Source organism: Pogona vitticeps, chromosome 1 (genome assembly GCF_051106095.1).
Source record: "Pogona vitticeps strain Pit_001003342236 chromosome 1, PviZW2.1, whole genome shotgun sequence".
In the NCBI taxonomy this organism is placed as follows: domain Eukaryota; kingdom Metazoa; phylum Chordata; class Lepidosauria; order Squamata; family Agamidae; genus Pogona; species Pogona vitticeps.
In genome coordinates this window covers 302901705-303027932 of record NC_135783.1, presented here as the reverse complement: position 1 = coordinate 303027932, position 126228 = coordinate 302901705, and the positions used below count along the sequence as shown (strand labels likewise).

Genomic DNA, 126228 nt, shown 5'->3' with positions numbered 1-126228 from the left:
TTGCCATGGGTTGGAATCAACTTGATGGCACATTATTATTATTAAGTATTCTCCTCAGCATGAAATGGCTGAATAGGGCTTATTTCATTCTCTCTAGAATCACCATCTTGAGATTCTATATAAGCTAAATTACAGATCTCATTGCCACAACATCTGGATGAATTTTTAAACTTTTGTTTCTTCCTCCACCTCCAGGAACTGCGTAGGCTGAGAAAATGTTCCTGAGGTCTGGAAAGCTTGCAAACTCTCTTGGGCTACTATGGTCGGCCAAATAAAAGTATTGCCCAACTTTGATTTATGATATATATTTAATGAGAATAGAAAGTGCTTAACCCTCCTGACAGTCTTTTTTTTCCCTATAGAGCCCTCTTCACTCAGTTGCTCTTCCTTCCCACTGCTTGTGTTTTACCTCAAATATGAATCTGTACATGAAAGCCATAAGTAGCACATTGACTAAAGCAGTTGACCTCCCTGCCCCCGAAATGGGAAGGCAAGCCTTGCCCTACTTGGAGGCAATGTGGGTGAGAGCAGTTGAGTGCTTATATTGGTAGTGCTATCATGAGAAAAATGGCTGGCGAGTAAAGGATTCAGCCCTTCCTCCTAATCCTTAGCTGCTGCAAAGCACAGCCTTGTGAGGATGCTCTGCAATGGAAAAGGAGTTGAGGGGCTGACATCAAACACAACTGCTGTGGAACATGTTGTTTCCCCCCTGAATTAGTATTCTAACCTGGAGTTTCTCTAACTAGTCACAACCACAATTCAGTAGCAACTGAACTGCATTATTCATATTAATGCAGCTAGAAGTATTTAAACCATTGTTATCTAAACAATCTTTACTATCCAAAATTACTATAGACTCAGTTCCAAACTTCATCTTCCCGTGATGATGGAGGATGTCACTCCTAGGCCAGTTGGCTCCAAGAGCTTGCATAGAATGGTATTCTCTTTCTGTATTGGATGCACATGTTGTACATTTAATATAGCATGAGCTATTGCAAAAGACTTTTAATAACTGAGTATTATAGGAGTCATGCATTCAGAACTGTGAAAAGACTCTTTGGCATACTTTCAGTTTACTCACCATATGTTTGTTCCTGGCTGATTCAAACATGTAGATTTATATCCAATTATAATCCCATTGTTTTATTATTTGCACACACGGGAGCTTGTCTAACAAGTATGTTTCCTTTCCTGGAAAAGAATGTTTATGTTTACATATCTTATTGCTTAAGGCCATTCTGTGCTTCTTTTCTATTAATCATTCTGCCTGGGATGAATTACCTTTAATATAAACTGCGTCTTCAGGCCTGTTCTAATGCATATGCAATTGGGAAGATTGCATATGCAATCCTGAAACCATATAGTTGTGTGTCCATAGTTATCTGTTCCCTGGGGGCCATATTCTGTACCACAAGTACCTGTACAGAGGCAGACAGATGTAGACATCTTCATTCCTACTGCATTAACTCCTGCCCCAATGGAGAGCTATCTTATGCCTACACTGAAGTCTCGATCTTGTTTTAGTACTACTGTCCTCTCCGCAACAAACCAATGAAGAGTCCTCTGGCATTTTAAAGACTAGCAGATTTATATAGCAGGAGGTAACAGATTTATTATAGCTACTTTGAGGACATTCCCCATCCACAGGAAACGCTGAAGCTTTAGTGGACTAAGGAATATGGAACACAATTATCACTGTTTGTTCAACAAACTATAGGTGCCTTACTTCTGGCCTTTTCTTCAGTATATTGCTTATTTATTCTCTTTATGTTACCTTGATCAGATAAAATGTTCCCTGACTGAGATTTAAATTTCTTGGAACTGACAGAAAATACACTGTATCACAGAAGTGATACACCCTCACATTTCATAAATATTTTAGTATATCTTTTCATGTGACAACACTGAAGAAATGACACTTGGCTACAATGTAAAGCAGTGAGTATACAGCTTGTATAACTGCAAATGTGCTGCCCTCTCAAAACAACGCAGCGCACAGCCATTAATGTCTAAACTACTGGCAACAAAAGTGAGTACACGCCTAAGTGACAATGTCCAAACTGGGCACAAAGTGTCAATATTTTGTGTGGCTACCATTATTTTCCAGCACTGACTTAACCCTCTTGGGCATAGAGTTCACCAGAGTTTCACAGGTTGCCACTGGAGTCCTCTTCCACTCCTCCATGATGCCATCACAGAGCTGGTGGATGTTAGAGACCTTGAGCACTTCCACCTTCTGTTTCAGGATGCCCCACAGATGCTCAATAGGGTTTAGGTCTGGAGACATGCTTGGCTAGTCCATCACCTTTATCCTCAGCTTCTTTATCAAGGCAGTGGCCATTCTGGAGGTGTGTTTGGTGTCGTAATCATGTTCAAATACTGCCCTGTGGTCCAGTCTCTGAAGGGAGGGGATCATGCTCTGCTTCAGTATCTCACAGTACATGTAGGCATTCATGGTTCCCTCAATGAACTGTAGCTCCCCAGTGCCAGCAGCACTCATGCAGCGTAAGATCATGACACTCCCATCACCATGTTTGACTGTAGGTACGACACACTTGTCTTTGTACTCCTCACCTGGTTGCCACCACACACGCTTGACACCATCTGAACCAAAGAAGTTTATCTTGGTCTGATCGGACCACAGGACATGGTTCCAGAAATCCATGTCCTTAGTCTGCTTGTCTGCAGCAAACCATATGAGGGCTTTCTTGTGCATCATCTTTAGAAGAGGCTTTCTTCTGGGATGACAGCCCTGGAGACCAATTCGATGCAATGTGCAGTGTATGGTCTGAACACTGACAGGCTGACCCCCACCCCTTCAACCTCTCAAAGCCAACCTCTGGATCTGATGCTGAGCACGGACACATAACCTCTTTGGTCGACCATGGCGAGGCTTTTTCTGAATGGAACCTATCCTGTAAAACTGCTGTATGGTCTTGGCCACCGTGCTGCAGCTCAGTTTCAGAGTTTCGGCAATCTTCCTATAGCCTAGGCCATCTTGATGTAGAGCAACAATTCATTTTTTCAGATCCTCAGATACCTCATTACCCTGAGATGCCAAGTGGAACTTCCAGTGACCAGTCTGAGAGAGTGATAGCGAGAACACCTGCTCCCCCTTCACACCTGAGACTTGTGACACTAACGGGTCTCATGGCACCAGGAAGGGAAAACGGCTACTTGGGCCCAATTTGGACATTGCCACTTAGGGGTGTACACACTTTTGTTGTCAGCGCTTAGACATTAATGGCTGTGTGTTGTGTTATTTTCAGGGGACAGCACATTTACACTGTTATACAACCTGTATACTGTACTCACTGCTTTACATTGTAGCCAAGTGTCATTTCTTCAGTGTTCTCACATGAAAAGATATACAGTGGTGCCTCGCATTCCGCGAAATCGCTGTAGAATGAAAACATTGTAATGCGAAAATAAAAAGCCCATTGAAACGCATTGAAACCCCTTCAATGTGTTCCAATGGGCTGGAAACTCACTGTCCAGTGAAGATCCTCCATGGGGCAGCCATTTTCGGAGCCTGTGCAGCAAGGAATCCGTCCCAGAAAACAGTGGGGAGCCATTTTATTTAACCACCAATCAGCTGGAGGAAAATCGTCGTTCTGTGAAGAATCAGTTCCCGAAGCAGGGAACCAATCATTGCAAAGCGAAAAAACGCCATTCAGACCATCGTTTTGCGATCGCAATTGCGATCACAAAAAATCATCGTAATGCAGGGCAATCGTAAAGCGAGGCACCACTGCACTGTACCAAAATATTTATGAAACATGAGGGGGGTATACTCACTTCTGTGATATACTGAAAGTGGTGCCCCGCATAGCAAGGTTAATCTGTTCCGGATTAACCCTCGCTATGAAGAAACATCGCTAAACGGGACGCAAAAATGCATTCCAATGGCTTCTATACTCACCGTTAAGCGAAGTTTCCTCATAGCGCTGCCATTTTCACGCCCTCGGTAAGCGAGGGCAGGGTGTGAAAATGGTTGCGATGGCCATTTTGGGTCGTCCGGTGGCCATTTTGGAGCCGCCGAACAGCTGATTTCCTGGCGTCGCACTGCGAAGATCGGTAAGCGAAACGCTTACTGATCTTCGCAATGCGAGTTTTGGCCAGAGGCCATCGGTAAGCGATCGCATTAGCGATCTCAAAAAAGAGATCGCTATGCGATTTCATCGTTATACGGTGCGCTCGTTAAGCGAGGCACCACTGTATAGTGTTCTTTCCTGGTTTGGCCGTCCCTTTTTATTTCTTTCAAATGATTATTTTAATAGTTTTCTTTGTCTTTAGGCACAAATCACTGAAAGTTATTCTTGGGATTCCAAGTCTATTTCTCTCTCCTTTTACAGTACTTTAATTCTGCCCTCTCCTTAACAATTTTAAAAGTTCATCACTTATACATTAACACTTTTATGTTGACCACAGGACCAGTATCTTTGTATTCTTCCTTGACAATGTTTTTTTTTCCAGTCTACAATTCCCATGGTTCACAGTCAGCTGAAATTTCTTCTTTACATGGTCTTTAAATTCTCCAGGACTGTAATTTAAATTGGCATTTTGATTGTTCTAATGTTCTTCTTCAGCTTTACTCCTATATTTGATAGTAAAAATTTCCTCCTGGACACCTAAAAGCCTAAAACCTTTCAATTTCTTCTGCTTCAGTAACTGTAGCTGGAACATAGACTTGAATGATAATTCTGTTGAGAGGCTTACAATGAATTCTGAATTATTAATCAAACAGATTTCACATTATAGCACATAACATCTCTCTCTGTTTTACAGCCACATTGTTTCTTCTGAATTTGTCATTTGCGTAGTAAAGAATTTCATGATTATTTGATTGAAAATGTCCTATTCTAGTCTCCTTCAGTTTGTTTACCCCAAATATTATAATGTTTAAATATTTCATGTTCTTATTTTATAATTTTTAGCTTACCTTAAGTTATACTTGAATGTTTCATGTTCCAAGTGTATGAGTCATTCAGCACTGTTTGTCTCTGCACATATCAGCCAAACATTATTTCAACTTTAATCCAGTTGCTTCATTGGTAACACAGCTCTTGGCAGCATCCAGTCTACTGATAATATTGCTCACAGCTTCTTCTGAAATACTTCAAACCTTCTTGTTAAATTAAGATGTGCATCCTTGAGGCATAAAGTATGCTGTTGCAGAGTTTTGAATTTCTGGTAAAGTTCCTTTTTTGCTATGCAGAGAACCACAGAGGTGAATAACTTCAAGATCCCCAAAGTCCACTCTTTTTTAATTAACTGCCATTTACGGTCTCAGTAACTCACTCTGAGACATTTGTATTAGAATGAATAAAAAACATTTCTTCACTTACAGTTGCTTGAAATTGCAGACATTAGTGCACACATACTGACAACCAAACAAACAAACAAATCAACAGTAACAAACAACTTCCTTCAATAGATGAAAGAGAGGAAAAGGAACACTCAGCAAAGAGATAGGACTCTCTTTGAATTCAAAGGCTGAAAAGCAGGGTTGGTTAGTGTTAGATAGACAGACAATCACCCCAGCCCAGAAAGGTCCTTCCCAGTTACACAAATTACAGACAGCATGCAAGGTTACAAACAAAACTCCAGCATATACTGCAACTCCTACTGTAGGTGATACATAGTCACTGTGAGTAGTTTCCACTGATGGCCCCAGGCTCCATCAAATCCCATTTTAAAGCCATCCAAGCTGGCTTTAAGTATATCTTGTGGCAATGAATTTCAAAGTTTATGCACTGTATGAAAAACTGTCTTTTATCTGTCCTCAGTCCCATTCATTTTAGGTAATTCTAAGTTCCAGAGTTAAGGAGTGATGAGAAAAGTTTCCCCCACATCTACTTGCTCCACACCATGCGGAATGTTACATACCTCTATAATGCCTTCCCTTCCTTGTCTTTTTTGTAAGCTAAACAACTTCCAACATTCTAATGGCTTTCCTTTTTTAATTGTAAAAAATGTGGAATTTGTCTCTTTTTTTGTTTTTTTCAAAAACAGCAACCATAAAACAAATCAACACTTGTAATCTATTATCCACTCTTTTTTCTTTCTATATTGGCTGCACAGATTGAATTCAGCTGTATAGGTTCCTTAGGGGGGGAAACAGAGGGAATTTCTTGGAGGTGGGGTGTAAGCTGAGGTCAGAGTTTTGCTGTATCATAACATAGTTTTGTTCTCTGAACAGGTATTATGAAGAGTTCTTATGAAACATAGAAGTCCAGAAAGAAAGGGAAGGGAAGGGAAGGTTGGGAAGGGAAAATAAATGCAAATTAAAGCCATCTGTGCTGGAGAAGAATGGATGTTGAAAGCCTCATTCCTGGCACTGGATATGACTGAACACTTTGAACTGGAGCAATGGTCAGAAATCATTATTACTGGCTGTTAAGTATCAGCATTGAAGGAGCCAGACTGCCTGCCGTTGAAGGTCTCACGTAACAAACAGGAGAGGGCATTGTTTACAGAGTCACACATTTCAAAAGAGAATCCTACTACTCCTCATGGCTCAAGAATAAAGTTTAAAGCAGTAATCTTTTGAACCTACACCTGGCTATCCGAAAAGTGACTTTTTTGAGCTCTGGCAGGAGTTTATTTGGGGAGAAGTTAATGGGAGGTCTGGACTCGATGAATAGTCTGTACAGGGCCTGTCCAGATGGGGGAATTTGGAGTGGCCTGGTTCACACTTGAAAGATTCTCATCTTCAGTGCAATCTATTTTCTCAATGGTTATTGGAACTGTGCTACGTCAGTTAGGGAAATATATAAAAAAGAAGACGACAAAAATAGAGGAAGGGTTCCTCCATCCCCTCTTTTAATGTATCAGCTAGCTTTAAATACACTACAACCCACCTATAATGTCACAGTATTGTCACTTTAGATAATGCCATCCACAGCTCCATTTTAGTATGTACTAACTGTATGCAAAGAATACACAATGAGATAATTAGGATCGCACTAAGTCATACCCAAAAGAATATATGTCTTAGTGCTGTACCAGAAAAGTACGCAAAAACTCTTAAAGGAACAGGATGGATTAAACTCAGTAGAAACATGTGTAGATGCCACCATTTGATTCAAATCAAACTGTACCAACAGCAATCCATATACCAATCTATGTGCCAGTCTGGACAGGCCCTTAAGACTCATTCAGCGATACTCAGGAACATGGTCTCATAGGGTAAACCTACAGCTTTGCAGTTCATAAAACATATGGCCGTGTTCACCTTCGTTCTTGCCCAGCTGTCCCTGAATCAGGACCCTCCCAAGATACTTTGTTCCCTAAAGCAGGGCAGCGCATTGCACATACTCCCAATATATCCAGGGGAAGTTGCAGTGTATAAAAAGCTAACCAAGTTCTTTATTTTTACATGAGGCTGACAATTGTACAAATACCTTCCCTCTATTCCTTACTTTAAAAAATCCTTAAAACAACTAGCAACTTACTGCCTATCATGGTATCAAAAACCTGTTGCCTCTCTCTGCCTAACGATAAAGGTAAGGTTCTCCTTGACATTTAGTCCAGTTGTGTCCGATTCTAGGACATAGTGCTCATCCCCATTTCCAAGCCATAGAGCCAGCGTTTGTCCGAAGACAGTTTCCGTGGTCATGTGGCCAGTGCAACTAGACATGGAATACCGTTACCTTCCCACTGTGGTGGTACCTATTTATCTACTCACATTTTTACATGCTTTGGAACTGCTAGGTTGGCAGGAGCTGTGACAAGTGACGGGAGCTCACTCCATCACATGGATTAGACCTTACGACTGCTGGTCTTCCCATCTTGCAGCAGAGAGGCTTCTGCGGTTTAACCCACAGCGCCACCACGATAAGGGTAGTCCTGTCCTATAAGCAGACGCTTTTTAAAAAACTGTACTTGGATCCTGCTTAGTATTTTGTGTTGGCCTGTATGTCTAACAAAAATGGCAGAATAAAACTGGAGCTAAGAACAAAGTCCTTGCCCACTCATTATTTTTCTTTCTGTTGCAGCAACATGACCTAATAAAGTAACATAGTCAACAGATGTCCAATTTTCTACTCTTGCTTTTTAATCCCCAAAGTTTTCTACTAACAATACAATAAAGTTTTGGACACTCACAAACCCTAAACCCCCTGTCTCTTATTTTTGCTTCCTGTCTTTCCTGGCCTTGGAAACCACCTGGGAATGGCATGACAAAAGCCAGGAGACAATGGACAAGAAAGTGGTAAAGGCTGATCAGGTCCAGAATGTAGTGTCTCGGGCTTTATGGCAGCAAGCTTCTTGCTCCGCAAGAGCCAAAATTTACCACATGCAGACTTCATGGTCATGGGTAAGGACTATTTTCACAGCCGGCTCTATGTGTTTTGTTTGGAGAGGGGGAGAAGAGTTCTTAAAATGTATACACTCTCTTGAGGAGAAATATAAGGTGGCAGGAAACTGGACTCCGAAACACTTCCCCTCAACCCCCCATAGACACCTCTCTCTCCCCCTCAGCAGCACTGGCAATGATTAGGAATAACAATGCTTGTGGCCTGGAACAGATTGAGTTACACTACATACAGACTAACAGACGGTTAGCAAGCAGAACTCTTCTTACACAACAGGGATGCTGACTTGCATGTGTAAGATTCCTAGATAAACCCAACTTTCTCTTTTTTCTAACATGAAGAAGTCTCTCTTTGATCAGGACCAACATGCCATAGCTTGCCTATGTTTGCTGGTCAGTGCTCTCTAGAGCGGTGTTTCCCAACGTGGAGGTTCCAAAGTGTTTTCTGGGGTGGCTGGGTCACATGTCACCCTATGTTTAGTAGCCCTTGATAAATTATTTCTCGCTTACCTTTCAGAGCAGGATATTAAAGTAAGCATGAGAAACAGGCCCTTTGGAGGTGGTGGGAAGCCTCTCCTTTCTGAAAAGAGATTATTTTACCCCATTAAAAATGCATTTTAATCTAAATATGGTCATGGGGTTACTTGGCTAATATAAAAGGAGGGTCATGACTTGAAAAAGATTGGGAACAAGTGTTCTAGAGAGCAGCAAAGCCAGCAAAGCTTGACCACGCCTTCCCTGATCCATAATGTATTTACTACCTAAACGCAAAAAGCAAACACACTGTAGTGTAAAGGTGCATGTTGTGCATGCATGTGATACTAACATACCAGTATGCAGCTTTCAGTCGCCGTGAAAAAGTTCCTCTGGTTGTGCTGGGCTGTGTTTTTACAATTGTGCAAGCCTGTGTTGCTATGCTGGTGGGGTATTTACTGTGTATATACTTAAAATGACAATAAATTATTATTATTATTATTATTATTATTATTATTATTATTATTATTATTATTATTATTATTATTATTATTATTATTATTATTATTATTATTATTATTATTATTATTATTATTTCAGTCAGTGGGAACTCAATAGGGTAGTGGTCTTTACCCTTAAATGTATATACTGTACTGTTTTGATGCACTATAAGGGCTCCCAAGGAAGTTCACAGTGCTAGTACAAGGCATCCACAGTCATTTCCCATAGTGCAGAGGAATATGGATGGAGGAACAGCCTGGCAGACTAACTGTATCACTTGTCAGTACCTTCCAAGTAGGCAGCTCATGCGCCCTACTTTATAGAGAACAATCCTCTGTTTCAAGGTATCCGAAAAACTATTTGATGCAGGTCCAATTTAAAGATAATGAACTCTAAGGAGGAAGAAGCTCCCTGTCCAAATTTAACATCTGAGGAGCAGGAAGGGTAGCATGCACACAGACTCACAGTCCTTACTACGTGCAAGTTTTATGCAAATCGATGTGGCTTTTAGTTCTATTTTTGGAGGCGACTCCTTTTTCTGGTGATGCCTATGTGGCCACCCTACTTCCAAATTGCTCGATGGATACAATCAGAGGCTGTCAGATTCTGTGATTGATAACATACTGTAGGAGATGGTGTTTATCAGTGACACACACACCCATCCGAACCACTGTCTAAAAATCGGGGGGGGGGGAAGAGACCCAATACTCCCTCAAAAACCAGCAGTTTAAGACAGCAGGTCTTTTCTTGTCAGAAACTCCATGGTTTCAGACAGGAAGTCTTTTCCAGCTTTCCCTGCAGATGCCAGAGATTAAACCTGTGACCATTTGTGTGCACATCATAACCTCTACAACTCAGCCACTACAGCACTCCCCTCTTAATTTCTCCCCTGTGCCACCATTCACGGTACCATTACAGACACCTGAAGGACTTCAAAAGTGGAGAAAACAACTGTAGAATTACAACTGAGGCTTGCTCAATTCTCACTGGGTAGGTTTATGGCTGCTTGGATCAAACAGAACAGCCCACTGCCAAAGAACTGGCTGAAAAGCTCCTGCCATTCACCTGCTGGTGTCCTCTGAAGCAGCAGCAAGGGAGAGCCTTCAGCCCCCTGAACCCCAGTGGCTTGTTGTAGCCAAAAAGAGAAGAGCTCAGAATGGTTACTCAAAAAATAATGCATTACCCTTTAGTCCTTACTTTTCACAAGCAATGTTAGTAACATCTTACCTGCAATGGCCAGAATTTTGTTGAATTAGCTGCATACACAAAGGTAACCGTGTAAGCAGATGGAACCTTTGGGCAGGATGTGACCAGTCACATTTTGTAACCAGTGCCTGACTAGTCACGTGACTGGACACCCTGCCAGAGGGTGAAAACTGCTTATGTGTTTATTTTGGTACATGCCTGTATTTCAGTAGGATTGTGGCAAAAAAAAATTTTGGTACAACAATAACTAAAAATGGCACCCTTCTGCAATAGTAACATTTCATAGAATCATAAAATCATAGCATCATTGGAAGGGGCCTATAAGGCCATCCAATCCAATCCCCTGCTCAATGCAGGAATCCAAATCAAAGCAGATCTGACAGATGGTTGTGCAATTTTCTCTTGAATGCCTCCACCACTGGAACACCTCCTGAGGTAATTGGTTCCATTGTTGTACTGCTCTAACAGTTAATCCTTTTTGTCATCCTTTCCATCGTCCTTTTTGACACCTTTATTCCCGTCTGTTTTAATTTACCCTGTTTGGCTTGTATTAATTAATTTATTTTTATCATGTTTTAATATTGTTGTTTATACTGCTGTTTGCCGTCCAGACTGGCCTGGTTGCCAGATGGTGCAGGGTACAAATTCAATAAATAAATAAATAAATAAATAAATAAATAAATAAATAAATAAATAAATAAATAAATAAATAAATAAATAAATAAATAAATAAATAAATAAATCTGGCTTACAGTAGTCAGTAAGCCATCACACAAAATCCTGACATTTGCTTCATTTTAATTAAAATATTTGGAAGTAACAAGGGTGGCCTTCACTGCTCAAAAAAGCAAGCCATTAGTAAGGGAGTTACTTTTGATGTGTTACTTTCAATGACTGGAAAAGACCAATATTCATGTAATGCCCCTCCTGTTGTAACCCAGAGCCACAGGCTTTCAGTTTTCTTTCCAAACCAATGGTGCAGTGGACTCAAGTCTTACAAGGTCAAGTTCCTCGGACTTTCTGAGCAGTCACCAGGGATTATGATATCATCCCTCCCTCTTGCTAGGTTAAGCTAGGAGAGAAATGTTTTTTTTTCCAGGCATAGCAGAGTTTGATTTTTAATAGAAACTTTTAAATCATTAGTTTTACCAAAGAACAGCTTGTTGTTTGATGATATAGATTGATCCAGCCTTCTGCATTATTGGACTCAACCTATTCAGGTGTGTAGCTACAGGGACTGTCAAGATGAACACCTATACTTTAAAATCTACTGCTATACTACTATCTAGAACATATATTTCATCAGTGAAAAGAAACAGATTCATAAAGCTGCAAGAGCTGATAAAGTTTGTCTCTAGAGAACTGCATTCTTAATTATTATTTAAAGAATGTTCAGTATTCCTGGAAGAAATATAAAATGATTTGAAAGTTCTGGAAGGTCCTACATTATTTCTAAGACTTTGGAGCACTGTCAACATTTTCAAATATTTGAAGAAGTTTTCTGAAATGACCAACAGAGACATGCTGTTATAACAGTAGGGTGGAACCAGTATCCAATTTAACTGATCACGAAGCTGCAGTCTGCTCCAACTCTCGGCCCCAGGTTTTGGCATTCTGACCCAATGTGCTCTTGAAAATTCAATAGTGATTATTAAGGGATTTTGCTGTCCAACCAGTGCCAACATGGAAATTAATTCAGTATTTGTTTGCTGCAAGAAATTATTCTTTGCCTCTTTTAGGCTACTCTGACAACTCTCTCTCTCTCACTCTCTCTCTCTCTCTCTCTCTCTCTCTCTCTCTCCAGGAAAATATTCCTAATGTGCCACTTTTCAAAGGAGGGTAAAATAATGTTTCTTAGAGTGTGCAATTAAATACATTGTCGTTCACCCCCAGTGTCCCCTGTTTGTTTTGCCATTCACAGGTTCACCTTCGGACACAACTTGTTCTTTTCACTCTTTTTCGCTGCCACCAAAGGGTATTACCCTCACTGTACCAATTATGAATCTCAGACTGCCAAATATAACAAGGTTTATTTAAGGTTTGGTAGGTAAATCACAGAAGGAAAAAATCAAGGATTTTTTTTTATTATTCATTCAATAACTGTGGATTTGATTACACGTAAACTTGCTTGTATTTATTCACTTTAATCAAGGTCTCAATATATTCTGACTGTCTATGTATTTCTTATTACGTTTAACTCTTTTATATTCTCTAACACACCAACTTTCCAATATCTTGTCTAAACTCTTTTCAATTTTTCCCTAACTGACTCTCTGTCTCTCCCAGTTCTGCTGACTCCGCCTTTCCTGTCTTGTCATAGGCTCTTGCACTAGAGCTCTAAAATGACTGACAGGAGTGACGTGTGGGCTGTCCGCCACACATATGAATAGATTTTCAGTAATTCTTTGCAGTTTCACTTATGAAGAGACCTACCCATGTTTTCACCAAGACAATCCAGCCCAATGGTAAATACCAGCTCAATTAATTATTTATTTTAATACTTATATACTGCTTGATGTAAGAAATGGCAAAAACACCTTACACTAGAAATGGATTTGAGAAATAACGTATTTTTCGCTCCATAAGACGCACCTTTCCATAAGACGCATCAATTTTTTAGGAGAAGAAAACAGGAATATATAATCTGTTTTCTTCGCTCCATAAGACACACAGACTTTCCACCCCCCTGTTTTGTGAAAGACCCCTGGCACAGTAACAACTAGATACCATAGATTTCCCAGATTAAATAACTAGGTTTGTTACACCTCAGACACTATTTCCCTCACAGCCCCATGGAGGCCCACTGATAATAAGTGTTTAGAAATACCTCGTAAGCATTTGGTGGCCTCTTTTGTGAAGCATATCAGAGAAACTGCAACAATGAGATACTTTCTTGTTAAGAACTAAGAAACGCATCTGTTGTTCACGACGTTTCTGTCCACAATCTTTCTTAATGTAAAATGTAAATGTAACCTATATTTTGTAAAGGAAGCAAATGATGAAAAATAATCTTGCAACTAATATAAAATGAGAAGACCGGTGTTTTAAACTGTAATAATTGAATGAATTAATGCAAATGTGAAATTAACACATCAACATTTCTAACCAGGGAGTTTCAATTCCATCAAGTGTGTGGAACCTTAATACTAGCATGAGCACTGGGATAAGTACTGAGCTGAGTAAATACTGGGGTGGCAGTGGAGGAAAAGAGAGCAATGAGCGGGGCACAGAACCAATGGATTTCTAGGTTTGGCCCAGAAAGGATCATTTTGCTACATTTTAAGAATGATACAAAGCTGTTTGAAAGACTTATATATAATAAATCATCTGGATGTAATTCCAACACCCAATATAAAGGCACAGCAGTTTGTTTGTTTCTTTGATTTTTATACTGCCCATCTAACCCAGTGGTTACCCTGGGTGGTAACCTGAATAATAAGAGCATAACCCTCAGTCCACCCTCTCCCTGCCCTTTCGAAAACACTAGATCTAGAGTATGGCCTGCTACACGTGTGAGGCAGTTTATATGTTGTCCAAGGAAGCCATGCTTTCCAAGAACTCAAGAGCTGCCCAGTAACCTCAGCTTAAGCATGGATGTTGAATTCACCCAGGATTAGTAACCAGGGAGACCTCAACAGCTCAGCCAAGATGAAATCCATCAGCTCCCCATGAGCCAGCACTCTCCTTTCAAGAGCTGATAGATTTCATGTGGAGGGCCTCAAGGCCCAGGATCAATAGCGAAGAGAGACTGACAGTCTTGAAGGTGTTTTTGTAGACAATGGCTACTCTCCCCCCTCTGCCCCGCCAGTCTACCCTGATGTTGGATGACATACCCAGGTAGGTACACCACCTTCTACACTCACCCATGTCTTGGTGACACATGCCAGGTCTGCTTCATCCAGGATTAAGTCCTGGATTAGTTGGGCATTATTTTGGGCAGACCTGGCATTAAGCAATAACAAGGATAGATTGGAGGGTTGGCTGAGTGGGTTACCTCATACAAGGCAGTTGACAAGAGAGCTAGAATGGAGGACAGCAATTACACGTCTGTTGTAACCATTACTGACAGGGGAAAAGAACAAGTTGCTTACCTGTAAGTGCAATTCCTCTGGGGATCACCTGTGAAGACACACCAAAAGACTAAATGTGCACTGGTAGTTAGTCTTGGAACCTTCTAGAGCTGAGCTGAAGCATTTTGGTGGGATCTCCACCCTTTTAGAGGGTGTGGCCCAAGGATTCCATCCCATTCTACTTAATTTCAGTCCACTATAAAGATAGAGATATTTGAGAGGGGTGGAGGGTGGGTTGTGTGATGACCATTTGAAGAACCACAATTACAGGTGGGCAACCTGCTCTTCTGGTGGTTGTTGTGAGTTTTTTGGGTTCTTTGGCTGTGTTCTGAAGGTTGTTCTTCCTGACATTACGCCAGTCTCTGTGGCCGGCATCTTCACAGGACTGGAGTGGGAACTCTGTCCATGCTCTGTTCAGAAGAAAGCCTATTTTCTCCTATTAACCTGTTTTCCCTCCAGTGATAACTCTCTAGAGACAGATGCCTTGACCATCAGACTTCAGCCAATAATAAATGTCCAAACACAGAACAAAACATGCTTAAATGTAAGATACATGGCTATGACTGATATATTTCATCACTTGAAGGTGCACCTGTTCTAAAAATATGCTAGATATACTGTATTGTCTAATTAGACCCACACACACTGAGTTTTAAAACTTGATTTTTTAAAATTGTATACGGTATATCTACAACTTTCCATGAAATAAAACTGATACTTTATATTGTGGCAGAAGAGTTTATGATCACTCAAGTATCTCATACTGAGGTACTTATGCCTAAATAGAATCAATTTAGCTGTCTGGATAAGATCTGTTGAAAGACCTCTTCTCTGTGAAGGCATCTCAGCTAGTCCATCCTTACCTACAAGCAACACATTTCGCTGAATAATCCCATGTTCTTTGCCTTGAGTTCTCAGCAGAGAGCATGGTTTTCTCAAAGCCACTTTTACAAGGAAGAAAAGAAACAGGATTTCTATGTTTATTATTTTAGCAATGTTTTGCTGCTCTGGAATTGGAGATTTCTAGGCCTATAAACCAAGCTTGCCTTCTGTAAATATTCTGTTAATTTAAAAAAAGACGAAGAAGTATATGCAAGGCATATGTAACCATTTGTCCATTTGTCACATTCCAAGTGATTGGGAAATTACAAGACAGTTGGTTTCTGTCTTTGTTGTCCTCCCTTATTTTATTTTTACATCCAGGCAGTGAGATGAAAGAACACATACTTAAGCAGTCAGGTTTAAATTAAACAGCTGCTTCTAAAAAGGTTCTCTGGGGACCCTTTATAATAGATTGTTCCAAGTTAATAGCTATCTGTTTGTTCAAACAGAAAATTCTGTGCTACTGCACAGGAGTACTATAGTGAAAGCCAAAGCCTACCCTTCAAGATCCTGAAAGGATATTCTGAACTCTTGCATACTTGATACAGCTGGTACGTGATGGAAGATGTACCTGATGAAATCTCCAGGCTGAAATTCTCAGCTTTCATGGGGAACTTTACGCTGGATGGATACTTTTAATGATTTGTTATTTAAACCCTAAGGAAGGGTTAGGCAACCTTCAAGACTCCAGAGGTTTCACACACTTATTTTTGACCACTATACTCACTATCCTTTAAAAAAAAAAATCTTAGAAAAAATGTGGAATTTCTTAAACTGGGAAAAAGCCTTATGCCATCTAGTGGCCAAAAGTATATATATTTTAAAGAATTAAAAAAATTAGAGGAGTAGGGCCTGATGTGTGGGTCGCCTGTCAAAACAGGTTTTTAAAAAGCCAACATTCCCCCTAGGGGGCAAAAAGGGACTTTCTGAGTCAAACAACTTTCTTTTAAAGCAAACAAAATCCTCAGGAACTAATCTCTTGTCTTTGCACTTCTCTTCCTGTTTTGCTATTCTAAACATTAATTTAGATGTTTTCCTTAATACATATATAGACAGATAAAACACAATAGAATTGTGTGAATTCTGAGATATTTTCTGATGCCCATAGGAATTTCAGTGTGCCAAGGACTGTTAGTAAAACAAGGGGTAACGGTAGGGCTACAGAGTTAATTGTACATGTCTTATATTTAATGAACTCACTGACAATGTCAGTGTTTCCCTGTCAGCCAAAGGCCAAAATACTGAGAACCAAAGTACTTCATGCCTGCTTCTCTGCATTAGAATATTACATAGACTTTTTTTTTCTTAATTTAGCTAGAACAAAAATTGCTCCAAGTGAAAATAGCAACAGGTTAGGTTTTTCCCAGTCCTTTATTGAATGTTTAAAAATAAGTAAAAACTGTTTATAGCAGATATCAGGAACTTGGGAGTTGTTCACCACTTTTCAGCTGAAACAGGGTAAGACAGTGACCTTGTCCACCTAGTTCTGTATGAACGCTTCAATAAATTATAATTTTAATGGACTAAAGTGGATGAGCATGAATGTGGGTTTTTAAAATATTATTGTTGTTGTTGTTGTCATTGTTATTATTATTATTATTATTGATGCTTTAGGGGGAAATGTATTTTTGAAAGGTACCTGTAAGTAGCTCAATTAATTGTAATTTTTAGCAGAGACATGCTGCTGCCAGACTACACCCTGGTCTTTCAATTTTCCTCGCCTTCCACCATAACTGCCCTGCTATTATTACTGGTTTTTCTGGAATTAACATCATTATTTGCGATTTATTTCTACAATATGCATATAGCTATCAGGGCAGTTCTGTAGGATTGTTAGTTGCCCCCTAGTTATGACAAAGTATACCACTCCCTCATGTCTCCATGGACAAAGGGGTCGCAAATGGCCCAGTGAGTCCAGTCAAAATGGTTATTTTTATTTATTTATTTAGATTTAATAAATACCTTGCCCATTTAGTGAACATGTCACTACTTATTTTGTTGTAGGCATCCTTCAGTCTCGAGAGAGTATGGTAACATGCTCTGTATGGAGTCTTCGAACAGCATCCAGTGTGGCTGAGAAGGCCAATTCGAGAGTGACAATCCCTTCCACAGTGAAGACAAATACAATCAGTCCCTGTCCAGCTCCCTGATTATGCTGCTTTCGGGACTGCCTCTTTGCCTCGGCCTGCTGGACAAGGGACTCTTCAAATTGGGAGAGTCTATGCTGCACCGCCTGCCTCCTGGCTGAACAGTCAGATGTCAAGGTTTCCCATCTGTTGAGGTCCATTCCTAAGGCCTTCAGATCCCACTTGCAGATCTCCTTGTATTGCAGCTATGGTCTCCCTCTGGGGCGATTTCCCTGCACTAATTCTCCATACAGGAGATCTTTCGGAATTCGACCATCAGCCATTCTCACAACATGCCCGAGCCAATGTAGACATCACTGTTTCAGTAATGTAGACATGCTATAAATTCCAGCTTGTTATAGGACTACTCTATTTGGAACTTTGTCCTGCCAGGTGATACCAAAAATGCATCCGAGGCAACGCGTATGGAAGGTGTTCAACTTCCTCTCCTGCCATGCACAAAGGGTCCAGGACTCAATGCAGTACAGGAGTGTGCTCAGGACACAGGCTTTATAGACCTGGATTTTGGTGTATGCCATCATCTTCTTATTAACCCATTGTTGTTGTTTAGTAGTTTAGTTGTGTCCGACTCTTCGTGACCCCATGGACCACAGCACGCCAGGCCGTCCTGTCTTCCACTGCCTCCCGGAGCTGGGCAAAATTCATGTTGGTCGCTTCGATGACACTGTCCAGCCATCTCATCCTCTGTCGTCCCCTTCTCCTCTTGCCCTCACACTTTCCTAACATCAGGGTCTTTTCCAGGGAGTCTTTTCTTCTCATGAGATGGCCAAAGTACTGGAGCCTCAGCTTCAGGATCTGTCCTTCCAGTGAGCACTCAGGGTTGATTTCCTTTAGAATGGATTGGTTTGTTCTTCTTGCAGTCCAGGGGACTCTCAAGAGTCTCATCCAGCACCAGAATTCAAAAGCATCAATTCTTCGGCGGTCAGCTTTCTTTATGGTCCAGCTCTCACTTCCGTACATCACTACAGGAAAAACCATAGCTTTGACAATTCGGACTTTTGTTGGCAAGGTGATGTCTCTTCTTTTTAGGATGCTGTCAAGGTTTGTCATTGCTTTCCTCCCAAGAAGAAGGCATCTTTTAATTTCGGGGCTGCTGTCACCATCTGCAGTGATCATGGAGCCCAAGAAAGTAAAATCTGTCACTACTTCCATATCTTCCCCTTCTATTTGCCAGGAGGTGATGGGACCAGTGGCCATGATCTTAGTTTTTTTGATGTTGAGCTTCAGACCGTTTTTTGCGCTCTCCTCTTTCACCCTCATTACAAGGTTCCTTAATTCCTCCTTACTTTCTGCCATCAGAGTGGTATCATCTGCATATCTGAGGTTGTTGATATTTCTTCCTGCAATCTTAATTCCCGCTTGGGATTCATCCAGTCCTGCCTTTCGCATGATGTATTCTGCATATAAGTTAAATAAGCAAGGTGACAATATGCAGCCTTGTCATACTCCTTTCCCAATTTTGAACCAATCAGTGTTTCCGTATCCAGTTCTAACTGTTGCTTCCTGTCCCACGTATAGATTTCTCAGATTTCTTATTAACCCATACTTTCTTTTAAATATTATTAAAACCATATAAAACATATAACAAGAAAACAAACTCTACCCCCCCCCCATAAAATCACCCGTCTGGGGCATAAAATGGCAGACGATGGGCCAGCATAATTTTACGAAAGGGTGGTGCTTTGGAAGGCCTGGGTAAAAAGCCAGGTTTTAATTTGATTGTGGAAGTTCAGGAGGGTGGGGCCAGTTGCATCTCCACAAGAAGAGAGTTCTAGAGTGGAGTAGCCACTACTTAAAGGCAAGACATGGCACAACAAGAACTCTTATTCTATCAATGTCAAGAACTGTAACAAGACCTTAACTGAATCAGATTATATTAACACCTGTCACCCAACAGTCCCTTCTCTTTAATCTATGTCCAGGAAAATGGTTGACCTCACCCTCCATTAATTTACTACTGCTGTTGTTGGTAGGCATCTGAACTGTGCTGCTAAGAAGTCTGCTTTTGGGCAGCCTGAACCTCTGTTTCTACCTGGTAGAAGAGCTGAAACTGGCATTGCCACCTCCACTTCAGCTGAGTGTGGGTTGGACTCTGAAGAAGTGGCAGCTTGAAGAGGTTCTTCTGATGACATTTGGCCAGGACAGGGACGGTGGCCTGCAAAGCTTCTTTGAGCGGCTCCTCCTTAGGCCACTCTGGTTCTTTAACTCTCCTCTCCTGGATTTCCTTCATCTCCATCTGCTCAGCTACTCGTACATGCCTCCAAGACTCTCTGTCCTCTTTTACTATCTTTTCATCCAGTTCTCCTGATGTCCATCCTTTTATATCCTCACAAGCCTCTCCCCTCTCCCATGTCTGGTGCTTCTTATTGTCTGACTCTTCTTTTGCAGGCCTTCCCCTCGAAGCCACCCCATGCAGGCCCTCCATATATTTCCCAGAATGCTCACACCTAAAATGTTCATAGCTGGTCTGGTTTCTCTGTATTCTCAATGGGTCTGGGGCCGTCCACTTCCACAGGGAGACTATGGGGTTTGTCCATATCTTGTTGTCCCATGAAGGCAGCTACTGTACAATGGATAAGGGGGCCTGGCGGACTAATTCTTGGGTTGACAGATATGAAACCCTGGGGTCAGCCCAGCAACCATTCCCAGCTGATCACTCTTACAGAGAGGACAGAAGCCTTGTTACACTACTGCTATTTGCTACTTGCCTATGGAATATTCCAAAGTACAAGTGTGTCGGGGGGGGGGGGAAGATATTTTCTATAGTTGAATATGGAACATCAAACATTACCCAGTCAGCGTATGCTATTTTCTTCCCCTGCAACAGAAACAGGTCAGGTTTAGCCTTCCAGATACTAATAGTCTGCAACTCTAAGCATCCTTCAACATCGGCTTTGAGGGCTACAGGTGATGGGAGTTGCAGTTCAACCTCATCAGGATGATGGTGATGATGATGATGATGATGCCATATTTCTCCCAACAAGGGACCCAAAGCAGCTCACAACATTAAAATTCACACAATTTAAAAATACAACAAGTTAAATATTAAACGATGAATTAAACAATATATGATTTTAAATACAATTAAAAGATTAAAACATGAAAACATAAAAAATATTAAAATTTCTGCTAAAATTAGGTTCAGGGATTTAGTTATAATTATTAAAAAGCCTGCCTGAAGAGATGGGTCTTTAGCTTTTTTCGGAAGGATAAAAGGGAAGGGGCCATCCTGATCTCCCAAGGTAGACCGTTCCATAGCCTGGGAGCTGCCACAGAGAAGGCCCTCTCCTGTGTCCCCATCAGCTGTGCTTGTGCTGGCAATGGGACCGAGAGGAGGGCCTCCTCTGCTGATCTTATTTGCCAAGAAGGCACATATAGGGAGATATGGTCCTTCAGGTAGCCGGGACCCAAGCTGTATAGGGCTTTGTAGGTAATGACCAGCACTTTGCATTGGGCCTGGAAACGGACTGGTGGCTAGTGCAGTTCTTGTAACAGATGTGTTACACACTCCTTGTAGCTGGCCCCAGTCAGTAGTCTGGTTGCAGAGTTTTGCACCAGCGGAAGTTTCCAAACCGTCTTCAAAGGCAGCCCCACATAGAGCACATTACAGTAATCCAAATGGGGTGTAACTAAGGCATGTGTCACTGTAGCCAGATCGGACATCTCAAGGAATGGGTGCAGCTGGCGCAGCAGCTTTAGCTGTGCAAATGCACTCCTGGCCACTGCTGAGACCTGGGCATCTAAGATTAGGGATTAATCCAGGAGTACATCCAACCTCATTGGAATTGTCATCTTCCCCACACACATCCTTCCATGATAAGTCTACACACCCAGTATTTTGATACAGTTAGACAGCTGGAAACGTGCACACCAGATCACACTGAAAAGTGTTGCTTTGCAGGGAGAGATCTCCCTTAAAGTAACCCTTCCATCCGTCAGGGAATCACTGCAGCCCTTCCCCCCAAAAACAGTAGCCCTACAGCTGGACCAAAAGATCCAACTTGGGCAAGAATTAGGGTCAGGCTAGAGTGCATTTTTCCATATGTTATGTGATTGCAGGGAACAGATCATACCAGAATGCTCCACAAGCAGTCAAAAATACAACCCATTTCCCCATATGATCACACCCTTTGACACCCATCTTTGTTGAGACAATCAGCTCATGCAGGTCATGAGGACAATCTGGATGAGCTGTTTTGACCCTCCCTTTTGAACTTATGAGTTAAACGGTACCCTTCAAAAGGTGAGACAAATCAAGTTTAATTTTTTAATACAAAACTTAAGTTTTAAATGTACAACCTGTGACTCATTAAATAAAATGCAACCTACCAACCAGTTTTCACCTGCCAGGAACTGGATTATGTACCTATCTTCATATTCTTCACCACGATCTTAGTACTGCAGCGATACAAGGGCCCGTATGGATCAGTGAGTCCAGCCCCTTTCAAGAAGGCACAATGGGGAATCAAACTCCCAAACTCTGGTTCCACATAAAGAGATCTAATCTGCTGAGCTATCCAGCAGTTCCTGGAGTTATCTTCCTGCTTTTGCAGCACTAAATAAGCCACAAACATACAAGCTTTATTTTGCCCCATGTGGATTTCCATAGATGACTGTCTTTCAGAATTTCATGTCTCTTTTCATTTCCTTCCTTGTGATTTTCTCTCCTTGCAATTAGGCTCCCACAGGAAAGCACAATAAACACACCCTCAGGGTGCACACTTTTGCAGTGATGGGAAAGGTTACTGCTTTAGGATCACAACATCCAGAATACCCCAACCAGCACGGCAGTGATCCCACTGAGGACTGTGGGATTCTGGGATCTGGCATTTCCGAGTTGCACAATTCCTGCACATATCTAGTTTTGGCCTTCAATATAACATTCGTAACTTGAATATTTTGCTTTTTTTGGTCTACAGCTCCATGGATCCATCCGTTAGAGGCCAGTAACTACAACTGAAAGAATCCTACAAGCCAGGACAGCCAATGTTCACATTGGTTCGAGATTCTGGGAACTGTAGTCCAAAAAAAGGGACTTTCTCAACCTTTTCCCCCCAAAATAAGAAACTGGTCAGTATCGCTCACATTTGTCTCTCTTACTTGGCCACTTCAGTGGAAAATGCAGCTCTTAAGGGCAGACACAGCACTGTCTTCAGATAAAGGAAGAGCTGAAACAAAAGCTCTGATCTAGTGCCGGACTGGAAAACATTCCTCCTGGATCACTTGTGGATGGGCTGTCTGGGACAGAGACAGGGCTGGATAAGGAAAATGAAGGATGGCGGGGGATAAGAGCTTATAAGTAAGCTGTCAGGATCAAGGCTCCAAAGTCCTGCAGCCTGAACGCCAGACCCTGACTCTGAAAGCATTCCTCTGTTGCCAAGGCTGCATTCTTCAGTAAGTTCCACCAGTCATCAACTTGTTTTGAAGAGGCGGTTACACAAACAAACCTTTCTCTGCTGTCCTCCTGCTGCTGAATGAAAATAGCCTATCGCTAGGATAGCATCCCCTGGCAGCTCAGAGCTACTGCTCTAGGTCTGTCATCATAGCTCGGTTGTCATGTTGTATCTTTGGAAGTGGGGAAATCTACCTTTTGGATGACCACTCGCAGGACCCCCCCCCCAGCCAGCACGGAGTATCCATGATTCCTAAATTACATATTATAGTTCTTCCAAAAGGAACAAAAAGCCTGCCCAGCTACTTCGGTTTAGGAAATCTTTTAAAAATATTTAAGATATTCCACTTCTCTGTCGGAGCGTATTTTCTGAAGCTTTTAAAAGCTTTTTTTTTTTAATTCCTTGAGTGCTAATTGAAAGCTTCCCAGAGGGAGGCTCTCACCAGACATCTGCTTTAAATAGGAAGTGCCATAGTACTAAGCTCCACCCGTGGAACAAAGCAATACTAAAAATAAAATATGCTTTCAGGAGAAATTAAAATGTACAGAAAGCTATGGAAAAGATCACTGTAATAAGTGAGACAAGAGGAAGAACAAATGTATTGCTAGCATCCTGCAGAAATCACTGCAAAACAAATAAATGTACCATCTGAAAGAGCCTCTAAAGAAGAAAAGATCATTTGTGTGAAAAAATATATATATTCAAACACATGTAACTTACACAACATGACTTTGGCCACTGCGATGTAATGCTCCCATGAACCTAGAGGAAGGTGCCTGCTCTATGTGCCTACTTCCATCCAGCCTTTCTAGGGCATGAGTGCTTCTGGCAGGTTTCCCTGTGGGACTGGATCATGCCAGCACACCCAACACAATCACTGCAACTGATCTTGCAGAAGATGTCCCTCTTACGTCTCTGGATTTGCTTTCTTTCCAAACCAGGAGACACCTCTAGATCAATGCCTCCAGTCAAAATTCACGCAGAGCTAGTCTGAAAGTTGACTATTCTAATATTTCTAGCTATAAAAATGGAATCTAGATCCAGTGCTAGTTTAGGAGGGACCTCTTAGAAGGGAAACAATTGCCAACTATTAGCATTATAAAGGTGGTTATGTATTTGGGGCAAGGTTACAGAACCTCCAGGCCTCAACACTGTTGTACTACTAATCAGAGCAGCCTTGCCTGTGCAGCCAACAGAAACAGGGACTCAAGTCATGGGATTTGCTGTCAAGTCATACTTAAGATGCATCAGTGACTCAACTTGGACTTGACTCAGTTTTTTTTTCAGTGACTCAGACTCTACTTACAACTCTGAACCCAGCCAGCCTTCCTTTTTTTTCTGGGGAGAAAGCCCTAAACAGCTTGGGTCCAAGATCTCAACCTCATCATCTTTTATGAGCCTTCTTAGGTGTTAAGATAATCAGGAGAGGCCTTTATCTCAGTCCTGCCATCTTCATAGAGGCATCCAGTGGGGTCACAGGAGAGAGCCTTCTCTGCTGCTACTCCCAGAGTCTGGAGGTCCCTCCCACAGGAGGCCTGGCTGGCCCCATCTTTGCTGTCCTTCTCTTCAAGCAAGCTTTCCCTTAATTAATGGCTACCTGAGTGGTGTGCTTAAAGGGATTCTGTGCCTTACCGTGTTGCATGTGTTTGGATGTCGCTTCTGTTTACCATCTTTTACTGTGCTGTTTGTTTGGTCCTTTTTAGTATTTGCATACTTACTGTTTTAAACTTTTAATATTATATTTTAATTATATAAGCTGCCTTGGGTCCTTCTTAAGGAGAAAGGCAGGGTAAAATATTTATAAACAAACAAACAAATAAATGAGTGAGTGAGTGAATGAATGAATGAATGTTAATTTTTGTATATATTAGTTTAAAATATCATATGTAAATCTAATGCAAAATGTCCTTTCCCCCCCTCAAGAATGTCCTCTTTTTCAATGTTGCTTATCCTGTATCTCCTCCTTTTTGATGACAGAACAGTGGCCACCCTACTTTCCTTTCACAGGACCCTCAGGAGTTATGCAGGGGTAAATACCATTAAAGAATAGCAAAAAGGAGAGGAGGGCGTAGACGACTGTTCCCTGGCATCTCAACAGCTCCTTCTACATAGCTTTTTAAAAAATACCCAGTAACCTACAATGTGGTAATGTAAACAAGACCACGTAAATGTTTTCCCCCTGAAAATTATGACATATGTGCAACAGGCAGCTTGTTGGCAGCTTATACGGTTCTCTTTAAAATAAATACCAACAGGCACTGCAGAGCAAATCCATGCAGCCTTTTTAAAAAAGGAAAAGCTATGAATTCACAGAACAAAACAGGCATTTTAATTCAATGGCTATTTTTTTCACATTCATTTGAACATGCTCATGTATACTAGTCTCCCTAGAAAATCTGCAATTATATACATTTTCACAAAATGGTTTTTCACTTTGAACATAAACCAGTATGAAATTTTCCTGCACAAATCCCCATTAAGTAAAAGAGAAGCACACAAATGCATGGAGTTCATGCAATTAATAGCTTTTGATTGTTTTGAGGATTTATTACAAAATCAGAACAAAAATGCAAACCAAAAGTATGGCAGCACCTTACAGTCTAAGAAATCTATTTTAGTGTTAACTTCCACAATTTTATTTGAAATCTGTTTGTCTTTACAGTTTCATCATACTTTTGTTTACATTTTTGTTTTGTTTTGTTCTATCTGTATTATAAATGCTGAAGCAAGCTAACATAACTGCTTCTTTGAGTATGTTGTTCAACTACCCTGGAAGGAGCTGTTTGATGCCTTTCTGAGACTCACTGTGTCTGCCCACGAAGAGGGATGCTGATCATGAATGGGTTTCTCTCATGTTCTGGGCAGTTCAAAGAATTAAACAGGACCGCCCTGGAATCAACCAGCATCAGCAGCTATGTTGCTACTACCTTCAAAAATTGGGTTCACGTTTCAAAGCAATAAAGCTTTCCAACTGTGGCATTTCTCCTTTCAGCTTTGTGCAACTTGGAAATGCTACCATTTCTGGCCTACAAGTCCCATAATCCCAGAAATGAATCCCAGAACTCCAAAAAGTCAATCTCCCAAACTCTGGTTTTGTGCTATAGTACAAACCTATTTTCAACCGTGTATATGCACATCAATAATTATTCTAGCTTTAAATACAAAGCACAACAAAGAACAGCTTTGTAGTAGCCTCGTGGCGCAGTGGTTAAACCGCTGTATTGCAACCAAAACTGTGCTCACGACCTGGGGTTCAATCCCAGGTAGCCGGCTCAAGGTTGACTCAGCCTTCTATCCTTCCAAGGTTGGTAAAATGAGTACCCAGCTTGCTGGGGGGGGGGGGGCAATGTGTAGCCTGCTTAATTAACTTGTAAACCTCCCAGAGAGTGCTTGAAGCACTATGGGCGGCATATAAGCAGCAAGCTTTGCTTTGCTTTTGCTTTGTATTTAAAGCTGTTCTTTGTGCTTTGAAGTTCTACTGTGTGTGCTGAACACAGCTTTTCCTTCACCTCTGTATAATAAAAACGTTATGCATGAGGAAGCTTTAAGGAGGAATATATTAATGTTGATCTTGTAAATGTGTGCAGTTGGCTTGTTAGCTTAAAAGTGTCATGATATATGAAGAAAACAATGCACCACTTGACCTGGATAATGCTTTTAATATAGAAAACACACCATACATCGTAAATGCAATGGCACCTTCAATATATTTTCCTATTGACCTTTGGCTGTTCCTTCCTTCCTTCCTTTTTGCTAAATATTTATATTATTGACTAAAGATAAAGCTGTAATTTAAGAATTTATTTATGGAAAAGTGGAAAAGAGGTTTTCCGCACACATGCTTAAAACAGGTATTAAAATATATACATTGTCCGATGATTTTTCTCTATGTCACAAACACATACACCCATGCCCAAACCCACCCATATACCATACTTTCCAATATTTCTTCTACTTTTCTCGGGAAAAGATACAGGATGAAATCCAATAAAAAACTTCCATTGATGGTACTGCTTCTGACAATGGAACAAAGAAAAAAGGTGATTCTCCCAACCTTCTAGGAAAGATATTAAGGGTGCCTAAGGGTTGATTTGAAGAGAATGTCCTATTATTGAATCAGACATTTACTTGAACAACAATGGATTCCACTCATAGTTAGAACAAAGGAATCTGTGTTTTGTCCATAAATAATAAGTTTTAGCAGTTAGTTTTTACATCGATAAGTAGCTCTTGGTAAAGTGAGCAAATTTTTCCAGCATCTTAGTTATAGTTGAAACAAGTTATTTCAACACAGAGATAATTAAGGATTCTCAAGCCACCATTAGAAATCTCGTCTCAGCAAAAGCATGAGGCATCAAGTGCCTCTTTTGGCCATGCATTCTGCAGTTCCGGCAAAATTTCTCTGACCCATTCTCCCTCTGAGACGCTATGCATACACACTTAAAGCAAGAGCAAAATGACAGGCTGATTACCCAATAAGACACAAATACCCCATCAAATGCTTCTATTCATCAACAGTCCACACACTGAGGCAACAGTTAATCAAAGCTTCACATTTTGTGCATTTAGAGAAATAAACAAAAACAGGTTTCATAAACGCACAGATTCTGAAACTGACAAAATTCCTATCCTTTTCATCTTTCAATGAGGAGAAAAATGAGCCCATTTTTGTTTAGTATGTGACAACAAATTAGGCATTAATTTACATCCCACAGTAACAGTTCACTATTACTGAGATCAAGTAGCAGTTGAAAACAATTTCTTAGGCCTAAGGTAAGTAGAATAATATGTATAAATGTTCCATGATATATTTGAAAGCATTAGAGCTTATAAGTAAGTACAAGAATAGTACAGGAATCATCCTATCCTATTAACTGGATAGAATTATGAATTTTTGCTATTTATCTACTTGACAAGTAGGTATGATTTGCCGGCTTCAGTCAAATAGCTGTATTTAGAATTATTATTACAGCATCTCATGATACCTATATATGGTCCAGCAGCATTGAGTGTTTCAGAGTCTATCGCAATTTTGAGTGTTTCAGAGTCTATTTTATCAGTCAAAAAAAGTAACTTACATTATTTCTTTGTAACTATTTACTGTCAGTTAATGAATATGATATGCAAGGTCTCAGAAATAAATAGAACAGAAAAGTGGATCATATTATTTTGCCTAATCAATGGACGACAGCACTCACCAGTATACATCTGTATAGATCTTAAGCTATGATTCATCCAATAAAATATCATGTTTAGAATATACTTATGTTTTGTTTAGTTTAGTTTTTTCTTCGCTTCCCCCTTTTTTCTTTCATTTTTTCTTTGCTTTTGTAATATTACAATTTTGTGTTTAGTCCAATAGGATTTCCATTTTAGCTATTATTTGATTTGTCTTATTTTGATTTTAACTGGTCTTACTTTCAATATTTTAAAAAAATACCAGAAGGGTAACACCAATTGTGGCTGAGTCCTGAGACTGAGGCTTATAGTGACAGTCATGTCCCCTCCTTCTGGAATAGGTGATCCGTTGCTGTGATAATTTTATAATCAAGTTGTTCAGAAAGAGGTATTTACCCACTTGATTTTCTTATGAGAACATAAGAAACAGTGGCTCAGCTATTCATTGGGAATGGGAAAATGATAACAGAGAGCCTCGTGGCGCAGTGGTTAAAAACGCTGTACTGCAAGCTAAAACTGTGCTCACGACCTGGGGTTCAAATCCCAGGTAGCCGGCTCAAGGTTGACTCAGCCTTCCATCCTTCCGAGGTCGGTAAAATGAGTACCCAGCTTGCTGGGGGGGCAATGTGTAGCCTGTATAATTAATTAAAAATTGTAAACCACCCAGAGAGTGCTTGTAGCGCTATGGGGCGGTATATAAGTCCAATAAATAAATAAATAAATAAATAAATAAATAAATAAATGACAGTGAAAAGGCAGACCTGCTCAATTCCTGCCCTAGCTTGGTCTTTTCCCAAAAGGTAGTGTATGATCCTTCAAGCAAATGTGAAGTCCAAACGGAGGGAACAGGAGTGTAGCTTGAGATTCATAAACAAAGAGTGAAGGAACACCTTAATATTTTGAACAAGTTCAAATCTCCAGGGCCCAATGAATTGCATCCAAGAGTATTGCTCTTTTTAATTATTCACAACAATTAAAACTATACAATAATAGCACATTTAGAATACTATACAAAAGTATACTAAAACAATTAAGCATTAATCAAGATTTAAAACAATTCTAAAAACTTTTTAAAAAATATATAAATTTCATACATAGGTATCACGGTAAAATGTCAGAAGATAACATCTCTCTCTTTTAAAAAGGTGGTTGTTGAATATTGATTTGTCAGGGATGGATGGCGGTGTGCCCCTTTACAGATCCTTTTGATGGACTTCAACAGTATCAGAGTGCCAGAAAAAGTGCCTAATTGGGTGGCTGTGGGTAATCAAGGCCATTGGCACGCCATAACCCAAGAGTGAGTGTGTCTGCAGGTCATACAGAGAGGAGGAGCTGTTGCTCTGGATAGCTGGATCGTAGCCAAAATGTTTCTGCAGGGCTCTGTTCTAAAATAAGATTAGTTTTTATTGTTGCTGTCTGGGATGATGTGATAGCATTTAATGCTTTACAACTTCAAACATTTTCTGGTGATTTCTCTCCCCTCTCCCCAACATTCCTGAGGAAGAAGGAAAGACTGTCGCATAATAAACTGACAGCCTGTGCTATCAACATGTCATTCACAGCTGTGTTGCCAAATTGAGCCCGTCTGTTACTCAAGTGTTGTTATTTCTGTTCTGTTGTATTTCTAACACATAATAATTGTGGCCCAAAGGAACATTTTGAAGATTTCTAAGAATTCCATATTGAGGGGAGGCCAGATTAGCTGATAGCCAAAAAAGAAGATGGTAGAAAATTAGATTTATGAAGTTTCATTTCCCTGTAACCCACCACCACCACTTTTAAAGAAACCTTTTCACAATTAAAATATTGTTTGAAATATGTGTCTTACTCCCCTTTTGCTTCAGATATGATTTTTATTAAGGACTTGGTGTTCTTCCAAACATTGTAAGGGGGTAGGTTACTGTTGGAATCTTCAAAATGTACCGAAATGAACTATGTCCGTAAGTGTTCATGAATTGAAACCTGCTTCACTGGATGGAAGTAGTTTCTAGTTCTCCAAATCAGAGTTTAGAGAAGTTACTTTTCAGGCTGCATCTCACAGAATATTCTTGATATTCGGGGAGGCACAGTCTAAAAAGATAACTTTTCCAAACATTTCCCCTTTAATCATATTCTGCAACAAATCTGCTAATCTTTAAAGTGCCCAAAGGATCTAGTTTTTGGTGCATACAATTTGGCTGGTGGGAGTGGGATTTCCCTACTCTTCTTCCCTATTGCTGTGCTGCAGCTCCCTCCTGAAACCAAAGAAGCAAAGAGAATTAGATCCACATTTAGTGCTGTGCCACTGACTTTGCCTCCTAACAGCAACTCCCCATGTGGCAGAGGAAGTTGGCTGAGGTTGGTTACCCAGCTGAATGAGTCAGGCTGTGGTGCAAGGCAACATAGGAAGCTACCTTACACTGAGGACAGAAACAGAGATTATTGGTGGTCCAGAGTTATTGCTGGAGGTATCTTAATATTAAAGTGAAGTGGTTGAAGCACTTTTTCCTTTTTTAAAAGTAGTTTTCAAAGGAACCCTGTGCTTAAGTCCTAAAGACCAATCAGAAAAGAAAGGAGATGAGAAAAGTTCCTTCTGGGACATGGGCACGCTCAGCTCTTATTTCCCCCATTTCTAATTGTGATCTACTGTATTTATCACGTCGGTTTCTGTGCCTCAATCAGACCACTGGTCTAACTCTCTACTGTTAACTCTGACTGGCAAGCCATTCTCCGGGGTTTTAGATATAATTCCTGTCCCTATCTGAAGATCTCTGATGGTCTTTCACTCAAGTACTGACCAGGAACAACCTGAATTGCCTTCTGAAATCAGGTGAGTTCATTTGTGTTCAGGGTGATGTAGAAAGTGATGGGATAAGTTTTTCTACCCAGTTTGGAAGGGTTCCACTCTCAGCCTGGATACTCATGTTTTGGTGATGGCCAGTAGTGCAATAGTGCTAACTTTGCACAGTTAGCACTATTGCACCAACTGCATCCATTCCTAAGGAGGTCTGAGCTGGCCACAGTAACACATGCCTTAGTTACACCCTGGCTGGATTACTGTAACACTCTCTATGTGCGGCTGCTTTTGGAAAGTGTTCAGAAACTTCAGCAGATCCAAAATGCTGCAGCAAGGTTGTTAACTGGGGGTGATTACAGGAATCACATACTCTCCCTGTTAGAGCAGCTCCACTGGCTGCTGATCTGTTTCTGGGTGCAATTCAAAGTGCTGGTTTTAATCTATAAAGCCCTAAATGTCCTGGGTTCTCCAAACAGTCTCAAGAACGGCACCTCCCTTTATGAGCTTGCTTGGATGTTAAGATCATCAGGAGAGGCCTTCCTCTCAGTCCCGACATCTTCACAGGCACAGGCCCTCTCTGTTGCTACTCCCAGACTTTGGAACTCCCTCCCACAAGAGGACAGGCAGGCCTCATCTTTGCTGTTCTTCTGCAGCAGTTGAAAACCGTCCTCTCTGGGCAAGCTTTCCCTTAGTGACTAGCTGCCTAAGTGGGGTGTTTTAAATGGATAGTTGTGCCTTGTTGCTTTTAAATGTGTTTTTAGTATTGGATTTGTTTACTGTTTTTAATGTATTTGTTCAATTCTTTTTAAATATTTATGTACCTACTGCTTTTGCTTTTAACTATTGTATTTTTAATGACGTATGTTGCCTTAAGTTCTTTTTTGAGAGGAAGGTGGGGTAAAAATATTTTAAACAAATACACATTTATAATAACCTAAAAACCACGCAGAGATCTACCACTGGATCCTGATCTAATTTCTGCCTGTTACTCCCTGAGAGACTCCTTTAAAGGGGTTTTCTAATGCAGTGGTTCTTAACCTTTGTTACTCGGATGCTTTTGAACTGCAACTCCCAGAAACCCCAGTCAGCACAGCTAATGGTGAAGGCTTCTGGGAGTTGCAGTCCAAAACTCCTGAGTAACCCAAGGTTAAGAACCAGTGTTCTAATGCATGGCAGAAAAGTAACGAGAGTGGTAAGGGTTTTGTGGGGGAAGTGTGAAAAAAATGAAATAAAAAGAATATAATATCTTGTCCCAGTGTTTGACAGTATTTTTCATTTCCAAGTAGCTCTTATCTTCTCAAATTATTTTTTCTATAGTATGGATTCCAAGTGTTAATGGATAACATCATAAAAGAAGACACAGAAATTCACTGGCAGGTCTTCCACTAAGTTGTAAAGAGTTACAGACTGGAAAACAGAAATACTAAAACAACAATAAAATAGAATACTAAGCAGAGTCTTCCTCCACTGACAAGTGGAGATACAATAGAAACAGATATAACAGCTCTAGGAAGTTTAAGAGGCCACCTGTCAAAAGCCACTACATTCACTAAATGTAGGCTTGAAGGAAGCTTTCTACTATTAATACTGTACTTAGATATAAAAGAAGTGGGGGAATACGCGTACTTTTGAACACTAGTTATTTGTGTACTGTAAATAAAGTTACTTTTTAATTTATGGTTAATGGTACTTGCTCAATGTCAGTGAGTTATAGCTACTTCTCTGACACTTGAAAGCAGTAATAGCTCCATTTTACTTTTCCAGGTTTTGTTTATGCATCTGTTGGCAACTGAGGCCTGAAGAAGTGGTTACCAAGGTGTGATGTCTCTTTGATCCTCTTATTGTTTGAGTATTTGGGGTGATTCCTAATGGAGGTTTCCTGGGATTGACAGTCAAAAGGCATTGGTGCATCTCTCCCATTTCTTTCTCTTTTACAGCTTTTTGGGGGGGGGGGGGTAGAAGAAGAAAAGATTGATGGTGCAGTGGGAAAAGTCAGAAAAATTACAAATGGAAGAGGATGACATCTAGACTGTGCGTAAAATTTTATGAATGAATCAATGGGATAATAAGACACCTTGTGGGAACTGTAGCGCAAAATTTGTGGAGAGTACCACTTCACGGAAAGTTACAAGAATGATTAGCATTGTGTTTAAAATTATATCAGCTTGGTCAAATGGTAACAGCTTGCTGTTCATCATCTGGAAATAGTAAAAGAGAGACACTTTTGGATATCAGCCATGGATTACAGTGAAGGATGATTTCTTCTTACAGCTGCAATTTTGAGGTCAGCATACAAATGCTTTCATTTTTTAAAAAACGTTTATTGTTATTATTTTTTTACTCTATATAAAAAGTATCAGATTAGAAATCATGTGGGTGTATCATACTGAAGAACATGATAAAGGGTGGAAATATGTGGGGTAATACTTAAGAAGTTTATTCTTTTTGCTGGCTATGTATACTGGATACAGATCTATTCAGGGGTAAGTTGGGTTGGGTTCAGTATGACTTCCATCCAGGCAACTATAAATAAAATTCCAATTCAGAATGCCTCTGAATTGAATGCTTCCCACCTGTGAAAGTGGTGGGACTGGGAAAAAGGCCTCCCCTGATGATCTTAACATCCATGCAGGCTCATAGAGGGAGATGCAGTCTTTTAGATAGCTTGGACCCAAGTCGTTTAGGGCTTTATAGGTTAAAACTGTACTTTGAATTGTGCCTGGAAACAGACTGGCAGCCAGTGGAACTGCCATAACAGGGAGGTTATGTGATCCCTGCGACCAGTCCCAGTTAGCAATCTGGTTGCTGCATTTTGGACCTGCTAAAGTGTCCAAACAAATTCCACAGACAGCCTCACGTAGAGCACCCTTCTGAACAAAGGTTTCCAATTCTTATTTGTTTCCCTTACTCCCAGCATTCATGTATAGACACCGGAGACTGGGTGATGTGTGGCCTGATTTCTTTTGTACATATTTACACAGATTATTATTGGGCCTCATTACAAGAGCTCAGTCTGTTCCTCTTGTTCTGCGTAAGCATTAATCACCCTTTATCGCTGAACTTCCATCTCTCTCCTCCTTCCAATTCAGTTTAAAGCCCTCCTGATGAAGTTATTCATGCTGCGGACAAACACAGTCTTTCCAGTCCCTGTGAGGTACAACTGATCACTTGCCAGCAGTCCATTTTCCAGGAAGTGTAGTCCATGGTCCCACCTTGGGTGCCACCATCATAGCCAGTCACTCACCAGGAGGACTTTCCTTTTCTACTCCTTGTCTGAGTACTGACAAGAAGATTATCTGAGCCCCCAAATCCTTGAGTTTCCATTCCAGAGCTTCCAAGTCTGGTGTGATTTCTTCTTTGTAGCTCCTTTTGGTTGTGTCAGTACAGCAGTAAGGTACAGATTAGATTAGGCATCCTTCAGTCTCAAGAGACTATGGTAATGTGCTCGGAATAGAGGACTTGGAGCAGCATCTAGTGTGGCTGAGAAGGCCAATTTGAGAGTCACAATCCCTTCCACACTGAAGACAAATACAATCTGTCCCCTGTCCAGCTCCCTGATTTTGCTGCTTTCGGGACTGCCTCTTTGCCTCGGTCTGCTGGACAAGCGTCTCTTCAAAATGGGAGAGGCCATGATGCACCGCCTGCCTCCAGGCTGAATGCTCAGATGTCAAGGTTTCCCCTTGCACAACAATAAGATTACAAACAGTTAAGTACAACAATCCATTTTAAAAACCAACTCAGGCAGCCAGTAATGAAGGAAAAGCTTGCCTGGAGACAAGTCTTTGCCTGCTTGTGGAAAGAGACCAAAGATGGGGCCAACTTAGCTTCCTGTGGGAGGGAGTTCCAAAGTCTTGGAGCAGCAAGAGACAAAGTCCTCTTCCGTGTCCCCACCAAAGGCTGTTTGGAGGTACAAAGAACACTGGTATAATGTACAAGGTTTATGCATTTTCTGCTCATTTGCATGTTATGCAAAGTCTATGCATAGACTTAGCATGATATACCAAGTCTGTGTACTTACTGCTTATTGGCATGATCTACCAGGTCTATGCATTAAAATAGTGTGCTCATAAAATTCTCCTTTTCTCAGAGGAGAATATCTTATCTGCCAATATTGATTAAGTCTTGGAGCCAGAACTGTGGGAGTTGTTCTTTTTCCCCAAACTTTTTTACCTCTCATGCTGAATTTTCGCACTCAATGGACTTCATTCAATAGCATGAGTTAATTTATCTCATTGAATATTATAGACTGCAATAGAAAGTTTTGAGTAAAAATCAGCAATGTGGCATGTCACGCCACTGAATTGAGTCCACTGTGTGATATTCACTTTGTGGACAAGACTGACTGCATTATTGTAAGGATGATGTTTTGTGTTTAGTATTAAAATTCTTTTCTTGTATCTTTTATACATTCTAATTCAGGGCTTGGCAGATCCAAGGAGCCAGGGCTCATAAAATTTCTGCTGCTCGCTCCTAATATTTTTGACAGAGAACTCTATGGAGGACTATTTCTTTGGCTCCTAAAACCAACCAGGCTGGCTCCTCCCAGAGTCTACAAATATTTGTAAAGTTCTGTATGAAGTAATATATCTTCGAACTAAATAATAGTAACCCTTATAGAATGCCTTCTATATATTTATAGTGACAATGCTTTCTTGCATATGTTTACTACACTTACTGATTCTAGATAGAAATATGGTACCACTTTCCAAAATATACAAGTCTGGAGCTCTTAAATGGAAAGAAAGGCATAAAATGGAACAGGAAAAGAAGGCAGCCGTAGTGCAGGCTACCTAGCTTTTTTTTGGGGGGGGGGGATTAAAAGTAAGACTGTGCCATCAACATCCCATGATGGAAACTTTTCAGAGAAAAGAGATGGTGATGCTAAAGAGATTATTGTGAACATTACCAACACAGATGAAGATAACATTCCTGAATGTGAAAAAGATTCAATACTATGTGAATGTGAGGCAACAGAAGGTGATTGGACTGAGGAGAATAACACAACAGTAGCTGAAGATGACATTCTCACAGTTGTACAAGATAAGGAAGACGTCAATATATTTATTTATTGATTGATTTATGAGATTTCTATCTTGCCCATCTAGACCAAAGGTCTACTCTGGGCGGTTTACAAATTTAAAAACAATAAAAACAAAAAGCATATAAATCCAAGATGGGAAAAGTATAAGAAATTAAGATATGGCAGGAGGGAAAGCCTGCCCAAATAGCCAGGTTTTAAATTTGCTCTTGAAAACTCCCAGAGAAGGAGCCAGGCGGATCTCCACTGGCAAGTTGTTCCAAAGGCGAGGGGCCACTGCTGAGAAGGACCACTTCCTCATTCTTTTCTTCCGGACCTCTGTGAAGGAGAGAAAGGGAGTGAGCCGTCCTCCACAGTCAAAGGAGCGGAAGGAGGAGCAGAATGTGTGGAAGAGATACTAGTGGAGGTTGAGCAGGATGACAGGGAAGTACAACAGCCTAGAAAAGTGTGTTTGGCTGACGATAGAGGGGAGGAGCTAGATTTGATTATTTGGGAAGATATAACAGGGGACGAAAAGGCGGGAAGCTTCAGAGTGGTGAGAAGAGAGGCAGCTGATAAAAAGGATAGATCTGTGCAGACAGAATGGAGCATGGGCCAGGAGAGTTTCCTCAAGCTGCTTAAAGAATTTCCCAATCTGCAAGTAGATGGAGGATTGCTGCCGGGACCTCCTGATTTCCTCACGCGCAGGCAAGAGGTAGATCCCTTGGAATGGACTGTGGTGGTTTATCCCTGCAATCAGCGTGGGGGGAGGAGGGTGATCCATCCCAGTCCTTCTTTACTCCAGAACCAGCGGGAGGGGGACTGGGCGAGACACCCCTGTTGTGGGACAGTTTGCGCGGTCAGAACCACACCGATTCGGCCTATGACAGACCGGGAGCTATTTGGGCCAGCCCCCCAGTAAGAAGAAAAGACAAAGAAATGACTACACGAGTTCGAAGTTATAAGTTGTTACCAAAGTTGAGTTTAATGGATCCTTTTGAGCCCACCGAGTTGAGTCTGTTTACCAATAAAACAGATTCTGTTAGAAAAGAAGAAGAGCCTCCTGTCCTTTTTCCCGCGCTGTCAACGGAACCGCCCCCAGCAGAACCAACCCGTATATACAACCTCCCTCGCTGTTAGGCTCCTCAGTTGCCTGGCCTGGATGGAATGAGTGACTCCGGCCAAACTGGGTGGGAGGAGGTGTTCGGCCAGGTATCGAGGTCCTAAACAGTTTAGGGTTTTATATGTAATTGTAAGAACCTTGAAATCAACATGGAAATGAATGGGCAGCCAATGCAAGATGACTAGAATGAGGGAAATATGGTGGTACCTTTTCACCCCAGTAAGATGTCTGGCCACCGCATTCTCCACCATATGGAGTTTCCGCATCAGTCTCCAGGCAGCACTCAAGGGATGAAACAGCATCCACTGTTGTTGGAAAAAAAGGAGATGTAGAGCTATGTATCATCAGCGTACTGATGACAAGAAGCCCGATATCCCCTGATTACCCCTCCCAATGGCCTCATATAGATGTTAAACAGCATTGGAAAGATAATTGAGCCCTATAGAACCCCAAAATTGAGACTTCACAGGGCCGAGAAACTCTCTCCAATGTGCACTTTCTGGGGACAGTCCTCCAAGAAGGAACTGAGCCAGGCAAGAGCCAGGCCACCAATTCCCAACTCAGGGAGCCTCCCCAGGAGGATACAGTGGTCAACGGTGTCAAAGGAAGCTGAGATATCAAGGAGGACCAGCAGAGACATTTAGCCCCTGTCAGCCTCCCTTAATAGGTCATCAAACAGGGTGACCAATGCTGTTTCCATGCCATAGTGCAGCCTGAAGCTGGACTGGAACGGATCCAGGGAATTGGTTTCATCCGGAAGAGGCTGCAACTGATCAGCCACCACCCTCTCAACTAGCAGTGTCCATCATATCTGACATTACAGGCTGAAAGTAGTTAAATCTCATTGGGCAAGCACGATGTATATATCATGTACTGATCCTGCCTTATGGCCTAAACAGAAGAACTTGTTGCAGGTATACTGGTGTCCATGGGGTCCTACTCTGTGCCAGAATTTGACAGGAAATTACAGTGCTTGTGAGAGGTAAAATCCTGCTGGTACTAAGTGTTCTCTTACAAAAGATATGTTGGAATGTTCCATGCAGAACAGACAGACTGTTAAAAGAGATTATATCATATATTCTCCAAGGAAATATTTATTGCTTTCAATGTCTCCTTTTTGCTACATCAAAAACAACATTTTCTGACACTGGATTCTGTGATTGGAAACATCCATCACCCAAAAATTGGCTTTTTGAATGACTTGGCTTTCATATTAGTTCAAAAATTAAGAAAGCATGCATTTACTCTACAACAAGCTTATCAGGATGAATTGAAAAACAGAGATAGAGATAAAGTTGTTTTCCAGAATTTACTACAATGCTGCCTTCCCAGCAGCAAAGAGGATAAAGATTATCCAAACAGTACATACTGAAGAAAATTCTTGCAAGAAATAAACATAATCTCAGTATACCCAAATGTGGATACAGCCTTTTGTCTTTATCTGACATTGCATGTCTCTGTGGCTGAAGGAGATTGTTCCTTTTCAAAACTAAAGCTTATAAGATCAGTGTTAGGCTCTTCAGTGGGAGAACAACAGTTTAAAAGATTAACAATAATGTCACTTGAGAGTGCCATTTTGAAGCAAACTGTTCTTGAAGACATCATTGGAAAATGTGCAAAACAGAAAGCAAGAAAAAAAGTTCTTTTTGTTTTGAACCTCATAATACTGCCTTTAACCTATTTGTAGTAAGAGCAGTCCTACCAAAATCAATCCTTCCTGTATCTTATGCAGTGCACTTATCTGCATGATTTATCCAGATTGCCTAGATTCAGTATACTATCATACCCCTGTTGGATCCCCAATTACATTTTGAGCAGCAAACTACCATATCCAAAGTGTTTATTTGGGCACCATTAATAGGAAGTAGCACTTTGACCCTTTGGCACCAAGACTCTTATTTTTATTGCAGGTTTTCTTTGGATGTGCTTTTTGTTTTCTAGTACTGAAGGCTTGCTTATGGTCATATAGTAGACTTTTTTTTCATTGTTATGTTGTTTGTTCACCTAAGCGTTGTTCACTTATTTGCTGCTACATAGATTACCTTAGCAAGTCAGTCTTATTCATGTTATATTACATTGTTCATGTTGTGCGACCTATTTACGTGGGTGGCGAGAGAGAGGGAGGAAGTCCTCCCCGTGCTATTATGTTTTTTGCCCTGGGCCCGCCAGAGCCTTGAATAAGCCCTGATGAGGACCACCACTACCACCACTACTACAACCCTGTTTCCCTGAGAATAAGCCCTAGTATGATTTTTCAGGATGCTCCTAATGTAAGTCCTACCTCAAAAATAAGCCCCAGTTGAGTGAAACCCCCAGCTCCACTGTTGTGCAGCAACCGGAAGATGACATGACTGTATTTGAATAAATGTAGATTGCTGTACATGAAAAAAAAATAAAGCATCCCCTGAAAATAAGCCCTAATGCATTTTTGGAACAAAAATTAATATAAGACCCTGTCTTATTTTCAGGGAAACACAGTACTACTGCTGCTGTTGTAAGTAGTACAGGAGGAAAAATGACAGTGTGTCAATTTGCACTTCCGATTTTAAGTATGATTTCATTGATTTTACAACTTGTATTTTACTTCAATCAAGTAACTGAATTACACTATAAAATAATTAATTTATTACTTATCATTGTTGGAGCTTTTACAAACCTTGCATGCTTCCTGTGATTTGAATGACTGGGAAGGACTTTCCTAGGCTGGGGTGATTGTCAATCTACTAATCATCCCCACTTCCCTCTGAATTAAAAGGGAGATCCACCTCTTTGCTAAGTGTACTTTTCCCCTCTCTTTAGTCTGTTGGACGTCAATCATTTGTTTTGTTTGCTATTGATCTGTCACAACTGTAAGTTATGAAACATTATTTCTTTCTCCTACAAAAGCCCCAGAATGAGTTATTGAGACCATAAGTGCCAGTTAATAAGAAAGGAGTAGGACTATCTGGGGAACTTGTAGTAGACATTGTCTAGAGGGGTGGGGTAAAAATCTAAAAATTAAATAAATAAATATTCTCCTCTGTGAGTCTGTGTACTTCTGCTGTGTAGCAAAAAGAATTTTAAGCAGGAATTCAAAACTCTGCAACAGTTATGATCTACAGCACCTGGCTGGAGTCTTCACTGTCCCCAGAGCTTAGAAAAGTCTCTGTAACTCTCTGTGACTCTCAATCAGCACAGCCATTGATCCTGTCAGCTGAGGAATTCTGAGCATTCTGTAGTTCAAAAAAGTAACTATTTCAAACATCAAAAATTTCTGGCCCCACCTTTTAATCAGCAAGTGTTCACTGAGGATGTCACCACAAGGGGCTGTATCAGAAATATCATGAAATTATCACTGTAGACCTCTTCCTTCACCTCAGCTCTGCTAATGACAGCAACAACAGCTAAAATAAATTGCATACTGTAATACGTAAGGCTGGCAGTGGCATGCACATTCATGGACAAGTTTACATCTGAGAGCAGCAAGATGAAAGAACTGCAGCCTCTCATTTTGAAATGGGTTGCAGTCTACCACTATCCAGCTTCCAAGCCCAATTTGTCATTAAGTTCCAGACAAAAGTTTGGAAGAAAACACTTCACTTGTAGATTTCAATGCATTAAACCTTCCATCTGTTTCAAATTTCCTCCAGGTTGTAGACATTAGAGTCCTTCTGTGCAACTCATCTGTGGCTGACTCCCTGTTCTGGTAGACTTAATTTGTGGCCATGTTTTGGTAACACCATAACTAGTGAACAAAATAGCTGGCAAAGATCACAAATACAATACATGACAGACAAAAAAAAATCTGGTTGTAGACATTAAAATCATGGCTCGAGATAACGCAGAAATTATACTATAGACACATAATATAGCTGGAATCCAAGTGAGACTATATATATTGCACCTAAAGATCAAATTCTGGTTTGTTTCAACTTTCTTCTGAACCGAAACCTAGTGTTTCTGGGTTACAGATACACTTCCAACAAGTTTTTTAAAAGTTGTAAACCCGTTCCAAAGCACTCTCCTCCACATATGGGCAGAAGTAAGATGCCAGGCAGATTATTTAATCAACATTCACGTTGCTGATAAGTAATTCAGTCAAAGCAGGTTTTGTTCAGCCAATTAAACCAACGTAGTGAGTTCGATTTCATGGTACACTACTCTTGTTTGTTCAGTCGTTTAGTCGTGTCCGACTCTTCGTGACCCCATGGACCAGAGCACGCCAGGCTCTCCTATCCTCCACCGCCTCCCGGAGTTGTGTCAAATTCATGTTGGTTGCTTCGATGACACTGTCCAACCATCTCATCCTCAGTCGTCCCCTTCTCCTCTTGCCTTCACACTTTCCCAACATCAAAGTCTTTTCCAAGGAGTCTTCTCTTCTCATGAGATGGCCAAAGTACTGGAGCCTCAGCTTCAGGATCTGTCCTTCCAATGAGCACTCGGGGTTGATTTCCTTTAGAATTGATAGGTTTGTTCTCTTTGCAGTCCAGGGAACTCTCAAGAGTCTCCTCCAGCACCACAATTCAAAGGCATCAATTCTTCGGCGGTTAGCTTTCTTTATGGTCCAGCTCTCACTTCCATACAACACTACAGGAAAAACCATAGCGTTGACTATTCGGACTTTTGTTGGCAAGGTGATGTCTCTGCTTTTTAAGATGCTGTCAAGGTTTGTCATTGCTTTCCTCCCAAGAAGCAGGTGTGTTTTAATTTCGGGGCTGCTGTCTCCATCTGCAGTGATCATGGAGCCCAAGAAAGTAAAATCTGTCACTGCCTCCATATCTTCCCCTTCTATTTCCCAGGAGGTGATGGGACCAGTGGCCATGATCTTAGTTTTTTTGATGTTGAGTTTCAGACCGTTTTTTGCACTCTCGTCTTTCACCCTCATTACAAGGTTCTTTAGTTCCTCCTCACTTTCCGCCATCAGAGTGGTATCATCTGCATATCGGAGGTTGCTGATATTTCTTCCTGCAATCTTAATTCCAGCTTGGGATTCCTCCAGTCCAGCCTTCCGCATGATGTATTCTGCATATAAGTTAAATAAGCAGGGTGACAGTATACAGCCTTGTCGTACTCCTTTCCCAATTTTGAACCAATCCGTTGTTCCATATCCAGTTCTAACTGTTGCTTCCTGTCCCACATATAGGTTTCTCAGGAGATGGATAAGGTGGTCAGGCACTCCCATTTCTTTTAGGACTTGCCATAATTTGCTGTGGTCCACACAGTCAAAGGCTTTTGCATAGTCAATGAAGCAGAAGTAGATGTTTTTCTGGAACTCTCTGGCTTTCTCCATAATCCAGCACATGTTGGCAATTTGGTCTCTAGTTCCTCTGCCCCTTCGGAATCCCGCTTGTACTTCTGGGAGTTCTCGGTCCACATACTGCTGAAGCCTACCTTGTATGATTTTGAGCATAACCTTGCTGGCGTGTGAGATGAGTGCAATTGTCCGGTAGTTGGAGCATTCTTTGGCACTGCCCTTCTTTGGTATTGGGATGTAGACTGATCTGTTCCAGTCCTCTGGCCACTGTTGAGTTTTCCAAACTTTTTGGCATATTGAATGTAGCACCTTAACAGCATCATCCTTTAAGATTTTAAATAGTTCAACTGGGATGCCATCACCTCCACTGGCCTTGTTGTTAGCCAGGCTTTCTAAGGCCCACTTGACCTCACTCTCCAGGATGTCTGGCTCAAGGTCAGCAACTATATTGTCTGGGTTGTCTGGGATATCCAAAACTTTCTGTGTATTCTTGCCACCTCTTCTTGATGTCTTCTGCTTCTGTGAGGTCCCTTCCATTTTTGTCTTTTATCATGTCCATCTTTGCACAAAATTTTCCTCTAATATCTCCAGTTTTCCTGAACAGATCTCTGGTTTTTCCTTTTCTGTTATTTTCCTCTATTTCTTTGCATTGTTCATTTAAGAAGGCCCTCTTGTCTCTCCTTGCTATTCTTTGGAAGTCTGCATTCAATTTTCTGTAACTTTCCCTATCTCCCCTGCATTTTGTTTCCCTTCTCTTTTCTGCTATTTGTAAGTCCTCGTTGGACAGCCACTTTGCTTTCTTGCATTTCCTTTTCTTTGGGATGGTTTTTGTTGCTACCTCCTGTACAATGTTACTCTAAACTGATCACAAATGGAAAAAGGATGGTGCCTCTGGAAAAAAAGAAAATTGATTTAGGAAAGGTGTATCATTAGCACAAGAGCAGTAAGGGGATGCTTCCCCCTTTACCCTTGTGCAATTTCTCCATCCCACAGCTTTCCCAAGTGTCCCGAAAGCTGGGGGATGGGTAGCTTAAAGTGACCAAAGAACAAAATTGTGGGTTGGAAAGAGTGGAGTACTCACTGCCATATGACACTATTTATAAATGCCCCCAGTGCTATTTTTCTTTTTTGAAAAGGTATACAGTATTTGCACATACTGTTTATACCTCTGTTGAGTACCTGCAGAGGTACAACAGGAGTGACATTACCAGCAGTGAAAAATCTCTGCTAATTAAAGAGTGTTTGCTTTGATTTTTGGTAGTGCACACCTTTGTGTCATCCCATACAATTTGTGTGCAACAGAAAATGGAAGAAGAAACTCTTTAATTGCCAGGGAAACTAAGCAACAGGATCCTGGCCAATGCATTGGTGGGTGGATTAGGAGGAGCAGGTGAAGTAGGAAGAAATATTCTGATAAGTATTGAGATCCTAAATCATTAAGGGCTTTATAGGTCATAACAAAAGAATCTCTATGCACCAGATGCTTGTCTGCCCAACTTTACTTTGGCTCTAGTGGGCATTGAAACCTCATCTTTAACTTTTCCACTGAAGTCACTGCTCTCTTGCCTTGCCTTGCCTTACCCTTGGCTTCCAAATAAATAAACTCTGTTACGAAGGAAGGCACAAGAGGTACAGCAGTTTTTTTCAATGGGATTTCCAGTGTATTTCAACCCCAGCTCTTTTCCAAAATTTGGAAATGTTACTTTTTCTGGACTACAGTACTCGGCATACCATGGCAAGTGGTCAGGTTGGCTGGAGAATTCTGAAAGCTGTGGTACAAATAAAAATTATTCCAAATGCAGAGTAACCCCCACCCCTTTCTCACACCTTTTCTTTATGGAGTTACATCACCTTCCCCTTTTTAAGCTATACAGTTACAAACTGTCCTGCTTAGAAGCAAAGGATCAGCCCACTAAAAAGACCACATTATTATGACTAAGATGTCAAGTGAAAGCAATAAACCCTAATGGGTCTTCCCCATTTGGGGGGGGGGGTGTTAGCAGCGCAAGGAACTGTAGTAGAGAGCCACCTTCTCTCTCTCTCTCTCTCTCACACACACACACACACAGGTCTGGCAGTCTCTTGAGGAAATCTGATGACAACGCAGGATGAACGCAAGGACGATGAACTCCCCAGCCACCCACCCCCGCCCCGCACCTCTGGCGGGAGTTTCCCTGCTCGACGCGCTCCATCCTGGGCCTCCTCTCCTGAGTCACCCACCCTGGGCAGGCAGCTCGTCTCCAGTCACGAAAGGAGCAGCCCTTCCGAGGCAGTCCAAGGTGCCTCCTGGCAAAGGCCGGTCGCTCTCACATTCTTCCCGCCACCGCCACCGCCCCCTTCCCCCGCGTCCCATCCCGTCCTCCAGCTCCTGCTGTGGGGATCAGGCTGTCTTTGGCAGAGGAAGGACCTTGGAAAGTTGCACACATTCCTGGTGCGAGGGATCAATCTGCTATTTCAATTCTCTCTAGGAGGAAGGCACGGCATGGCTGTGCGCGGTGCGTGTGGAGACTCCGGACCACCACAAGGGGGAAGGGGGGGGAAGGGAGGAGGGAAGCTCGGCCCCCTTCCCAGACGGCCTATAAAGCCCGGGCGGGCATCCTCCGAACTCCTCAGAGCAGACCCGGCAGGCATTTGCGAAAGGAAGGCCAGGGCACTTGGGGACAGAAGGAGGGGGAAGCCGGGCTCCCGCTCCCAGGTGCCCCCCGTCAGGGCTCGGGTCTCTATCCCAACACAGGGGGCTCTTGCCGCCGCTGCCCCCCGCCCGCTCGCCCCCCAACAGGCAGCCTGGCCACCCAGCCATGGGGGAAGGTCGAGGCCACCCCGAGGGCGAGCCCGGCGGCGCCCTGCCCAGGAGCGCCGTCCAGGCGGCGCTGCTGGCGCTCTGCGCCCTCCTGCTCTACCTGTGGGCCGCCAAGAGGGGGCCGCGCCCGCGGGGCAAACGCCTCCCGGGCCCGCCTGGCTGGCCGCTGCTGGGCAACGTGCTCCAGCTGGGCCGCCTGCCGCACCTCACCTTCTGCGCCTTGGCGCGGCGCTACGGGGACGTCTTCCAGCTGCGCCTGGGCCGGCGCGCCGTGGTGGTGCTGAACGGCGAGGCGGCGATCCGGCAGGCGCTGGTGCAGCAGGGCGGGCCCTTCGCCGGCCGGCCCGACTTCCCTTCCTTCCACCTGGTGTCCGGGGGCAAGAGCATGGCCTTCGGGCGCTACACGGAGCGCTGGCGGGCCCAGCGGCGCGTCGCCCACGCCACGCTTCGCGCCTTCTCGACCGCCAACACGCCCAGCAAGCGCCTCTTCGAGCAGCACGTGGCGGCCGAGGCGCAGGAGCTCATCGACGGGCTGGCGCGGCTGAGCGCCGGCGGCGCCTACGCCGACCCGGGGCCGCTGCTCACGGTGGCCAACGCCAACGTCATGTGCGCCCTCTGCTTCGGGCAGCGCTACAGCCACGGCGACGGCGAGTTCCGCGCCCTCCTGGGCAGGAACGACCGCTTCGGGCAGACGGTGGCCTCGGGCAGCCTGGTGGACGTCCTGCCCTGGTTGCAGGCCTTCCCCAACCCGGTGCGCAGCGTCTTCCGCGACTTCCAGGCGCTCAACCGGGAAATGCACGACTTTGTGCGGGGCAAGGTGGCCCAGCACCGGCGCACCTTCCGGCTCGGGGAGCCCCCGCGGCACATCAGCGACGCCATCCTGGACTGCATGGAGCACGGCCCCGGCGCGCAGCAGGGCCTGGTGGGCGACTACGTCGAGGGCACGCTGTCCGATCTCTTCGGGGCCGGCCAGGACACCACTTCCACCGCCTTGAGCTGGGTGCTGCTGCTGCTCCTCAAACACACGCGGCTCCGCCGGCAGCTGCAGGAAGACCTGGACCGGGTGGTAGGTCGGAACCGGCTTCCGACGGCTGACGACCGGCCCTCGCTGCCCCGCCTGGAAGCGTTCCTCTACGAGACGCTTCGTTACAGCAGCTTCGTGCCTTTCACCATCCCGCACGCCACCACCTCCGACGTGCTGCTGGACGGTTTCCACATCTCGGAGGGCACCGTCGTCTTCGTCAACCAGTGGTCGGTCAACCACGACCCGCTCCGCTGGAAAGACCCGCACGTGTTCGAGCCGGCCCGCTTCCTGGACGCCCGGCAGGAGGCGTTCGACGCCGACCTCGCCCGCCAGGTGATGATCTTCTCGCTGGGCAAGCGGCGCTGCATCGGGGAGCAGGTGGCCAAGCTGCAGCTCTTCCTCTTCAGCGCCATCCTCCTGCACCAGTGCGACCTGGAAGCCAACCCGGCCGATGAGGTCACCATGGACTGCCAGCACGGACTGGTGCTCCGGCCCCGGCGCTACACCCTCGCCGTGAGGAGGCGAGGCGAGGCCCGGAGCCGGGAGGACGGCCAAGCGGCCGCTGCGAGTCCCTCTTAGCTCGGGCGCAGCCCCGCGGATCGAGCGCTTCTCCGGTTCCCGGGGAGGGGGGCGCTCCGGAGGCGAACTGCTTTGAGTGGATGCCGGGGCTGGCGATAGAGGGACGGGATGTTTTGTCCTGTGTGGTGGATCCAGCTTTTGCTAGCGCCCGAAAAACGGCTGCTTGCCCCGCAGCATTTGCGCTCCGCGGGAGACGTTCTCTCCTACTTCTTTCAGGGGCAAACTACTGTTTCAGGGGAGGTGGGGTTTTTTTTGGGGGGGCAGAAAGAAAAGTCAGTTTGCCGCTTATTTGACTGGCCCATTTCTCGATAGATCTGTGCAATGGCAGCAGTCACCAGCCAAACTCTTCCTTCCTAGAGAGGCTGAAAGTGGGATCCTGGTGGTTGAAATAAGAGACCGTGAGTATTCGAGCAGAGATGTGCAGAGAGAAGGATCTCACTGCGAGTGTGAAGTTCTGAGTGCAGTAAAAATGCCTCTGAAATAGAAGAGATATTCTACACCCTTATTTGCTGCCTTGAAAAGGCTTCCTTCCTCATCACTTTCCTTTCTCGTCACTTCTTAGTACAGGTACTGCTAGAAAGCAGTTCTTGGGAGAAAACAGCATGCAGGCTATCTCTACATTATGGAGGTGATGGTGATGTATTCGTGGTGTGTTCATGAGCTGAGAAGTCACAGCTGACAGCAGCTGCCCAGCACAAATGTAACATGTGTTTATGTAGTAAAACAAGGGGCAGATCATGTGGCTCTCTGGGTACTGGACTACAGTTCCCATCAGCCCAGCCATTTATGAGGGATAAGGGTAGTTCAATAGCATCTAAAGGGCTTTGCAGCGCCCCTCATTGCAATAGATAGCACATGGGCAAAGTAATTACACGGGGCAGCTTGCTTACAGTTTTGAAGCAGCCTTACCTTTGCTCACCAAGAGAAAGAGGTTGAAGCAATTCCTCCATGCAGTCATTTTCCCTGCCAAAAGGTAACATTCTGGTCCCTAGCTTTCTGTGCCAAATCAAAAGCGATAATTGGATGTAGAAAGATGAGCAAGGGACAGATGTGTTAATAGATGAGAATGGAGAAGAGGGACAAGCACCCTCTATATTTACCTTCTTCTGTCTTTGTCAAGGGAGGCTTTCTGAGATGAGGAAAGTCTTTCATTCAGGTTATCTCTCTACATCATCTAGAACTCTGCTTTCACTAGTTTCTTAACTGTACGAGGCATTTAAGGGAGCAACTGCTTCCCTCCTGGACAGCCATTCTCCAGCTTATTAACAGAGGAACAGCAGGACTAGCTTTTTCTATCTCACAGGTTTTAAGAGCTTGGAAAAGGCACTTATATGAACAATAACTCTCAGAACCCTTCAGTTGGAAAGGCTGGCCAGAATCCTATTGCCAATTTTTGCTTGTGTAACAAAAATAGCCTAAGTCTTGATAGTTTATTAACACTGATTAAGAAGATGCTGGTTGAGTTCCTTGTCATACATCCAGTCACACATACACCCAGGAATGCAACCAACACCTCCTTAATGAGCAGTGGTTTGTTGCCAAGATTTTTCTTACACAAGTGTAAATCAGCAGTAATATTCTGGTCATTTTGTAAAATTCCTGAAGAAAGTTAATATGTACCATTAACCTGAAAAGTCTAGGATAATTCTCTTCAATTATTCAACTATCGTTGTTAGCCACGGTAGCCGGGGTAAGAACCCTCTCCGGCCAGACAGCTGTGTCAGCTAAGCTAAGCAGTGGAATGGCTAAAGAATAAGAGACATGCTTGTTCCTTTCCCCTATCAGCTGCTTTTCTGGTAAAACTCCCATAACCAACTTGCTGACATCTACATACAGCATGTCTGGAACCTGGGCAACCCCAGGGAAACTGCAGACAAAAAATGGCAGGGAAAGGACTAGGTCAGTGATGGTGAACCTTTTTGATCACGAGTGCCCCCCCCCAAAAAAACCCTACAACCCAGCGGGTGGCAGCAGTGGCAGAAGTGGAAGTGGCGGCAGCGGAAGAGGGAATCCCGGGCATGGAGGTGCCACCAGATCCCACTCTGAATCCACCTCCAATCCTGCCCAACTCTGCCACTGCCTATAGCTCAGCCAATCTGCCACTGCCAGCTGCTGTGGATCCTGGCCCGCCACCTATTGGGGCGCTAACACCACGGCTGCAGCTGCCTCCTCAGGTTTGGCTGCTGGCGGTAGCAATCCAGTGACTTATAGCTCAGGTGCCGACAGAGAGGGCTCTGTGTGCCAGCTGTGGCACACGTGCCATAAGTTTGCCATCGCTGGACTAGGTGATTCTTTGCTGTTCCAGATCAACCCCAGTTGAAGCCATTCTTCCATAGAAAACCACCAATCTTTTTCTGCTGACTGATCCCCCCTGCTGCATTTTGACAAAAACTTCTGCAGAGCCCATTATTATCCAGATGCCAACAATGGTCTGTTCCTACTGTTCCTAATAATTTTGTTGCAAATTAAAGAAGAAATGCAAATATACAAAACACTTGGACAGCATGTTTTTGGCACTGATGTATGAGTGAATCTGGCCTTTTAAAAAAAATTATCAATCAGTGGAATCTACCTTGAAATTCAAGTTTATATTACCAGCTGTTTAATAAATGTTACTAGATGGTTAATTAAAACTTGAATTCAGAACATTATACTTTAAAATGGAGCCTGTTTGCTAGGAAATGAAGAAAACACCGCTTCTCTCATTTTTTTGATTTCTTACATGAAAAAGTTGTATAGCTGTGGCAATCAGTACTCAAGAACAGCTTCTGTAGAGGAACTCTGTGGACAGTAGAGCTGTTTCAGTAAGAAGTACGAGATGTAGAACTGAAGTTTATTAGAGCAAAGTTGCCCTCCTTTGTGTTTTTCAACTGTGGCTTCCTTCCCCTCTTATCCATGGGTATGGATGATGACATTGCAGTCCATCAACATATGGAGGACCAAGTATTCCCCAGTCTTTGACTTTAGGGATGTATGTATATGGGGTCAGCAGGGATGGTGGGAACTGTATTCCAAAACATCTAGAGGCCACGCCGTTGTCTACCTATGCTTAACATTTCATACATGGTAGGAAGAATAAAAAGCTGCATCAGCTTTTTCATGGCATATACAATTGGCCTGGGAAGATCACAGAAGTAACGTTGGATCTATGCTTTTCAAAACCTGCTTTCACTATCACAGTGATGCTGACCAAACTGCACTTTATATTGCACCATAGTCTTTCTCAGTGTAAGTCAAATATACCTGCCTGCTTGCTGTTTGCTAAAACTTGGAAGAAGTTAAGTTGTGCACCAAGATCCTCCCTGCACAGTTCTTGTGCCTGATAATCCAAAACGTAATAGAGGGTGAGGGTCTGTGTTTTAGTCTGAACAATATTGCATATACTGGAAACCACCACTGGGCATTCATTTTCTTATTCTCAACTTAAGGAGGTGACTGTTTTCATATGTGGTGTTTTTTGGTCTTCTTTTCTAATAACACTCATATTATGTCTACATAATGCTTTCAAAATTGTGACTCTGTCCTCTCTGAATAAAGATTTTTTTCCACATCTGTTTGCATTAATGCGCATGCCCCCTGGTCAGATGGGTGGTGTATTAAATATATAAATACATATATATTCACTTTGACTGCTGGGGTTTCTGTACTTTGAGAATAGCTCTAGTGAAAGGGTGGGCAATTTCAGGAGGGCTAAAGGGTATTTTTCACATTTGCTAATAGCAAATGAGAACTAAACTTCCAGAGGAAAAGGGCTAAAGGGAGAGGGCATGGGCAAACAGGCTAAATTGCATATTAGCAACTTTTTAAAATTGTTTTCAGTTTCTTGAAAAGGTCTCTGCAATGACTTAACTGAATAATAAAGTTAACTTAAAATATTTTTTAACTGAGAAAGCTCCCTCATACTCATTAATGGCCAGTCAATTTTAGATGGCAGAGATGCGGGGGGGGGGATGGTACATGGTTAAACTGCCCCTCCAAACAAAAACAAAAACAAAACAAAAAAACCAAAACACCAACCAACAAAAACAACTATTCTGTGGAAAAAGACAATTAAATTTGAGGGAGGGGGGATACTCTCCATGCTTCCCATGGGCTACATATAAACCTCTTCTCTAATAAAACACAATTCTTTATCTGTCTGCCTTTCCTGTTAGATTTTTTTTTTTTAAAAATGGGATTCAGATTTGGGACATTAGAACTCGAAAGTCACACATGTACTTAGTTATTTTTCACAAGCCTTGCTCTCTGGGCCTTCCTTCTCTTTATGTAAAATGGAGATGGCCACCTATGAACATGTACATAAACCAGACCCTAAATCATTTGTTTAATACGGGTATTAGAAGAGTGGACTCTTTAGTTGACTCGCCATGTTTATAGTAAGTGGAGAATAAGCCCGATTCATTGGGACCTAATGACCGAAATCCTGTTGGGTAAGCTATGCCTCATAAGGCTGATGATGCCATCAGCCATGCCAATTACTGTATTCAGCAATAAAACATGTCTAAGTTTTTTTTCTAAAGGCCTTGAGAATCCCAAGGCATCCCTTCCATTTTTCAGGAATCTATTGGATGCGAAAAAGTTGGAAGGGGAAGTATCTAATTTCTGAAAAATCACAACTGCCAGTCATATTGGTGGCAGCCAATATTTCCTTTTTACTGTCCCCAACAGCTTCCTGATAGTGAACGGGATTCCATAGGATCCTCAGACTTTCAGGAGAGAAACCGAAATGTTTTATTTTTTAAAAAAAAATGTCATAACTGATGATGTAATCAGTCTTATGTGTTGTAACTTATGGCAATGATTTCAGTCACTGACTGCAATGGAATGACGTCCCCACAAGACTGGATGAGTTGTACATTTAAAAAATTGCGTATGTTGATTCTTCCATACCAAAACCCTAGTGCAGATGTATATTTTATGTATTTCTTCTCTGCCTTTTAGGACAAACTTTCTAAGACAGCTTCTAACAAAATGTTAAACATACACAAAAAAGGGAAATATTAAATAAAAAACTGTGGCTAATGAAATAAGCACCCAGCACTTGTTAAGCTCAGGACTAGTACACAATTAAATGCAAATCAGCTGATTCTGAAGTTAAAAATAAGGGCCAACTAATGTCCATTGGTACAGCTGACATGTAATCATATGATTAGTTCATACACATCAGTGATGGTAATGGATATTTAGTACAGATTTTTCCCTTGGCTATCTGCATGTATTGTCTTTATTACGATCATTGACCAGTGTAAATAGTCATCTATAAAGCTTTCAAATAAAGCAAAAAAGGAAAGTGTGCTGCTTATATACTGCCCCATAGCACTTCAAGCACTCTCTGGGCAGTTTACAAGTTAATTATGCAGGCTATACATTGCTCCCCCCCAGCAAGCCGAGTACTCGTTTTACTGACCTTGAAAGGATAGAAGGCTGAGTCAACCTTGAGTTGGCTACCTGAGATTGAACCCAGGGTCATGAGCACTTTTGGCTGCAGTACAGCAGTTTAACCACCGTGCCACGAGGCTCCTAAAATTAATATGTTAAAATAACTAAAACACCTACAGCTAACAAACAGTATAATTATTCCTGCTGTCATTAGAAACATTGTTGATCAACATATATAGGAAGAAAAATGGTAACCTTCCTTCTGAAATTATCAAAAGCTACACTAAACTCCGAGAAGCTATGGGCTATGCCATGCAGGGACACCCAAGACAGACAGGTCATGGGGAGAGTTCTGACTAAATGAGATCCACCTGGAGTAGGAATTGGCAAGCCACTCCAGAGGAGAAGGGGACGACCCTTCTCCTCTGGAGAAGGGTCGTCCCCTCCTCTGAATTGGCACCCCACTCCAGAGGAGAAGGGGACGACCGAGGATGAGATGGTTGGACAGTGTCACCGAAGCTACCAGAATGAATTTGACCCAACTCCGGGAGGCAGTGGAAGATAGAAGGGCCTGGTGTGCTCTGGTCCATGGGGTCACGAAGAGTCGGACATGACTAAACAACACTGAACTCCAGACAAAATTCTATACAAGATTCAGAAAACAGGGCATTGTTTAGATTTTATTACCATGATAATAAGGCAGGGGGAACTAGGTTTAGCGACTCCCAGAGCCACTCCAGTATCTTTGCCAAGAAAACTCCATGAGCAGAAACAAAAGGCTAACAGATATGATGCTGGAAGATGGGCCCCTCAGGTCGGAAGGCGTCCAAACATTGACATCCTGGGCATCAGTGAACTAAAGTGGATAGGAATGGGCGAATTCAAATCAGATTATTATCATATCTACTATTGTGGGCAAGAATCCCATAGAAGAAATAGAATAGCCCTATAGTCAACAAAAGAGTGGGAAAAGCTGTAATGGGATATAATCTCAAAAATGATAGAATGATTTCAATCTGAATCCAAGGCGGACCTCTCTACATCACAATACTGCAAGTTTATGCACCAACCACCAATGCTGAGGAGACTGAAATTGACCAATTTTATGAAGACTTACAACACCTTCTAGAACTTACACCAAAGAAAGATATTCTTCTCATTATAGGGGATTGGAATGCTAAAGCAGGGAGTCAAGAGATAAAGCTTATTGAACTTATATGCAGAATACATTGTGCGAAAGGCTGGACTGGAGGAATTCCAAGCCAGAATCATGATTGCCGGAAGAAAGATCAACAACCTCAGATATGCAGATGATACCACTCTGATGGCGGAAAGTGAGAAAGAATTAAAGAACCTCTTAATGAGGGTGAAAGAGGAGAGTGCAAAAAATGGTCTGAAGCTCAGCATCCAGAAAACTAAGATCAATGCCACTGGTCCCATCACCTCCTGGCAAATAGCAGGGGAAGATATGGAGGCAGTGACAGATTTTACTTTCTTGGGCTCCATGATCACTGCAGATGGAGACAGCAGCCACGAAATTAAAACACACCTGCTTCTTGGGAGGAAAGCAATGACAAACCCAGACAATATCTTAAAAAGCAGAGACATCACCTTGCCAACAAAGGTCCACATAGTCAAAGCTATGGTTTTCCCAGTAGCAATGGAAGGAAGTGAGAGCTGGACAGAAAAGAAGGCTGATGGCCAAAGAATTAATGCTTTTGGATTGTGATGCTGGAGGCTCTTGAGAGTCCCATGGACTGCAAGGAGAACAAACCTATCCATTCTAAAGGAAATCAACCCTGAGTGCTCACTGGAAGGACAGATCCTGAAGCTGAGGCTCCAATACTTTGGCCATCTCATGAGAAGAGAAGACTCCTTGGAAAAGACCTTGATGTTGGGAAAGTGTGAAGGCAAGAGGAGAAGGGGACGACCGAGGATGAGATGGTTGGACAGTGTCACCGAAGCTACCAGAATGAATTTGACCCAACTCCGGGAGGCAGTGGAAGATAGAAGGGCCTGGTGTGCTCTGGTCCATGGGGTCACGAAGAGTCGGACATGACTAAACAACACTGAACTCCAGACAAAATTCTATACAAGATTCAGAAAACAGGGCATTGTTTAGATTTTATTACCATGATAATAAGGCAGGGGGAACTAGGTTTAGCGACTCCCAGATCCACCTTCTGGTTTTAGGACAGTTCCCCCCCCCATCCTCAAGGTACTCTTTAACTACTATCTTTTGGGAGTGGAGTAAGGAAGAAACTTTGGTATCGCCTTTTTAAAAAAAGATACCACACTTCATAGTTTTAAAAACCTCGATTTTCAGGCATCCTAGCACCTATCTATCAGAAACCATGAAACTCTTTTGAGGTGGGCTTCATTATGTGTTCCTTCTTTCTAGGAATTAGGCTTCTAAAGACAAAGTGAGAGCTGTTTGGAATTGGATCTCTAGAGTCAGGGGTCAGGAGTTCTGTTCCCCGCTACGTCTTTTAGGAGAAGAGACAATCTGTGTGGTCTTTGGTGAGCAATATGATCCCAGAAGCAGGAAGGGTAAGCTACCGCTAAGTATGGTATACCTAGCAAACCCTAGAAAGTTTAACTGCACTATATTTATTATAAAGAAAAAGGGAAGACAGAGCAAATAAGTTACAAAGACACTTAGGACGCCCTTTCCAAGTAAACTGTTTTACCCATCCGTCTGCTACTATGCAGAGTTGTTCTTTCTAGCCAAATTTGTGCTGTTTGTTTTCAAGGAATGAACATCATGAGGAAAATGTCCTTTTTTGGGACATTCTCCAAACAGAAAAGCTGCTCTTACTCAAAAGACCATGCGCCTATTTGTGTCATCCTCTTGATTTCCTCAGAAAACGCAACTATGCAATTTTCTTCCAAGAAATGCAGAAATTATTGGCAATTCAATTTTGAAAAATCAAAGACCTGCCCACTGAAATTTGGACACATCTGCCTGCACTTTGGCAGGCCTAATCCTATCCTAAGGAGCTACTGTACTTACCATTTCGTCCACTTCCAGCAAAGAAAAAAAAAGATACATCTGTTTTTAAAATTTGCAATGGTAGCTGCAAGGTAATTGGGGGAAAGGGTAGGGCAGAGGAAACTTTATAATACTAAGATTTTGGGATTGAGACCTAAATCAAAACATATTGATCCAAAAGGGGCATTTTTTCACTTCAGAATATATATGTGTGTGGCTATTGTGTTCTCTGGAGCTAATCCAGCAACGCTGTTCTAAGCAATCACATATGACTAAACCTGAAAGCAGTCTGCCTGTGTTCCTTTTTAGTCAGTAGGGGAGACACTGATACCTCCCATGGGTCTCTGTGCTTGTTTATACTGTAGACGTGAGCCAGTTCTTCACAGCTGCCACTGGAGAAAACATCTGTACCCTTTTCACAGCTGAGAAATATGCAATTTTTATTTAACACATTAATCAGCATAAGATCTTCTTGCAGAAGATTCTTGTGTTACTGTCTAGAAATCATAATTTGATCATGAACTTGGGAGCCTGACAGACAATCTCAGCCCTCGAAGCAAAGGTCTACAAGTCAGATTTCCTTTCAAAGCTCACACAGTTTCGGAGACTAAACAAGCATATTCTTCAAAATTACAATCTTGTCTGATACCTTTCCCTCCAATAGATTTATTTTGGTTGTAGTTTTTTTCAGCTGTTTGGACGTGTTCTGGATGTTTTTCTTTCTAACATTTCACCAGTCTCTGTAGCCAGCATCTTCAGAGGAAAGGAGTTAGAAAAGAGGTTACTTACCTATAACTCTGGTTCTTCGAGTGGTCCTCTGTGAATTCCCACTAATGGGTTAATCTGTGCTCAAGCAGAGCAACTTCAGAAACTTCCACAGCTTTAAGCACTTGGTGCCGGGACCTCCCCTACACCTGGCTATATAACTCCACCCCCAGCACCTCAGTTCCAAAGAACCAACTGCCACTGCCCAACATGCCATGGCACATGTGGCAGACAGCGGGGAGGAGGGCGCGACCTGTGAATTCACAGAGGACCACTCAAAGAACCAGAGTTACAGGTAAGTAACCTCTTTTCTCCTTCGTGGTCTCTGTGAATACACACTAATGGTTGACTGGGAAGCTGACTAACCAGGAGGAGAGACATCACAAAAGTGCAGAAGCCAGGACAGCTCGACCTACCGCAGCCTGAGCCTTGGGCTGGACATCCAGGCAGTACTGAGATGAAAATAGACAGAGTGGCACATATGGCAGCATGGCAGACATCTGCGATATCCACTCCATGGAGAAAGGCCTTTGAGGATGCTACAGCTCTAGTAGAGTGAGCTCTCAGGGATGGTATTGGGATTTTGCTGGGTTACCGTGCTCCCCGCGACCCAGCCACTTCCCTTCCGGAGCTGGCTGACTTTGTCTCCGTGGCACTGTTGGGATCCCCGAGGCTCCAGGTCTTGGGTGATTTCAACGTGCACGTGGGGCCAGAAGTTACTGGGCCAGCTCTTAAGTTCCTAGAAACCATGGTTTCCTTGAACATGTCCCAACATGTCAACAGCCCCACCCGCATGGGTGGTCACACACTGGACCTGTTTTTTTCCACCAGCTGGAGTGTGTAGTCTGATGGTGACTGACCTTGAGTCAGTCCCCTTGTCATGCTCAGATCACCACCTAATAAAATATAACCTCACAGTAGCACTCCCCCCTCGCAGGGAGCATGGACCGATTTTCATGGTCCACCCTCGAAGGCTACTGGATCCTTTTGGATTCCAGGATGTCATGAGAGGGATTACAGCGGACCTGGCTAGCACTCCTGTCAACGCTCTGGTGGACAGATGGTCCACAGCTGCTACCAGGGCTGTAGACACGATCCCGTCTAAATGCCCTCTCCTCCGTAGAGCTTGGCCAGTGACCTGGTTTAACCAGGAACTTCGAGCGATGAAGCGAACAAGGAGAAGGCTAGAGCGCAGGTGGAGGAATAACCTGATGGATTATAATAGGATAGCTGTCAGGGTCGCAACTAACCTTTACCTGAATAAGGTAAAGGCTGCTCGTCAATCATTCTTCACTAACCGGATAAGCGAAGCTTCAAATCAGCAGGCGGATTTATTCCATATAGTGCGCGACCTATCTGGAACTGGTCTGGGTGATAGGCCTCCCCCTAGTTTTTCACCTAACCAGTTTGCAGCCTTTTAAAAATCTAAAGTGGAGGCCATCCGCCGGGAGCTCTCTCTCCTTTTTTGAACACAGTGAGTCGAGCAGAGATGTCCAGCGCTCCGTCCTGCCCGGTAACTTGCAACTTCTTTCAGCCTGTGATGCCTGACTCTGTGGACAAGGTGCTTGACTGCTGTTGAGCCACCATCTCCTCCTTAAACCCTTGCCCAGCCTGGCTAATCAAAGCAGCCAGGCCGAAAACAACAGAATGGGCCACAGCAATAATAAATGGGTCTTTCCTTGAGGGCAGGTTTCCATCTGCCCTCAAGGAGACACTCATTAGGCCCATTAGAAAGAAACCTAGTTTGGCGGCGGATGAAATTGGCAACTATAGGCCCATCGCTAATGTTTTTTCATGAGCAAAGTGGTCGAGAGGGTGGTTGCTGACCAGCTTCAGGCCCACTTGGAGGAAACGGATGCCCTGGACCCATTTCAGTCGGGCTTCAGGCCGCGCCACGGTATAGAGACGGCATTGGTCACCCTGTATGATGACCTGCTGAGGGACTCCAACAGGGGTAAAACATCTCTGTTGGTCCTCCTCGACATCTCGGCAGCCTTTGATACCGTCGACCATGCTATCCTCCTGGGGAGGCTCTCTGACTTGGGAATCAGTGGCTTGGCACTTGCCTGGCTCCGTTCCCTCTTGGAGGACTGTTCCCAGAGAGTGCAGCTTGGGGAGAGTGTGTCGGCCCCGTGAACTCTCAATTTGGGGTTCCACAGGGGTCGATTATCTCCCCAATGCTGTTCAACATCTATATGAGGCCGCTGGGTGGGGTCATCAGGAGGTGTGGAGCATCGTGTCATCAATATGCTGATGACACCCAGCTCTACATCTCCTTTTCACCAGCTGCAGGTGATGCCGTCCTGTCCCTTCAGCGCTGCCTGGGGACCGTACTGCAACGGATGCAGGAAAATGGGCTGAGGCTGAACCCGGACAAGATGGAAGTTCTGAGGGTGGGGGCCCCGTGGCTGGTGGCTTGGGTGACTCTTGTTCAGGGGGGTGACCCTGGCTGCAAAGAGTGGGGTCCGCAGCTTGGGCGTACATTTGGACCCGACGCTCACCATGGAAACACAGGTGGCGTTGGTAGTCCGCACCACCTTCTTCCATCTTTGGTGGATTGCCTGGCTGCGGCCCTACCTTAACACGAGGGCACTCACTACCTTAGTACATGCACTTGAAATCTCAAGATTAGACCACTGTAACACGCTCTACATGCCTTTGAAGCTGATGTGGAAACTTCAGGTGGTGCAGAATGCAGCGGTCAGACTCCTTACTGGAGTGAGAAAATACCAACATATTTCTCCTACCCTGGCCATGCTGCACTGGCTGCCCATCCATTTCCACATTGACTTCAAAGTTTTAACGCTTACCTATAAGGCCCTAAATGGTTTAGGACCTTGATACCTGGTGGAATGCCTGCTCCCACCAAGATCTATCCGGATCTCCCACACGAGTCAGGAGGTGAGGCTGAGGAGCCTAACACTGAGGGAGGCCTGGAAGGAAAAGACACAAAATTGGGCCGTCTCGGCGATGGCTTCTCGCCTCTGGAATAACCTTCCTCTGGTGAGTTGTGCGGCCCCCATGCTGGGCACCTTTAAGAGACAACTTAAAACATGGATGTATACTCAGGCCTTCCCTCCTGTCAATACCTAACTTCCTTTATTCTTTCTTTATTATTTTTAGTACTGTATTTTGTTTGGATTGTTTATGTAAATTTTCTGTGTTTTATTGTATATCTGTTCACTGGAAGCTGCCCAGAGTGGCCGAATAGACCAGATGGGCGGGATATAAATCAAATAAATAAATAAATTTTGAAAGCTGGTGGGGTTGTGTGGGGCAGAGATTAAGCCTGCAGTAGCGCCAACCAATTGGCTCGGCGTCAGTGATGAAATAGCTGCAGGGAGAGCAGGCTCAGCTTGTCGAGCAGGTAGCGAGACGGCAACCTCCGACAGCGAATCCCTGTCCCTAGAAGAGTCCTTCAAAATGGGAGAGGAAACAGAAATGGACACCGGCGGTAGTTGTTTCAGGGTGTCAGAACCTTTGGCTGAGGATTTCTTCTTTGTCTGCTTTGCAGATGTCGATGCCAAAGCGGACTTAGGAGCTGTGGACTTTTTCCCAGGGACTTTTTGCTTGGGCTTCTCAACCTGCTTATCATCAGGTATTTCAGAAAAAGAAGGACCCTCATTCTGGGGAACTGCAGGAGTTGAGGGGAGCTCCATAGGGGCAGGTTTAGAGGATGACAAAGAAAGGCCCCAAAGATGGTATTGAAGCCTTTGCCTCCTAGCTTTTAACACAGCCTTAATAAATGTTATGTAGAAGAAAGAACAAGGGAGGTCGAAGTAAAGAAAGATAAGAAATAGAATTTGTTTTTACCTGCAAAGTTCTGAACAGAGCTGCTACTACAGCGGGGGTTGAAAAAAGAACTGAGGGCTAGGTGCCAGGGGCGGAGTTATATAGCCAGGTGTAGTGGATGTCCGGGCACCAAGTGCTTAAAGCTGTGGAAGTTTCTGAGGATACTCTATTTGAGTGCAGATTAACCCACTAATGTGTATTAACAGGGACCACAAAGGAGAACTCTGTGTTCTGGTGTAGTGTGTGTTTTATTTTATTTCAATATCTTGCTGTCACTTTCCTATGGAAATATATACATTACTATACATCATGGTTAAATGTATTAGGGGTATCAGGTAAATCTGGAGGGGTTAAGGCATGCAGAAATGTATATGAGGAAGATTCCCAGGACTTTGTTTAAAATTCAGACTCCCAGAATTCCCATGGTGGCTCAGGAATTGTGGAAGCTGCAGCCCATAAAGGGTATGTTCAAGCTATCATAGAGAAGTGACTGACCTCTTTCAGTCTTTCTAAACACTATCTTATAATTACCCCATGCAGGCAACACTGAAATCACCATAACAGCTGGAGCTGTTTTCACCATCCCACACACATCAGGCAGTGGCTAGACTGTGGAGCAAGAGTGGGAAGCCTCAAACTCTGTAAGTATCTTGTTTCCTACCAGACCTTCTGGCAGAAGATGGCTGGTCAAAGCAGGAACCAAAGGAAGAATGGCTGAGCTAGAGTAGGAGAGCAGCAGCTGGCACGGCCATTACAGGGCCAGCAGGATCCCATGCAGTTGCTCTCAAATTAGGTTTGATACAACCCTGGTGAATAGTGGGAAGGATGGAAACATGTGGAATATCCTCCCATGTGGGAGTGAGCTATCCCCCAGAGAATCCCAGCCTGTTGCTGCTTTGCTGTAAACACTTGCTCTGGAAATGAATTCATTGAGAGGCCAACATCAGAGAAACAGAAAGGGAGCATCTGATAGTGGTACCATTCTTCCCTAAGAACAGACCAATGGTATTTTCAATGGAAAGAATGAATGTCAATGTGAAGGATGAATGGCTATATGAAAATCCTTCTTGTTCACAGTTGTGAACTAGTTATCCCCCATGAGAAAGGGAAGATCAGCCAGTCACCGTATGAAAATGTTTTAGTAATGGAAGTCCTGACATTCCAGAACTATGCAACAGATTGGCAAGCTCCATACTTCTTCACTATTGTACCAGTAGTAACCAGTGTGCCGGAGGTGGTGAGGAACTACTCCAATTGTACCATTACTAAGGAGAGTATTGATTGTGGATGGTGGTGTCAAAGCATTAGTGGATGATAATCAAACTCTGATAGTCTCTTTGCAAGGACCCGTCAATTCGCAATGGTGGTGTTCCAGTCTTGTTGAAGTTAAGTGAGCTTCATACTTAAGATAATAAGCTAATTAGTGAGGCAGGAGGAATTATCATCTTGAATACTTTTGGTATCTGGAAAGACCTGTGAAGATTCTCAGTCATCTGGAAGTTGTGTCATGGCAACTGGACTTTTTTCTTGTTAGGTAGAAATGTTTTGCTACTCATCCAAGCAGCTTCTTCATTCTGGAAAGATGTTTGCAGTACTGATGAAGATGCTAAAAGAAATATGATAGTCAAAACTGATGTTTGTTTTCAACAAGTTTGTGTTTAGAAACTGAAGATGGAGACTTCTTGGGCTGATGTGAGAAGGAAAACTGTTTTATGGAGAACTGCTGAGGTCTGGAGGAACTGGTACCAGCAGGCAGTAATGATTAAATCTGTTGCTTGTCCCAGGCAAACTGTTGATGTTGTGAAGTAGAGTGCAGGATTCTTATACACTTGGCTGTAGTGACCAGTTTAGGATTGAAATCAAACTTAATCTGTTTTAGCCAAGAGGACTTTGCTGTTCAAGAACATATCTGCTACTTTCCTTGCAATTTTGTGACAGACAGCAGACCAGAGACAAGAATGGAGGCACATGTTTAACTGGCCCCATGAGAGCTTTAGCAGAATATTCATGCTCAGAGTGAGCTGTGTTAACCAGTTGCCATGTCACATTCCCTGCCTCTTTAAAGAATGCTGCAAGAGGCTTTTTTGCCTTCCAATGGGTAGATAAAATGAAAGCAGCCATCTTGTCCCCTAGGAACAGTTGTTATTGCCCCAAGTAAGCTTGTTGACTAGCAGTATTTAGAACTACTGTTACCCTGGAATAAGTCTTGTGAGCAAGTAGGTCCAGGCACACACTTTATCTGGGACAACAGATGACGTTTTCTTATCCATAGAAGAAGCCACAATTAAGAGAGTTCAGAGCTGGGCATCGAGCAAAGAGCTTGCAACATTCCGCATGTATCCTGTAAAGCAGTGGTCCCCATCCTTGGGCCTCCAGATGTTCTTGGACTTCAACTCCCAGAAATCCTGGCCAGCAGAGGTGGTAGGGAAGGCTTCTGGGAGCTGTAGTCCAAGAACATATGGAGGCCCAAGGCTGGGGACCACTGCTGTAAAGGTTGTCTAATCAGCATGAGGAAACCAGCATTAATTATGGCTTATACTACACTGTTTTCAGTCTTCATGAGGGAAGAGAGCATAGAAAGAGCCACTGTTGTTTCAAATACGCACTATGGAAAGGATCTTCTTCCAGGGGTTCCTGCCAGCAATAAAGTATGTTCAGATATTTAGATAAACAGATAAGTAAATCTGAATGCAAAGAGACCACCTCCAAAGGAGACAGAGGAGCTGCAGAAGTCACTAGTTCATCTGATGATGATGTACTTGGGTTGAATATGCAAGTAACCATATTGAGCCACCATCTGATTTAATGCTGGAATGTGAGATAAAGGTTGTTTTACTAATATCCGCCTTCCTTGGGACATACGGAACATGAGTTGTTACAGGAGAAAATATCAGTGCAACTGATGTACTGGGAACCACTTGACTTATCAATGATTTAATTGTTAGTTGAAGGACAATACAGACAGGAATTTAAGTAGGTATAGTGGATGGCACTAAAAATAAATGTTGGGGAGGATGTTGTCAGTGTTGTATCAGATGTTTTAACTGTGAAGGTATATGGAAGCAATGGGAGGATTGACATCTGAATGCAAGGAGATAGTACTGCAGCTGTTGCAACTGTTCAAGGGGTACATAATGGCAGTTCGTGCTGAATGATACTAACATGTTTGTTACCTTGCAGTGCAGTGGCCATGAGGAGATCAACTGTATGACCATCTATAATAATTATGACATGATTAATGTTGGTATCACTAGGGAGTCAGTGACTAGCATCAATGGTAAATATGCAGAGATTCGGACCAGGACAGGTATGAATTGTGAACTCATACAATTGTTCTACTTTGAATCTTTTGATCCTCAGTCTAGCAGACATTCTCAATAGGGGGCCTGGCACATTTGAAGGGAGCCATGGATTGGAAAAAATTCTTCACATATCACCTTAAAAGGTTTGTTATTCAACTTATACAATCCTGATTCAGACTATATTTCTTTCATATTGTGTTTATGATTGTGGCAAAAAAAGAGGTTGAAAACAATTGCTCTAGAGCAGTGTTCTCAAACTAGAGGCCCCAGATGTCCTTGGATTGCAATTCTCAGAAGCCTTCACCACTGCTCTAAAGGTAATGTGATTGCTGGAGGGTAAATAGACTGGCATGTTTTATAGAAGGCATTGCCAGGACCAAACCAACACACTGTGATGCATATCTCTGGACTGGAACTCCACTGCTGTCTCCCCCACTTTCACCTTCTGTTATAGACCCCTGATCCTGAAGGCTTCTGTAGGTGATTCCTCAGAAATAATCAGAAATTATGTGCACCTCCTTGACATGAAACAAGTTCACAGTGGCAAGTTTTTTTCCTTTTAATTTTTAAGTGGCTCATGTTTCTCGGGGATAGAATCTGATTCTGTCTATAGCATTAAGAAGGAGCAGTTGCATATTTGCTTTGTTAATGCTAACTTAGAATTTAATCAATGATCAAAAGCATGCTAAGTATAGTTTTCAATGAAAACATATTTGATCAGGTAGTCTACTTTTTAGTTTCAAGAGAGGCAGCCATGTCAGTCTTTCTCAGCAAAAACAAAATCAAAAGTATCATGCACCTTGGAGAATAGCAAGCTAGTAACAATAACAATAATCTTCAAACTATGGAGCTGGAAGGGAGTCCTTGTCAAGGAGGCACAGTGAGGAATTGAACTCCCAACCGCTGCCTCTGCAGCCAGATACCTAAATCACTGGTTCCAGGTTGAGCTTTTTTGGACTACAGTTCACTTCTTCTGAGTGTGTGTCTGAAGTAGATTGCAATCCATGACAGCTCCCACTGAGAACAAATTTGTTGTCTTAAAAAGTGCTACAATATTTCTGCTTTTGTTGTTTTAGACAGATTGACACATTTTGTACTACCACCACGGAAGGATGTTTATTTGCATGTTGTTGGTTGGAAGTGACAGTACTGTATACTGTACTATCAACATGATCTATCGTAATATTGACTCTGTGTAATGTTTTCCTCAGTATAATTGCTGATCTCAAAAAAAAACATAGATACTATCTGGAATTACTAATATTTGAGTTGTTAACTATACATTCACAGTCAGGATATATTTATAGAAATGATGAGTCATATTTAATTTTCTGTGTTTTGTTCATTACCCCTTCAGCCAAGTTACCATTAGATGTGTTTGTTATCACTGGACAAAGCTTTCACCTTCAGCAAAAAGGAAGAACTGGGGGAAACTCGCATCTCGCTGCTCCTTCCACAGGAATGTCCTATGAACAGAAGTCTAATCATGCAAACAGATTCAAATGATAGTTATATATACAGTAAACATTTTACTTGCAGAATTCTTACATACTTGAAAAGCCAACAGCATTATCATTGGGCAGTGGTGTCACTTTTATTTCAAAGGAAGCTGGTTAAAATCAATTATGCAGTAATAACATTCTTGCATTAGTCTGTTTTTTTTAAAACAAAAATACATAATCAAAGAACAGTGTTGGAGGAAATTATAATTGCCTTTTGCTTCCCATAACAAATCTTAAAAATTATTCCTCCTACATCAGTTCTCTTCACCTATCACTCATCCACAGGACCATCAGTGCTTTGATGCTAAGAGGGCTGCAGTGCATTCATAACAGCTTTTCACCTTAATTGACATTTAGTTAGCAAAACATACACAATTCAAACAGACACAAACAAACACCCACACCTTATTTCCACCTATGTGCTCCTCCACAACAATTATCTTAAGTTTACCAGCTCCCTCCCTAAAGTATACACTGCCTTGATTACATAAAACAATTCCAGCATTGTTTTTAGTTTTCAGCTCAATATTCTATGGTGTTAAGAGAATGTAATATCTTAAATAAGAATCATTCTGACCAAATGGGGATGGAAATCGGGATTCTAGGCAGTCTCCTCTTGGGCTCCTTAAATTAAGTGTTGGCAGTGCACAGTTTGAGGGTCATATCAAGCTTTGTCCTTATAGTTAAGAGAAGCCTCATGTTGCTCCCATGCAGCAATTAATATTGGGGGGAATGTAATTAGAAGTAGGTCACAGTGGAATATTGAATGCAGTTTGCAGGTTGTACATGGCCTTCTACCTAATCTTGAATGAGGTTTCTTAAAGATCCCTATTTTCATATATCTTACTGTCATTTTAATAGATTGTGTTAAGATTAGATTAATAATTATTTCACATGCCCATTGCACACCCATAGCAAACATCCACTCCATACTATTATAAATACATTTGCAATTGCAACAAACAAACCTAACTCTCGGAGGGGGGGTGACCTTCTTTAAAGACATCATTTAAATGAATTCCTATAGAAACAGTACCGTTTAGCGTTCTCATCTATAAGGAATTCACATGGATTTCAAAAAGTGGAAGAAAAAAATGGCAGAAATAAACCCCAGTGCATTCAGTATAGCTTACTGCCAGCTATATGGGGAAGAGATTGTAGCCTGAGTTACAAGCTGTCTGTTTGCTTTCAACACTTCTAGAATGTGTTTTTTTCCCCTTCAAGCAGCACCTACAGAAAATAATTTGGTCAATGTCTAATAATTTAGACATCTCTTGCAAGAATAAAACAAGTTATTACATTTTAGTATACTTACAATTTTGATCATATTAAATAGAACTGATCTCAAAGCCATTAAAAGACCAGTTCATTAATTTTAAGTTGAAAAACAAGGTTCAAGAATGTATTAACAAGAATTTACTCCCTCCTATTAAGAGCAAACCTTTGGTCCAGATACTGCAGAGTAGTGGGACAAGTTTTTAACTTTAACAGCTACTTCTGAATAGCAATATATTGGGTAAGACCAAGGTTTCCCAAGCTCAATATCGTACTTGGCTCAGCACCTTGTTTTATTTTTTATGAAGAGGGAGAGTGAGGCTGTTTTGAAAAGCTTGTAATGATAGCTTGTTTGGCCTATCAAACAAGCTTACAAGACTGTGGCCCAAGGCCACTCATTTTCACAATAAACTGTACCAACATCACATTAATTTTTTCCTAAACATTTTCTCATTCAAGAGTCAGTTCTCATTAGCACGTGTCAAACCTGAGATTACCACAATACAGTGCTGGTTTGGATGATTATGCCATTGATGAAGACCAATATTATTAAGATAGAATTTCACTTGTAAAATTAAAAACTAAATAGTCCACCAAAACCCTTCAAGCAATGTTTAAAAAGTTCATAAAAGAAGCTTTTAAGAAATGCTGGCTTATGTTCACCTGATTCTTTTCAATGGATACCTATAAGAGTTCTAAGACTAATTTTACCTAACATTGGCAGGATTTTTAGATATGAGCATACATACATCCTCCTCTACATTTCAATCAGTCAAAAGCTCACCCAACACAACTGTCAAGGATCTTTGTGCATACTTTAGAAATCCTGAAGGAAAGAATGAATTATGCTAGTCAGTTTTTTAAAAAGCAGGGGTTTTTTTGCAAACACAGTAGGTCCACAGATATTATTATGAACATTTAAATAAAATGATATATTCTGCTACAACCAGAACAAGATATTCTTTGACTGCATTACGTTCTTCATGTAAACAGCATAATAAGAACTGAATTAATTTCTAAGCAAGGGCAGTTTAGTATGAACTGTAACAGAGTTAACCAATGGCAGCAATAAGAGATCCTACTGCCAGCTTGACCTTTGTAAAGTTAAAAACCAATCCAACACAATTTTTATCCCTTAAACTTAACATATAGTAATTCCTTTTGGCAGTGATGTCATTTTTTTTCCAATTTTTTTCCTCTCCACCTGGATATTAAATAATAATTGGATGCCATCCAGCCAATTCTAACTTATGGCAACTCTCTTCAAGGTTTTCTAGGTAAATAGTTCTCAGAAATGGTTTACCATTCCCCGCATATTTCAGATTGACAGTAGTTCACTGTCTCTAACTGAACAATACCATGTTCAGTAGATTTTGACATTTTCCTCTCTGTACTGGTCACAAATATCTGATCCAGATTTTGAAAATATGGCTTTCCTGCACAGATGAAGCCAACTGTTTAAACAGTTAGAAAAAGGAAGGCACATATTAACTGCAGAGAACCATGATCTATCAATTTCATTTCTATAGTCTGTTCAAACCAGGTGACAGGAGAATTCATCTTGTTCGTTTAGATGAAAGAAGCCATTGCTGAGGTTGGGAGGTCTGTGGTGCTATTGGGGGGGGGGGGAGTTAGTAAGTTTTTCCCCCTACATGGTTGCCTTAGATTAACAGCCATCCCCACAGAGTTGCTGTTTGCTTTGTGGAATAATACATACAGTCACTGTATGTACATAACAAATAGCTGAGAGGAGATTTTGAATAAGAAATAGCATAGAGAGGAAATCATTAATATCCATCAGATCTACTGTGATATAAAACTAATAAATATATGGGAGATCCTGGGTATAGTTCTCCCACATAATATCTGGTATAGATTTTATTTTCCACCAACAATTTCTAGTGCTTTATGAAAACAGGGCCAACATCGAAAATGGATTTTTAACCCCATATTAGTATAGGAAGTGAGAAATTAATGTAACTTGGAAGTGTAAAGCTGGTAGATATACAAGACTCAAAACATATCCATGAAAGAATAGGAACCAATTTAGAATCTGTCAGAGAGGAGGTGAATTGGGTTTCTTTAATAAGCATGGTACCGCCAGCTTAAATATTTGAGAAAGGATTGCTGACAGTAGGGATTTTTTAAAAAAATTCTGAGTTCATGATCTCCAGTGAGGGCTATCACAGTTATAAAATCCTTTACACTGCTCATACACAACTAGTACAAGGATGAGAATGTTAAACTTGCTCAATCCTCTGAAAGAGTTTGCATCTCTTCTATTTCTCTGTTGCTTTCTGCATCCTGGAAAAAGAAAGGAAAAGGTAAAGAGTAGTTGGTACGACTAGATGGGCGGGCTATAAATGTAACAAATAAATAAATATATAAATAAATGTATTGCTAATGATACAATCTTGCTGATCAGCACTCTTTTCTAGCTTTGTAACAGCAAAACCAAAACAAAAAGGAAAACATGAATGGTTAGATTATTCCACTTCCTTTTCCAAACTGTTTATATTGTCTAAAAAGAGAGGCCTCTATCTTCTTTAATCATCTCCATATACAGTGGTTCCTCGCTTAACAATGTTAATTGGTTCCAAAAAAACCATCACTATGAGAAAACATCGTTAAGCGAAACACCATTTCCCATAGGAATGCATTGAAAACCGGTTAATCCGTTCCAATGGGAATGGATTACCATCCTTAAGCGAAAATCCCCACAGGAAACATCGCTAAGTGAAACAATGTTTCCCCCAACATAAAGCCATTCAAAAGCATTGCAGCCGGCTGCAATGCTTTTGAATGGCTTTCCGATCTCCATTTTCGCTCATTTCTAAGTGTCTTAAAATGTTTGAAACCTGTTTTAAATGCTTGGAATCGGTAGTGCACCTTGTAAAACCTATGCAAACTTAATTTGGCTCTGTTCTGAGTCTTCGTTAATTTTTGGTGATTTTTTGTTTTTCCCCTTTAAATGCATTGAACGGACAGTCCAATGGATTTAATGGGGAAAAACAAAAAATCACCAAAAATTAACAAAGACTCAGAACAGAGCCAAATTAAGTTTGCACATGTTTCACAAGGGGGACTACCGATTCCAAGCATTTAAAACAGGTTTGAAACATTTTAAGACACTTAGAAATGAGCGAAAACAGAGATCGTTAAGTGAAAATCCCCCATAGAGAACATTGTTAAACGATGCGGAAAATTCCTCCAAGAAACACATTGTTAAGTGAATTCTTCGTTAAACGAAGCAATTGCTAAGCGAGGCACCACTGTATCTGTTCAAAGCACTGCGGTTGTTGTTAAGTAACAGTTTCTACCATTCTGATCTGGCTGCTGTCCTTTACTAGCATTATATACTCTTTCTTTTAATTCCTTCAACCTTTTTTCTCTTTCAAGTGGAGAAGACATCCTGTTTGTTATCATCCTAAAATCTTTCCACAGTGGTGCCTCGGCTTACGAATGTCCTTACTTATGAACATTTCGACTTATGAACAGCTCCGGTCACAACATTTTGCTTCTACTTGTGAACGGAGCTTCCACCCACGAACAGAAAAAAGGCAGGGGGAAAGGCGGGCAATTCAGATTTCTAACTGTAGGTGGTGAAGAGGCTGCTTTGTACTGTAGCTCTTTCACTTTTGGCAGTTAGAGAGTGTGTCATCGTCTTGGGAGAGCCTCTTTCTGCTTCGGGGTATGTGTGTCTGTGTGTGTGTCTGTCTGCAGGGAGGTAAGCTGCTGTTTTCTCCTTTTTAAAAACTGTTCTGGGTGGGTTTTGGCTGGGGCACGTATGTTTCTGTGCTGTGTTGCTGGTGGCTTTGCTGTTTATTTTTGGAGTTTTTTCTTCTTCTTAAACCTCAGCAACGGAAGTGGCTTCACTTTTTGTTTATGGAGTTTCTTCTTCTTCTTAAATATCAGCAAAGGAGGTGGCTTTAGTGTTTGTTTTTGGAGTTTTTTCTTCTTCTTAAACCTCAGCAACCGAGCGCCTTCCGTCTGGGCTTAGTGTGTTCTTTGTAATTTTGGGGTGATTGTTTTCTTCAGCTGGAACGGATTAATCGGTTTTAAATTCATTCCTATGAGAAATGGTGCTTCGACTTACAAACATTTCGACTTAAGAACACCATTTCAATACAGATTAAGTTCGTAAGTTGAGGCACCACTGTATTTGGTGGGAGGAAAGGCGTTGGGAAGAGGTGGAGAAAGAAATGGGGAAGGAAAGGCGTTGGGAAGGGATAGACAAAGAAAAGGGGAAGGAAAGGCGTTGGGAAGGAGTGGAGAAAGAAAGGGGGCTACTTCCCTTATCTTACATATTAACATATCTCTTTCTTCTGGTTTGTTCCTTTCAGCATACAAGTCTCTCTCTCTCTCTCTTAACAAAGCCATCTCTTGTATTTTCTTCTTTCATTATTGACCTTTGCTTCTGAATTACTGGAATGTATTATTTTATGCTTGCTGTTTGGACTTTCTCCTAGCTTGAACCTGGATGTCTTGCAAATTGGGTTCCTCTTCAGTCAACCAAAACACTTCTTATAAAGAGCACAAATGGTCTTTATAAGTATTGTCAAGTCAGAAAACCTATATGTCCCCCTGCCCCCCCTTTTGACATTTCTGTGGACTTCAACATAGTTGATCATACCCTTTTGCTGGGTTCCCTTATCAATTTAAGTATAAGTTACTCCACTCTACTTCTTAATTCTTGGGCTATTTGTTTGAGGTATCTATGGGAAGCTGTTTTATGTTTACTTTTCCTCTTATTATTTGGTCCCATGCTGCTTTCCCTTTAGATACTGTGTACGGCTCCACTTATTAGGCCCCATGGATTTCAATATTACTTATATACTGATGATACTCTATTTTTCTGCCCCAGAATTTTCTTGAATTTTAAGTTTTTTATTTTAGCTCATATGCTCTATCACAAACTTAATCTGATTAAGGCTTGGTTGCTAATTATTTTTCTTCTAAAATGCCTCTTTTTCATGTTTTCTATAACTGTTTTTCACACGTTTTCTATAACTATCGACAATGTTACTATACATCCTGTGGAGAATGCAGTCTTGGTTTTTTTTTCTGTTTCTGCTAATCTCTTCTGTGTCTCAAGTCTAGGCTACTTTTTAAAACCAGTCAATTTCGTCTTTAGAATATTGCCATAAATGAACTTTTTCTTTCTCTTGCTTCTGTGAAGACTTCAGTTCATGTTTATTTAGATGAATTTTATCTTTTTGGTTGATGTTTCACAAAGATATATTAGTCTTTTCGTTTCCATTCAAAATTCTGCAGTGAACATAATGGTTTTGGCTTATCCTTCAGACTGTTGTTTTTTTCCCTTCTAAATCCTCTTTATTGCCTTACTGTCAGTTCCAGAACTCATTATAATCTCTGTGTTCCTACCTTATCATGGCTTGTCTCCTTTCTAACTTTTGGACCTGATTCCTTGCTAATAAGCCTTAACCTAGTTGTTCCCTCTATACCTTCAATTCCATATGGCTTACTTGTTCAAGTGTCTCTTGCTCTTAAATGTGCTTTTGTCCTTTGTCTTTCATTGCTCCATATGCTTGGAACCATCTTCCTGAATATTTGCTGGCAACTTCATCACTTGATATATTTAAATCTCTTCTAAAAACTAATTTTTTTTTTCTGACTGAGGCTTTTGATTCTCTTTAGTTTTTATTATCATATGTAACAACATTTTTGTTTTTATTTGAATAATGAATCTTAGATTATTAGTTTACTTTGTACACTATGGTACGGTTATCATTCCCACCTTCTCCTACTATTTGTTCTCCTTTTGTTTCAGACTGTATGCCACTTGGAGTATAGATTTTTTTTATTCAACTTTAATTTTTTGTACAGAGTCATATACATTGATGGTACTATATAAATAGATTACTGAAAACAATAACAATCTGTTTAAATACACTCCTTACACATAAGCTAGCACTGAATATGAATCTATGTGGGTTTTTATTCATCTGCATGAAGTTACTTTCCCTCATACAATTTATTAAGAAATCACACTGCAGAAACAAATTTCCTGTACAATTTCTGGAGTTCTTAAATCTGACATCTGATTTCTCTAGTTGGCAGACTACAGTATCAGATTTGTTAATGCAGTACTGAATACTGTTCTAGTGGTGGCAGCAATGCCAGATCTATATGGCATCTGGTACTGAATGAGTTCAAAACTGAAGCCCAGTTAAACAGCAGTAACAACTCCTAAGATTCAAGCTTGAAAATACTCTTGTGTGAAAGCAAAAACTGTACTGCTTTATCAAACTTTTCATTCATTGACTCATTTAATTACATGGGAAAGATACTGGCTAATCAGACTAAAGCAGACAGAATTCACAGGGAGATGCTCAGAGATGTCCATTCCAGTTACAGTGGCATAGCAGATGAAACAAAAGTAGTGGAGGGGACAGCAATATAAAGGGGACAAATAACTAGAGATAGAGAGGAAATTTATATTTGACAGATGTGCATAAACATGCTTTAGTAAAAGGAACAGCTACATAAAAAAGTGCATACATTAACAATACAAAACAAAGTGCATACATTAAGGAAGTGCTCATATAACAAAAATCTGTGCATTATTAAAATATGTACAAATTTCTAAACAAGAGTAAAGAGCAAGAGCCCTGTCCAGTCATTACGAAAGCATCTAGAGCTCACACCTGTTGTGGAAGGTTCTCTAGCCACCCTCTCCCATTATTACTTTCAACATATAAACAGCAACACTGTGAAGAAAAGGGGGCTGCTCCCTCTATGACAAAATCAGGTTCTGCTGCCTATGGAGAAGCTAACCAGATAGTGCAGCCTACCCCTCTTCAAGACCATCATTTTCAAGCACTGAAAGCAACAATGAAGGGGGATAAGTCTACTGCACTCACTCAATGTGTGTGGGCTCCACACACTTATATAATGAGTGAATAGAGCTGATACCCTACAATCCTATCCAAAGACAGGACTCGAAGCGCAGGTGGGTTTTGCAGAAAAGCAATACAACTGGAGCAGATTTTCACATCCTTATTAACAGCCCCTGGTGATGAAGAAGGCAAAACAAAAGTGCTCCAGGAGCAGATTTTGGATCCCCAGGATAACAAGCACTCCTGTTTCTACGGTACACATATCACAGAACTGGGGACAATGCCAGCTCTATAGCTCAAATTATTTATATCACTCCCATTCAAGCACCAGGAGGGAACAGTAAAATGACCTGCCCAAAGGAAAGCCTCATCCCTATACTTTCCTTTCTCCTGGTGCAAGCCAGGCAAAGCACACAAATTGATGGTTTGTCCATCACAACTTCTCCTTTTCCTGCCTCTTCTAAATGGTTCTGTAAATGAATTACTATATTCACATAGGAATGTTGAAACACTACCTCTTTGGTGATGACTGGTAGTTCTGAAGCCAAACTCAGCCAGTGAGCAGCCATAGAGTTATCCCCCAGTTCTCTGTAGCACTGTAAGACAGAGGAAGACCCAGAAAAGCAAAGCAAGACAATATTTCATAGCATCAGTAAAAAACAGTTTCTCTTAAATACTAATACTGAACAACTGAATTGCTCCCTCAGAGCCTTTCCACAGCAAGATCATGCCTTAATACAGTATACTAAATGATACAGATATACGTACCTGGGTGTAAGCCCCTGTGAATGCAGGTAGAGAACGCCACAAATAGTATACAACTGTAGAATTGCATTGCAGGTTGATTTCTAGCTTGTGGAGGTTTAAGCAACATTCCTTCATTTTAGAAGAACTTTTCTCTATACATGTACAGTTTTGCTCCAAGTATGTATATGAATTATTTTGAGCTGAACACAAGTACAAATGCTTAGAATATGTTTCAGTCTGAGATAAAAGATAGGGGGGATATGGAAGCATAGGTTTTATGCTGCCTAATGCCTCAACATTAAAATATGTGTTTAAAAAGGTAAAGGTAAAGGTTCCCCTTGACAATTTTTGTCCAGTCGTGTCCGACTCTAGGGGGCGGCGCTCATCCCGCTCTTCAAGCCATAGAGCCAGCATTTGTCCGAAGACAATCTTTCCGTGGTCACATGGCCAGTGTGATTTAAAATATGTGTTTAAAATATGGCTAAAAATTAAGGCAGAAGATATGTATAGGATAAAATACTAGAAACAACTTTTACATTTAAACATGAAGCAAATCTTATTGTTATTTTTTTATTCTAGTAGAATTATATAAGTGGATGTAAAAGTACCCTCACGCTTTATGGAATTTTATCCTTCCCTAACCCCACCCATGTCCACTCCCCCAGCCCTCCATCCCCAAATCCTATCCCTACTGAAAATGGGGAAAAAATTGTTTTTTAAAAAATGATGCAAATCAATCATTTCACTTTCAACTGTTCATATGTGGATCAGTTTTTATCGTAACTGGTCTTATGGGACAAATCTTACTTAAAAATAGACAATTATGGACAGTATACAGTATATTTTGTTAAAAGATATAAAGTACAGTGGTAACTCGACTTACAAACTTAATCCGTTTTGGAACGGCATTTGTACGTCAAAAAGTTCGTAAGTCAAAGTACCATTTTCCATTGAAATGCATGGGAATTGAATTAATCCGTTCCAGCATTTCAAAAAGGTCTCAAAGGGGTTTCCCCCCCAACATCGGAGTAAGCTGTTTGAGACCTCCGAAGGTGCCGATCGCTGGGGCGGGGACCCCCAGCCCTTTCTCCCTGCTTTTTTGCCTTCAGAGGTCTCAAATGGTTTCCTCCAATGTCGGGGGGAAAGCCCTCTGAGACCTGCGAAGCCATCGATCACTCTGTTCGCAAAAAATGGCATTGACTTGCAAATGGAGCCTTGACATCATAAATTCACAGAGACCATGAAGAAGAGAGGTTACTTACCTGTAACCATGGTTCTTCGAGTGGTACCCTATGAATCGACACGAATGGGTTAAACTGCACCTGCGCAGGACTCTTCGGAATATTCTAGAGCTTAACTAACTGACCAACAGAACATTTCCTCATGGCATGCATGCTCCGCCTGTCAGCAGTACCTCAGTTTCAAACGTCTGCCGCTGTCATGCCTCTGATAACTAAAAGCTATAGGCAAGCCGTGATGGGCAGCGGAGAGGTTGGGCGATATGTGTGGATTCACAGAGTACCACTCGAAGAACCATGGTTACAGGTAAGTAACCTCTCTTCTTGTGGTCTCTGTGAATGCACATGAATGGGTGACTAGCAAGCTCACTTACCGGAAGGAGGGCCATCATGGTAAAACTGAAGTCAGCACAGCCCTTCCAAAACTTGCTTCCTTTTTGGCTCTGACATCCAGCCTTTGTGTAGTGTGTCACAAAGGTCAATGGTGTAAGCCAAGTAGCTGATCGACAGATATCAGAGAGTTCAATGCCACGTAGCCAGGCAGTAGAGCTAGCCATGGCTCTAGTAGAATGCGCTTTCAACACATCTGGTGGGGTCTTGCCAACCAGCTCATAGGCTAAAGCAATGGCAGAAACTATCCATCTGGAAACTGAGAAGAAACCGGGTGACCTTTCCGAGGCCCATGGAAGCAAACAAACAGTCTGGGAGATTTGCGGAAATCCTTAGTCCTGGAAATATAAAAGGCCAAAGCCTGACAAACGTCAAGGGAATGGACCATGCACTCAACATCTGAAGAAGGGTTAGGAAATAACTTTGGGGGAATCGAAGGCTGATTAAAATGAAAATTCGAAATCACTTTAGGGAGGAATGAGATATCAGGATATCAGAGTGTTAGCCGCTCAGAGTGGTATAAATATACCAGATGGGCGGGATACAGATAGATAGATAGATAGATAGATAGATAGATAGATAGATAGATAGATAGATAGATAGATAGACAGACAGACAGACAGACGGACGGACGGACGGACGGACGGACGGACGGACGGACGGACGGACGGACGGACGGACAGACAGACAGACAGACAGATAGATAGATAGATAGATACGTAGACAGACAGACAGACAGACAGACAGACAGACAAATAAGACAACCTTATCAGAGTGAAAATGTATATAGGGTGCATCAGCCTTTAGTGCAGCCAACTCACTCGCCCTCTGTGCAGACATAATAGCCACCAAAAACAAAGTCTTTAGAGACAGAAGTTTTAGAGGAGTAGAAGCCACAGGCTCGAATGCTGTATGACGTGACACCAGACGTAGCCAACATTGTTGCTTACAGGTGAGCGTTGAGAGCAGCGGTCCTAGTTTCTTCAGGAGCGGCTTGAAGAACTGGCAGAATCTTACTCCATAATTGTCTCCGATAGGCACCTATAGCTGCCTAGTAGTTAGAGACCTCATTATAAATGAAGTCAGAGAGTATAGGCGACGGCCTAGCACATCTAGTTTACAGCCCTCCCTATTGGTAGGGGTGACCGTAAAACAATTTTCCGCCCTTGATTGACTGGACTGCACAATAATGGACTTCAGTGCAGGATGCTTATTGAGAAAGGCCATATTGTTGCTATGTGTCCTGTAGTGGTTTTCAATACACCTAGAAATCTGAAGAGATGCAGATGGTTGATTCCACGATTCCTTAATAAGGTTCAACATTGCTGGAATAAAAGCCAAACTCAAAGGAGGGGATTTATCTTGGTTTATATCATCAAATACAAGGTTCTGCTTGGGGTGAGGAGGTTGGTCTATGTCAAATTCCAATTACTTGGCCATGCGTAGAATCAACTGAGAATATGATGTAAAGTCTTCGGAGGGAGATGGGGATGGATATCAGTGGTGTCCGAATCAGGTGTAGGTAAGTTTGAGGGGGATTCCTTGGATGCCTCAGAACGCGGGTCCTGCTCAGATACTGATGAAATTGAGGAACATCTGGAGTCTCTATCAAGAGACAAAAACAGTGAAGGTGAGTGATGGTGTGTTCTTGATATGGAGACTGAAGCTTGGGGTATCTCTATTTCAGGTGGATAAGTGCTCTTGAAGGCGCAGCCTGCCGAGATGACTGAGCGTGAGATGATTTCGAGTGTGATACTGAGGGTGACAGTATCGATGAGGCCCAAGAATGCTTCTCGGGAGTGTTTGTTGGTCTTGTTGCACAAAATAGCACTTAGTAGCAGGCTTTGAAGTCATAGGATTGAGCTGGGAATAGGCTCGATGCCGATGTTGAGGTGGTGAGGGTGATGGAGATGATCCAGATGGGGAAGCATAAACATATCATACCCTCTTGGGCCTGACATAATCCCCGGTGTCATATAAGGGATCGAGATTGTCCCCATGGTACTGACGTCGACCACCATGCTGATCAATTTCTATGCAAAGCGGCTCCTCATACTCAGCAAAAGCATGACGCCGAGATAGACATGGGAGAACTGTAATGTCCCGATGTTGAGGGAGCTGTCAGACTCGAGAAATGTCAATGCTTTACAAGATGCTTACGCGGAGGTGATTGTTGTGGTGACATCTCCGAGTTCGACAACTGAATCACTGTTGCCCACCCGACTGATATAGGGCTCGAATGGGCTGAGGCCGGGCTGGAGATTACATCAGGCTCAGAATGACCATGACTTGGAGACAGGCTCAGAATCAACATCGAAACCTGTGGCTGTGGCTGTGTCACAAAGCCATCCCCTTCAGAAAGTGGTTTGGGATCATGCAGTTCCCTGGAAGATTCCTTGAGTATTGGGGAGGGAGGGGGACTCGAACTGGAGGAGGTTCCTTAAGTTGAACAGACTTAGAAGGACGTTTGATCTTTTTATGTTTAACTACCTCTTTATCTTGGGATCTTTAACAGATGGTGCCTTCGATGCCGACCCCAATGTCAAAGATTTCTTCGACTTGAACAATTTTGAAGAAGTTCTGGAAGAAGGGGTAGCAGGTGCCAGCGAAGCAGTGGGATCGGAATGAGGAGCAGGAGACATGGTTGGTTTCATGGCTGTCGAGCCTGACAGTGTTAACGACTTCTCCCAAAGATATGTAAGTGGAGATTCAGGGCAGGCTTGGTTAATTTTTTTACACTCTTGGCAAGAACTGGGCCTTTCTCCCAAACAGAATAAACAGCGGTTGTGGCTGTCCGTAAAAGGGATTTTGTTAGCACACTATGCACAGCATTTGAATTTGGCAGGAACAGGGAAAGATGGTGGCGAGGAAAGGGGAAAGACTCACAGGAAATGTTAACGATAGCAGTCCAGAATCAAAAACCGAGAAATCAAGCCGAGATGATTCAAATATAAGGTCCAAATCCGTAATCAAAATCACAAACGGTAACCATTCCAAAAGCCAAAACCCAGATAACAACGAGAGCTGATCCAAAATGCAATAGTCGAAAATCAGGTTAGTCCGTGTCGAAATATGCCAGATAAGATAAACACCGTAGTCAGAACCAGTCCGAGATCAAAACCAGAAATTTTAAAGAATAAGCTCTATGTGAAGCAAAGGAATCCGGTTGCAGCAGTGGCCAAAAGGAATTGAGGTACCGTGGGCGGCACACCACAGGGAAACGTTCTATTGGTCAGTTAGTTAAGCTCTAGAATATTCCGAAGAGTCCTGCGCAGGCACAGTTTAACCCATTTGTGTGCATTCACAGATACCACAAAGAAGAAACCAACTATTGTGTGGATAGGGAAAGCTACATGGTTGCAGAACATCACCAGAAGAAGGGAATAGTAAACCAAGTAAGTTTTGTAAATGAATAATAATCTGATTTGGTATTAGGCAGTTTCATATGTTCATAATACTAAGCAACTCAAGCACACAAACTTGACATACATACAGTGAGCAAGCACATTCTGTTAGAAAGTCAGTGGCAAGCATTACTTACTTTGGCAATGTATACTCTTCCCATTTTTGAAAATCCAGGGCTCAGTTTTTCAGCCTATAAACCATATAAACAGAATACAGCAATTATAACAGGGCCAGGCTGTTTAGTTTAGTTCAGCCTGTGCAACACATATTACATAGAAGCAGCCTATATTTCAACTATTAACTAAAATACTCCTTCCATTAATCTGTTTCTGCTATACTCAAACCATTCTAAGAAGCAGAGCTTTCAGCTATTTCTACATGCCTCTCACATGATTCAGTTGCCCTTGCCATCAGTCCATCTGCCTAGTAAGAAAAAATATTTGGAGGGCTAACCATATTAGTCTGTTACAGTCCTAGAGTGTCTATTAAGTATTTAAGGTATCACTATATGCTGTTTTAAAAAAACAGACCAAATGTATTAAAATAGACAGCAAAAGCAATGTATTAGTACGTATGCAAGAAAAAAGTTTAGCACTGCTTACTCGCCATCTGCTTGCAAAGAAAATAAAGTATATTCGTGCCATTAATGTGCTGTGCAATCACTGATATGCTGAGCTACAATATCAAGGATCCAGGTTCAAACGCTTGACCAGATAGGCGGGATATAAATAAATAAATAAATAAATAAATAAATAAATAAATAAATAAATAAATAAATAAATAAACAAACAAACAAACAAACAAACAAACAAACAAACAAACAAACAAACAAACTCCTGCTCAGCTATGAAGCTGGCTTTAGGATCATGGTCTTATCTCTTTCTCTCTCTCCCCTTCCATAACTAAAATTAGGGAGTTATGATTCAAGGCTAAAATGTCACTTGTACTATGGAACATAACTACCGCATAATAATAAAACCATTAAGCAGTTATTTAACTGACGTGACTGCTACAGTTAGAGCCCTATATAAAAGCAAACAAAGTAACTAATCTCGGCTGAATTTTTGGTGTTCTTCAAGATTTGTTGACTGCTACTGAAGTTTCACTGGGTCGTTCAACCATAAGCACAATACAGCAGATTTTACTATGCTTCACAGATGCTTTACAGTGTCACAAATCAATAAATGAGATTGCTGGAAATGTTTCAGTTGAAGTTCTGTTTCTGTTCATGGTTTGTACAAAACTTCTGTACCAGTCAATTCACTGTTTAGCTCAATTATTCAAACCTGTAAGAAATTCTGTAGAGCATCCTGAACACTGGCAGTAGGAGGTTCTTCATACAAAGCAGAAGCAGTTTTCCTCTCCAACCACCCCAGATGAGACACCTGTGTCGGAACAATTAGATGCTTATTTTATCATTCAATATTATATGTTATCAAAACTGCAGCCCAGTTTGCCTCATCTAGAACTTGAGAACAGAGAATTAAAGGGAGAGAGTAGAGCAGACCTGGGCAAAGTGCGGCCCACGGGCCACATACGGCCCGCGAGTCGCTCCTGTCTGTCTGGCCCGTCGTCGTTGAGTGAGTCGGAGCTCCAGCTCTGGTCACCCAGCACGGTAGTAAGCAAAACTCGCGAGATCCAACGCTGGGATCGTGCGAGTTTTGACTGGTACTCTTGAGCCGCAGGCTGCAGAGCCTGTGGCTCAAGAGGCCAGAAGCGATCCTTGCGCAGGCGATGTGATGACACATCATGTTGGCTGCATGGGATAGAAGACAGTTGGAGAGAAAGGCCACGATGGAACGGAGGACAGGTGAGTTAGCTCAGTGTTGTTTTTTTTCCCCCTTTTCCTCCCTGCGGTGAACGAATTACAATGCTCACATAGTTAACTCCCTAAAAAATTTAGGGAGTTAACTATGTCGGTCTTGTAGTTCGTTCACCGCAGCGCCTCACCCAATGGGGGCCTATTACAATCATAACATCACTGTTTCATTTTATTTTTAAGTAAATTTGGTTCGGCCCCCGAACACAGTTCAGATTTTTCATTTGGCCCCCTATAGAAATTAATTGTCCACCCCTGGAGTAGAGGAAGGGCCATAGCTCACATACTTTGCATACACAAAATCTCAGGCTCAGCTCCCAATATCTCCAGGAAAGACAAGCAATAAGATTTAGGCTAGTGTGGACAATATGGAACCAGACCAATGATCTGAAGGAACATAAGGCAACTTCTTATATTCAGAAATCCTATTGCCCAGACATGCGACTGATTTAGTTTTAGTAGTAGTTGCTACTACTAAAAACCTAATTTACGTCAATAATTTTCTTGGTAAGTAAAATACATTGCCTTCAAATTTTCAACATCATCATAGCCTACTTCTGGTAATTATGTCAGCTGTTGTTGCTGTGTCATGTTTCCTGCTTTCTGGCTAACTATCTTACATGAGTATACTTATACTTTTTGAATGTTTGGTTTCCTTTTGGTAAACATTGTAGATAACCACACAATCAGATGACAGCAACTGTCACAGCTAAAATGGAAATTCCAATGGAACTGGCCTGTACTACAGAAAATGTTGATAAGGTTATTTTCTAAACAAGAAGGCTAGTCTTAACATTAGCACAGAAAACAGTATATTATCTATGGGGATCTGCCCTGGTAGAAAATCATACTTTTTCTATGGGTTCTGCCAGGGTTACAAATCCTATTAAATTACTATATATTTTGCTTAACTGGTGAAACTGGCTGCTTGCCCTGAAGTAACCTCTAACTGCAACATATTGTGGTTCAAATCTCAACTGAGCACAACCCCGTTTTCAGGGTAACAATTCATATCCCCTCCCCCCCGGTGAGGCTGCCAGTGAGAGCAAGTCCCCTCTCATGGGAGTGCCGTCCCTCCACTTTGCCGACAAGGAGGTGCAAACACCCCCATTCCCTCTCCCAGGAAGATTAGATCACCTGAGCAAAGCCCAGGAAGCGTGGAGGAGGAATGTCCGTTGGAGAAGGCAGGAATATTTTGGCGGGAAAAGAACGACAACCCCGGGTAGAAGTAGAGGTAGGGCTGGGGGATATAAAGAGGGGAAAGGACAGCTTGCCTCATGGTTGGGAGTGGATATGGTTAGAGGACCTGTGGACTGGGAAGGTGGAGAAGCTGAGGGTCCCAAGAGAAGAGGCAGATGCCAGGAGAAGAAGTGAGCTTACATCTAAGCCCTCTTATTGGGGGGAGCATGAGACGAAGGAGTGGAGGAAGAAGTTGAGGGAAGAAAAAAAGAAGGTTGAGACGGAAAGGAGAGAGAGATTGGAAAAGCTGATGATGCAGCAGCAGCAGCAGCAGAGAGGTCCTTCAGGAGACTTTGGCTAGACTGAGAATGCCTCCTCCCAGGACCCGATCTGGACAGATGACCGGGATGAAGACACAATACCCCTATTGGAGGGGGAGAATGGACAATTATTAAATGCAGACTGTACCCTGGAATGGCTGGGTCCCTGGAATACTCAGGAGACTAATCCGTTCAAAGTTGAAGACTGGAAGCCCCCTCCTAACCCGTTGTTAGAGGGAGACAAATGGTTGGAATACGTTTGTAGAGATAGGCTGTTGGTTTAATAATCCAATAAATGTGACTCTTATTTTCAGACCAAGGAAGTCTGTCAATTTATTCAAAGAAAAAGTGGAGACAAGCCTCAAACCCTCATACCCCCTTGACCATTTTAACACTTTATTCATACAAAATTACAAATTTTGACACCTATTGTTGATTACTGAAAGAATTGTGTGGTCTTTCTTTCCTAAGTATCAACCACTCAAAAACTAAGTTTTTGTTCAAGAGTTGTCAGTTTTAGAAACCAGTATTCTATACCAAATATATGAAAACTGATTGATTGTACCTAATGCTTTTGTTAGGCTACTGGCATTGGATGAAAAAAAGCAGAAGACTGAGAATGGGCAGCCCAAGTTGCAAAACAGGACTAGCTTGTTATAGTAAGAGTGAGAGCTATTTGCTTTATGCATTATTTATTGAATTATTCCAATCCACCTATATAAAGAAATGTCAGAATGTGATATATTTAATAAGACAAAAAATAGTAATGATAAAAACAAGAAACCACAAAGAAATTGAACTTAAATCATCCACTTTGAGACACAAAACCTATCTATAGAGATTAAGGCCTAAAAGTTGTGGTAAAAAGGTAAGTCTCAAATTTGTTGCTGAAATAAACCCCAGCTGCCTTCAGGGCAGCAGGGGGGCATTTCCTGACTGGGACACCACAGCTGAGAAAGCTTTCGTTCATGTCTTCATGTAATAGATCACTCTTCTCTGGGATACAGCAAAGAAATCTTTTGGCAGATCATGATCTTAATCTTATACAGGGAGGCGCATTCCTTCAAGTACTGACATCCCAAGGCACCACACTTAGGGCTTGAGGAATCAACATCACTAATACTTTGAAAAACGTCCCAAAGGAAGCATACTACTGGCAGCCATGCAGTTCCTTTAATGATTTTTGTGAGATGTTTCTGATATCTAGTTGCTGCATTTTACTTTTAAAGCTAGGTCATTGGATTTTTAACACTGATATTTGTCTGTTTTCACATAAACAGTGATCTCTGATGCAACCCAATCCTCCTGCTTATTAGTCCCTCCATTTTAATTAAAACATTTCTTCTCCATTAAAGTTAAAATCACTCCAACATGTTTGATTCTTATCGACACACAAAACAGAGATTGATACCACTGGCTTCTATTATCCACCCCACTGAAAAACAGAAAGCAGATGGCACAGTTTGTGATAAAGAAGCAAAAGAAAAACACATGCAAAGGATTATACAGATACACTGCACGCAGGAGGCCTGGCGCATGCCACAATATCCATAATCACATCCATGTGTGTTTGAAAGATTAGAGAAAGGCTGTTTTTACTAGAAGAAAAAATGTGGTGAAAGTGAAAGCACAAGTTAGCTTGCAATTTGGGCTTTGCTTTTATGACCCCTCTATGTCCATGTCCTTTGCCCCCTACCATAGCACTAAATCAGAAGCTTAACAGTACCTAGAATTTTGAGTTGTTCACTACTTGGAAGACCTGCTTTCAGCATTTTTAGAAGAAAGGGCAGAAATAAAAAAAGCTTCAAAGAAAAAGGCCTTGAAAATGTTGAAACTCATCATAGGCATCCTTCAGTCTTGAGAGACTATGGTAACGTGCTCTGTATGGAGGACATTGATGCTGTATGTGAAGCTGGAGTGTCCTCTCCAGAGCACGAAGCCTGAGTAAAATACAGTGGTGCCCCGCTTGATGATGATAATCCATTCCAGGAAAATCACTTAAGCGATATTGTTGTCAAGCGAAAAAAAACCCATTGGAATGCACTGAAAACCGGTCAATGCGGGGAAATACCTCATCGTCCAGCGAAGATTGCCCATAGAGAACTGCCGATCAGCTGTTCAAAATCGCTGCAATGCGAAGCTTCCCTCTGGAAAGCAGCCATTTTGAGAAGAGAGGGAAGCCATTTTGTGGAACCAGAAAAATCATCGTATAGCAAACAAATGGTTCACGAAGCAGGCTCCTAATCAACGTAATAGGGATTTCCCCCATAGGAACCATTGGTTTGCAATCACAATAGCGATCGCAAAAATGTCATCGTTAAGCGATTTTGACATCATGCAGCGTAAACGTATAGCGGGGCACCACTGTAATATGGAGGATAGGCTGTTACCCAAGCAGCATATCGCCCCTCTCCACATCGCTGAAATAGTTCAATGGAAAGGCAAGAGCCAATACAACTGGTTCCAGCGATGTCGCAGGAGTTGCCAGAACGACAGGAACTGCCTCTGGGACTCCAGCTCTGGATTTTGCACGAGGTTTACTCCTGAAGCCTTTTCTATCAGTGGATATAGCCACAAGGCAGGGGAGGCTTGAAACTGGAGTTTTCCTTCTCCTAGATGGGCTGCCTTCCCAGGCTGACGAGCCCCACCTACCTGGGCTGCACCCTCGCCGCATGGGTGGAGGCGGCGCCTCTTCTTTCTCCTCACAGCATGGGGGTTTGGGACCAGAGTTTTCCTTCTCCTAGATGGGCTGCCTCAGTTTTACAAAACTGTTCTTAATTCTTAGTACAGTTCTGTCTATTACAGTGGTGCCTTGACTTACGAACTTAATTGGTTCTGTAATGATGGTCGTAACTCAAAATGTAATATGTAGTCAAAGCACCATTTCCCATAGGAATGCACTGAAATGCAATTAATCCGTTCTGGACAAAAAAAATCACCCAAAAAGAGAGAAAAACACTGCAAGACCCATCAGAAATGCAATTAATCCGTTCCGGCCGAATTAAAAAAACAAACAGAAAAGCAAACAAACTCTGCAAGACCCACCAAAAATGCGACTGATCCGTTCCAGCCGAAGCCCCCCCCCCAAAAGCAAACAAACCTTGCAAGACCAATCGGAAATGAAAAGAAAAACGCAAAAAGCAGAGACTGCAAGACCCATTGGAAATGCAAAAAAAATCACCAAAAAGCAAACAGAGACTGCAAGACCCATCGGAAAAGCAAAAAGAAAAACCCAAAAAGCAGAGACCCATCAGAAATGCACAAATTTTTTAAAAATCACCAAAAAGCAAACAGACTGCAAGACCCATCGGAAATGCAAAAGAAAAACCCAAAAAGCAAACAGAGACTGCAAACCCATAAGACATGCAAAAAGAAAAACCTAAAAAGCAAACAGAAACTGCAAGACCCATTGGAGATGCAAACAAAACAAAACAAAACACTAAAAAGCAAAGAACCCCTGCAAGACCCATCGGAAATGGGGGGGGCGGGGGAACACCAAAAAACAAACCCTGCAAGACCCATCACAGCATGCATAGAAACACAACCCCACCACCCAGCCCAAACCCACACTGCAAACCCCACCCATAACAGCCAGTTTTTAAAAAGTAGAAAGCAGCACCTTACCAGGCAGGCAGAAGCTTCCTCCGAACACACACACTCTAACTGCTGGGGTGAAAGAGCTACAAAGAAGCAGCCTCTTCGCCACCAACGATTAGCAACCTGAACTTCCTGCCTTTTTTCTGGTTGTAATTCGAAGCTCCAGTCATAAGTCAAAGCAAAATTTTGCAGCCAGAGCTGGGTTGTAACTCAAAATGGTCATAAGTCAGGACGGTCATAAGTCGAGGCACCACTGTATTTACTTCTGATGTAACTTAGTACATTGTTCACCCTTGCTCAAATATATCCAAAGAACACTATGAAAAAGGTCAGGCAAAGAAGTAATGACTGGACAAAGATCAAACCATGAATTTCATGGCTGAGAGCACACCTGAACTGGGTGCTAGTTTAATATACTAACCACTACATCAAACTACCCCCAGATTATTAAAGAAGTATTTCTTAAATCTAGCAAATTCCAACTTAACATACTACATAAAACAAAACATGTACACATTTGGGATATTTTCCAAAAATGTTTGGATCCATTTCTACATTGAGCCACAACACAAATACCTTACAACAGCACACACACACAGACTACATAGTAAATGTATTTTTTTTTACTTATTTGTTCTATTTAGCTGCATCCTGCCATTCTCTCAAAATGGACTCAAGGTAGCTCATAATAATATTTAAGGAAAAGTACATTTAAAATGCAAGACAAAATCAATGATTAAAACAGAATTAAAAACACAATTTAAAGCAGTTTAAAATATATCATTAAAGAAAATAATGATAACAAGTCCATTTCTTTAGCAATTGGTCAGCTGATAAAAGATTGTCTGAATTTTAAAAAACCATTATTTTTTTGCTAGTGCAAGAACAGGAAAGGGACCAAACTTATTCCCCCTGACAGGGAGCTCCAGGGCCTGGGAGTCTAAAGCTAATAGATTCAAGACAGCAGTTAGGAAAAGAAGCAGCAGTAGGTGATCACATGATAAATCCCTGCAGTTCGTTAATCACATATGACTATCATGTTCAGCTATCTGCCACACAACAAAATCAGTGTTAGATTTGGATTATCTAACACAAAATGACCTTTTGATCCTTACGACTGACTATCTATCTATCTATCTATCTATCTATCTATCTATCTATCTATCTATCTATCTATCTATCTATCTATCTATCTATCTATCTATCTATCTATCTATCTATCTATCTATCTATCTATCTATCTATTTATTTATATGCCGCCCATCTAGACATAGTCTACTCTGGGCGGCTCACAACATATACAATAAAAACAATTTAAAATATTCACAGTTTTACATAGTTAAAAACAAGGCAATATAAGATATAACAATTAATTTAAAGTAAACAGTTCCAAGATGTCATAGATCAAAAGGGGGGGGGGGGAAAGAGTCACGTAGTTGTCTGAAGGGAAGGCCTGCTTGAATAGCCAAGTTTTCAACTGGCTTTTGAAAATGCCCAGCGAGGGTGCCAGCCGAATTTCGGTAGGGAGAGTGTTCCACAGCCAAGGGGCCACCGCCGAGAAGGCCCGGTTTCTTTTTTTTTTCCTTCTGGGCCTCCCTCGGCGTCAGACCCCTCAGCCCTCCCTGCTGGGTATGTCGGGTGATTCAGGTAGATCTGGGTGGGAGAAGACGATCTGCCAGATATTGAGGTCCCAAACCGTTTAGGGCTTTATATGTAATCATTAACACTTTGAAGTCAACACGGAAATGGATGGGCAACCAGTGCAAAGCAGCCAGTGTGGGGGAGATATGTTGGTGTTTTCTCACCCCACTAAGAAGCCTGGCTGCCGCATTCTGGACCATCTGAAGTTTCCGCGTCAGCCTCAAAGGTAGCCCCATGTAGAGTGCATTACAATGATCTAATCTCGAGATTACGAGCGCGTGGACTTAGAGTAGTGAAGGCACCCCCATCAAGATAGGGTCACAGCTGGTCAATCCGCCATAGATGAAAATAGGCGGAGTGGACCACGGACACCACCTGGGTTTCCATGGTAAGTGCTGGGTCCAGATGTAACCCCAAGCTGCGGACCTCACTCTTTGCAGCAAGGGTCATCCCCCCAAAAGAAAGGGAGTTACCTATACCGCTGATGAAAGGACCGCCCACCCTCAAGACCTCCGTCTTGTCCGGGTTCAGCCTTAACCCATTCAACTGCATCCATTCCAAAACAGTTTCCAGGCAGCACTGAAGGGACAGGATGGCATCCATTGAGGTAGATGAAAAGGAGATGTAGAGCTGTGTGTCATCAGCATACTGGTGACACGATGCTCCACACCCCTGATGATCCCACCTAGCGGCCTCATATAGATGTTAAACAGCAGTGGAGAGATGATCGACCCCTGTGGAACCCCACAGTTGAGACTCCACGAGGCCAAGACATTCTCCCCAATCTGAACTCTCTGGGGACGGTCCTCCAAGAAGGAACGGAGTCAGGCAAGGGCCTGGCCACCAATTCCCAACTCAGAGAGCCTCCCCAGGAGGATACCGTGGTCAACAGTATCAAAGGCCGCTGAGATGTCGAGGACTAGATTTATGCCTGGCATTAGAACATAAATTTTTCAATGTCCATGCGGACTCTGATATCAGCAACTTGTATTCCAGCTATCCCTTATTTCTGAGTGAATCCTATTATACCAACTAGTGTACCATACATGTATTTGATCATTGAATTATGTCAAATACAAAACATGATGGTGTGTGTGTCTGCACGCACTTGAGCTAGAATTATGGAGTCATTGAACTTCCAGTTTCTAGTCCCAAAATATTCTAGTTTGTTATTGTTTAGTCCTTAAGTCATGTCTGACTATTCGTGACCCCATGGACCAGAGCACGCCAGGCCCTCCTGTCTTCCACTGCCTCCCGGAGTTGGGTCAAATTCATGTTGGTCGCTTCGATGACACTGTCCAACCATCTCGTCCTCTGTCGTCCCCGTCTCCTCTTGCCTTCATACTTTCCCAACATCAGGGTCTTTTCCAGGGAGACTTCTCTTCTCATGAGATGGCCAACATATTGGAGCCTCAGCTTCAGGATCTGTCGTTCCAGTGAGCACTCAGGGTTGATTTCTTCCAGAATGGATAGGTTTGTTCTCCTTGCAGTCCAGGGGACTCTCAAGATCTCCTCCAGCACCACAATTCAAAGGCATCAATTCTTCGGCGGTCAGCTTTCTTTATGGTCCAGCTCTCACTTCCATACATTGCTACTGGAAAAAACATAACTTTGACTATACGGACCTTTGTTGGCAAGGTCTACTTTTTAAGATGCTGTCAAGGTTTGTCACCACTTTCCTCCCAAGAAGCAGTGTCTTTTAATTTCATGGCTGTTGTCACTATCTGCAGTGATCATAGAGCCTAAGAAAGTAAAATCTGTCACCACCTCCATATCTTCCCCTTCTATTTGCCAGGAGGTGATGGGACCAGTGGCCCTGATTTTAGTTTTTTTGATGTTGAGCTTCAGACCATTTTTGGCTCTCTTCTTTCACCCTCATTAAGAGAGTCTTTAATTCCTCCTCACTTTCTGCCATCAGAGTGGTATCATCTGCATATCGGAGGTTGTTGATATTTCTTCTGGCAATCTTAATTCCAGTTTGTGATTCATACAGTTCTGCCTTTCTAATGATGTATTCTGCATATAAGTTAAAGAAGCAAGAAGACAATATAGAACCTTTTTGTAATCCTTTCCCAATTATGAACCAATCAGTTGTTCCATATCTAGTTCGAACTATTGCTTCCTGTCCCACATATTGATTTCTCAGGAGATAGATAAGGTGGTCATGCATTCCCATTTCTTTAAAAACTTGCCATAGTTTGCTATGGCCCACACAGTCAAAGGCTTTTGCGGAGTCAATGAAGCACTGGCCTTGTTGTTAGCTGTGCTTTCTAAGGACCACTTGACTTCGCTCTTCAGGCTGTCTGGCTCAAGGTCAGCAACCACACTCTCTGGGTTGTCCGGGACATCCAGGCTTTCTGGTATAATTCCTCTGTGAATTCTTGCCACCTCTTCTTGATGTCTTCTGCTTCTATGAGGTCCCTCCCATTTTGTCCTTTATCATGTCCATCTTTGCACAAAATGTTTCTCTAATATCTCAAATTTTCCTGAACAGATCTCTAGTTTTTCCCTTTGTATTATTTCCCACCATTTCTTTGCACTGTTCATTTAAGAAGGCCCTCTTGTCTCTCCTTGCTATTCTTTGGAAGTCTGCATTCAATTTTCTGTAACTTTCCCTATCTCCCTTGCATTTTGTTTCCCTTCTCTTCTCTGCTATTTGTAAGGCCTCGTTGGACAGCCACTTTGCTTTCTTGCATTTCCTTTTCTTTGGGATGTTTTTTGTTGCTGCCTCCTGTACAATGTTACGAGCCTCCATCCACAGTTCTTCAGGCACTCTGTCCGCCAAATCTAGTTCCTTAAATCTGTTCTTCATTTCCACTCTGTATTCATAAGGGATTTGGTTTAGAGATTATACCTGACTAGCCCAGTGGTTTTTCCTACTTTCTTCAGTTTAAGCTTGAATTTTGCTATGAGAAGCTGATGATTAGAGCAAGAGTCAGCTGCAGGTCTTTTTTTCCTGACTGTATAGAGCTTCTCCATCTTTGGCTGCAGAGAAAATAATCAATCTGATTTCAGTATTGCCCATCTGGTGATGTCCATGTGTAGAGTCACCTCTTGTGTTGTTGGAAAAGAGTGTTTTGTGATGACCAACTTGTTCTCTTGACAAAACTCTATTAGTTTTGGCTGACCTGGGGTTACGGCTGACCTGGCTGGCGCTCCTGTCGAGGCTCTGGTCGACGCCTGGTTCACAGCCACAGCTAGTGCCATAGACACGATCGCGCCTAAACGCCCTCTCAGCCGCAGAGATCGCCCGGCACGCTGGTTTAACCAGGATCTCCGGACGTCGAAGCGGGTCAGGAGACGGCTAGAGCGCAAATGGAGAAAGGACCCGACGGTTTTTAATCGCATAGCTGTTAAGGTCGCTACTAACCTTTACCAGGCCAAGGTAAAGGCTGCCAGTCGAACATACCTCGCTAACCGGATAAGCGAGGCGTCTAATCAGCAGGCGGAATTATTCCGTATAGTACGTGACCTATCCGGAATTGGCCCGGGTGATAGGCCTCCCCCTAGTTTTACACCGGACCAATTTGCAGCATTTTTAAAATCTAAAGTGGAGGCCATCCGCCGGGACCTCTCCCCTTTTTTGAATACAGTGAGTCGAGCTGAGATGTCCAGCGCTCTGTCTTGTCCGGTGATTTTTGACTCCTTTCAGCCTGTTTCGCCTGACACTGTGGCCAGGACGCTTGATCGCTGCCGTGCCTCCACCTCCTCTTTGGACCCTTGCCCGGCCTGGCTAATCAAGGCAGCCAGGCCTTCAACAACGGAATGGGCTACTGTAATAATTAATGGGTCTTTCCTTGAGGGCAGATTTCCCTCTGCCCTCAAGGATACACTCATTAGGCCCATAAGAAAGAAACCTAGTTTGGCGGCGAATGAAATTGGCAATTATAGGCCCGTCGCCAATGTTTCTTTCTTAAGCAAGGTAGTCGAGAGGGTGGTGGCCGATCAGCTTCAGGCGTTCCTGGATGACACAGATGCCCTGGATCCATTCCAATCGGGCTTCAGGCCGCGCCATGGAACAGAGACGGCATTGGTCGCCCTGTGTGATGACCTGTTGAGGGAGGCCGACAGAGGCAAAATGTCTCTGCTGGTCCTCCTCGATATCTCAGCGGCCTTCGATACCATTGACCACGGTATCCTCCTGGGGAGGCTCACCGAGTTGGGAATAGGTGGCCGGGCATTTGCCTGGCTCCGTTCCTTCTTGGAGGACCGTCCCCAGAGAGTACAGCTTGGGGAGAATGTCTCAGCCCCGTGGAGCCTCAATTGTGGGGTTCCACAGGGGTCGATCATCTCCCCAATGCTGTTTAACATCTATATGAGGCCGCTGGGTGGGGTCATCAGGGGGTGTGGAGCCCTGTGCCATCAATATGCGGATGACACACAGCTCTACATCTCCTTTTCTCCAACTACAGGAGATGCCGTTCTGTCCCTTCAGCGCTGCCTGGAGACCGTTCGGGAATGGATGCAGGAGAATGGGCTGAGGCTGAACCCGGACAAGACGGAGGTACTGAGGGTGGGCGCTCCCACAGTTGGGGATTTGGGAAACTCCCTCATTTTTGGGGGAGTGACCCTGCCTGCCAGGGATGGGGTTCGCAGCTTGGGGATTCATCTGGACCCGGCGCTCACTATGGAAACCCAGGTGGCGTCCGTGGTCCGCACCGCATTTTTCCATCTTCGGCGGATAGCCCAGCTGCGACCCTACCTTGATGTGGGGGCTCTCAACACTTTGGTACATGCGCTTGTAATCTCAAGATTAGACCACTGCAATGTGCTCTACGTGGGGCTACCTTTGAGGCTGCTGCAGAAACTACAGGTGGTACAGAATGCTGCGGCCAGATTACTCAGTGGATTGAGAAGATACCAACATATCTCGCCCACTCTGGCCGCATTGCATTGGCTGCCCATCCGATTCCGCATCGACTTCAAAGTGTTGATGCTTACTTACAAAGCCCTAAACGGTTTAGGACCTCAATATTTGGTGGAACGCCTTCTCCCACCTAGATCTACCCGTGTCACCCGTGCGAGCCAGGAGGTGAGGCTGAGGAGCCTGATGCCGAGAGAGGCCCGGAAGGAAAAGACCAGAAATCGGGCCTTCTCGGCGGTGGCTCCTCGCCTCTGGAACAACTTACCTCCTGAGATTCGCGCGGCTCCCTCACTGGGCATTTTTAAGAAACAATTGAAAACACTGATGTATAGGCAGGCTTTCCCAACAGATAATCCCTGACGATTTTTCTTTTATATTCTTTGATTTCCATTTTTGTCTATTTGTAATGTTTTTAATAATTTTATTGTTGCTCCAATTGTAAGCCGCCTAGAGTGGTCTAGTATGACCAGATAGGCGGGATAGAAATAAAATAAATAAATAAATAAATAAATAAATAAATAAATAAATAAATAAGTCTTTGCCCTGCTTTGTTTTGAACTCCAAGGCCAAACTTAACCTGTTGTTCCTTTTATCTCTTGACTCCCTACTTTACCATTCCAGTCCCCTAAAATGATAAGAACATCTTTCTTTGGTGTCAGTTCTAGAAGGTGTTGTATGTCTTCATAAAATTGGTCAGTTTCAGCCTCTTCAGCATTGGTGGTTGGTCATAAACTTAGATTGCTGTCATACTGAACGGTCTGCCTTGGATTTGTATTGAAATCATTCTATCATTTTTGAGATTGCATCCCAGTACAGCTTTTCCCACTCTTTTATTGACTATGAGGGCTACTCCATTTGTTCTACAGGATTCTTGCCCACAATAGTAGATATGATAATGGTCTGAATTAAATTCGCCCATTCCCGTCCACTTTAGTTCACTGAACTCTCCACTATGACCTGTCCGTTTTGGGTGTCCCTGCATGGCATAGCCCATAGCTTCTCTGAATTACTCAAGCCCCTTCGCCATGACGAGGCAGCAATCCACGAAGGGGATTCTAGTTTAGCTTATGCTTAACGCATACGTTATGTTGCCTCAGATCAATGCTATATTGGTATTTTTGTTGTTGTTTAGTCGTTAAGTGGTGTCTGACTCTTCGTGACCCCATATAGGAACAAAATGTAAAGGGACCACAAAGCGGATTTTGTCTTTTAAATAAAGGCCTGTAAAGCATAACAAGACCTTACCACACTGTAGATAATAATACTACAATTACATTATAAGATACAAGCCATCAGTCTAAAAGGAAATGCAATAGTTCAGGTCACTGAAGCCGACTATCTTTGCAAGATATTATCAGTATTTGAAAGTTGCATTAAAATCCAGGCAATTAAAAACAGAACTACCCTAAAGGATTCAACAGATGTATTGTATTCTCTACTTAGACAAAACAGTTTAGTATGATATCCTGTATATTCTAAAAACACATAAAAAAGGTTTTAAAAAATTACCTTGTAACACCACTGGCCAAGGAGATAGTAAGATCTAGGATTATCTGGTTTCAGAGTGATTGCTTGATCAATGTGTTTCTAAAGAGATGTACAACATAGGAAATAAGTATTTATTGAGTAAAACTGAAAAATTAAACTTAAAAGCCTGCATTTTAGGAAAAAAGCTAACAGCATTAAACCTTTAAAATACAAGAATTTTTTAAAATGAAAGCAGTAAACCTATAAAAGGTTGATAATATACCACTTGTTAACACCAAGTCTACAGCAGAAATAAATGAAGACAAACTTTGTTTTCATTATTATGAAACCACCTTAGCTTATGTGCTGAAACCTCTTAAGGAATAAAGAAAACATTTTCTCGCTTATGCCTATCGAAACTTTTTAAATGCTTCCTCCAACATGCACTGCACAGAGTGGATGAAAGTTCTTTTCCTGTTCTGTTATGCCACATTAGTAGAGACTACCAGGATGTCTATGTAATTATCACTTGAACTGTTACTAGACCACGGTCATCCTAAAACCTCCTTACCATTTTCAGTTTAGTCCCCACCCCCCCATGATGCACTCTGTGCGTATAAAGCTGCGGCCTACCTATTGTACTCCACATGTGAGGAATCAACTTCAGTGTGATCCAGGAAATTCACATTGAAGTAAACTGATAGGTCTTTAAGGTGGCATAACTATTTTTTAAGTTTTTTCCTATGCATGCTCAGACTAACATGGCTAGCTCACTGGGAAGATGGCAATCCCAGGATGTAAAATGGTTTTCAATAGTTCATTCGAAGATAAGCCCAACACATTTCGGCTATTGCATTTTTAGCCTTCTTCAGGGGCATTGATATTATGCTTATGTAGAATCTGTCTGTGAGGATATTTTTGTGGACAATCTCTCACTCATTTTTAGATAAAGGAGTGAGAGATACGTCCTGGGACTACCATCTCTCCTTGCTTGACAGCTTCAGTGGATGTACCAGTCCTTTTTGTGCTTAACTCACTGAAAGCACATTACTGGATAATGCACATGAATGAAAAAACAAACAAAAAGAAATAAACTGGGGATGTCAACTGGGGCAAACAACCCATTCATTCTACTTTCCCTGGTTGTTTCATTCACACCTATTCACATTAATCAGGAATGCAGGAGAGTAGCAAGAAAAGCAACTATTATATGTGCTGGGGAAGGGCATACAAGAGAGAGAATGAGGGTGGGAGATATTTGCTGCAGGACACTAGATGAGGTGAGTCAGGATTATTAAAGCTATAAATGTTTCAAATACCGTTTCCCTGAAAATAAGCCCAAGTATGATTTTTCAGGATCCTCATAATATAAGCCCTACCCCAAAATAAGCTCCAGTAAAGTGAAACCCTGTCCTCCACCATTGTGCAGCAAGCAGAAGATGACATGACTGCATTTGAATAAATGTAGATTGTTGTACATGAAAAAAATAAAACATCCCCTAAAAATAAGCCCTAATGCATTTTTGGAGCAAAAATTAATATAAGAACCTGTCTTATTTTCAGGGAAACATGGTAATATTAGGGCAAACCATGACTATAATCAATTTTGCAGGTTAGTCTTACAGTAAAAGTGGGGTCTTGACTTGAGAACTTAATCCGTATTGGAAGGCGGTTCTCAAGTCAAAAAGTTCTCAGGTCAAATCTGCATTTCCCATAGGAATACATTGAAAACCATTTGATCCGTATCTGCTCTTTTACGTCCATAGAAACTAATGGGAAGCTGCTATTCTGCCTTCGACCACTAGAGGGGGATATTTTGTTTCTTTTTTTCTTAGGTCAAGAAAGGTTCAGGGAAGGTAGGGAAAATACAGTCCAGGCAGTACAGTACCAGGCAGTCTGAAGACTGTCTCCCAATCCACTCTCTAAACACTGGGAGGAGTGAGGAAGCAGACAGGCACCCTTTTCACTGGCCAACAGTTAACTGAAAGTTCAAATTTTGCACTTTCCCTGCCTCCCATGTGGGTTTTTTTCAGTTTGTAACTCAAATCTAAGTATGTAAGTCAAGTCAATATTTTCCTATGAGAGTGGTTTGTAAGTCAAAATGTTCTTAACTCGGGCCGTTCTTAAGTCAAGACCCCACTATACCATCTACGCATGATAAGATACAGAGTATCTTACTTTTCCCACATACAAGGAAAAGTCTTTTAAGATAGTGGCCCCCAACCTTTTCCCAACCACAGACCGGTTGGAGGAGCAGGTGAGTGGGTAGGGTGCTCACTCAGGGTGGAGCATGCTTGCACACATTGCAGGCGTGTACTCGTGCACATTACGGGGGGTGCTCACTCACATGCATGTGCAGGGCGCATGCTTATGGGTAGGGGGGCACACTCATGCACATGTGCGGGGGATGCTTGCGGGGGGCAGGGCTCTCTTGCACAGGGGCGAGGGGAGTGCGCACAGGGAGCGGTAGATCTGTCTCCACAGCCCGGTCCTGCCAGGGCCACGGCCCTCTACAAAGCCGCGGACCGGGGGTTGGGGACCCATTTTAAGATACACAAAAAGCAGTCATGCTTACCTTAAACTCATGCCCTGCTTGAATGCGTTTTTGTATACTTTCATGTTCTGAGAACTGACCACACAGAATAGCATACCTGGAAATTACACCAAGCCTAAACATTAGTGCATAATTCCCAAATATGGCTTTTCAACTGTACTGATTTTTATTCTAAAATTTAATGTAAACTTAATATTTTCTCCAGGGAAACAATTGCATCCTATCAATTTTATCGATAGCGAGGCTACAGCAATTTCCTCATGCAGTGATAACACTGTAATAGCAACAGTGAAAAAGTAAGGACAGGTTACTTACCTGTAACTGTATTTCTTTAATTCACACCTATGGGTTGTTTCTGCACCTATGCAAAACTCCTCAGAACATTCTAGAGCTTAAACAAAAATCTGTTAGATCAGATCCTCCCACTGCTCATGTCTGCACATCAAATGACCACCCTACAGTTCCTCAATCTACCTCTGTATAAAAGGCAGATTAGTGGAGTAGCAGACTGAGGGGAGGATGGGTGGGTTGTGTGAATCAGAGATCCTTGACTGGGAGATATTATGGTAGAAAGAGATGACAGTCTATGACCAGTATCCTTGTCAGTCTCAGTGAAGGAACTTGATGCAGGAGAAGGTGGAGAATGGGTCCAAACCAATCGTCTACAGTGTCAGAGATTGTGTTTTCTTGATTCCAGGTGTTTATGGTTCCAAGAAGTACATCTGGATTTTAGAGAATTCCCTCTCCACAGTAGACTGGAAGGAATGTCCATTTACATGTCTTAAATAAAAAGAGATTTATCTCTGGTCATACTAAGGTGTTTTGAAAGAAGAGCTTCAATGAAGAGTTTCTGAACCCGCACAGCACGGGGAGAACCACAAAAGAACTGATTTGTTTCCCTTTGTAACAGACGGGATAGATGATTAATGGTAGTGAAAAGTTCAATTCAGTTCCTGAATATGTCCCCTGGTGAAAAGAGGGTATTACACTACAGAAGCAGAGTGGAAGGAAATTACTTCTGATGGTGTTGAATTTTACATGAACTCTCATAAGAGATTCTTTCCTATGCTGCAGAAACTGAACAGGAAAACGAGTTATGCAAATATGAGCATTCCTGAGAACAACGCTGATCCTGGTGAGGAGTGTCGTGTAAGAAAGAAAGCTCCTGTAGCGAGTGTTGGATTGACTAGCTCCATTCTGGAGACTGGCTAAAAGCTGGGGAATTGTTTTGAGGTTGGGTTGCATCCTACTCTGAAGTGGAACCAAGACAGTCAAGGTCAGCCTGGGTTTGAAGTGTAGGGGGGGTCTTGGGAAGCCCAAGACTCTTCAGAATAGTCCTTAAGTTTTATGGACTTCTTCTTGGGATCTCTAACCTTGTGTTTGGTTTTCTAAGCAGAAGCAGCATTCAAATCAGAAGGTTTATTTATTACTATTTAATTTAAAATATTTTATGTCTCCTTTCTCCTTAAAAAGGACTTGAAGCAGCTTACATAATTAAAATACACTATTTAAAGCTTAAAAACCATGAGTATTCAAAGGTGGCTTACATAATCAAAGGACAATATTTAAAGCTAAAAAGCAATAGGCATACAAATACCGAAAAGAATAAAACAAATACCACTCTGAGAAATGGTAAACAAAAGCAATACTAAAAACACATTCAAAGCAGTAAGGTATTTAAAAATCCCACTCAGGTAGCCAGTCACTGAGGGTAAGCTTGCCTGAAGAGAAAGGTCTTCACCTGCTTACAGAAGGGCAGCGAAGATGGGTCCAGTCTGATTTAGATGTGGTCCTTTTTCTCAATACTGAAGCTGATGACCCTTTAGATGTCAAAAGCCATGGACACAGGGCAGAGAGATTTGTCGAAACAGGTGGTAAACTGACCAGTGTGGATGATTGTAATATGTCTTGGTCTTTTAGTAGTTGGTTGGTCTGGGATGTCATGGTAGGTTCAGTATGGGTGGGCTCTATATCTGGTGCTGAAGAAGGGCCCTGGGAGTGTGAACCAACTGCTTGAAGGGATTTCTCCCAGAGATGGGATTTGTGATTTTAAGTGCAACCTTGGTTAGTTTTCAACAGTGTTGGTAAGACTGCATCTGAGGCGGAAGAGGCAGCTTGAGTGTCCATTAGTGAGGAAAATCAGTAAATATCTTACTTCCACATGAAATGTCCTTTTTTTTTTTGAAAGGGCCCATAAAAGATGGGGAATCTTCACAAAAGAAGAGAAAACTTGGAACTCAGGCTAGGAAAAACAGGGGTCGACAAGGAGAGGAGTCAAAAGTATGAAGAGAAACAAAGAACAAAATCTAATGATTTTTAGGAAGACTCACAAAGGAAAGTGAACAAAAAGATGAGGAAATGATAAAACAGGTAGCTCATAAATTTGAGTCTCCCCACAAAAGCAAAATAGGAACTGAGAGATGGTCACTGGGCACATGGGCACACACAATGGGAAGAGCTGGTCTGTTTGCTTAAGCTCTAGAATGCTACAAGGAGTTTCAAACAGGCACAGAAACAATCCATATGTTTGATTCACTGAGACCACAAAGAACAAGTACTGTATATTCAACGAACACTGCAGCAGCAATCCATACAATTCAAACAGCTCTGCTTGATACCTTGTCACCTTGATTTACTTTTCATGTAGAAAAGAATTTTCTCTAGACTTTCTATAAACACAGATAAACTTGGCTAAGATTACCACAACATAAACCAACCCGACAAAGTCTGTTAAATTCTGGAGACAATCCAGCTCTTGGTTTAGGCAGATAGGCTGACACATTTAGCTCACGGCTGTTTTGCTTAGCCTTATTAAGAATGTAAAGGAAGAAATCCAATTGACTACTCCTAGCAGAATCCCAGAGAAATGCATATTACTAAATGATGACCTCCGTGAGAGAAGGTCAGAAAAGGCACTACTGATCTCGATGGACAAATACTCTATGAACTAACACTCACTTCAGTGATGAGACTGTGGCAGATGGAAAACAGGAGAAAAGGGGTGTTGGATTCTTGGATTTGTAGAACAATGGAAACATGAGAGAACTTTGACACTAAATAACTGTTTTCTGACATCTTTGTGCCTATCTAGTAGCAAGGGCTGAAAATTCAAGAGTTCATGTCAGATTCTAATTAATCTTGTTCAAAAATTCCACAAATATTAAGCTGATATAATAAAAGTTATTAGAAAAATACTAAAAGTTGAAGTGATCTTTAAAATGCATTTACAGGGCTATAGAAAAAACTAGAAAAAGCCATATAAATATTTTGTGAACTCTCACAGACTCTATCCTCAGTAACAGCATAGGTAATTACCTTGAAGCTTCCCATTAAGCCAGGCACTAGGAAACTTTATCCCCAGTAATAATAGCATTTACCACAACAGCTTGTACAAATCCTATCACACTCAGAAGACAGCATTTTTGGTTTCTAATGCTGTGCTAGCAAGAAGAGTCTGAACAGGATAACTGGAACTTGTCAGTACAAGTAAATCTGGAACATTTGGCATGAACTCCCAAGAATATTAAAGACTAAAAACTGAACCACACTTATTTGGGAGTAAGTCCCAGTGAACACAGTCAGGTTTATTTCCAAGTAAACATGCATCTAATCAGCAGGAACTGATTACTTCCCCTTCTCCTGGTTAACACATTAGGCCAAAACAAGTCATAAAGAAAATATTGAACTACAAAGAAACTAACTCAGCAGAGTGAGGAATGTCAGAGACTAGAAAGAGCAGGGCTAAGTAACTCAATACTCCCAAATCTCCCACCGGTTGATAGAGTCTGACTCCATGGGAAAGCAACCAGGGAGACTGTCAGAGTTCCGTTTGTCTTGTCTCTCTTTCCCCCTGCTGCTATCCCACAACTTGGACTGTACATGTTGATGGCTCAGATTTGGAGCTATGTCCTACATCTCAGAACTGAAAGGATTTCCATGAACCTTAGCCAGCTGAAAAAACAAGAACCAGTCACCTCGAACTGTAAGGAGATACGCAGACTTTTTTTTACCACAAACTCCACACCACAAATATTTGCCTAGTGTGCATTTATCTCCAACATTCTTTGGTCAACAGATGGTTAACAATCATAATCTATTTTTAAAAAATACAAAATATTTTTATTCCAATATTTAAAAACAATATAAAAACACAACAACAGCAACAATGGAATGTTTAGAACAGTAGAACTCTTAAAAGGCAGAATGAACAACAATAAATAAAAGGATCAAAAACAAAACTATTAGTGTTTGGGGAGTATCAAATAAAACTGTTTTCACATTGTGCCTAAAACTCATAACACCGTGTCAGGCACAATGAGGTGGGCAATATAAGACCAGGACACAGACTCTAAGGCTCAATGTTCATTCCCCATTCACCTAATAGATGACTCTAAAGGACAGAGGCAGAACTCAGATATGATGCATTGATAATCTTAGTGGTACAGTATTTGCTAAAGCAAACTTTTCACAACTTATCAACAAGGTACCGCAGTGCATCTCAGTTGTGTAAATGGGAATATTATCAGGGACATGCCCAATACATGCCCTTTTACCTCATCCTTTAGCTGTAATTAGTCACATCATGGTTGTTGTTTAGTTGTTTAGTCATGTCCAACTCTTCGTGATCTCATGGACCAGAGCACGCCAGGCCCTCCTATCTTCCAGTGCCGCCCAGAGTTGGGTCTAATTCATGTTGGTAGCTTCGGTGACACTGTCCAACCATCTTGTTTTCTGTCGTCCCCGTCTCCTCTTGCCTTCATACTTTCCCAACGTCAGGGTCTTTTCCAGGGAGACTTCTCTTCTCATGTGATGGCCAACATATTGGAGCCTCAGCTTCAGGATCTGTCCTTCCAGTGAGCACTCAGGGTTGATTTCCTTCACAATGGATAGGTTTGTTCTCCTCGCAGTCCAGGGGACTCTCAAGAGTCTCCTACAGCACCACCAAAACCATCAATTCTTCAGCAGTCAGCCTTCTTTAGGGTCTAGCTCTCACTTCCGTACATTGCTACTGGAAAAACCGTAGCTGTGACTATGCGGACTTTTATCAGCAAGGTGATGTTTCTGCTTTTTAAGATGCTGTCTAGGTTTGTCATCGCTTTCCTCCCTAGAAGCAGGTGTCTTTTAATTTCGGGGCTGCTGTCACCATCTCGAGTGATCATGGAGCCCAAGAAAGTAAAATCTGTCACTGCCTCCGTATCTTCCCCTTCTATTTACCAGAAGGTGATGGGACCAGTGGCCATAATCTTAGTACAAAACCTTAATGTAAACACCAAAAGGATTCTCGCCATTATCTCTAGGGATGGGACATATGTACGTACATATGTAGGTACGTATGTACAGTGGTGCCTCGCATTGCGACGTTAATTGGTTCTGCAAAAATCGCTGAAGAATGAAAACGTCGCTATGCGATATTAAAAAGCCGATAGAAACGCACTGAAACCACTTCAATGCGTTCCTAGGGGCTTAAAACTCAGTGTTCAGCGAAGATCCTCCTTAGCGCAGCCATTTTCGATGCCTCTTAAGCAAGGAATCCATCCCTAAACACAGCAGGTGGCCATTTTGTTTACCCAGTGGCCATTTAGAAACCGCTGATCAGCTGTTTTAAAATCGTCGCTTTGCGATGCTCAGTTCCCGAAGCAGGTAACCGAGCATCGCAAAGGGAAATTCCCCCATAGGGAACATTGCAAAGTGATTGCTTTTGCGATCGCAAAAATGTGTCGCAAAGCGATTTCATCGCTAAACGGAGCGATCGCTATGCAAGGCACCACTGTATTTACTGTCCCGAGTAGTGCCTCAGCACTATTGTTCAGTCCCAGAATTTACCTATTATCCCACAATCCCCCATGAGAATTCTGAGTATGAGAGTGATGCCTCCCTACCTCCATTTTCTGCTTTACTCCATGTGCTTCAACTGAGAAGAAGGGAATGCCTCCCTAGAGCCATTTCTTCCAGTGCTCCATGGGAATGATGTCTTGCTGTCTATTAGACTCTACAAGGGGAGCCTCTCACTAAACTACCTTTACCACGGAGCACTGAGTCAGTTTCCAAAAGCCTGAAGTCCTAGAAACAAAATGCTTAATCAGCGTATTTTTACTAATGTGGATCAATATTGTTGCTTTTAAGCTTTTCAGTGCTCAGGTTGCTGTCTGAGCAAGCTAATAGCTACAGTACTCTCTTTTTCAAAACATTAACAATATTTTTCCTTTTTAAAATTATTCTTTGAACAATTATTTGTTAAATGGTTAAAACATAATTTACTAATATGTGACATTTTCCCAATAAATAGTGTTTAATGAAAACTGTCCATTCCCCCCACAAAAGCTGCCCTATTGCTTCATGTATTTTGAGTGCTATACATCTGCTTTGAGGTAAATGATGCAGCACAGACAAACCAAGGATGATTCTAGCACAACAATCGAAAGGTACAGCATGGCTGTTTCATCTTGTCCCCTGCTCTTGGAATTCTTTCTCCCCAGAGGCATTCCTGTTTTGTTACTCTTCCAGGTGAGACCTCTTAACTTCATTCAGAAATGCTTCAATTCCCCTGATAATCTGCAACATGGGATGATGGCTTTGAGTTGCAGTTCCCATAGGACTACCAGCTTGCAGTTGCAGGCCTGTCACAAGTGTTGCACATCATGCCCATGTGGATGTGCCATTTGTTTTGTTTTGGTAGTCTTCCTGCCCATAAGGCTCTATATAGAGTAATTCCAAAAAAAATCAGGGCAGTTTCTTTTTTGTACAGGTAGTAAGCTGAGGCAGCCTGTAATACAGACCTTGTTCCAGGTGAGTACATGTAGGGATGCACCTGTAGGCAGGAATTTCCTAAATTCTGCTTAGGAAATTCTTGGAGCATTCTATGAGTTGGAGTGTTTAAAAAAACAACCTCAAACAAATAGTACGCTGAATGAGCAGTTGATTTCCATCTCTATTTTCTTGTTTGATAGAACTGCCTATCCCACAGACATTAAAGAAAGCAACTTTAAACCTCCAAACTGATAATACAGGCTGTATAAATTTGTTGGTGGTAAAGCCAAAGGAACCCACACAACAGGAAAACTGAAGCAAAACACAACTGAGATCCTGAATATCATTGTCTACCACAAATCTTTTGCTGAAGCTATTTTGTTGTTATCTTCTACTCTCCACTCGTGAATCCTGATATTAGCCCCAGCTTCTGATGTATCATTCAATTACTGACACTCATGCTTCTGTTGAAGATTTCCTGTTCAGGCTCATTTAGCATATATGCAGAGCCCAGGTTTCCAAGTGACAGGCACAAACCTTAGCTTGATATATATCAGAGAGGTATTTATTACAGGTCACTCTTGTGTGAAGCACTAGGATAATAAATGGAGGTTGGTGGGATTCTCTTCCTGACAATGGACTTTGAGACCAATAATGTGGGATCATAAAGCTGAACTCCCAGTTCTAAATTCTAAATATCCAGTTTAACAGGATTTTGTAGCATTTGGGTTACTCTTACATTTTATAGTCCATTTCCCAAAACACACGGTTTATCAATTCTACACATTAATAATAGTTTCATTTCATGTTAATTGCCATGGCCCCATTTTGTGGAGCCCTACAATCTGTAGTTTGGTGGCATGCTCAGAATTCTCCACCAGAGACCTCTTGTGCCCTCCTTTGAACTACAGGAGAGAATTCTTAGTACTTCACCAAACTATAGGTCCCAGGACTATAGCGCATGCAGCCATGGCAGTTAAAGCGTAATCTAACTGCTACAAGTGTGTTGTGTAGACACAAGACTTGGAATTCAGAAATTACTGAACTAAAAGCTTCATTGTGCTGTAGTTTTTTCTGGGCATTACATGTTTCTCTCCTTTCCAATTGAGCCACCCAAAGCAGCTATTTAGGTTTTGAGGCTGGCTTCACACATCTTTTATACAAACTCTATGTTAACTCTCAGAAAGCAGACAACAACCTTCAACTTCCTGAGTCATTAGTAAACATTTTCAGAATTATTCTATCTAAAGGATTGATAATTCTGCACCTGCAGTTTCCTCCACAGAGAGAAGTTTACAATCTCAACTTCTCTCGCTGTACTTCCAAAACATCTTGGAATAGCAAATACTGAAGCCAAACAAAACATGCAACTCTCCCTCCTGATTCTCAATTCAGATAATAACTTTTTAAGGAATGCAGAGGCCACAGACATCCTAACGTGGAAAAGAATTATATTGTTTTTCTTCCGCTAGAACATCAGGAACTTATATATCAATGCCTCAGAAGATTAGATAGTTCCTGTACATCACAGATTTTATCATGTTTTGACCTGAGTGCAAAATTGTCTTCCTCTACCCCATGATTAAAGGTGAGAACTACTTAGGATATTACAGGATAATGCTTGAAGCATCTCAGATAAAAATGAGAGTAGGTCAGTGTGAGTGGATAGACACTGGCCTGCAGTTGGGGTAGACCTCAGCATCTTCCCTACTACTCCAGGACCCCAAGTGAAAGTTGATGGAAGGCTATGAATGGCTTTTGTCAACAAGCCTACTATTTGGGAGGAGTGTCATTTGCCCCAGGCATTGCAACAAAGGGCATAGGAAGGTGAGGGGATAAAAAAGGCAGGAAAAGTTCTCATGCAAAGAGCTTACTGCCTAGTGAAAACCAAATAAGGAAAAGTAACAGGAAGGTAAGGGAAGCCTGGAAAGAACACACAGAGAGATTCATACACAGAGAAAGTGAGAAGTACTGAAGCAGAGATGGAGAGTTCAACAAAGATAGAAGAAGAGGAGAGTGGAGCTGAGGAATGGGTTGATGTTCCCGAGTGGACAAGTGGGGCTGATAAACCACTGATCTATATCAACTTTGCCAGACTCTCTCTAACTGGTGAGCCTTCCCGAACTGAACCTAGCATTCCCCAAGGTAGAAAGGGCTGAGTGTTCTGGTTCATGTCCAAAGGATCACTTATACCTGGCAAGACCTCAGCTATGAAACTCACACTGATCCTGACCCAACTGAGAAGGTAGAGACACCAGAGACAATTTAAGAGACTACACCAGATGGCCAACATTTGAAAAAAGATTATACCACAAGCTATTATTGTTTGTTTATATGTGCACTTGAGAATTAGTGCTACTGGAGGTGAAGTGGAATCTCCCAAGGGACTGGACTATAGATTGGAGAAGGGTTGAGAGACGTGCCCATGGGTCCAATGATCCCCTTGCAGACAGAACTACAATAAAGGTTTTGCTGGTTGTAAATGCTGTTGGACTCTCTTTGTGATGACCAGTACATGTAATGTTCTTTTTTATATCCATTTACGCATGGACAGGTTGAGCTCCCTCACTGTCAGTCAGCCATCATGTTTTGTGAAAGATATCAGTAAGCTTTGTCACACTAACAGAACATGCTGTCTTCAGGAGCAATGCCTAGTGCTTTCATGGACTCATCCTCTTATCAGATACTGAAATTCTATACTCTTTTTTCTCTAGAATGGGATGGCCAACTTCAGAGGGTCCAAGGCCCATCTTTGCTCTTCCCTTGACCTCTGCAGTCTACTTGGCCTCCCTGACCATAGAGAAGACCTCCAAAGAGCAATTCTGAACAGAAAGATGTAGGGCAGCACTGATCTCCAAAAAAAAATTTAACCTCTTCTTTACTGCCTAGAAAGGGCAGCAATGTCCTCCAAAGAAAAGAGATTCCTAACCCTTGTTTCATATTCATTTTACTGTTACAAGGAACAGTCATCTGATTGTTAAGATTAATACTTGACTGTTGAAATTCATTTGATTGTGAGCAAATGGTAGCTCTCCAGATGTTCTTGGACTGCAACCCCATTATTAGCAATATTCACTAGGGACGAGAGGAGGAGTAAATCAACAATATGTGGAAGGGCAGAAGTCACCCACCTATTCTAGTTTAAAACAATGTAACTTATTTTCCCATTTATACGGCTATAATTACATATGTGCTATTCCAAGAGTAAGTCTCACTGAACTCAGCATGGGTTACTGAACACAGGTATGTAAGAATATCCTATAAATCTAAGCAACATGTAAGCCTTTCTATTTTAGGAAATTATTTCCAAATACATTACATATCCAATATAAATGTTGAATTAATAAAATATCTACATTTCACTATAGTAAAAATAATGGAATAATTTTACTTACATTATATCAATATACTGCATAAATGGAAGAAAATAAACCATGTTTGATCAACAGCCTACCTGTCATTCTCTGAGACACATGGCTATCACTGAAGTCAACAATACTTTACCCAGTATCAGCTGCCTGTTATTAACCTCAGGTGGTATCAGCAGAGACAAAAATCCTATCAGTTGTGACAACCAGCATAATGCAATTGGCATGTATCTTAATGGTGAATTGTCAGGAGAGAAGTTAGCATAGGCATTTGCTGTTGTGTCTCAATTGTGAAGTTCAGAGCTCAATAGCAAAAGCCAACTCTAAATTCTCAATTTGCAACCATTTGCCAATCAAATTTATGCCAACAATGTTTCATTGGCATAAACATTCACTGAGATTTGGGCCATAACTATTTTATAGTATGCAACATTAATCTTGGCAATAGTTTTTTACAATGTCTGCAAATGCTGTAGAGAAACAGAGAGGGGGAGTAAGCAAAGTAAGAGAGCTCTTTTTATTTTGCCATTGGCATCACAGCTGCTTTCTTAACTGAATGAAGCCCAATATTGTCTAGGATATATGGCCAGATTCTATATTTTACATCTCTTGGGAAGAGCAGTAAATTACTAGAAGAAGATTCGTAAGAGATTAAGAATGCAACTGGTATCAGAGTCAAAAGAGACATTACTTTTAACTGCAGAAAAATTAAAATCCTGTAAGGCAAATTTTCTAAGGCACTCTGCAATTAAATGGCAAAAGCTAATGAAGAAAATGTGATTTATTTTGATTAACTTATGAATTTTTTTGCCAAATTAAATATTTGTGGTTTAAAAAAGTATTTGGAGAAAAACAATAATTCAAACACATCTGTCCAAGAACAACAATTTCTCAATGTGATTTTTTTTCCTATTTGTAATAACCACATACAGAAGTATAACATACAGAACCAATTTTATCTCCTTTTTATTTCCAAAGTAATTACGTACCACTGGTGACACTCAGAACTTTGATCTCCCAGCAGCAGAGCTGTTTCTGCCTCTTCTTTGCCTGCAATATAAGAGGGAGAACCCTCTAAATATTTGCCAAATAGATATTTTAACAGTATACAGTGGTGCCTCGCACGATTGCTTCATACAACGATGAATTCACACAGCGATGGGTTTCTTTGAGGAATTTCCCCCATCGTTTAACGATGTTCTCTATGGGGGAATTTCACTTAACGATGTCCCTTTTTCGCTCCTGTAAAAGTGTCTTAAACTGTTCGAAACCTGTTTTAAATGCTTGCAATCGTTAGCCCACCTCCTGAACCCTATGCAAACTTAATTTGGTGTTGTTCTGAGTCGTTGTTAATTTTTGGTGATTTTTTAAATTCTCCATTGAAAGCCTTTGAATGGTCCGTTCAAAGGCTTTCAATGGAGAATAAAAAAAATCACCAAAAATTAACAACGACTCAGAACAACACCAAATTAAGTTTGCATAGGGTTCAGGAGGTGGGCTAACGATTGCAAGCATTTAAAACAGGTTCCAAACATTGTAAGACACTTAAAAATAAGCGAAAACGGACATTGGAAAGGACTTCAAAAGCACTGAAGCCGGCTCTTTGATCTCCGTTTCCCTTTTAAAGCTCTTTCCAATCTCCCTTTTCGCTCCTGTAAAAGTGTCTTAAACTGTTTGAAGCCTGTTTTAAATGCTTGCAATCGTTAGCCCACCTCCTGAAACCTATGCAAACTTTATTTGGTGTTGTTCTGAGTCTTCGTTAATTTTTGGTGATTTTTTTTCTCTCTCATTGAAAAGCATTGGACGGACTAATGATTGCAAGCATTAATTTGTTCCAATTGGAACGGATTAACTGGTTTTCAATGCATTCCTATGGGAAATGGTGTTTCACTTAACGATGTTTTCACATAACGATTTTTTAATGGAACCAATTAACATCGTTAAGCGAGGCACCACTGTATACAGAATTTTCACACATTGGGGAGATATTTTACTCACCTAATGCTAGCATGACATGGAAGAAAGAGGGTCAAAGAAGTGCCACCAATACTCTTATACTCTGATACTCTTAGAAATACAGTGGTGCCTTGACTTACAACTGTCCCTACTTACGACCAATTTGACTTATGAACAGTTCTGGTCACAAAATTTTGCTTCTACTTGCAACCGGAACTTCTAGAAAAAGGCAGGGGGAAAAGGCAGGAAATTGAAATTACTAACTGTAGGTGGTGACAAGGCTGATTCTTTGCAGCGCTTTTGCCCCAACAGTTAGAGTGAGTGTGACTGAGGAGGGACTGCCTGGCTTCTGCTTCTCAATGTGTGTGTGTGTGTATTTGCAGGGAGGCTTGGGACTGCCTGTTAGGTAAGGTAAGGTGCTATTTTCTGCTTTTTAAAAACTGTTCTGGGGGTTTGTGCAGCGTGGTTTTAGGCTGGGGGGGTTATGTTTCTGTGCTGTGATGGGTCTTGAGGGTTTATTTTTTGGGTCCCCCCCATATTTCTGATGGGTCTTGGGGGTTTGGTTGGTTTTTGGTTTTTTCCACCCCTCATTTCCAATGGGTCTTGGGAGGTTTGGTTGCTTTTTTGGGGGGTTTCCCCCATTTCCGATGGGTCCTGCATGCTTCCCTTGCTTTTTTCTTTGTTTTCTGTGCATTTCAGAACTTATCCCTTTGTTCTCTGTGCATTTCCAATCTGCTCCATTTGTTTTCTGCGCATTTGCAATCGGTCTTGCATTCTTGATTGCTTTTCTCTGCCCCCTCCCCTTTGGCCACAAGGGTTTAATCACATTTCCAATGAGTCTTGTAGTGATTATTTTTGGCGATTTTTTCTTTGGCCGGAACGGATTAATTGCATTTCAATGCATTCCTATGGGAAATGGTGCTTCGACTTACGACCATTTCAAGTTACGTCTATCTTCTGATGGTCATAAGTCGAGGCACCACTGTACAGCCTGTTACATTTTTGGCTTGTGCTCTTCCAGAGGAGATAAGCAAGTTGCAAGTTTTCTGCCATATTCCACAAGGCTAGAGGCTTTGGCCACAAACCTCACCTTCAACATGTGTAGAGATACCACACTCATATTAGGGAAAGTGAAGACAGGAAGCAAGCCTCCAATTCAGTTTAAAAAGTAAGGAAAGGTACAGGCTGCATAGGGATATTCAGAAAGGGAGCTCTGGCCTGGAAACAGTTGCCCTCCTCTACCAGCGCTTACAGCAATATGCAGCCAGGATATAGTCTATAGTGAAACTCAAAAATGGACACGCTTTATTTTTCTGCAGAGAGAAGGATGTTTATACTATCAAGAGCTAACAGACAGGAGAAAACAACAGAAGTAGAAAGGGGAAATGAAAAATTTTGAGACAAGTATAACCTCAAGAATTTTAGGAGGAGGAAAGCAGCCTGTAGAAATAGCATAGATCAGAAATGGAATCTAACACAGGCATTCAATACATCTGCAGCTATTTTTGTTTGCTGTACCATTTTTGAGGTGAAAGTCTAGTATCTGCTACTAAGCCAAAAATGTGGCTTAGCAGCACTTAACAGTAGCACTTAAGGTGGTATACTTAACGATGCCAGTTTAAACAATTTTTCAACACAAGGTACAAAACTACATCTCGTGGGGGATGAAAAATCTACAGTGAAAGTGTAAACTATACACACTTCCCCCAAGTTGGGCAAATAAATGACTAATTCAGGTCTAATATTGAAAAACACAAACCCACTCATATTTCCAAAGGGTTCCTTACCATCAGATACATAGTTCTTCTTCTCCTCTGCATCTTCTGTGATTTCATACATATCACTATAGGCTCGGGCCAGACGCCAAAGAAAATCCTGCTTGTCACCATACTGTGGATAGAATGAACATTTCTTCACTTGTATTCCACAAGCTATAGACAAATAGGAATTCCAAGTACAACATACAGCAGATACCATATGGTTTAATTTTAAAATAAACTGCTTTTGCAGTACAGAAACGATTGCTTTACATCAAACTTGCACATATAAATCAGGAGTCGCTTTAAATGTCTTCAGTGACCTGAAGCATCAGAACATTATAGTTATTTCTTCTGGTTTAATAATCTAAATACAGGGGCCAGACCAAATAGCCATATGTTTCTGTTTTGTACAGTAAACATATAGCATTTTTTCTATAACAAGCTGTAGTTTATTGATAATCTGAACCACTCCTTAAGCTCCCTGTTCCAGAAACATCAGTGACATAGAATAATCCCTGCATTATTGCAGTGTAAAAGCTAAATTACTGTGCATGCGTACCTAGATAAGATGTTTAAGGAAGGCACCAGGTTAATTGCTACAACCATATCTACCAGACATATTGTATTGCACATCATTATGCACAATATGCATGGCAAAGGATTAATAGATAGATCAAGCAGAGCCAGGACAATAGACTGTTGTCATAAGTGCAATTTGTAGAAAATGAGTTTAAAAGCACACATCTCTATATGCTAATGAATGGATAATTTAATAATCACTCATAGAAGAATCGTACAAATGGAAATCAACTACTTGCACTGAATATTTAATACCTAACTGTAAGTAGTTAACCATCTGCTCTGCTGGATATTAATACAAAAAAAATTGCATATACATTTTATTAAACAATTCTGTCTATTCAGAGTCTGAGGAGAGTTTAACTACACATTCCAAGGATGTTGTAATTTCACTTAACAAAGTTAGATGATTGAATGAATGTCTATACTGCCCAAGCTGCAAGTGCCCCCAACATAACTGAATACTGTTCAAGAAAGGCTCTCAAGAACTCTGCGGGTTTTAATTTTCTAAGAGAAAACAAATTATAATGGTGCCTTGACTTACAAACACCCTGGCCTAAAACATTTTGAGTTATGAACAGCTCCGTTCACAAATTTTGCTTTGACTTGTGAATGGAGCTTTGACTTATGAACAAAAAAACTACAGGAAAAGCGGGAAAAGGACTTTGAACTGCCTGGTACTGTAATTTTAAAATGTAAAAATTGGTTTAAAAGGTGCTTGGTTTGGTTTAAAGATGCTTGGTTTCAAATGTGTTCTGTTTAAAAGGTGTTCGTTCCCTCCCTCCCTCCTTTCCTGCACTTTTTTTAACCTAAATTCATCTTAGGTTAAAAGAAGAAAAATTCTCTCCCTAGTGGTAGAGGACGGATTAACCGGTTTTGCATTAGTTCCTATGGGAACTAATGCTTTTACTGTACTTACAAACTGTGCCTTGACATAAGAACAAAAAACAGCTGGAGCAGGTTAATCTGGTTTCAATTCATTCCTATAGGAAATGCTGCTTGACTTACGAACTTTTTGACTTACGAACATCTTCTGGAACGGATTAAGTTCGTAAGTCAAGGCACCAATGTATGTTGCAGTTACATAGATGACTGATCTTCATTTAAAATTGTGGTATAGACAAGTTGTACAACATCCTGTTCAGCCCCCTGCCCCAGTTGATTAGCTCAGTTCAGGGTTGCAGGGCAATGCCTCAAGTGAACTTTACCACTAGTTTATTGTTAAGAAGCATTTGGAATCCTTCTCTCTTCTCCTGGTCATTCCCCCTGTGCAAGTCATCTGCTTGCTGCAGCAACCGACCAAGTTCTTCCTCTGCTGCGGAATCCACAGTCACGGTGGTTTCATCCTCATTGACAAGGTCCATGGAATCCCTCCTTCCTGTCTTCACTGTCTCACAACTGATTTCATCTTCCCCTTCTTCACTCTCCTTATCAGATTCTCGATCATAATCTGATTCTCCATTTGCTGTAATGTAACTTTAATACATGACAGAGAAGAGCACATCATTTGTGTTAAAATGATGCTAAGTACATTTAGTATTTTTTTAAAAATCACAAAAGCAGTGGACTACATTTACAGGCAGTAGTAAGCCAAGTTTCTGGAGACTGCTACCTTACACCTAATGAACTGTACCTTGGGGCATGAAGGCCTTTCATGCCATCTGGCATTGCCTACTAGCAAAACCTGTTAACTCAGCTATTCTAATCTTAAGCGTTCTAAATGGCTAGGACAACAAATCCCATTAGCCACAGCCAGTTGTGCCAACAGCCAAATATGATGAGAATTATAACACAAGAATTTGGAAGACAGCATGTTTAGGCAAGCTCTACTGAACTAAGAAACTGAAGCTTATTGTGTTTCCAAAACAGAGTTCTCAATGGCTTGAGACTCTTTCAAGCCAGAACAAACAAGGATCTGTTCCTAGCTTACAAATTCTGGCTTGTTCAGGAACAATAAGCTGAGGTTTGGAAACCATGTTAACCCTTCAATCTATGGTTACTATAAGGGAACATTTGCCAATGTGATGCCCTCCATGCGTACATTTTACACTGTAACAGTACAGCCACTAATAGTGGCTAATTTGGCAACACCCTGGTACTAAGCACACATGAATGCTAACCAGCACACCGTTCATATATGGTAAACCAATTTACTTTCCATTAAATTTATTCTCTATACACAAGCCAAAAGCTTTCATAGATTAAAAATTGTATGAGTAAAATATTAATACTGAAAGAAGATTAGGTTTTTTTTGTCTACCATTGCTCAACAGCTTCCTATGTCAGCAACAGATAGAGCAGTCAACATAGCAAATAAGGGATAAATGACACAATTGGTGGATCAGACCCAAGGTCAAAATTCCTCTGACGCCTGCCTCTTGCAGCAATGCTACAATGCATAGTCCAGTATGCCAGTGACAGACACTGTGGTGTAGTGGTTAAGAGTGCTGAGCTATGACTCAGAAGACCCTCACCTTGAAAATTACTGGGCACCATTGGGCCAGTTACATTCTGAATAAATTATGGGGGGGAAAGTTACATACATCTTGTGCTCACTGGAGGAAAGGCAAGATATAAATACAGGTAGTAATTTAAAAGATCACCCTCATTATCAGCTAAATGTGAAATATAGTTGAAATAGAAGGAATGTATTATTAAAAATAATTTAGAATAATTATAATTAAAGGTAACATTAATATTTAAACATATAATTCAAGTTCAATCCTGATGATCTTGTAATATACTGTATGCTATCCCACTGACAATAACTCTGCATATTATCTGCTTTCAGATAACTTTCCTTCTAATTCTCTATAAGCTACTCATGGCACCAATGATGTGACTTGTGTCTTGATCAGTGCTTTAATTTACACACAGTTCTAACTTTCTATACCTTCCTGCATCTTTACTTCACAGGTTTTTCACTTCACTTGCAATTCTTTATTACTATGGTTCCAACTACTGCTGCTAGGGTTTAGAGTCAGCTGTTTGTCCCAACAAGAACAGACTCACTGAATCAACTGGATCTAAGCGTTGACTTCTATATGTTCAATTTATTCAGTGAGTCTCTCCTAGCTTGGGCTAATAATCTTATTTAGCCATACCTTACCTATTATATTCTACTGTATTTTTTTACTCCTACATTACCATCCATACACTATTTTTATATGCACTCAAGATATTTTAGGACCCTTACTTCTGGTATTGGACAAAATGTGCCATCCAGGACATCTGATAAATTGTAGCATTCACACCAAAAGCTCTCTGTGAGTTTATATTGCTGCCCAACATGCGGTACACCTCTGAAGCAATATCCAACTATATGGACGTTTAGGCTGCATTTGCTATTTCACATACCCAACTATTCCTGTACAGATTGACCAAGATCTTCCAAGTCACTAAAAAAATGTATACGCACGTGTGCACAAACCATCTATTTCAAAAATGATTACTAAGATGAACTTTCTACATCTGAACTCATTATTTGCTTTATTTACAATCACTCAGTAATAAAGCAAATAATGAGTTCAGATGTAGAAAGTTCATCTTAGTGATCAGTTTTGAAATAGATGGTTTGTGCACACGTGCATATACATTTTTTAGTGACTTGGAAGATCTTGGTCAATCTGTACAGGAATAGTTGAAGATTAACTGCTCAGATGAGAAATTGGCAGGTCCAAGTTCAGATTCCCTTCAGTCATAATGCTGACTGGGTGACCTTAGGTCTGCCTCCCACTGTTAGCCTAAGATAACCATGCATGGTTGCTGTTAGAATGGGGGGGGGGGGAGACAAGAACAGCATGCAGCACTTGCACTACCGATTAAATATAAAACCTCTCAATCTGACTCAATTTATTAGACAGAACTATTTTTTTCAGAACTGGAAATCTGAGATAATCTCAATAAGTGGCCTGACTACCCTAAGCTATACGAGAGAACTGTTTCTGGTTTCCCTTTGTTAACTTATGCAAGAAAGTACTTTTCAAAAGAACCGTCCACCCATAAAAAGGCCATCTAGAGAAACCCTTTCATAAAGCACAGATGCAGTTTTATGACTCTTCATTCTGCTCTTATTTACATAGTAGTTAGAGAAAAGCAGCAAACAAAACCAGTATTACATGCCATCACATTGATTCCAACATAAGACAATCCTCCCCAGAGTTTTCTAAGTATAAAATACTCAGAAATGGTTTACTTATCCCTGCTTCTAGTGATGCTCTGGGACCAGGTACCTTGCCTAAGGCTGCACAGCATCAGGGTACATACTCATGAGTCACACACACTCCAGGTAATCTCAGCTGGGAGACTCAGTGAGGTTTCAAACTCCTGGCTCATTGGCTCCTCAATCAGGCACTCAGATACTAGCTCTAAATGAAATGAATGAATTGTGCCCAAAGATGCTCATGTGATTTCACGAAGTCCAAAATAACATTGACCAGATGACTTTCAGACTCCTTTTGCTCTGCAATCACCTCTACCCAAGAAACCTGCTCCTTATTCTAAAATCCAACAGTGTGAACAAAGTTCTGACTTCTGGTTGAAAAACATCCCATCTTGATAAGGTAAGTGTTACTCCTCATTTCTTCCCTCTACCCCTAAAGCCCGCTGAAATCCAAGCTGAAAGAAAGATGATTTTACTCATTGTAAATTTTTCTTAGAAGATGTCTTATAGTATATAAAATAATACTATTTGCCTTCATTTGTAAATTATGAGCAGCTCTGAGTTTCCAGAACAATAAAGAAACTGCTCTGTTTACTTATCAAGACAGGACAGCTTTTAACTTTTCTATCCTAAAACCAAACAACTAATATGTTGGGTTTTTTTTTATTGTCCCACCCACGCAGTCTTATGCTTACTTGCTAGAAAAATCCAGAACACTTTCAGCTTAGCAATTTATTTAGTTTAATCAGCTTCACTGTTAAGAATACTGACACTGTATGTGTTCTGGACAAAATGTTCATACATTAAGGCCTCCTATTCAGTTGAAAACCACCAGCAAATCTTACACATTTAGCAACAAAAATACAGACAATGGCTGCATTATTTAACCATTCCAAATTTCAAAGGCAATAATTACTCACATTTTAATGAAGTGAAAATTAAGTTCCCCCACCGCAAAATAGCTACCTATATCACCTGGAACAAGGACATCTGGGACAATCTATAAAGATTAGTATACACTTCCTTATGTGTAATACCTGTCTGTTTGTACCTCTCATAATCTTGCTAGAGTATGTACAGCTTCCACAGATGCCTGGGGTATCTTGGAACACGGTATTTCTGTAAGACTATCCTCTCTATGTAACAAAGATTTTTAAAAATGGCAATATTCATTAATGTCCTGGTCTAACTGAGAACTTTTGCATGTCTTGCACTTGATAAATGCAGTAAATAAAGTTTTGCTCAATAAAGTCAGTAATGATTTGAAAAAAAGTTTAAAAACGCATTAAGAAACCCTAGTTTCTGATAACCAAAGAAAAGCAAGCAGTCCAAGTAATGTAGTTAAAAATACAAAATGAAAATGTATAACATGTTGATGAATATAAGTACATTGAAACTTGATTAAATAAACAGTGAGATCAGAACCACACAATAAGACAGGACAAAGATTATTATTTATTCTCACCCTAGAAATATTAACAGATGAAATCAGAGATTAAAAAGGAAATAAAAGGGTTAAAAGAGGGCATGTTTTCAAGCTGCAAGCTTTTGTGGATGATCTAGTTATTATATTGGAGGATCCAGTGGATTCAATTGATGATTTGATGGAGATGCTGATGAAGTTTGGTGACATGGCGGGAGTGAAAATAAATCAAAAGAGAACAAAAATACTTTTTAAAAATACTGTATGAGAGATCAAGAACTATCGAAAATAATAGAAAGGACCAACTTTCAAAAAGAGAAGAGAGTCAGATACTTAGGAATTCAAATCACAAAAAACAAATACGCTATTCAAAGACAATTATATGAAACTGATTAAAGAGATACAGACAAGCTTGGAGAGATGGGATAAACTATAGCTATCACTGATGGGAAAAACAACAACCATCAAAATGAACATTCTACCCTAAATTTTATTCTTATTTAAGACAATTCCAGTGGTATTAAAACAGTCTTTCTTCCAAGAACTTAATGAGATTCGTCTGGTAAGGTAAAAAACCAAGAATCAAAATCAAAGCAATGCAAGATGCCAACCAAAGAGCAGGTTTTGGTCTTCCGGACTGGATGTTATATTATAGAGCCTGTGTATTAGTTTGGGTAAAGGAAAGGATAACCCTTGATAATGATAGGCTACTTAATTTAGGAGGTCATGATCTGCAGTTAGGATGCCATGCTTCTTTATGGTATAAAAAAGATAAAGAATATAAAAGTTTCAATACTCACATGATAAGAAGAGCCCTACTATGAAACTGGAAAAAGATTGCACAACAGATATACAAAAAATACCAACTTAGGTATCACCTATAGAGGCCTTTACACAACTCAATCTTAGGACAGAAATGAAATTGGTAAGATATCAAGATTTATTTGAAAAGGATTGTGATTTAAGGTCTAAAGAAGAGTTAGAGGTGCAAAATATATACAGTGGTGCCTCGCTTAGCAATTGCTTTGTTTAACGATGAAATCGCTTAGCGATGACTTTTTTGGAGCGATCTTGCGCTCCGTTTAATGATGGTTCCTATGGGCGATTTTCGCATAGCGATGTTTGGGACCATGCTTCGCATAGCGATGACAGTTTGGGTCCCCCTGTTTCGCTTAACAATGGTTTTGACAGCCTCATGTTGGCTGTTTTTTAAATGTTTAAAAATGTTTAAAAAATGTTTAGAATGCTGGAAATCATAAGTGCACTTAATAAACCCTTTGTTAAACTAATTTGACTTTGTCCCGACTCTTTTTAAATTTGTTGTAATTTTTCCCCCCATTGAGATGCATTGAATAGGTTTCAATGCATTTCAATTGGGGAACCATGTTTCGCTTAGCGATGTTTTCTATGGCGATTTTCGCTTAAGGACGGCAATCCGTTCCCATTGGAATGGATTATCTGGTTTTCAATGCATTTCTATGGGAAACCGTGTTTCACTTAGCGATGAAATCGCTTAACAGCGATTTTTTGGAAACCAATTATCGTTAAGTGAGGCATCACTGTATTTAGACTGGTGGCCTAGAGCAGTGGTCCCCAACCTTGGGCCTCCAGATGTTCTTGGACTTCAACTCTCAGAAATCCTGGTCAGCAGAGGTGGTTGTGAAGGCTTCTGGGAGGTGTAGTCCAAGAACGTTTGGAGGCCCAAGGTTGGGGACCACTGGCCTAGAGCACAAATGGAATCCAGATATACAAAATGTAAAATAGAAGGCTTCTATACAGAACTAACAGTATTTGATTAACTTTTGTTGGCCTCAAATGAGAAAATAATTAAGAAGATGTATGATTATTTGCTTGAAACTAAAATGCAAGATGAGATTGTAAAAGAATGTATGATCAAGTAGGCACAAAATATAGGACATAATACAGTGGTGCCTTGCATTACGATGTTAATTCGTTCCAGCGAAATCGCTGTAGAACGAAAACATCGTAAAGCGAAATAAAAAGGCCATAGAAACACATTAAAACCTGTTTAATGCGTTCCGATGGGCTTACAACTCACCGTCCAACAAAGATCCTCCATAGGGCGGCCATTTTCGCTGCCTGTCTTGCGAGGAATCTGTCCCTAAACACTGCGGGGAGCCATTTTATTTACCTGGTGGCCATTCTGAAACCGCCAATCAGCTGTTGAAAAATCGTCGTTTTGCGAAGAATCGGTTCCCGAAGCAGAGAACCGATCATCGCAAAGCGAAATTCCCCCATAGGAAACATTGTTTTGCAATCGCAAAAAGTTCATCGTAATGCAATTTCATCGTTAAGGAAAGCGATCATAATGCGAGGCACCACTGTACTGACACTGATCACTGGTTGTATGTCATTTTTCACCGTAGTGCAGTACTTAGACAATTTTAGATATTTTGTAAACTAAATAATGCTGGTGATTTGGAAATAGAGGCTGGTGGGCAAATCCTTCAAAACCAAGGCATCACAGGTTTTCTCCTCCAGGCCATGTTTACATAATTTTTATATTACCATCATTTGCAAGTGGTCAGATTGGTACACATGCACCCCCATAACATCATTCTATTACAAATTAATATCACTCTATCAACCAGCATTTACAGAATATTCATATGTAAAATAATCTTGAAAGTCAATTCTGATAGCTTTTCCTGAACTTTCCTCTCTGATGTTTTGCTATTAAGTGAAAGATAAATGTTTTACTACTGTTCAGTTTGGTTGCATAGACCACTTCTGCCATTTCATCACTTTGAACTATCCTCTGGATATTCCTTGTGATGTAGTAGTGGATAGAGCAGTTGACTAGAACTCAGATGGCCTGGATTCAAATCCCCACTCAGTCATGGAAATTCACTGGGCATGTAGATCTAATAAAACCATTTCTTAAGTATCTCACTTACCTGGAAAGTCCTATTAGTGTTGTTATAAGTAATCATTTACTTGAAATCTTTTCTCTGAAAGTATCTGAAGTCTTTGAAAGCATTGGTTGCTTACCCTCCTTCGCTTTCACCATCATCGGTATTAGCTGTTCCCAAACTGGCTGTGAAGTATATGGAACTTGATCCTGTGGAATCACTTCTTTCTCTGGGATATCCAAAACGCCTCCGCCGAACAACCTTCTGGCTTTCTTCTATATGAGACCTGGAAGGTACAAGATTAGCATGACACCTTACACCGTCATTACTTGTTCCTGCCTAATCACAAAAAACACCTCATCTCACCTAGTGTAGTTCAGAATGAGTCCCACTATAAATCAGGAATTTAATAATTACCCTATTTCCCAGAAAATAAGTTCTAACCTGAAAATAAGCCCTAGTATGATTTTTCAGGATGCTCATAATATAAGCCCTACCCCCAAAATAAGCCCTAGTTAAATGAAACCCCACCCTCCACCAGGGACTCATTGTGCAGCAACCGGGATTGACTCCATCTTGTGTGCACAGGCCAGCAGAATCCATACTTCCTCCTCCCCCCCCCAACAAGCGTGTTCCCAAAATGAGACAGAAACGGTCTGGTCCTGTGGCAGAAGGGGTTTGACGCCAGTTTGTGTCGGGGCCCTTAACACCAGCATCACCACCACCACTCCCCCATCTCTGCAGGGAGTCTCAAGAAATTCAGGCTGGAAGAAGATGATGAAATTACTGTATCTAAATAAATGTAGATTGTTGTACATGAAAAAATAAAACATCCCCTGAAAATGGGCCCTAATGCGTTTTTTGGAGCAAAAATTAATATAAGACCCAGTCTTATTTTCGGGGAAACACCGTATACAGAATATAAAGCTGTAAAAAACTCACAAGCTTTCACACAATTATTTCACTATATCACCTATCACAACTACAAAGGGCCACTGTGAACAATTCATTCAGAACTACCAACAACATGGGACCTTGCAATTTAAAAATAGCTGTAAAATAATAGCTGTAAAAGACATATCTGGTCAAACATACAATATTTAAAACCACTTTCTGAAACAAAGGACTACCCACTAAAAAGCTTAATTCAAGTCCTACCTAGTCAGAAATAATTCATTGGGACTTACTCCCAGGTGCTGATACAACTGTGGCATGAGTCCAATTGTCTCCTACTGATGATTCTCTTTCATAACTACCACTATTAATACTGATTTTCAGAAAGTTCCAACCCAACAGCATTTTTCAGTTGCTTTTTCTACAATATGCAGGCTGAAATCCTGTTGCCTTTTGTAGTAAGTCACACTAGAATAGGCCTACTGAATGAGTGGGGATTTAGTGAGTCAACTCCTCTTCAAATGGACCTAACACTACTTATGTTGCAATTAGAATAGGCATCAACAAAATATACAGAGGAGTTGACTAACGAACAGGGTGCATTAGAATTAAATAAAATTGATTTAAATCATAATTATTTTTTTTTAAATCTGAATTTTTGACAAATTACATTTTTAAATCCAATTTCTTAAATTTAAATTGTGATTTAAATCAATTTTTTTTAAATCGTTGATGTTCATCCACCCTGCTTACCAAATCCTCATTCATTCCATAGGCCCATTCTAGTGTGACTTATACTAAGCAACAGGATTTCAGCCCAAATGTTTGCTATGTTTTTTTAGTCTGTACAATAAATTTCCTTCTATTAGTGATCTTCTGACTGGAAGCAATAGTTAACATTGACTAACTTACAAAAAGTATTGCTACTAGACATGAAATGAACCAATCCAAAAGGGGAACACTGTTTATCACAAAAAACAGTCTGACCGTTCACTTTGAGCATAACTAAAGAAAAAGAATGCATTAGAAATAAAAAAATTTTAAGAACAAGTCTAGACATTACTTCTCAGGACTCTGGCTCCCAGAATGCTGGGTAATGGCTTCTGGGAGTTTTACTCAAAAAAACCACCAGATCTCTCAAGCCGTAGGCTGCAGATCTGTCTAGTATTTATACAATTGTTTATAAGTACTGTATCGTTCTTGCAATGCCAACACTTGCTTTTGTTCATGCAGGAATGCTGGTTTACACAGAATTGAGCCATCTCAGGCAAATCTAGTTTGCTCCTACTGCCTTCACACATGCCAGCTGTCTCCTTCACTTTATAGCAAATATGGGTGATCTCCAGCGGTCCAGAGCCCTCTTGGGCAATTCTGTTACTATTGTTCCCACCTTTTAAAAAAAAGTGTTACATTTTTTCTACTGAAAAGCCCCCTTGCAATTTTTGATGGCCAGTTTTTTAAACAATTTAAGCTGGGGCAGGGTGTTGGGGCTTCTAAAAACACTGCAATATTACACATCTGGGAGTTCTGTGAGACAATGTTTGCAATTTATATGCATTTTAAAAAATACTTTTAAATTCAAGTGTGAGGGTGCCAGGGGAATCATACTTGGTCCCTTGGAGGTTACACGTAGCAGCCATGATTTGCTGATTTTTGGCTGTCTTTTAGGAAAGCCGTTGCAAGCCAGCTTCCATAAAAATACAAGATAAATAATGTATACCTAAAATATTAAGGATCACAACTTCTCAGAAGCTACCAGTTCAAGAATAGTGCAATCCGCTTACAAACAATAGTAAAATTATTCAACAACAGCAATTTGATTCCAATATACAGCAACCCTTTCCAGGAGTTTCTAGTTATAAGTACTATGTGATTTACCAGTTCCTCTTGTTGGTAGTGCCTTGGGATCTTGCAGCTCATCTCAAGCTACACAAGTTTACTCTTCAACTTAGGGGATTTATACATGATCTCTGGCTCCACAACAAGTTCCTCCACCTCACCACTGTACCATTAAAATCATCACTAAATATTTCAGAGGCCTTTCAATTTAAATTTCAAATCACCTCCACTATACTTTTGGGTGGCTGTGTGGAAATAATTCAGTCATGTGCCTTTAACTTCTACTCAAAATTCGAACTTCCACAAATTGAGCTGGACCTTATATTTGCTACACTATTCAAAGTGGGATGGAGGGGTGTTATTCAAACCGAGTCAACTATGTTTACTGCTTCTTACAGTTCCCTCCAAATCAGAATCAAAAAGGTAGGTTTTATGTTTTTCTTTCACCACTTAAACAAGGAGGAGAGAGTTCAAAATAGTGACAGGAAGTATCCATAATTCTCCTGTGAGAATCTGATAAATATTTTTTGCCTTCACAGTGTTCTCTCCACCCCAAACCAACTTCTCTACCAGATCACTACTCAGGGGGAAAAAAATCACCACTAGTTGTGATTATACACAAGATAAGCTACTGGCAAGACCCATTCTGTCTCTAAATGAAAGACTGATGACAATTTAGATGTCACAGAAAATAGTGTTATACCAACCGGACTTCTCCAATAATCTCTCCAGCTAAACCCTGCAGGCTATTTCGTAGCTCTTCCACTTCATTTCGCAACTCTTTTAGGCTTCTGAGTACAAAGTCCAAACGATTCAGCACTTCAGCCTGTTCTTCACGTGTTAGAAGAGCTGTACATGGGTCATTATCACCACCTTCCATTGGTACTGGTCTTATCCATGGGACTAGAGTGGGAAGGTTAAAGAATAAGAAGTTTGGTTCATTTACAGAGCACAAGACTGTTGCCAGATTTTCATGTCTGAATGTTTAAACTAAGCAAGGATGAAAACTTTGCTTGGCTGTTGTTGTTCTTTTTAAGAACATTTTAAAATCCACAGGTCTATATATTCAAGCAGAAAAGAAAGTTCAACAATGAAGAAACCAAAATTTCCAGATTCCATACAAAGGCGCTGTATTCTTAAAATCACTATGTCATCAACCAGGATGGGATGTTCTATTTGGGTCTCCTTCTGACAGGCTATTCATCTTTAAGAGTAACCTGGCTGGCAGGCAGATTCAACGATATCCTTTCCAGAGTGGGAATAGATGTTCCTACTAAATTTAGCTAATCCAAATAGTAGAGAATTTAGTTTTTCTTTTTTAAAAGAATATTAAAAATATTTTAATAAGTTCAGGAGAATTTGAGTTTAAAAATGTGACAGAAACCAAAACTGATTTACCTTTTTTCTAGAGAATCAAAGACCACAATTAAATTGCCTTTTATTTTGATATCAAAAATAGTCCTGTGCATGCCTCATCATGTCACACTACCTGCATCATCTTTGTCATCAAATTTTGTTGGTCTCTACCTGCAGAACCTGGACCATGTGAACTGGAAAGCCTCTTATAAGAACATAGGTTCTCCATGCAATTTAGAATTTGCAAGCAATAACTCCAGGTAAGTAGTCTGGGGCCTCCACACATTCTGAATAACACATGCAGGTACCCTCCAGGTTTCCAAGTACACAAGAGCACTTGATATGGACATACACATTAAGCATTTATATGCATATTATACTGAACACAAAAAGTGAAATCAAACATACCCATCTACTATCAAAACAGACACCATGCATGGAACAGATTTCTCCTTACAATACATCCTAAATCTGCTCTAGGGTGTTGGGGAATCACTGGAACTAGCTGATGTTCACTTGTATAACACTGGATGGAAGCCACGGGCATTGGAAACACAAACTGCTGTGTGTAAGAGTACCTCTTCCTTTCCATGCGTTCAAGTTAATGTGTTGTGAAAGGCAGCTCTTGACACTTGTTAATTAGCAAAAAAGTCAAATTTTTCAATATATCCTTCTTTGGTGATGTTGGCAAGATAATTCTAACTAAAATAAAAAGTGATTTCAGAAACAAACCAAAAGAATTCTAAACACTGTTTAGAAAGACATAACATGTACTCTCTGTAGACCACACTACCCCAGACTCAAGTGAACAAATGAAAATACTGGTAAGTGAATTTTGCATTTAATGTGGAAAGGTAAGATCTCAAGTCTCTTCATCATTATCATACCTTGATTATAAGGCTGAAGAATTTCTCTATGTTCTTGAGGGTTCACTGCATTCTGTTGACTTCGAATATTTGGAGATCTAAAACTATCTTTACGCCAGGTCTTTTTCCTCTTTTGTTTGTAGTAGTAGTAATAGAAGAGACCTATTCCTGCAGCTGTTCCCAAAATCACACCAAGTCCCACACGAAAAGCCCCTATTTTAGACATACTGGATCTGAAATAAATTAAACAGGTCACATTTATTACATACATTTATAACCTACTATCCACTGTGGAGTCCCCAGGTGCAATACATATACATCAGTAAAATAACATGATCTAAGTAGAAGTATCACAAAACTCAACACACAGCTTTTCTAAAGGAGGAGGTGTGTGGAACTGAACTCCAGACATCTTGTTCCACAGCCAGAGAAAACAATACAAGGATCTGGTTCAATTGTCTGTCTCAAATAACCAAGGCTCACTGAATGAAGGGGCCTAGCTGCATCTGTATTTACGAAAAATCCCACTAATTCAATGCAGTTAAGAGTTGGAACTATAAAGCAAGTTTATTCTGTAATCCCATATCTCCCTTCTTCCATTTATCAAATCAGTACTGTAGCATATAAAGGAGAAAGAACTTAATGGTAACACACTACAGTATAAGTAACAGCCTAAGCCTACAATATTTAACTTAAGCAACATGTCAGAAGATACAGTAATCGGTTTTGTTGGTCTTTGTGACCACTTCTTGCTTAAATTTAGCTAACAAAATTTCATTGTAAGAAATTATCCTCCCTTATCAACAAAACAAGAAATAAGATTTCATCTCATATAATGGCTTTAAAGTATATGATGTACAGTAGTTCCATTGTTGACATTATGCAAGCTAAGGGTAGAGTTCCAAATATATGTGGTTCTGACCTCTTACAAAGGCATGTAAGATACCACTGACGACAAAACAGGCAACTGCACTACAATATGATGCAGAAATAACGATTAGCAAAAATTTATCCCACAAAAGGAAAAAAAAAGGACATCAAACCCGCTTACATGCAAATATAAACGGGTGTCCCTTTTTTATTGTTGGCCGTCAGTGTATTTCTGTGAGGGGGAAAACCACAATTCCTCGGTGACTTGCGTGCATACAGTGGATCAGCAGCCAGGCAGCAGCCACCCTCGAGGGGCCCAAAGCTACCGTACCCAACAAGATCGAAGAGGGCCCTTCTTCAAAGCCCCGCTCACAACCAGTTCAGTCCATGTGGCAACTGGGCCACGCCACCCCGTGCACAGGCGACGTGAGGCCGATGTTAGGAAAGCGAAGACTCCTTCCTTCCTTCCCCCTGGGAGGTGGGGAAGGCACGGCCAGAGACCCCCGCGGTGCCCGCACTCCGAAGGAGCCCGGCAGGTCTGCTTACAGCCCGGCCAGCCCGCACTGGCAAGGCGCCTTGGGGCGCTGAGGAGAAGGGCAGCTGCAGCTGACGCCGCAACAAGTGTCTTTATACAACAGCCCGCCGCCCTCAGAAACCGGACGAAAGCGCCGTTGAACGCAATGGGATTTCCCTCAGAGTAGACCTGCCTAGGACCGGGCTGAGCCACAACAGTGTATGCATCTATGTGACTAAACGGACGGTTCAGCGCCGAAGCGAGTCTTCCCTCGCGGGAGCCTCAGAACGACGGAAGGCGGGCCCTTGACTGTGACAGTTGAGTCTCCGCGCGCGCTGCTCCTTTCGGGGCCGATTTCCCGTTTTACTTGCCGCTGCCGCCCACCCACCCCCTCCCCAGACTCAGCGGAAAGTTGACAGCTCTATGTACGCGTTACCTATGGCGCTACGCTTCCTACTTGGTCTGACCCACGGCAGCCGCCGTCCCCATTCGTTCTTTCCTAGGGTGTTTTCCTTTTCTCGTCCCACCTACCCCTTGCGGCGCACCTAAATGACGCTACGGTGGCCTTGGGCCACTAGACTCCGCCCTCGGTAGTTTCAATTAGAAACTGCAACTCCCAGCTGCCAGTAGAAATGGCGCGGTAAACTGACGAAAAGAACAATGGCCAGACCTCTACAACGCCAGCTTTCTTCTCTAACTTTCTGTTGTTTGAATAGCCAATGAGGAGAAGGGAAAGAAGAATTGGGGGCGTGGGAAGGATTCCATATCCAGGAGGTTGGAGAGCTATGTAGAAATGTTCCTTTTGTCTCTGCATCTGATGAAGTGGTCTACCGTCCAAGGAAGATTATGCCAAATAAAACTTAAAACTTGTTGGTCTTTAAGGTGCCACATGACTCTTCCTTGCCCCAACTGACCAACACGGCTGCTTCCCTAGAAATTATATATTCTTTTATACAATAAGGTATTCGGAATCTGAAGAGTTTTGGCAAAAATTGGTGGTTCATCTGGGAACAATTAGTGTATCTTAGTCTGTTTATAAGATGTTTACCTGAAGGAGGACTCTCAGAACTGCTCTGAAAAGTCAGTAATTAGATCAGAAGTGAGAATGTGCGGGCCTTCAGCCCCTGAGCTACAACTCTCATCAGCCCTAGATGGGATGCCCAATAGGTGGCAGTAGTCTATCAACAGTTGGAGGCCAATATGTTTTCTGTTG

The 126228-nt window shown here is 41.6% G+C and overlaps 1 protein-coding gene, 1 long non-coding RNA gene and 1 pseudogene across 6 annotated transcripts; 2 read left to right on the top strand and 1 right to left on the bottom strand.

The window, feature by feature from the left end:
• The first annotated feature begins 44718 nt into the window (after positions 1-44718).
• On the top strand, positions 44719-50270 carry LOC140703182 (cytochrome P450 1B1 pseudogene; annotated as a pseudogene). The gene has a single exon (XR_013544163.1). The product of XR_013544163.1 is annotated as a cytochrome P450 1B1 pseudogene (transcript).
• Positions 50271-60151: 9881 nt separating this feature from the next.
• On the top strand, positions 60152-64444 carry LOC140703181 (uncharacterized). Its single transcript, XR_012082553.2, has 3 exons — positions 60152-60289; positions 63009-63093; positions 64308-64444. It is a non-coding gene; the product is annotated as an uncharacterized LOC140703181 (long non-coding RNA).
• Positions 64445-64459: 15 nt separating this feature from the next.
• On the bottom strand, positions 64460-125566 carry RMDN3 (regulator of microtubule dynamics 3). 4 transcript variants are annotated; one of them, XM_020795737.3, is made up of 13 exons: positions 125452-125566; positions 123653-123864; positions 122117-122312; positions 118816-118962; positions 111427-111694; positions 109667-109769; positions 106913-106973; positions 95830-95905; positions 93297-93374; positions 79654-79752; positions 78504-78557; positions 73103-73183; positions 64460-68031 (listed from the first exon to the last, which is right to left on the bottom strand). In XM_020795737.3, the coding sequence occupies exons 2-13, from the start codon at positions 123855-123857 to the stop codon at positions 67978-67980; spliced, it is 1422 nt and encodes a 473-aa protein (XP_020651396.3). In that variant the 5' UTR covers positions 123858-123864; positions 125452-125566; the 3' UTR covers positions 64460-67977. The 4 variants fall into 4 exon arrangements, with proteins under 4 accessions (XP_020651396.3, XP_020651399.3, XP_020651397.3 ...); XM_020795740.3 differs by lacking the exon at positions 125452-125566 and adding an exon at positions 124833-124996; XM_020795738.3 differs by lacking the exon at positions 125452-125566 and adding an exon at positions 124683-124992.
• Between the last annotated feature and the right edge of the window lie 662 nt (positions 125567-126228).

What these genes read in the sequence shown, in the direction of transcription:
- RMDN3 (XM_020795737.3), bottom strand. Translation starts at nt 123,857, where the DNA reads ATGTCTAAAATAGGGGCTTTTCGTGTGGGACTTGGTGTGATTTTGGGA. An exon ending in GAAGAACTATGTATCTGATG is followed by an intron (nt 106,974 to 109,666) that starts GTAAGGAACCCT and finishes CTTATATTGCAG; the next exon opens with GCAAAGAAGAGGCAGAAACA. An exon ending in CTCTACAGAATTTCTTACAG is followed by an intron (nt 78,558 to 79,653) that starts GTTTGAATAATT and finishes TATGGTTTATAG; the next exon opens with GCTGAAAAACTGAGCCCTGG.